This window comes from Anabrus simplex, chromosome 1 (assembly GCF_040414725.1).
Source record: "Anabrus simplex isolate iqAnaSimp1 chromosome 1, ASM4041472v1, whole genome shotgun sequence".
In the NCBI taxonomy this organism is placed as follows: Eukaryota; Metazoa; Arthropoda; class Insecta; order Orthoptera; family Tettigoniidae; genus Anabrus; species Anabrus simplex.
The window spans coordinates 137,919,267-138,042,770 of NC_090265.1; the positions used below are offsets into that span (position 1 = coordinate 137,919,267).

Below are 123,504 nucleotides of genomic sequence, written 5' to 3' on the forward strand. Positions count from 1 at the left end.
GATTCCTTTAAATTTAGCCCAAAGTGCATCCACGTTACTACCTTCACTTATCCAATAACTGAATTGTGATTTAAGGTAAGTCCCAAATTCATCAACTCTAGTTTTTCTGTACAATTTCTTATCTTGTGTAACCCTCTTATTAAGCCTTTTTGGTACGAGTCCTACATCCATTATTACAGCCTTATGGTCTCCCATTCCTTCAATTACCTCAGTTTTATCAACAATTTCCCATGGTTTAACCAAGAATACATCTACCGGTAGTAAGTTATTGAGACGATTCGGTTATTGTACTACTTGTGTAAATTCTCCCTCCCAAATTAATTTATTTGCCAGTTTCTGTTCATGGGCTTCACTTGCAGCTCTTTTCCATTCAACTTCAGGCAAATTTAGATCCCCCCCAATTATTACCATATCATTATTATTGTTTTTACGAGTATAATCTATTATTTTCTCAAAGATTTCCATGTCTCTTTCCTCTCTTCCAGGCCTGTATGTTCCTATAATTCCCACCTCCTTCATATTATCACAAACTAATTTTATCCCTAATATTTCATCCCTTTCATCGCTAAACCATTCATGTGAACAGTAAGTTTCCTTCACCAGAATAAACACCCCCCCTCCCTTTTTATCTCCTCGGTCTCTACGATAGACTGTGTACCATTCTGGAAATACTTCTCTATTACCCACCCCTTCTTTCAACCACGATTCCACTCCTATCACCACATCAGTCTCATAAGATTCCATCAATGTACCGAATTTTAATTGTTTATTTACTACACTTTGACAGTTTACCAAGAGCAATCTCAGACCCCCTTCCTCCCTAAAACTTGACTGTTGCAATTGGGTAACTTGAAATTCCTTACTATCCTGAGTTTCTTTTTCTAGTCGACTGAGCCAGCTTGAAGTACAGCTGGCTCTTTCTACTGGTTTTCCTGGTCAGTATTATAACTCAAGGGAGTTGCCTGTGTTACAGTACATATCTTAAGATCAATAAAATCTAGAACAATATTTGCTATCTTTCGTTTACCTGAACTGTTTAGATGGAGGCCATGTTTTGTATGACAGTATCTCTCAAAACTGCTGCATTCAATAACCTGAGTATTCCGAAAATGTTTACAAATTTTAACAATATCTGTATTGACCTTGTCCACTTCAATGTTCACACACGAGTCTCTACTCAAATCATGCCTGTGGGGCACGTTCACTACAAAAACGTTAGTGTGGGTCATCTTCCCTAGTGTATGTTTAAGTTGTGAGCTTACATTCTTGGCGTCGTCGTGAGCTACGTCGTTCGTCCCACCGATGATAAGCACTGCATCGCCGCTCCCGAAGTTCCTAGTTGCTGCTTCTACGTTTTCCACAACACTGCTGATAGAAGCTCCTGGATATATTTCTCCGGTTTCTGCTATATTCTCGTCGTTAATCACTCCCGCAATTCCCCTTTGTTGGCTATCACCAAACACAGCTACCTTCGCTGATTTAGGCCTAACTGGGTCTTGAATCTGAATTCTAGGCCTAAATTTAAAAAACTCGGCACGGCAACGGCAGCGGATCGCGATGATTTGGTTTCACGCGCGCGATCACTTTCTTCCAGAATTAAATTATTTAGGGCAGAAAACCTATTTCTGATATTTATTTCCGGTAATTCAGTTGTAGATTTCTTCTTAGCCGGCCATCCACGAAATACTTGACACCACGTGCTCGAGTTTGTTACTTGTACCGGTATATCACTCGAAGAATGGTCAGTCCCAAATTCTACCGATCGCAGTCTTTCTTTTAATTCTTGATTTTCAACTTTAAGAGTCTCATTGTCCTTTTTCAGAATGTTTATAATTTCTAATGCAGTTTTATATTCCTCATCGACTGTTTTCGGTGCTTCGTCAACGCCGTCCCCAACAACAACATTCCGAACACACTGCTCACAAATCCAGTCAATATTTTCATTAGTTTTTACGTTTCTAGGGCAATTTCCGCACTTATAATGCCACCATCGATCACATGAATCACACAACATTCCATTTTTCACTAATCTTCGACATTTTCCGCACTTTTCGTCACATTTTACGGTTAATTTACTCGGAGAATAAAACACTACGTCGTCATTACCGGGCGCCATTTTGAAATATATATATATTTGAGACACTTACATGCTGTGGCAGCACCAGCGTGAATCACAGAACATTAATTGTACTTCTTGGACCTCTTTGGGAGGAGCTAGTGTGTTTTGTTTCTGTGTGTAATCTCCTTTATAATAACACCTGTATATTTTGAAGATCTGTTCACATAGTATGGGACGGAATAATAAAGTATAGTTTATAGAAAAAGGATAAAGGGGATATCTGATAACTGCTTAATCGTAGGATATATGACATTTGGCGACCGTGACAGGACCTGTCTGTTGTATTGGAGTTGATGTTTTCACTGAACCTTGTTTGTGCTATCAGGTTCGGTTGTTATTGAATATCGTCTATTCTTCCGGAGTAGTTTTTATTTTATTTTGCGACCATCGCGATGACGACTGTGAAAAAAGAAGACATTTGGAAATCGGCCTTGAAGAAGCGTAAAATTTTAAGGTCAGTATTCACGAAGCACTATAACGCCGTCATAGAAATGATTAGTAAGAAAGTCGCTGTAGACGAAGTTGTCACTAAGTTTTCTGTACTTGAGATCAGGTACGACGATATTGTGGCTCTCGATAATGATATACAGGATTTACTTTATTTAAGTGAGTGTACCGACGAGGAAATCTTATAAGAGTTTGAGTTGATGAGTACAAAGAGAAGTATTGTACACTGAAAGGCAAGGTTGATGAACTGAAGAAGTCCCAAGTAAATGTGGCACGATCTCTTTCCGAGTCATGTAATTCGGGAAGAAATCGGCTTAGGTTACCGAAGTTGGAATTGGCTAGATACGGTGGCGAGATCTCCCTGTGGATTGGATGCTGGGTACAGTTTTCCCATATTGATAGCGACCCGGAACTTAGTAACGAGGAAAAATTCCAATACCTGTTGCAGGCTACAGTACCTAAATCTAGGGCCAGGTCCATTGTAGAAAATTTTCCGCCTTCAGGCGAGAATTATGACAAAGCGATTCAATCACTGAAGGAGAGGTTCGGTCGTAAGGATATCTTGGTACAACATTACATTAGGGAATTGTTAGAACTAGTTACTGATCATAGGAACATGAAACTGTCAGTACTTTATGACAGATTAGAAACACAATTACGTGCATTAGAATCGTTGCAGATAAAATCCGATAATTACGCTGCGATTCTCTTCCCGTTAGTCGAGTCATGTTTGCCACTAGAAACGTTGAAGCAGTGGGAGCGTACCAATGGAGATTGTGATAGGACCTTGGAGGAACAGATGGATAATTTAATTACTTTTGTCAAGAGAGAAGTACAGGCGGAAGAGCGTGTGGCCCTTGCTAATACTCGTTTCGGTACTTCTAATTCGCAACCGAGGAAATTATTCTTGTGAGACTCAGCTATGTGCTACCGCAGCTGACTTAGCCAATCTCAGTCTTACAAATCAGTGCCTATTTTGTGAAGGCAAACACAGTACCACTGACTGCCAGAAGGCCGTGACCATGTCTATTGATGAGATAAGGAAGCTTCTGGCTCAGGCTGGTTGTTGTTTCGCCTGCACCAAGAAGGGCCATCTTGCAAATCGATGTCGGGCGAGGTGTAGTTCTTGTAGAGGCCGACACATTCTGGTGATGTGTAGCAAAGTCACGGCCAGTTCAGAGGTAGAAAAGGGAAACCTTGTGGCACGTCCTTCTTCGAAATTAGATCTCCTTGCTACTAATCATTACTTGATGTTTGGTGTCTCAAATGAAGTGTTCTTGCAGTCCTTCGCTGCTATTCTGTACAATAGTGATATGCAGCGAAGGGTTCGTGTTTTAATAGACAGCGGATCACAACGCTCCTATATCATAAGTAGTTTGGCGAGAGAAATGAAGTATAATGTCATTGGTGAAGAAAGTCTGATTCATTCTCTGTTTGGAGGCTGTAACCTCGGATTGGTGAGGCACCGATGTTATAAAGCTCATCTACGAGGGTTAGATAGAGACTTCGCCTGTAGGTTTTCAGTACTGGACCAAGCCAGCATCGCTTCGTTTATCCCGTTGGCCAGTCCCAGCACGGAAATGAAGGAAGAGCTTCAACAATTAGGTTTCAAGCTCATTGAAGACATGCTTGGGCCCATAGATGTACTGATAGGAGCTGATATAGCGGGCAAGATCTGGTCAGGCAACAGAGTAATTCTTTCTTCTGGTGTTGTGGCTGTTGAAACTTTATTTGGCTGGACTCTAATGGGCAGTGAGAAGAAGACACCCATTGCCAGCTGCTGTACCAATCTTGCCACAACCTACACTATGACAACTGTAGTTGATGGGGACATTGCTGATCCGTGGAAACTTGAGGCCATTGGTATCTGTGACCCAGCTGAGAAGCAAGATCGAAAAGCTAAGCGATTAACTGTTTTGGAGCATTTTAAGAGTACTGTTGAATATGTGGACGGTCGATATCAGGTTCGACTTCCGTGGTCCCTTGTTTCAGAATTGCCCTCTAATCTTGAAGAGGCAAAGGGTCGGCTGGTGAGAACAACAAGTAAGATGCGCCGTTCCAACAATTCATTTGCAGATTACGATTCATTATTTCGTGAAAGGTTGAAGCTTAACAACTTTGAAAAGGCGAAGGAGAATGGTAAGGGACACTACTTGCCCCATCGTCCAGTGATAAAAGAGACTAGCAATACCACAAAGGTGCGCCCCGTCTTTGACGCCACTGCAAAAATTGCTGGTTTTCCTTCTCTTAATGAATACTTGAACAAGGACCGAATCTCACTGAACTGTTACCCGACATTTTGATGAGATTTCGAAAGAAAACCGTGGTTGTCTCAGCGGACCTAGAGAAAGACATTCTAGAGATTGCGATTCATCCTGATGATAGAGACTATCTCGAGTTCCTGTGGTGGGACAGTGACAGCAGGTTAATGACATTGAGACACTCCCGCGTGGTTTTCGGGGTGACCTGTAGCCCTTTCATCTTAGCCGCAGTTCTCGATCACAATCTCAGTAAATGTGTTTAGAGTTATCCTGTAGAAGATGGTGCAGTTTTGAACAAGCTGAAGACCAGATTCTATGTCGATAATTTAGCTATGAGTGTAGACAGTCCTTCAGAGGCTGAATATCTGCCGACTCTTACTACATGTGTTATGGCTAAAGCAGGATTTAATCTCAGAGGGTGGGAGCTCTTAGGTGACTCTTCTGAAGAGTCGGCTCCTATGCTAGAACTGAAATGGGATCGTAAGAGTGACAAGCTCAGTCTAAACATCAGTTGGTGGGAGAAAGCTACTCAGATGGGCTGTCTTACAAAGAAGAACTGTATCTCCACGACACAGAGAATATTCGACCCAATTGGCTTTAGTGGACCTGCAACTTTGAGTTTGAAGCTGATGTTACAGAACCTATGGGAGAAGAAATTGGACAGGGATGACCCTATAGATGATGAAAACGAAAATATTTTTAAAGCTTGGCTTCAACGAGTTCCTCTACTCAAAGAAATAAATAATCATCCCTCGAAATATTGGGACTTCTCACAATCGTTCACTGCACCTTTCCGTTGAGGCAAGTTACAAGGCGTATGCTGCGTGCGTATTTTTGCGCAGTGAAGATGAAAAGGGAGATGTAAAGGTCAATATGGTCTAAGTCGAGGGTTGCGCCATCCTTGAAACTTACGATGCCACGATTAGAGTTGATGGCAGCTACCATCGGGGCGAGATTGCTGAATTCTGTTCGAGATGCCATTGGTTGGACCACCCAACCTATTCATGCATGGAGTGATTCGAGCACGGTGCTTGCCTGGATCCGAAGAGAAGAAGAGTGGCCAGTCTTTGTCATGAATCGTGTTAAGGAGATACGAAAATTAACTCAGGAGGTTGAGTGGAAGCACATTCCTGGACCTTTGAATCCCGCTGATCTCCCTTCTAGAGGATGTACAATTGAGCATCTCGTCGCTTCACATTGGTGAGATTGGCCCCCGTGGTTGAGACAACATCACGATTCTTGGCCTCTGTCATCTTGTACATACGTTGAGGAAGAAGGCCAGTCTAACAAGGATAGTGAAGAGGTGTTGGACCCTGTTGCGGCTTCTAGTTCAGATTCTTGTGATCATACTGAGTCACCAGTGTCGTTTAGATACCGCCAGGTCTAGTATTGACCCTCAAGTTACTCGATCTGGAAGACTGGTGAAAGCGCCGCATCGTTTAGACTTGCAGAAAAGGAAGATACCTTGTCACTATGTTTAGTAATTTTCATTTCAGAAAATTAGGTGGGAGGATGTGGCAGCACCAGCGTGAATCACAAAACTTTAATTCTACTTCTTGGACCTCTTTGGGAGGAGCTAGTATGTTTTGTTTCTGAGTGTAATCTCCTTTATAATAAAACCTGTATATTTTGAAGATCTGTTCACATAGTATGGGACGGAATAATAAAGTATAGTTTATAGAAAAAGGATAAAGGGGATATCTGATAACTGCTTAATCGTAGGATATATGACACATGCATTGGGGATACATAAGTTTTTTTCAGGGTTTCAATATTGTGTACAACAGCGTGACTTTTTGAGACAGTTACATACATTGGTCAACAAAAGGGAATGCACAGGTTTTTTTATATGTATTAACATGGGTGTCCAAACTTTGTTGGTCATGAAATGAACATGGGTTTTATACATAGAGAAGGAAAGATAAAAGATAAGCCTACTGCAGTAAATACAATATAGTATAGGGTTATAAAGACAGGCATATAATTCTGAGTATAAGATTACATAAATAAATTAATACATATTTTGAAGGTAAGGGTGCCATGTGAGAGTGGAGCGGTGCTCATAGCCCCTGAGCGTAATATATTATGCTTAACTGGGTATCCGATGCTGAAGATAGTTTTTACGGGACCGGTCGATCTGCAGGCGCTGCGAGTGCTTGGAAGCGGTGGATTGGGGTAAGGATTCGGAGAGGTCGTTTGAGAGGAACTTGAAAGAGTTGCGTTATGAGGGGATTTCCTTGGTCAAGGGAGCGCTGGATGAAGCGGTGGAATATTGTTGAGGTGTGGACATCTAGTTTGGGGATTGGGAAGATATTACAGAGGTCACGGGTGTGGTAAAGTGGGGGAAGGCGGAGGATTATGCCGATTAATCTTCTTTCCATGGATAGGAGTGGACGGAGAAGATGATGGTTGGTGCTAATTGGAGCGAGCCAGGCTGGATGTCCATGTGTGATGAATAAGCATATGGAGTATGTGTATGTGTGGATTAGAAGTTGGGAGCGGAGACCCCAGCTGGTTCCGGCAAGCCGACAGTGCAGCTGGGATCTCTGCTGGGCGCGTGTTTTGGTATGAAGGAAGTGTGGGCGGAAGGTAAGGTGTTAGTCGATGATAATTCCGAGGTATTTGAGGGCTGGTTGGGGCGGATAGCGGTTTTGCGGATGGTGAGTTTGAATTCATATGGATTCCGTTTTATGGAGAGGCGGCGTTTATGGGGACGGATAAGCGTGGACTGAGTTTTGATGGGATTGAGACGTAGGTGCCAGAGATCACACCATTTATTAGGGATTTAAGAAAGGGTTGGAGACGCTGGTTGATGCTTTGGACAGACGGAAATGGAGCGGGAATAGCTGTGTCGTCCGCGTACTGCAATAGATGGATGGGAGGTGGGGCTGTGGAATGTCCGCGACGAATAGGAGGAAGAGCAGTGGGGACAGGGGAGAGCCTTGGGGACGCCAACATTCATAGGGAAGGATCGGGAATTGTGACCTTGTATGTGAATGGTTACAGAGCGGTCAGTGAGATATGATGAAAAGTGGCGGATGTAGGATTGAGGAAGAGAGAAATGGTGTAACTTGAAGATAAGGGCGTCATGCCAGACAGAGTCAAAAGCGAAATGAAAATCAAATGTGATGAGGAGTGTAGAACGGGCTCGATTTAAGTTACTGGATGTCAGCTGGATGAGATGGAAGAGTTGGTGGTGAGTGGAATAGTCGGGTCAGGAACCGCATTGGGAGGCTGGGATAAGGTGCATGGAGTGGATCTAGTTATAGAGACGACGAGCTAGAATTTTATCAAAGATTTTGGCTATGACGATGATAAGGCAAATGGGCGATAGGAGTCGAGATTAGTAGGGTCCTTACCGGGTTTAGAAAAGAGCAGCATGATGGCCTGTTTCCAGAGGGAAGGATAGTAACCGGAAGTGAGAAGAAAGTTGAAAAATTGAGCTAATAATGATATAAAGGCAGGCGGGGCTTCCTTAAGATGGCGGTACTGGAGTTTGTCGGATCCCGGGGCGGTGTTCCTTGTCCGGTGGAGGGCGTCTAAGACGTCATTGTCGGTGATAGGAGTATCGAGGATGTGATTGGTTAGGACGTGAGTAGAAGAAGGGCAAAACGTGGGGGACCTGCGGATTGTGTGGTAGGTTGCGTCGTTCGTATAGTCGAAGTGTCTGTCGAATGGGCGTGTGAAACGTCTTTCGTAGTGGTCTGCGAAGACCTCCAGTTTTTGCGGGGTGTTACTTGCCGATTGTTCTTGGTGAAGGATGGGGTATTTAGGGGAGTTTGTCTGTCCAAGGAGAGAGGATAGTCGTCTCCAGTACTGGGATGTTTTAGCATGAAGTAAATTCAAGGATGAACAGGTGGTTCTCCAAGATCGTCTTTTGTACGTCTGCAGGTAGTTTTCAATGGTCCGTAGTGTCTGTCGGTGAAGGCGTCAGAAGTAGGTGTCTCGAGTCCGTTGGTATTCAGTTAGGTAGGATTGGGAAAGTTTTTGGAGTTCGCGGAACTTAGGGGGTAGTCTAGGTTTGGAGGCGCTATAAGAGGTGTTAGGAATATAATCCGCAGCTGCGGTGGTGAGAGTATTTTGGAGAAATTCGGCGTAGGTGTCAGTGGAAGGAGCGTTGTTGGATGAGGAGGCGCTTGTGCAATAACAGCATTAATTGAATCGCGGTAGGCGGTCCAGTTGGCTAGGGAGTAATTCGGTCTTTTGATAGGGGAGGTGGGGTGGGATGTGGAGATCGGGTCGGGATTTGGAGTATGATGGGAAGGTGGTCACTCCCAATGCTGGGTAAATAAGAAACTGTGACGAAGTGGAGGCGAGAGTTGTGAGCGATAACTGCATCGGGGGTGGTTTGTGAACTGGGACGGGATGGTCCAGGTAAGGGGATTAAGGAGGAGTCGATATGATTGAGAAAGGTGGAGAGGCTATTGGTTTCACGGGGCGTGCGGTTGTGAAGGTTAAGATCTGCGAGGAGAATGAAGTGTGGGAAGGTGCTGTGAAGATGTGCAAGGAATTCAAGAGGGAGTGGTTGGATGTTACGGTTGTATATGGTGGCGACATGAAGGATCCGGGATGAAAAGTAGATGGTATCAATGATGAATTCTGGAAAGTGAAGGGGGTGCGGAGGGTGATGGAGGCGGAGAGGAAGTGCGGGTCGGATGGCGAGGGCGGAGCCCCCTCGACCGATATCAGAAGGATGGTCCGATCGGTGGAGGGTGAAGCCTGGGTGGTGGGCAGATTGGCTGGACGGAGCATTGTTTCATTGAGTAAAATGGAGTGTTTTGGGTTCTGAGAGGTAAGGATCTAAGGTGTAAGCGTTTGCGGTGAAAGGATTAAACGTTTAGGAAAAGAATGGAGATGGAAAAGGAGGCCGGAATTCTTTGTAAACTACCTGCCATGATTATACCAGTGTTTATAGCCGCGTGAATAAAAAATGAGTGTTTAGTCCAGCGTGGGATGTCTGAAAATGGAGATTAAGGGCCTGGTTCGCTGCAGCTTGCAAGTGTGAGAGGACTAGGTGGCGATCGTGGGGATAGATATTGAGAAGGGAAAAGGCTATAAAACGGACGACGTCTTCGACAGTAGGTAGAGGGAAAAGAGTATTACTGGGAGTAGTGGGAGAGTCGATAGTTCGAATGGGAGCTACTAAGTCGGGGCGATTTTCGGAAGGAGCGGGACGCGCTCTGCAAAGGCGGGAGTACGTGGGGTGGCTCTCTCCGCAGGTGTGGCATTGGGGAGGAGCCTGGATGTTGGGGCATTTTGGGTTGGGGTGGGGTGAGGTTGGGTGCAGTGACCGCAGACCGGCCTATCGGCTTTGCATTGTGCAGTCTGTGATCATTATAGGTCAGACACCGTTCGCATCTCAGTGGCTGCGGGGGCAGAGCACGGGAGGACTCCACGCGATAGTGCCGACGGAAGATGGAGACCCCGTGGAAAGCAAGCGATCCACATCCGCGGCCGTCGGGAGAAGAATCCTCACCATGTAACTCGGCGCTGACTCGTTTTTTGATTCGAAATACTTTGCGGGCAGGTATGTCTTCTGAATTGTTTTCAGCTAGTATTTCTTCATCAGTGATGTCCGGGTCGACTCCCCGCACCACACAGCGAGGGGGTGGAGGAGGGGTTTTTTGAGCAGGGTCGTTCAAGGGTTTGAAATGGGTAGTGGAGCCAAAGTGGGATGATCCTATGGAGTTAATTAATTTGAAGGCAGCTGCTTCCCCATTAATTTTGATAATCATGCCGTTGGTAGTTGGTCTGATGTCCGCTACTTCTTGGCGCTGCATGTTGAAGCTTGTAAGGACCTGGAAGATTCTCATGGCGGATCTGAACTCGGGGAATGGGTTTAGAAGGAGAAAGGAGTGGGTGCCCAATGGGCGCTGCTGGATATCTCGTACGGAGGTGATAGGGCGTCGAAATACAGGAAGAGGAGGGAAGTCAGTATGGGAGCACATATTTGGGGGAGGTTGCTTGGTGTCCATAGTGGTGTTGCTTTGGAGTTCCGACGAAGCGATGTTGAGCGATGGTGAAGATGAAGACGGTGTGACAGCCCGACGGCGTGATGATGGTTCAGTTTACAGTGGACGTGAAGAAGAGTGTCTTTTGTATTGTACTCGAGAATCGCGGGCGGGAGCTGGAAGCACGGGGATATGACGGCCGGTGCTTGGGGTGGCCAAGGAGGCTGACATCACAGAGCCGTGAAAGGCGGTGGTGGTCGTTGAAACAATGTTGCGTGGACTGCTGATGGAGGTGGTGATATTGGGTGTGGTGGTTAATGAAACGGGTGTTGACACTTCAGATATGGTTGCGTGCACTGGTGCTTGTGAGGTAGCACTAATTAAAGTGTCGATACACTCACTAGTTCTCTCACAGTTGGGGTCGAAGCCCGGAATATCCACAGCTGGTAAGGCAGAGCCCGCTCGGTCCCCGGTGCGGGTTCTTGAATCAGGAAGTTGCTACCGAAAACCGCAGTAAGTTGCGATGGCTTCCTACGAGGGATGTGTCTCGTCGTGATCCATGTCGTAATCCGGTGTAATGCCGAGTCGTCTGAGGCTGATATCCTGGAGTGAAACTCTCCCATTGTCACTCGGTCCACGTGACGGAAGACAAACTAAGGGCAATAAACCCAGTCTCCGTGTACGGTGTAGGTACAATCGCTGGATAACCTTAAAACAGTTTCCAAATCTCATAAGTCAGCACAGGAGCAGGAATGTGTGTGGCATGCCTTGTTCGCTCGTATACATGTGTGACTGGGCGAATGAGAAGGCGTATTAGCGCAGTCATGGTAGAGGGCGATGATCCATTTATTCAGGCTAACTTAATGGTCAAAATAAAATAAAGCCCAATCAACATCATCAAGAAAGATAGTGATGGGTTGCGACTGGAATCGCGAAGAATCGAGTCCATATGTCTGGGGAATCGGGTACCCGATCCCGGAATCGATTCCGAGGAACTAGAAGCACCATATGTGATGCAGATACGTAAACACGTGCAGCACGAATGTGTTCTGTAATGTGAGTTTGTTTTGGTTTATAACCAGGTTACTTTACAAGCCATGCCTGCTCTCATAGTAGTGTCCTGGAATTATACAACCTACTGCGACTGTAATTTGATTAGAAAATATGATTCTCTGTTTGAAACTAATCAAATCGTATGGACTGTAAACAAATCAAAACTTGTACGGGGGTTATGAGATAATAGGCTATATCACTACTTTTTCTTCTTCAAGTGCCATATCCGGTTGCACAGACGTCGGCGATTACTCTGGAGAAAGTTTTTCTGTCTTCTGCTAGTCGGAAGAGTCTCTCAGTTGTCTCAATACCGGTCCACTGCTTGATGTTGTGTAACCATGTTATCTCTGGTCTACCAACTCGCCGTTTGCCCTCTATTTTACCTTGGAGAATGAGTTTTATGAGGCCATATTTGTTTCCTCTTAATATGTGGTCTAGATAAGCTGTTTTGCGAACTTTTATAGTTGTTATTAGTTCTTGCTTTGTCCTAGCTCTCCTTAGGACTTCATCGTTTGTTATCATATCTGTCCAGGGTATTCTAAGCATTCTTCTGTGCAACCACATTTCAAAGGCGGCAAGTCGTTTGAAACTTGCGGCTTTTAAGGTCCATGTTTCTGCTCCATATAACAGTACTGACCAGATGTAGCACTTCATTAATCTCTGTCTGAGCTTCAGATTTAGATGATTATTACAGAACAAAGAGCTCATCCTGCGAAATGCAGCTCTAGCGTTCTCAATTCTGCATCTGATTTCCTTATCTGGATCCATACTCTCTGTTATTATGCTGCCGAGGTACTTGAACTGGTGGACTTGTTCTATTTTACGGTTGTTTAATGACAAGGTGACATTTGCATTACTATTTCTGCTAAATACCATTAACTACTATTTCATCAAAATACAATTGTACTCAAGAGACAACCTTAACTAATGTTAAGCAGTGATGAAACCCAAAATAGTTATTCTGACAGATCATAATACATTAATATTTAGCAGTTGTGTGAAACGTTCTTCTTCTTTGTTTTCTACCAATTTTCTTACACCCGTGGGGTCACGGGTGCGAACTGTATATCACTTGTTGATTTAGGCCTGTTTTACGGTCGGATGCCTTTCCTGACGCCAACCCCATATGGAGGGATGTAATTACTATTGCGTGTTCCAGTGGTGGTTGGTAGTGTAGTGTGTTGTCTGAATATGAAGAGGAAAATATTGGGACAAACACAAACACCCAGTTTCCGGGCCAAAATATGAGAGGCGATTAAAATTCCCCACCCGACCGGGATCGAACCCGAGACTCTCTGAAACGAAGGCCTCACTGCTGACCATTCATCCAATGAGTCTGCCAGTAACACAAAATGCTCATTTCAAATTAAATGTAACGGAAGACAGGTATGTTACGAAACAAGTTGTGTACTTAATAAAAATGTGACTTAATTCCACAGACTTTATACGTTTATACTAACGATATATGAAAACCATATGAGAAAAAATACAGTAGGCCTATAGGCAGGGCAAATAACAATGTCGATTGCTACACCCAGTATTGAAATTGACGTTTAGCATGATTAGCTGCCACCCCCGGAGGTCCGGGTTCAATTCCCGGCTCTTCCACGAAATTTGAAAAGTGGTTGAGGGCTGGAATGGGGTCCACTCAGCCTCGGGAGGTCAACTGAATAGATGTGGGTTCAGCCATCCTCGAAGTGGTTTCCCACTTCTCCTCCAGGTAAATGCCGGGATGGTACCTAACTTAAGGCCACAACCGCTTCCTTCCCTCTTCCTTGCCTGTCCCATCCAATCTTCCCATCCCTCCACGAGGCTCCTGTTCAGCATAGCAGGTGAGGCCGCCTGGGCGAGGTACTGGTCATTCTCCCCAGTTGTAACCCCTGACCCGAAGTCTGAAGCTCCAGGACACTGCCCTTGAGGCGGTAGAGATGGGATCCCTCGCTGAGTCCGATGGGAAAAACCGACCATAGAAGATAAACAGATTAAGAAGAAGAGGATGAAAAAGAAGAAGTATTGCACGTTCGAATTTGCCCCACATATACACGGAAGACTCACTCTAGTTAGTGCGGCCAGCACTCTCTGGTGATGTCTCGGGAACCGATTCATCGCATGCGGCGATGAGTGTGACTTCGGAGTCGTAGGAACCGATTCTCGCGATTCCATGCGTAATTCGCGCACATCATTAAGAAAGAAGAAACTCCTATGCCCATTGGGTGCACTTTCCTTATTATTATTTTGTAGCACTGCTATACCTACACATTCTCTTTGGCTTTAGCGAGAAAATCTATCAACCGACCCAAGTCGTCACACTATTTTCATTTTTATTCGTCCTGATTTAGGCATACTATAATTAGTTCCCTCCGAATTTGAAGATCGGGATTTTTGTATAATTATAACGTATACCAAGTAAAGAATTAATTATATTATAATATATTTGGACATAAGAAGTCGATGATTAGGGACTTTAATGTTGAAATGTTGGATGACCTGCTAGTGCTAATTTTTTTTAACAGTCCTATTTGGTCTGTAGGTATAGCTGTTTATGATGTTTTAAAACTAAAGTTAAAAAGAGTCCAACCCAAAACAACTCCTCCAGGAGAGAAGAAGAAGAAACTTAAGATAATAGCAATTACCAGTGTTAAAATGTAATCTATTATGACCTGTAAGTGGTAGAGAAACAGGGGATGTGAAATACATCAGTAAAACATAACCCTTCTGGAATTACTTTTTAGAACGAGGATCTGTGCGGACTGTGTACGCTAAAAATGCCAACCGACAATAGGCGTAATCAAGGACCGGAAAGTTCGACACCTTATTTACTGTATGTTAATTGCAAAGAAAAAGAATATACCGATTATGTAGCAGATATAGTGTCTAAGGATGGAACGAGGAAGGATGGTAGAAAGTGGGACGAACAGCGACGAATTTGTAAGTGTCAGATATTCAGACTGTGAAATACGTAACCAAAACTAGCCCTTCAGGAATTACTTCTTACATTTAAAGGAAATCCCTCATGGATTTTAAAATTATTGACTGATAGACATTTTTAATTACTGTATTAAGTACAAATATAAATGAACCTTGTAGTTATTAATCCAATTTTCATGTAAGCTTTGTCTTTTTGGCAACCTTCAAATGGGGGAAGCAGAAATAAATGCATTTCTGTCTCTCTTGAAGTACCATACTTTCTTTTCCAGATATGAAAACTGGGATAATCAGCCAAGCTAAGGGTTCTGCCTACATAGAACAAGGAAATACGAAGGTAGTTTGCTCAGTTTTCGATCCCCGTGAAACTCCGAGAAAATCAGAATACAGCGTGAATGGGGAATTATACTGTGAATTCAAGTATGCACCCTTCTCATGCAAGGTCCGAAGAGGCCACCAGTCTGATGCAGAAGAAAAGGAATACAGTTTGATTTTGAGAAGAGCTTTGGAACCTGCTGTTTGTCGAGTGAGTATCTGTAGCATTGTTAAATGTAGGGAGTATTCAGTTACTGCTGCAGCTGAGAATAATAGTGTACAACTTCGGTTATTAGATTGAAAGTGTGAGTGATGGCAGTCTTTTTCTTTATAGTCAACTCTTTTGACTTAAGAGAAGGTATTGGGCTTAGACATTTGTTACTGATTACTGCAGTAAAATACGTATTCCTGAAGAATGAGAGAAGACATCATTATTTCTTGACTGGTTTGAATGCACCAACCTGCATTTACTAGGCTTATGATATTTTAGTGTACAACTTAGAATTAAAACTTAGAGACAGATCATTTCTTATATCATTACTCCCTGTGGGTGGGGGATGCAGACAAAAAGTATTCCCACAGTATCCCCTGCCTGTCGTAAGAGGCGATTAAAAGGGGCGATCAAGGGATGATTGTATTAGAACCATGAAACTAATTGTGATTAATACCACCACGTGGGGGAACACAATGGGTCGCTTTTACTTGCGCGTAGTACCACTATGTTAGGTACCAAATAGGTTTGTGATTAGTAGCACGCAGGAGCACCATGCAGTCAGCCCCCCACTTAGAATGCACTGTCGGCTTTTAGAGCACCTGTGATTGGTAACGCTATATGAGTGACACCATGGTTCTGGCTGCCTATGATTAGTACCCACTATATGACGAACACCACGGGATAGTACGAGTCCCTGTAGTTAGTACACTTATGTGATGAACATGCCTGTAAATGGCGCCGCACTGTGCAAAACACCATAGGTCTGTATTACATGTGCGAATTTCATTACCTGTGAATAGTACCATAATATGTGGAATACCGCTAGTCTACGCTACTTTTGATTAGTACCGCACCATGACAAGTACCATAGTTTTACTTTCCTAGTGATAAGTACCATTATGAGGGGCCGATGACTTGGATTTTGGACCCCTTTAGACTGCAAGCATCATCGATTCAGTATTGTGTTTTATAGAAGCAGTCCCTTGGTCCGTAATACTATTGTTTTACATCAGTTTCTCTGAATGTAAGGCACTGCGGGTCGGGTCCACTGATTGTTTTAAATTCATATCCATCCATTCATTCTTCATCCTCACATTTTGAATTCTAGTCAGTGGAGGATTTTGGACTTTTAATTTGTCATTACATTTCATTTCATTTCATACCATTAGAGGCCGATGTCCTAGATGTTAAGCCCTTTTAAACAACAGTGTGTACCTATAAGTTAGGAAATTTGTTTAGAAGGGTTATAGACGGGTACATTCAGGGAACCGGGGTGGCCTAGGGAGCAGTGATAAGGGTACATGGAAACTGAAGTCAAGTAGGGATTACATAAAAATGTTAGTGCTCAACTGTAGAAGTATTGTAAAGAAAGGAATTGAATTAAGTAATTTAATAGATATATACTTACCAGATATTGTAATAGGTGTTGAATCATGGCTGAGAAATGATATAATAGATGCAGAAATTTTCTCACGGAACTGGAGTGTGTTACAGATGTTGATTCCCATAAGGAACATGAAATATTTGTCCTGAATGAGTAAATTTATAATACCAGTATAATGGTCCGTTATTGGACATTATGAATTTTCCAGCTAACTCATTCTTGGTTGCCTGCGTTTGCCCCCCTTGTGCTGAGTTGGGCTCATCAGTTGGTACTTAGCACACTCACCAAGACACATGGCTAGTGCATACCGTGGAGGCCACTGCATAGGCTACTTGACGCCACCAGCAGTGCCAATGCACTATGAGAGACTTTGTCTCATTTCCAAAAATGATCCTGATGGCCAGGCAGGCATCAATTTTTGGAAATGAGACAAAGTCTCAAGTGATATGTGTAAAGAAGTGGAATCAGAGATAAGGCTGTTTGCAGATGATGTTATTCTGTACAGAGTAATAAATGTTACAAGATTGTGAGCGGCTACAGGGTGACCTCCATAGTGTTGTGAGATGGACGGTGGACAATGGTATGATGATAAACGGGGTTAAAAGTCAGGTTGTGAGTTTCACAAATAGGAAAAGTCCACTCAGTTTTAATTACTGCGTTGATGGGGTGAAAGTTCCTTTTGGGGATCATTGTAAGTACCTAGGTGTTAATATAAGAAAATACCTTCATTGGGGTAATCACATAAATATGATTGTTAATAAAGGGTACAGATCTCTGCATATGGTTATAAGGGTATTTAGGGGTTGTAGTAAGGATGTAAAGGAGAGGGCATATAAGTCTCTGGTAAGACCCCAACTAGAGTATGGTTCCAGTGTATGGGACCCTCACCAGAATTACTTGATTCAAGAACTGGAAAAAATCCAAAGAAAAGCAGCTCGATTTGTTCTGGGTGATTTCTGACAAAAGAGTAGCGTTACAAAAATGTTGCCAAGTTTGGGCTGGAAAAATTTGGGAGAAAGGAGACGAGCTGCTCGATTAAATGGTATGTTCCGAGCTGTCAGAGGAGAGATGGCGTGGGAGGACATCAGTAGACGAATAAGTTTGAGTGGTGTCTTTAAAATAGGAAAGATCACAATATGAAGATAAAGTTGGAATTCAAGAGGTCAAATTGGGGCAAATATTCGTTTATAGGAAGGGGAGTTAGGGATTGGAATATTTTACCAAGGGAAATGTTCAATAATTTTCCAATTTCTTTGCGATCATTTAAGAAAAGGCTAAGAAAACAACAGATAGGGAATCTGCCACCTGGGCGACTGCCCTAAATGCAGATCATTGGTGATTGATTGATTGATTGATTGATTGATTGATTGATTGATTGATTGATTGATTGATTGATTGATTGATTGATTGATTGATTGATTGATTGATTGATTGATTGATTGGCACTGCTGGTTATTTCAAGTAGCCTATGCAGTGGCCTCCACGGTATGCACTAGCCATGCGTCTTGGTGGGTGTGCTAAGTACCGACTGATGAGCCCAACTTAGCACACGGGGCGCAAAACGCAGGCAACCAAGAATGAGTTAGCTGGAAAATTTATAATGTCCAATAACGGACCATTATATTGGTATTACTGGAGTGTGTATCGTAGAGATAGGATAGGAATGGTAGGAGGGGGAGTATTAATTCTGGTGAAAGAAGAATTTTGTAAGCTACAAAAAAGTTGAAAATGACAAACATGAAATCAATCACTACTGATCTGCATTTAGGGCAGTCACCCAGGTGGCAGATTTCCTATCTGTTGTTTTCCTAGCCTTTTATTAAATGATTGCAAAGAAATTGGAAATTCTAGGTGTAAGGCTCATCTCTAAACATAATAGGCAACTTTGGAGAGTACAGACCGGGAGAGGGTAGCGCTGATGCTGATTCAGAATTATTTGATAAGATAATCAGCTATGTTGGAAACAATATGAAAAGGAATGTGACAGTAGCAGGTGATCTCAATTTACCAAATGTAAATTGGGAAGGTAATGCGAACGACAGGAAGCATGAAATACAAATGGCAAATAAGTTTGGGAAGAGCAGCTGATTCAGAAAGTGATGGAACCAACTAGAGGGAAGAATCTTTATTGGGCTGATTATTTCAGACAGCAGAAGCACTGGCCTTTTGAGCCCAGTTTGGCAGATTCAGTTTGGCTCTGTGCAGTGGCATTTGTGGAACACAAAATCAATAGCATTATCCATTATCATCCTAAAACATCTCAAATTGTCTGAACGCTAGATGCCTAAAAGTCTCTTTGCGCCGCTAACCTGGGGGCTTACCCCCGCCCCTTGCTTGATCATAGTCCATTTGTTTTGTCACTAACTGGACCTTACCAATCCAGACAAATGGTTTTGCCACTAACTGGACCTAACCACTTCAGACCAGTGGTTTTGTCACCAGCCAGACCTAACCAATCCAGACCAATGGTTTTGTCACTATATCAGTACTTTAGCCCTGGAGATAAGACTTTCACACGCGTGGAATGACTGTCGTTTGTTTACATGCTCGTGGCCTTCTTGGGAAGGATATTGTCAAGCGGTGCTCAATGCTGCTAACGTTTCTACTTAGGAACTAATGAGTGAGTGGTGTTTCAATGGCTGGTGGTGGTGGTTTATTATTTTTTTTTTTTTGCTAGTGGCTTTACGTCGCACCGACACAGATAGGTCTTTAAAAATAGGAGAGGATTTCCACCAATCAATACTTATTTATTGTACACATTAAACTACAGGACCGGTTTCGACCTCATATTCAAGGTCATCTTCAGCTGAACCATATATACATATTAATATAATGAAGCTTTGATTAAGATTGTGGTGTTGAAGGAATGCCATATGATGATGATGTACATTTAGTTACATACAAATGGGGCACGTCTTAGCGTGAGCTGGCGTATATGTCATTCTGTGCAATATTGCAACTGTATGTCTAAAATGTTGAAGGTCTTAAAACTAGTGTATAAAACACGTCTTAATGGGGTTGGTAACGGATTATGATTGTCATAATTGACAGGAATGAGATCACGTGCCACTTTACGTTGGCCAATAGGAAAAAGACGTGTTTTATACACTAGTTTTAAGACCTTCAACATTTTAGACATACAGTTGCAATATTGCACAGAATGACATATACGCCAGCTCACGCTAAGACGTGCCCCATTTGTATGTAACTAAATGTACATCATCATCATATGGCATTCCTTCAACACCACAATCTTAATCAAAGCTTCATTATATTAATATGTATATATGGTTCAGCTGAAGATGACCTTGAATATGAGGTCGAAACCGGTCCTGTAGTTTAATGTGTACAATAAATAAGTATTGATTGGTGGAAATCCTCTCCTATTTTTAATTGTGCAATTGTCAATACGGAAATGAAGATTATAGATTACGACAGATAGGTCTTTCGGCGACGATGGGATAGGAAAGGCCTAGGAGTTGAAAGGAAGTGGCCGTAGCCTTAATTAAGGTACAGCCCCAGCATTTGCCTGGTGTGAAAATGGGAAACCACAGAAAACCATCTTCAGGGCTGCCGACAGTGGGATTCGAACCCATTATCTCCGGGATGCAAGCTCACAGCCGCGCACCTCTAACCGCACGGCCAATTCACCCGGTAGGTGGTGGTGATGATTATTGTTACACCATTGGTCTGGACTTGTTCTTGCCATGCGGATGGTTAGGATAGGACCTGGACTAGACCAGTGATATAGGTACAAGCAAAGGGGGTCATGGGGCATAAGCCCCCAGGTTAGAATCCGCAAAGCGGCCTTAGGCCTCTAGTTTCGTGTGGAAACACGATTGGTCTGGACTGGTTCTTGCTGTGCGGACGGTTAGTATAGGATCTGGACAAGACCTGTGATGTAGAGACAAGGAAAGAGGCGCTTTTATTGTGCTGGGGTTGGTAACGGATTATGATTGTCATAATTGACAGGAATGAGATCACGTGCCACTTTACGTTGGCCAATAGGAATGCAAATAGCTACTTCAGCAATGAAAATGGTGTGTAATACTCTTCATTAGGTTATAAAAGTAAATGTAGTTCTAGGATGGTGAGCTCTTGGACATCGCCATGAACACATCTCTCCCCTGAAACACATTCCAAGTAAGATTTCATTAATTTCCACTTACTTATAACGTTAGAAAAATCTTGTCTCCAGAGCTTGAGTTTTACCGCCCAGATGATAAATCTGGATGGCAAGAAATAAAGTTGTAATTCACCTTTTCTTAGTGCTTATCTTAGTTACCAACTAAACAGGTTGGCAGCCTTGTCAACCGCCTGACCACGTCCGCCATGAGAAGTAAACAAACGAGGTTATTCAGCACATAGATATTAGCGATACAAGTTGGTGTTCACGGGATATAGTATTGATATTGTTTCCTTTCAGAAACTCCTGTGCGTGATTAAAAGTACAAGTATTCCACCGCTGGTAATCTATCTATATATTATATAGTAGAATATATGTATGTATGTGTGTATGTATGTATATCTGTCTGTCTGTTTCTTATACAAATCCATAATGTTCTACCAATCAGAACCAAATTTTTATATACTTACCTTTTAGGACCCTGCATGTAACCTTGTCTTCAAGAAATTTTAACAGCCTTCTCTATTCCCTAGATTTAGGCCCTTTACCACATTAACTAACAAATTGCTCTACGTCGCATGACACAGGTAGGTCCTATGGCGACAGTGGAATAGGAAAGGAAGGGGCCATGCCCTTAATTAAGGTACAACCCCAGCATTTGCCTATGTGAATGGGAGACCACGGAAAACCATTTTGAGGGTTGCCGAGAGTAGGATTCGAACCCACTCTCTCCTGCTTACAAGTTCACAGTTGCGCGCCCCAAACAGCATGGCCAACTCGCTCGGTAGCATACATTAACATAGACTAATGAAAAGGAAATCCTCAGCCTGTTTCCAGTCATTCGACCAGGTCAGGAATGGAATGAATGAAGCCCCCACCAAGTGGTGAGGATATGAATTGTGCTGGGTGCCGAAGCCTGTTGTACTCCTCTGGGGCAATGATTAGTGACTGACGGATGAAACAAAATATTGGAGAGTGTCGCTGGAATGAAAGATGAGAGGGAAAACAGGAGTACCCGGAGAAAAACCTGCACCGCCTCCACTTTGTCCAGCACAAATCTCGCATGGAGTAACTAGGATTGGAACCATGGAACCCAGTGGTGAGAGGCTGGTGCGCTGCCACCTGAGCCATGGAAGCTCTTAATATGAGCTGATAAAGGCGAAATATTGAATTTGTTGTTCAAGGACGAGGCAAAGCTCATTCTAAGCCTCACGATGCAAAGAAGAGAACTTGGTAAGGCCCTGAAAGCACCACACTGCCCCCACTCTAGGAATAGGATGAAGAAATAAACTGCTGTAACCATGGCATTGTCAGCTCAAGGATTCTACAGTAGAATACATTTCCAGTGTTTGAAGTAGGCACATGCATGAATGTAGGCTGGGCCAAGGAGAGATTCTTCTACACACGAGTTAATGTCTAAAAAGAAAACTATTGTGGGGTAAGCCATCACTGGGGGAGGGGGTGGCCGAAGTGGACAGTGACACTTCACATGTCCTTTAAGTTCAGGTTCAGCCCCCCAGTGCTATGGAGGGTGAGAAAGGGTGGGGGAAAAAAAAAAAAGTAGTACAAAATGGCCAAGATTATGGATGTGTGTGTGTGAAAGTTTCAGCATAGCTGTCAACCACACTTGGAACACACATAATTTACTATTTGGAAACAGATACTGTGGGGAAATATGATCAAGATTACAGATGAATGTGTGTGTATGTTCCACCATAGGTCTCAATCAAACTTGGTACACATATGACTTACTTTCTGGAAATGTGACTGTTGGGACAAGACATCCCTAGTGCCCCTGCTGGAGGGGGTGAAATGTAAAGAAATCACCAAAAACTGCCGATATTAATGTTGAATCCATAATTTTTGGATTGCCAAAATGAACTGTGACAGTCTGGATGACATTTAAGTCATAGTTACGCCCCATTCGAAATGGAGGTTGAGAAGGGGTGTAAAAGAATGTCCAAAATGACCGAGATTATGGAAGTATGTGTGTATGATTCAGTATACCTCTTAACCAAACTTGGTACTCATATGACTTACTATCTGGAAGAAAAGATTCTATAGGGGTATAATAAAGCCCTAGTAACCTTTATGGTGGGGTGAGGAGGCGGTGACATGTAAAAATAATCGAAAATGACCAATATTAGCGTCGAATCCACAGTTTTCTGGGTTGCTGAAAAGATTAGTGACATTCAGGATATCGTCCAAGTTCAGCATGGGGGTTCAGAAGGGTTGAAAAGGAAAATGTCCAAAATGACCAAAAATGAGTGTTGATTCCATAGTTTCCGGGGTGATTGGTGACAGCCGCAGTGACAGTTGGAATTGTGTGCATCATTTCTACAGCGTGATGTGTAAATACGTACAATTATAACTTACTTTTATTATTTGTTTGAAAGGATTAACTACTTCCCAGAAAATCTGGGGTACCGCAAGGAAACAGTTAAATGCGAAATTAAATAATCCCAAATGAAATCTTAAACTTACCACATAACAATATTTCTAAATCTACAAAAGATTTCATAAACTATCAGTCAATGTCGCAATAAAGAAATTTCAAATTTCATTTCAAACAAGTAATACAAATCATAAAAGTAAACATTTAAAAGGAAGTAGCAGAGCGGGGCACTACAGCTTGTAAAGAATAAAATCATTCCTTAGTGAACAACAGTGAGATGAAACTCTAAATTCAACAGAACATACCAAAATTGTACCTATGTCAGAAGGTTTCTGCTTCACTTAACTGGGGAATTTCCACTGAGAAATTAACATTTGTAGCGGGGAATATATTTTGACTGAAATGGAGTTAATTTGTCCGCAAATGACGAAGGAACTCGTCCCGCCCATTATGTGCTTCCACGAATGACGAAGGAACTCGTCCTGCACATTAAGGACACTACAATAAAAATATAGACTAAAAACGCACATTAATATTATTAAAAGCGATTGTATTCACAAAGGATTGTCATTTAACTTCATATTTTATCAAGGCAGAATGAACTTTTTAATAGTTCGCTAACATTCATTTTACGAGGAACTATTTTTCACTAAAGACCTGTACTACAATGGACCTCTATACCAAACATTAAAATATGTTTAATGTTTCAAAATGACATCAGCCGAATTTGTTTTAATGTATGTCAATAAAAATGTTTAAGTTTCAAAATGACATCAGCCGAATTTATTTTAATGTATGTCAATAATTAAAATGTATAATTGGCCAAGAAACACTGAATGCCCTTAATGTCTAAGCAGATGTAATTTTTAAGAGATAGATTTTACCAAAGACTTGAACTGCAATGAACCTCCATATCAAGCACAAATATGTTTAATGTTCCAAAATGACATTAGCTGAATTTATTTTAATGTATGTTAGTAACTAGAATGTATAATTGGCCAAGAAAAACTGTATGCCCCTTAAGGTCTAAGCAGCTGTAAAAAATGTTTTTAAGAGATTGATTTTAACTAAACTAGATGGTTGATCAGCATTTTGCAACAACTACAAGGAATTAACAACGTTTTAACTATTTATATCCAAAAGATTGTACAGAATTAACAAATTATAATATATCGCACAAGAAATATGCTAGTAATTTCAATAAAAAAGTTTTATGGTGTACACCTAATACACAAAATAGTTTAAGAGTATGGTTCAATTTGTATACATATATTTTAAAATTATGTTAATATGGATTTGTATAACGCCTTGTAATAATTTTTCCTTTGGCTGATGATGGCAAATACAATTGCCGAAACCGGTCCCTATGTTGAAATCTAATAAATATGTGATGTATTAATGACTTTACACTGTTGTAGTATTGAATAGGTGGAAACAATTGCCCTCACTCCTTAATGCACATTATGCATGCATTCCTTTGTGGAAGACAACTTATCTAGCCTGCCCATTTTGACATAAATATGTCTTATAGCTGGTGGTTATCTGAAATTAGAAGCCGTTGACGGATGGCCATGACCAAGAGACATGTTTATGATCATTTGATTTGCGCAAAGGGAAAAGTGATTTCTTTTGATTCCTTTCATAACTGCGCTAGCACTTCCCTTGCTGTTCCTCTTCACCATTCATCTATGGATAACAATTTGTTTACTGTGACCATTTCCAGGCTTTTCAATTCCTTACCAGTCAGTGTCAGTAATTCATTAAATTGATTCTTAAGATCTTGCCAAGATTACCTGTTGAATGCCACCTACTGATGCGTGTACTATGCAGCTGAGTGTGTGAATGGTCAAGGACTGTGAATGTTTCTCTTGTATATGTAGACCTAGTCGATAGTTGTGTAAAATGTGTACTTATTTTGTGTGTGTTTATGTTTGGGAATATTTTTAATGAATCAATTAATTATTTAAACTTTCAAGATTTATCCCTCAGTCCTGTTAGGATATGTTTTACCTTACTCTCTGTCGTCCACAATCATTACACAAGTTCTTATACACTGAACACAATTCATGCAGCCAGGTGCACTTAATCCAATCGTCCTTCTTTTTTTGTCAAATAATAATTCTCCCAGCACTCCACACACTTGTTGCAATCATCAGATGTTGCTTTATTTTGCCCATCTTGTATCATTTTAGCTGCTTCATTGGAATGAGGTTTTTCTCCTTTCCTACTCTCTCCTGTTGTGGCAGTGGCTGTAATTTTTCTTTGCACATTTTTTTTTGTTTTGGGTTCACTGAGATTTCTCTTTTGTTGGAGATATTACGCTTTAAAGTTGCATTAGAGGCATGTACCACAAACTTCGATTAGGCTGTAGCTGCTTCCTCTTCCCCATAATTAGTATTATTTGACACAGAATTAAACAAAATACATATATGCTATATATTTTTTATTAACAAACTGATCGGAGAATGGAAACACATTTTACACATAAATGGAAATTCAAAGAATACCGCGCCATCTCTCCCAAAAATGTAGTGCGCCATCTCACCCGATATTTGGGGAGAGATGGTGCACCCCTACCCCAGGAACTGCGTTGGCCCAACATGGCGTATATCACATCAGCGTAGTCGTTGACTATCCTAATCACCCGCCTGTGGCAATGAAATGTTAATTTAGCTTGAACAACCCAGTCACTGGGCTTTTATATCATGCCGTAGTAAAAGTTTGAAGGTAGAAAAGACATACTTACCAGAAATATCCAGGTTTTCAGGCGAAAGATAGCTTTTGTTCTCATGTACACACTGTACACATGAAAAGCAGTGGTCGAGTGATCTAGCGGGCGATTGCCGCACTGGCCTACCCTGCACCATCTCTCCCAGAATTACTATACTGTTTTAATTCCTTTATAGCCTACATAGAGAGTGCAAGTGTTAGTTTAGTGCAACTCTGCTAGATTATAGGTTCAATGCATCTGCAGATGTGTTGTAAGTGTGGTTAAGTGTAAAGGCGATTAATATTAATATTTAATAACATGTTAAATTGAACATGTTAGAATTGATATGAATGTTTCATTGTGCCTTACAGTTAATTGACTTTGCATGTTAGCTCAAAATGTTGAGGCTAACACTTTTAACACGTTGGCATGTTTTCCACTCCAAGTGAAAAACTTGTGTCAAGTCAGTTCGTTGTTCTTGAGATGTCGGCTCAGCTTCAGCTACTTCCGTGCTGTTTCCATGACAACAGATAGCTTAAGTGGTGTGCATCTCGTGAACAAAGTAGGATCATAGCTACAAGTACTATACATGCATGTATGTCGTTCTCTCAGTAGTTTACTAAAGTTTATAGTCAGGAATGGAGTAAAGCAAGAAAATCACTCTGATGCTTGGGAATTTTGGTGAGTGGAACTTTGAATATATGCTTGATTTAAGTCAGTAGTTGTTAGGTACTCTGTGCTGTGACACAGGGTGACTCTGGACTTATGGCATATTAGAAAGGCCTTCTTCTTTGTGGGTTTCATCGAAAGAATACCAAGATAAAACGAGGAAGGCCGGGAACTGTAGGTTACGTATAATTATTTCCTAGAATGCATTGAAAAAAATACTAGCCCCCTCCTCTTCCAGTAATAGTCGGGAATTGCAAAAAAGTTCAAAAAAGTTGAAAGTCAAGGATGGAAGTAGACGAAGTTTATACTACGAAGCAGTTTGCTTTTGAAGCAATGAGTAGGATGAGGGGAGGAAATGTGCCTAATAAAACATGCAGCAACCTGCCTTCTTCAGAGATAAGTTTAATTACATTTCTAAATCATACACAAACAAGAAATATCTCGTGAAAAATATTTTGTTAATTGTAACATTTATTAGGTCAAATTGCAACAATAAACTTGAACAGTACCGATGTGTAGAAAACTTATCTCACTTGGCCTAACTTCCCTTCTTCTGTCACCGGGCAAGTTGGCCGTGCGGTCAGAGGCGCGTGGCTGTGAGCTTGCTTCCGGGAAACAGTGGGTTCGAATGCCACTGTCGGCAGCCCTGTAGATGGTTTTCCGTGGTTTCCCATTTTCACACCATACAAATGTTAGGACTGTAGGTCACGGCCGCTTCCTTCCAACTCCTAGGCCGTTCCTATCCCATCGTCGCCATAAGACCTATCTGTATTGGCGCGACGTAAAGCCACTAGCATTCTTCTGTCAAGGTACTATTCACTGTATATAGCGTAAAATATAACCTCACTTAACTTACATTGTTCTGCCAAGTTACAGTCCCCTGTCCTGTTTTGAAGAAATCTGCAAACTCTTCTCGCACCTCCTTTGCAGAAGAAATATTCTTCCTTGGGACACTTCATAAAAGACAAGGCCTTATGCTTTCCGTTATTTCTACACGTTCTAGGGATATTGGTAACAGTGTTTGTATCTTCAAAGTCTAATGATCCCGGTGGAGAATAAATGGCTTGATGCAATGTTTCGTCTAAGAAAGTTGTGCAGAACTGCACTTGCCATAACCACGGATAGGCCCGGTTTCTTCAACTCTGTGTTACATTTTACTTAACAAATGTTAACTAACAATTGTTACTAATTTAACACTTCATTAAAAAGTATCCTGTTTCACAAACATATTTCCATCATTTGTTAAGAAACAATTGTTCAAGACAAATTAATATATTTCCATAAGATTTCTGAATGCGTTTGGCAGTGAGCGTCTTTTGTTTCTTTACATAAAGCTCTCCTTGTGGTGTGTTGAAATAGTATTTTGTCACACAGACACATGGTTGACATTATTATGGGTTATGGTTAGCAGAGACTGCTAAGATGCAAACATGTCAGGTAAGAGGCAACAAAAGCATTATCATGATGAATGTAAGACAAATTTTGTTATAGTTAAAATTATGCGAGTGTGCTTAAAATGAAATGAAATAACGAAGTAACGGACTGTTGTATCACAACATTCGATAAAGTCTATTCTTATAGGACTGCAATCCTAAGGCATTACTGTGGGGAAAATAATGTAATGGCTTGTTAATGCTGCAATGGCAGCAGGAATTCTTTGTAGGATTCTACACACTTTTCTTGCACTCATGAACATAGTTGCTTACAATTACATGAAAAGTGTCTCAAGCATAATATCTAACAAGTCGAAGCGAGACCCTGCGGTCGACCGATTTCACCAATTTCCCTCTATGGGGAGACACTCAACAGTAACTCATGTATAAGGGTTTAAGTCAATACTCTTTCGTTTAAAAAAAAAAATGAGGTCAGATGTCATTACACAGAATCTGCTTCGGACATAGTGGAGGTGATAGAACACTAAGGCGAACAAATTTTACTTAACCATGTCAGGTCCGCAACCTAATAACTTCTGAAAAATTGAGGAATCCCCGATTCCAATGCAAGGCATATATACTTGAGAGTTACATCACAGTCAAACGGAGTGGTGGAGTAGTGGTCACCGTACTTGTCTGCGAACCTTGTAGACGTGAGTTCGAGTCTCGTTGCAGTTATAATTGTTGTACAAAATAAATTAATAATTGAGGGAACGTTATTTAAAAATGGGAACAAGAATATTATGCAAATTACAGTACACTTTATTTTCTACCTAAAATGAATATAGGCCTAAACGTTCTCACAGTTACTGCAGGATCTCTTTCTCTCTCTCTCTCTCTCTCTCTCTCTCTATATATATATATATATATATATATATATATGTATATATATATTTGAGGTAGAAAAGAAAGTTCCACTGCAATTTGATTATTATTTTTATTCACGTTTTTACCTTCACATTCCCTGAAATAATAATCTAATTTGTATAAAAGAAGTATGGCTATGGCGGGACTCGAACTCTCGTCATCACGGTTTGTAGACAAGTACGATGACCATATGGCCACTGTTCCGCTTGACCGTGTTGCAACTCTTCAAGTATATACGCTTTGCATTAGAATCTGGGCATTCATAATTTTTTCGGAAATTATTAGGTTGCGGACCTGACAAGTTTAAGTAAAATGTGTTCACCTTTTAGTGTTCTATCACCTCCACGTGGTCTGAAGTGGATCCTGCCTCATGATTCATGACATTTGTCCTCGTTTTTTTTTTCGAAAATGAAAGCGTATTGACCTAAACCCTTATACACAAGTTACTGTTACATTAAGCTCGTTGAAATCGAATGGACGCAGGGTCTGACCCCTCCTTGTAAAATCTATAAACAACGCTGCACTGCCGAGAGTGATTCGTTTCAATCGGAAAAACTAACCTATTTTCAATATCGTCTAGTACCTTGTTCATTATGGCTTTGGTAATTAGATATCTTTCTTAAGACAACTCTAGTAAGTCATTGTTTCTTAGTATGGGTCGTCCTTTGCCTTCTTCATTTTATAAATAGTCTTCATACAGCAGTAAAGCTTCAAAATTACGTCTTCTGCATGCCTCCATTTTGAAATTTTAGCAGCTGTTAAGAGGTTTAACACAGGGGTGCTGCCAGGTTAATTTAACACAAGTATTAACAATTTGTTAGAGTTAACAATTCTTGATGAGACGGCCATTTTGTTAAATTATGTGTTAAGTCTCCTTAACAGCAGAGTTAACACTTAATGTTCATTGAAGAAACCGGGCCATATTGTAGTATCCACTCCAACTAACATTCATTTCCTGAAAACTCTGAACACTGATGAGAGGATTCTGAATGCATTCTTAACAACATTACGAGCCCTTGAAAGTCTGTAATTAAAAGCCTTTTCTTGAGACCCCTTCTCGAATGACCCTGAAAATGGCTTCATAATATTCCTTACCAGTGGAAATGCTTCATCTGCAAATGCAACGTATGGTACAGATTTCTGCCTGCCAGGTAATGGTTTCCCTTTATGCAGTTTTAATCTGTTTTGGAGATTTCGAGAATCTGAAATTTGCCCTCGGCAGCCAATGTGAACAAAAATAAAGTTACAGAAAGCATCCACTAGTGCTAGGAGAACTATGCTGAAATTGTGCTTGTAATTGTAATATAAACTTCCATTGTTGATTGGTGCTTGCAGAACAATGTGTTTCCCGTCAGTTGCACCAATACGATGAGGGAAATTCCATTTCACACAAAATCCCTGTTCCTTTTCAGTCGAGCATTCTTCACTCAATTTTCCCTGAAAAGGAAGAAGTAAAAACTAGATGTACAGATTCCATTGTAAAAACTAGGCGTACATTGTAACTTTCGGATTCTTTTTCTTATACAGGAAGAGGACACTCAGTGTATTCCTGTAGAAGAAATAGAGGATAATACCAGTGGCGTGGGGACAGTAGGGGAGAACAAGGCAACAGGGAGCCATTCAAGTCCTGCAATTGCATTTACCCATAAAGTGTCCAAATAAAAGGAAACATGGAAATGAGCTTCTTACAGCAGCTTTGGACACTCTTCGAAGTGTAAAGGAGAGTTGAATGAAAAAGCTGCAGGCGCCAAATGGGGATGAGTGCGATGTATTTGAGAACTTGTGTCTTCTGAACTGAAGAAGATAAAAGATCCCATAGCAAGTGAGACTTTAAAATTCAAAAATTGAGTTTTGAAGAAAAAATGCTCAGTTTTCCAGTGACATTATTTACGTAATTCACGATCAGTAAATGTGGTTAAATGAAATTCTATGAGTATTTATGTACTAGCTGATGTACCTGTGCTTCGCTATGGGATTCTCAGAAAGACTGACTTTGTGGTTTTCCTAAGTGAAGTCAACACAGACCATCACAAAAATGTCAGTAGAAATGTAGCAATTAAAAGCAATGTTGTCATATAAAATACTTGATTAAATGAAAAACCTCACATTTTCCCACTTTTAACGAACAGGACCACGGTGCCGATGTAACCAGTCCAAGAGTTTCAGAGCTGGAATGATCAGGATGAACCAGTATGTTACGTACCAGGAGTATTAGAAAATGTATGAATCAGAGGAATTATACCCTAAAGAAGAAAGTTATCTAACTCCCCAGCTACTTCCCACCAATATTCAGGCAGACTGTTACACTCAGTACGCCCAGGCGAGTTGGCCGTGTGGTTAGGGGCGCACAGCTGTGAGCTTGCATCTGGGAGATAGTGGATTCGAACCCCACTGTCAGCAGCCTTGAAAATAGTATTCTGTGGTTTCCCATTTTCACAGCAGGCAAATGCTGTTGTGTACCTTAATTAAGGCCAAGGCCGCATCCTTCACACTCCTAGCCCTTTCATATCCCATTGTCGCCATAAGACCTATCTGTGTCGGTGCAACGTAAAGCAAATTTTTTAAAATATTTGGTACACAGCAGTAATCCTATCTATCATAGATGAGTGGCAACAGAAGACACAAAGCACATCACAAAAAACAATGGTCAATGTAATGTTATTGTTGATCAATTTTATGAGCTTTCTATATTGTAGGCCTTCACATTTAGTTTTCTTTCGACTCTGTGATATTAGGGCATCTTATAAAATTACTTATAGCGAAGACTGTAGTTCCTTATTCTTCGACTTTACATACCGATTTTCATTAAATTCTGTTTACCCATTTTCTTGTGACTCGGCGGTGATACGGACTTGCAACAAAATTCCAAATTCATTAATATCTCTGTGATCTTAGCCGGTACGGTAACAATGTATAAGACATAAGTGATCGGAAATTTAACCCATTCGCCTCACATTTAAATACCATAGGAGTTCACTAAGAAATCACATTTAAATACCGCTCTATGGCCGTTGTCATCACACTAATATTTAGAAAATCATATAAAACCAATCAGTAAATATTCCTTTCTGAAAATTTGCATGCAGGATAACGAAGTAATAAACTTACCAATGCCGCTATTTTAGTACGTCTGCTGGGTGTGGTACACCTCAAAACATTCTTCTAAGTGAAGAGCTACGCCACATTTTTTGCACTGCCAGCAACTTTCGCTTCTTTTAACCGGCTGTAGCATACAACACACCTTCTTATGACTTTTGATTTCTTCTCTGAAGGGGGAATATGCATGGGAAAGTGGGTCCATGATTTAGCTTATAATCTGGTTGGGGTGGTGCTTGCTGAAGGTCGACCTCGAACCGAGTACTCCGGTAACTGAACAGTCTCTAGTAGCTGCTGTGCAATGCTAGTTCGGTAGTCCATGTAACTCGTCATTCTGTTAGCAGCGATCTTGTGATACACAGTGAAGGAATTGAAAATACACATATGTAGGAGGTAAAAGAATATTTTCCTATACCCTTTCACTGTGCGTCGCATGACGGAGAACAGAGCTGTAACCTGATCCTGAAGGTCAACACCACCCATTCCCTTCTGGTATTCAAGGCCACACTTGGGCTTTATCACTTCTTCCCTCAGGGTTTGTCCTCTCTTTCATCTGAGTTTGCCTGTCCCTGTCATGTCAGCTGATTTGTGTTTAGTGGTGAGAAAGCAAACATCCTTGTTATCTTTCCACTTCACAAACAACATACTGTTGGCAGCCCACGTCTCATACTCTCCACGTTTTAGTTTCGTCTTACTGATATCACGAGGCATGTCTTTTCGGTTCTGTCTAACAGTTCCAATTACATTAATCTGCTTGTCGTGTAGCCTTTTGAATAAATCTGGGGAAGAATACCATTTATCAAAAACCAATATATGTCCTCGGCCTAACAAGGGTTCACACATGTTGAGCACAACGTTTGTACTTGCTGGCAGACTTGGATCCGTTACATCATCACCTACATAAATTTTGAAAGACAGACAGTTGCCAGAACTTGATTCACATATTTTGTAAATTTTTATTCCAAACCTAGAACGTTTAAACCTATTACACTGGGCATATGAAAGGCAGCCTCTGAATTTCATTAGACTTTCATCTAGAGCAATGTCTTGTGAAGGTAAATATAATTCTGAAAATTTGGTGCAGAAATGTATTATAGGCCTAATCTTTCTTAGTTTGTCATCACTATCGACTTGTTCATTGTCAACAAAATGTAAAAATCATGAAATTATAATAAATCTTCCCCTACTCATGGTTTCACGAAAAATAGGAGTGTTTATACACCTGTTTTTACTCCAGTATAACTGTATTCTTGACTTTTGCACTTGTGACATTAGTATAACTAACGCAAAATATGCCCTAATTTCGTCGGGTGTAGTTTCAAACCATTTGTCATTGTTTTTCAACTTTTTTCTGTCAGGATTGCTCAACTGTTTTGCTGCACATGAATTTGTCTCGACAGATATTTTGTCAAACAAAGGGTTCATGTATTCACAAAAAACTGAGAGTTCAGATAGTGGCTGCGTATTAAACTTTTTCAATAAGTTTTCACTAACCTCACTGTATTCACTAAACATATGTATAACAGGTTTATTGTCACTTTTTGTCCAGTTCCAGTCAGTCAAGTTAGTCTGTGCCTAGGTACGAGCTCATTTCGAAAGACTCGGCACACCGTCGTTATTTGCATCACTTTCCGTGTCATCAGAACTATTATACGCATCGCTAGTACTCAATCCAAGTACTGCAGGGTCTATTTCAGCGTCACAAACATCACTGCCTTCAATATCACTCTCTAAAACACTATCTATTAGCTTCCGTATTCCTTTTTCATCAACACCAGCACATCTGGTTGACGCCATGATGGCAACTGACAAGAGCGATACAATATGAAAAAAAATTCTCTTATCTCTTGTTCCGGAAGTGTGCGAGAACCTGGTGAAAGGGAAAAATCCGAAGCCACATGTGTAAACTTCAGCTCAGAATGCATGCAAGTGGCGTCTGTGGGTTAGTGACTGAACTACATGGATTGATGTACAGCTGTGCATCGCCGCGAGCAGAGCTCGTCATTTGATTCATATGCCACGAATAACTATGACGAGCTAGGGTCGTCAAATGATGCGATTGGGTTAATGCTATATAACTTTAGTTATGTAGTATTTATCGATACGACCACTAATAACACAAAATATTTGAGAATTAAATTTTAGGCCTTCCCCTAAACTACCATTTCACTCAGCATGAATAAAATTACTTATGGCCTAGATTATAGCAATTATTCCATGACTTTGCATACCGATTTTCATTAAGATAGGACCACTAATAACATAAATATTTGAGAATTAAATTTTAGGCCTTGCTCTAAACAACCATTTTTCTCAGCGTGCATACCATTATTTATAGTATAGATTGTAGCGACTTATTTTCCGACTTTGTCTACCAACTTTCATTAAGATACAACCAGTAATAAGATAAATATTTGAGAGTTAAATTTTAGGCATTCCCCTAAACTACCATTTCACTCAGGGTAAATACAATTATTTATGTCCTAGATTATATCGACTTATTACCCCGACTTTGCATACCGATTTTCATTAAATTCTCTTCAGCCGTTATCTTGTGATGAGTGTACATACAGACAGACAGACAGACAGAAATTACGGAAAATTAAAAAGTGCATTTCTTTGTTACTGTGAACACGACTGATACAGAAATACTATCCTTTTTAAATTCTGAGCAATGTATGGACAAAACTCTTATATTATATATATAGATTTGTGGAAATGTAAGTAACCTACCTGCATGTGTTCTTTCAGGAAAGATGATGCTGTATAATTGCTCCACATACTTCAGGACAATTTTTGAGATCTGTTGCTTGGATACTTTTACAAGGTACATGATACTTGTACAAGAATCTCCGGAGGCCAAGAAGCGTTGATTTATTCCAAGCTGCACGTGAGGTGTAATGACTGCTCTTAACTGTGCGCCTTTCTTTGATATAATAGATAGTAGTTTTTGCGGCACTAGATTAAAGTCATGTTCAGATATTCTCAGAGAGTTTTTGAATCCAAATCTGTCTTCAAGTTTGAGTTCATTCAGGATGCCTTCCACTTTGATTGTTTTGTTAAGATGTTAACACATCAACATTCTCGTTTTCTTCCTTTTCAAGTTCTTGAAAGCAGCAAGAGTGGCAACGTCAGTAAAAATGCTCTTCATCTGATTACATCATTCTTGTTTAAAAGAGAAAACACTGCCAACATAAGAGTAAACTTACATGCATTGAACCAAGAAAGTTACATTTAGCATGTCCTCCTATTCAATACATACACATCTCCATCATTAGTTGGAGTAATAATAGTCAAACATGTTTCAACTCGTTTAAGCTATCTTCAGTGAGAAAAGGGGGTTAAGTTATATTTACATAATAGATGCTAAAAATTTGTTTAAAACATAATGAAGGAAAGAATAAAAATCAAAAGAGATATGACGGAAATTAAAAAAAAAAAAATATATATACATTTCCATCATTAGATGGAGTAATAATCATATCTCTTTTGTTTTTCATTCTTTCCTTCATTATGTTTTTAACAATTTTTTTAGCATCTATTATGTAAATAACTTCCTGCTGCCATTTCTTGATGGATACAGTACTTTTGTATCCATCTCTTGGCACAGGCCAGAGTAAAGTGTAGCTTTCACCGAAGTCGCAGTCTCATCCATGGCTGTTACAATATGGAAGCTGCTGGGGTATGGGTGATACTGAGTAAAGGCATTCAGAGCACGACTAGTGCATCTGAGTGTTATGAAAGGTGTTGCTCATAGGGTCAGTCGTGCTGCAATAGCACTTTTTGACCCAGTGAGGAAAGCAATGGCAAACTACCTCGCTCCTCGTCTTGCCTAGTACGCCTCATTTTGGTGCTGCCATTTGTTTTTGCGGTTTCCTTATAACCGCATAACCTTTGGTGGTGCTATTTGAGGATCCAACCAGCCTCTGAGCTGATGACCTAACAGACACATGTAAATAACTTTAACTGCTTTTTGCACTGAAGATGCTCAAATGAGTTGAAACATGGTTGACTATTATTACTCCATCTAATGATGGAGATGTGTATGTATTGAATAGGAAGACATATTAAATTTCCTTTGTAAAGTGAAAACCGTCGATACGAAATGATTCTGATATCCTGTAACATTAAAATGTTAAAAGTATGGACACACTGATTGTGGAATAACACTCAACATTTACATTTTTTTTTTTTTTTTTGCTGTTGGCTTTACGTCACACCGACACAGATAGGTCTTATGGCGATGATGCGATAGGAAAGGCGTAGGAGTTGGAAGGAAGCGGCCGTGGCCTTAATTAAGGTACAGCCCCAGCATTTGCCTGGTGTGAAAATGGGAAACCACAGAAAACCATCTTTAGGGCTGCCGACAGTGGGATTCGAACCCACTATCTCCTCAATGTAAGCTCACAGCTGTGTGCCTCTAACCGGACGGCCAACTCGCCCGGTAAACATTTACAATTAACATGTTGGGGGATGTTAATCAATTGACATGTTATTGTTAAATGTTAATCAGTGGAGACCCACCTTAAGAGAGGGCCACGTGGCTAAACTACACCGCTTGAAAAAAGCCCAAATAAATTAAAAAATGCAATCTTAGTTGTGGTGGAAGTGTTTCTTTTTAAGGGGTAAACATATAACATGCTACAGATTGGTGTAAAGTACTTTGAGGGCTTTTCCAGCTTTCACCATATATGGCACAGTATCACTCAAATGTAAGAGAACCCTTTCCTTATCTAAATTATTTGGCCACAACATTCCAGAAATATCAATAGAAGTATTAGAATTCTTACTTACTTACTCCTTGACGCTACGGTCCTTGCAGAACCTTGGTCTCTGCAACAATCTTCTTCCAAAGCTCTCTGTCGATTGCCTTGGTCCTCCATCTCCGGACTCCCATGGTACGTAGATCAGTCTCCACCTCTTCTATCCATCGCTTTCTTGGTCTACCTCTACATCGTCTTCCACCTGGATGCCCCTCCAGCACTTTCTTAGGTTCTCTTGTAGTCTCCATTCGATGGACATGTCCTAGCCAACGCACTCTAGCAGTCTTCATCAAGGATACTATATCCTGCTCTTGGTACAGGTCTCTAAGCTCCTGATTAGATCTAATACACCATCCTAGTTCAGTTTTAACTGGCCCAAAAATCTTCCTCAAAACCTTTCTTTCCCATGTCATTAATCTATATTCTTCTGTTTTATTTAATACCCAGGTCTCAGCTCCATATGTAACCACTGGTCTAATGACAGTCTTATAAATGGTCAACTTAGCTTTCCTGGATATTTGTTTATTTCTTAATGTTGGAATTAAGGCAGCATAGCATCGATTTCCTGCAGCCAGTCTAGAGTTTATTTCCTTTTTTGTTTCATTTTGTGAAGTAATCAGAGAGCCTAGATATCTAAATTCCTGTACCCCTTCAAAACACTTTTCTCCACACCTCAGTGCATTTGGAGGTTGACTAGATCTGGAACTCACTAGGAACTTAGTTTTGTTGTTATTCACTGCCAGTCCAATTTGCTGTGCTCCCCTCTCCAATTCTTCATAGGTTTCGAGAAGTGCATTCTTTGTGCGAGAAATTATGGCCACATCATCTGCATATGCCAATATTTGAATTAGTCTATGATATATGTTCCTTTCACGATTTGCAGTGATGGTACGCACAGCTGTTTCTAAAGCAATATTGAAGAGGACAACAGACATTGGATCTCCTTGTCTCAAACCCACTTTTACATCGAAGGTTCGCGATACTTTCCCTTGTACGCATACCTTAGATTTACTTCCACTCAAAGCTGTTTTTACCAACCTAATCAGCTTCCCAGGATAACCAAGGACTTTCATTTCGATGAGTAGTTTTCCTCTCAGCACTGAATCGTACGCTTGTTTAAAATCAACGTATAGTTGATACAGTGGTATGTTATATTCATAGCACCTCTCCAGAATGATCCTCATTGTAAAGATATGATCTATTGTTGAACGGTTTGCACGAAATCCACACTGATATTCTCCAAGATCCTGCTCTGCTTTGTGTGTTGGACGCTTAGCTATTATTATGGTAAAAATCTTGTAGCCTATGCAAAGCAGAGATATCCCTCTGTAATTTTCACATTTCAATTTATTTCCCTTCTTAAGAATTGGGTACACCAAAGCTGTTTCCCATTCTTCTGGTAATTTCTCTGTTCGCCTGATTTCCAGTATCAACTTATACAATGATTGTATCAATACCGTTCCACCATATTTTAACAACTCAGCTGTTATTCCATCTTCTCCTGGTGACTTATTATTCTTCATCGATAAGAGGACGCCTTTTACTTCTTCCAAAGTGGGTGGTTCACTGTTGCATTCCTCAGATTCATCTTCATTAGATTCACTATTTGGCAATTCTAATTCATATTCTTCATTTTGTATTTTAACTGGATTCAAAACCTCCTCAAAATATTCTGCCCATCTATCTAATACTTCCTGGGTATTTCCAAGTAGTTGCCCATCCTTATTTTGTATGCAGCTTACTCTTGGTTGAAATCCACTTTTTCTCTGCTTTACATTTCTATAAAACTTTCTGCTTCTCTTATGCTCATAATCTTGTTGCATCTCTTTTATCAGATCTTTTTCCATTTCTCTTCTCTTTTTTCTACAAAGATTCTTGGCTTCCCTTCTACATTCCACATATGTTTGGTGAGTAGCTCTTGTTGCCCATTGCATATATATCATCCTTGCTTTATTTCTTTTCTCCAAGGCTAGCTTTACTTCCCCATCATACCAATCCTTCTTTGACTGTTTCTTTCTTTCTCCTAGTATCTCCTGGGCTGCATTCGTGATGGCTTCTTTAATCACCCGCCATGATTCATCCACTGTTACTGCATTTTTATGGTTATTCAAACCTTCAACCTGTCTTTCATACTCCTTTCTCCTTGCATCATCATTAAGTTGTTCTTGGTTAAATCCTTTCCTCCTTTCTGCTTTACCTCTGACTCTTACCGCAAGCTTTTGTTTCAATTTAGCTTTTACCAAATAGTGGTCTGAATCTATATCCGCACCTCTATAAGTACGCACATCCTGTACATCTGTCGCATGTCTTTTATCAATCAGTATGTGGTCGATTTGATTCTTGGTGTTCCCATCTGGTGCCTCCCAAGTTTCTTTATGAATTCTCTTGTGCTCAAATGTAGTGCTACTGATTACCACATCCTTTGCTGTAGCCAAGTCAATAAGCCGTAACCCATTGTTGTTACTTTCCAAATGTAAATTCTGTGCTCCTATTGTGGGTCTAAATTCTTCCTCTTGTCCCACTTTTGCATTGAAGTCCCCAATTACTATTATAATGTCATGTCTAGGTGCCTCATCGTACTGTTTCTCTAGTTCTTCATAAAACTTATCCTTTAGTTCATCCTCCTTTTCTTCCGTAGGTGCATGTACGCTTATAAGTGTATAATTGAAGAAGCGACCCCTGATTCTCATGATACAGATTCTTTCATTTACTGCCTTGTAAGACATTAAGGTATGCTTGAGTTGTTTACATATCATAAAGCCTGTTCCACAGATGTTATCGCTATTCCCACTGTTTATTAAAGTATAATCCTGTAAATCGAACATCTCAATTTCCCGCCATCTAATTTCTTGTAGAGCAGCGATTTCAACCTTATACTTTCTTAGTTCCTCTTCTAGTTTTCTGCTTTTCCCTGGCTGGAGTAGGCTTTTCACATTCCAAGTCGCTAATACCAATCCATAACCATTTCCTCGCCTAGGTCGTTTATCAATTTTATCCGTCCGGTTTGTTCTTACTCTTTGCGGCTTCTCGACAGTTTTTTTTTTTTTAACGGGATAGAGTTGTCAACGCTATGCCCAACCCCCAACCTGGAGGACCAGGGTATCCCTTTTAGTCTGGATCATCACCTTCGACCTGTCCGGCAAGGGAGGCCCTACCAGTAGCTAAGCTACCGCCGGCATAGCTCTCAGGATCTTTTGACCACACAAGCCCCACCACCACGACAAGGTAAAGATACCATCGATGGAGAGTATTAGAATTCATTTATTTTAAAACACGATGTACAAAAATTTTTATGATCATTTACCAAAATTAATGTGACTATTCATGCATTCCTTCATGCAAGAATGATAGAATGATTTGTTTTTTATGATTTGTTTTTTGTAAGACTTTGCAGCACACAAGATGAGCCTGACCAGGTTCATTCTCACTTAACTTTGCAACTATCAAATTTACAACATATCGACCTGCTGATTCCATAGCTTCGTCCGCAGGAGCCCATATGTTTGAATATTCAAGTTGTTTCGAATTTCATCTAACTTTCTTGATAAAATTATAAATAAAATGCTATTCATGTAAACAAAGTAAGTTTGAAGTTACAGTACTCCTTTTCAGAAATGAATTTCACAGTTGCCGATATTTTTTTCTTAAGGTTGGATCTGGGATATCAGTTTATGTATACTTCTGTAAAAATGATTCCAATACAGCATTTGCCAGTTTTTTAGTTTTTCTGGGTTTTTAAGAGAGACCCTGTATTTGCTCCTTATAGAGCATCACATAAATCTATAAAACAATGGCTTTGGGCTTGACTTAGATGGTGTTGTAATAATAAATGTTTGGACACATTCCATTTTGGTTTCTTTTTGTTGTTTAATTTTTTCGATGTATGAAATAGAAGTTAGGATAAATGTTGATCCACTTGAAAATTTTTAAACATTTAATCTGCAAACTAAACATATAGTTTTTTTTGTGTTTTTTTCATGTGTGCATTTTCCAGAAATAGTAAAATTTAGATAAAGTGGGCTGCTGCCTAGTATAAAGTGCTAATAGAATTAATTTTTGAAAATAAACTACTGTACTAAGTTAAAGAAAAGTGAAAAGAAAAGTGTAGGTACTTACATATCTGTTCAACAATCACAATTAACTAAATCACCATTGACGTGATACTGTATAGGCTCTACAGCCTATAAAAAAGCCTATACAGTATATGTCTATAAGTACGGGCCGTGAAAGCATCAACAGCAACATTATATCACCATCCATTCTTAGAAATTACTGTCCCTCAATCCATTTAGACACTAAGTCTCTTCTTACACTTTTCTAGGCAGCATGACAACATTGCACAACACAGTCCAACACTGTGCCGCTCAGCCCAACTTACATGCTTGAGTTAGATACCATAGTCCAGATTCTTTTACAGCATACCTGAGTTACAAGATTATGACATTGAGACTGGATCTTTAAAATTGTATACCAGTTCAGTGTTAAATTGTTTTCCTTATGTGGTAATACGGGAAGTGAATCTTCTAGTTGAGTGGAATGTGTGTGATTTTCATGTCCAATTTTCCTATTGTGTGTTTCATATCTTTGCATTTGTCGCCAATGAGTATTTTTTTCAGGTTAAGATGCTCCTGGCAAGTTCATATTTATTTGTGTGCATTTTATTTACCTGTTTCAGCAAACTTCTGCTTTCTTATGACAGCATTGTATTTTATTGTCTAGACTTTATTATTGTCACATGCAATTGATTGTCATGGCATTGCTTTGTTTATATTAGAGATTGCATCTCTTCAAGATTTAAATGAGGTATTTTGCATTCATTTTATGCTTTAGAGGACCTTATTTCTTTAGCTTGCAAAGAGGAATTACATAAAATGACAGACTTATACCTCTAAACTCAATCCGATGAAGAAAACAAAACGTAAGTAAACAAATAAATAATAGTAATGCTCTACCCAACACTGATCAGACAAATTCCGGAATGATGCTGCAGAAATCAATTCTGAGCTCTTTTAGCAGATTCGATCCTGGCTCAGTCCGGTGGTCTTTGAAGGTACTCAGATACGTCGGCCTCATTTTGGTACACTTACTGGTACGTAAAAGAACTCCTGCGAGACTAAATTCTGGCACCTTGGCGTCTCTGAAAACTGTAAAAGTAGTTAGTGAGACGTATAACCAATAACATTGTTTATTATCAAGCATGTAAGCAATAAAAATCATAAGTAGAATTTCAAGGTCACTCGGAATGTACCTTCTTCAGAAGACATGAAACATGAAACAGTGTGCTGAGTCAGTTGGTAGGCTTAAATCTCGGGACTGTGTAGACATCATGGCTCTCACATAAGCATATTCAAGGACACATACTAACAACAATCATCACAGCTTACATTATGTGGTTCACTTTGAAGACCACTATATTCACTTTACATATTTGAAGACTATCTAATACCATAATCTGTATATCATCGTAGATTCCTCTTCTTAACTCATACATTCACATATCATTGAATATTTGCTTCCTAGCCTCTCATTATCATTAGAAAACTCTACATTTACGTATCATCGAAGATTCAATTAATAGCCATTTATTATCATTAGAAGACTCTATCTAGTATAGTAACGTAAACACATATGCTCATAAATCACGTCAAATTAAAACTTTTAATAAACCACTAGTAATCGTAGAAAAAATGAGTCCCAAATATAGTATGCCTCTCAATTCTGCTCTAAGCACGACTTGCCAAAGCTTTAAATTAACATGTATTACAAAGAATACCTGACATATTCTAATTCAACATAATATTCCTATCACAGTGTTAAATATGAAGATTGTGCTCAAAAAACACAAAGTAAAACATAATTGTTCTTATAATTCAAATCCAAAATAGATATCATTCCACATCTTTCTGTACATTTAGAAAATTATATCTCCCTGAATTAAACAATCACAGTCCTAATCTTGTTAAGAAGATTCATTTAATTCTCAAATATTTATGTTATTAGTGGTTGTATCTTAATGAAAATTGGTAGACGAAGTCGGGAAATAAGTCACTACAATCTAGGCCATAAATAATTTATTCACGCTGAGTGAAATGGTAGTTTAGGGGAAAGCCTAAAATTTAATTCACAAATATTTATGTTGTTAGTGGTCGTATCGATAAATAATATGACATACATTATCATTATAGTCTGTTATGCCTTTCAGCGTTCAGTCTGCAAGCCTTTGTGAATTTACTAAACGTTGCCACAATCCTCGATTTGCAACTAGTGTTGTGGCCTCATTTAGTTCTATACCTCTTATCTTTAAATAGTTAGAAACCGAGTCTAACCATCGTTGTCTTGGTCTACCTCTACTTCTCTTACCCTCCATAACAGAGTCCATTATTCTCCTAGGTAACCTATCCTCCTCCATTCGCCTCACATGACCCCACCACCGAAGCCGGTTTATACGTACAGCTTCATCCATCAAGTTCATTCCTAAATTAGCCTTTATCTCCTCATTCCGAGTACCCTCCTGCCGTTGTTCCCACCTGTTTGTACCAGGAATCGTTCTTGCTACTTTCATGTCTGTTACTTCTAACTTACGAATAAGATATCCTGAGTCCACCCAGCTTTTGCTCCCGTAAAGCAAAGTTGGTCTGAAAAAGTTTCGTCTGGGAGCTGACTTCCTTTTTACAGAATACTGTTGATCACAACTGCGAGCTCACTGCATTAGCTTTACGACACCTTCATTCAATCTCACTTACTATATTACCATCCTGGGAGAACACACAACCTAAATACTTGAACTTATCGACCTGATCTAGCTTTTTATCACCAATCTGACATTCAGTTCTGTTGAATTTCTTACCTACTGACATCAATTTAGTCTTCGAGAGGCTAATTTTCATACCATACTCATTGCACCTATTTTCAATTTCCAAGATATTAGACTGCAGGCTTTCGGCACAATCTGTCATTAAGACCAAGTCGTCAGCATAAGCCAGACTGCTTACTACATTTGCACCCAACTGAATCCCGCCCTGCCATTTTATACCTTTCAGCAGATGATCCATGTAAACTACGAACAGCAGAGGTGAAAGATTACAGCCTTGTCTAACCCCTGTAAGTACCCTGAACCAAGAACTCATTCTACCATCAATTCTCACCGAAGCCCAATTGTCAACATAAATGCCTTTGATTGATTTTAATAATCTACCTTTAATTCCATAGTCCCCCAATATAGTGAATATTTTTTCCCTTGGTACCCTGTCATATGCTTTCTCTAGATCTCTCGTAGCATTTTTCAATTACCTGGTGCATTCTGAATATCTGATTCTGACAGCCTCTCTGTGGTCTGAAACCACACTAGTTTTCATCCAACTTCCTCTCAACTACTGATCGCACCCTCCCTTCCAAGCTGCCAGTGAATACTTTGCCTGGTATACTTATCGATAATAATCAATAATAAATAAATAAATAAATAATAAGTTATGTAGTATTAAATTTCCGATCATTTATATCTTTTTCATTGTTACCGTACCGGCTATGATCACAGAGATATTAATGAATTTGGATTTTTGTTGCTAAGTCAATATCGGCACCGAGCCATGAGAAATGGGTAAACGGAATTTAATGAAAATCGGTATGTAAAGTCGGAGAATAAGGAACTACAGTCCACGCTATAAATAACTTTACAAGATGCCCTAATATCACAGAGTCGAAAGAAAACTAAATGTGAAGGCCTACAATACAGAAAGCTCATAAAATTGTTCAACAATAACGTTACATTGACCATTGTATTTTGTGATGTGCTTTGTGTCTTCTGTTGCCACTCATCTCCGATAGATAGGATTACTGCTGAATACCTAGTATTTTTTAAAAATTTGCCTTACGTCGCACCAACACAGATAGGTCTTAATGGCGACGATGGAATAGGAATAAGGTTCAACCCCCAGCATTTACCGGGTGTGAAAATGGGAAACCACGGAATATGATTTTCAGGACTGCTGACAGTGGGGTTCGAATCCACTATCTCCCGGATGCAAGCTCACAGCTGCACGCCCCTAACCACACGGCCAACTCACCCGGACGTAACGAGCCTGCCTGAGTATTGGCAGGAAGTAGCTGGGGAGTTAGATAACTTTCTTCTTTAACATGCCATTCCCCTGGTTCATAAATTTTCTGATACTACTGGTACGTAACACCCAGGTTCATCATAGCATTCGAGCTAATCAATCGCTACTCTGAGGCAGTGCATATTTAACGGAATAATGGAGAGGAGTGTTCATGGCTGTCTATGGCTTGGTCATTCCAGCTCTGGAACTTTGGACTGTTAGATTGGCACCGTAGTACTGTTCGTTAAAAGTGAGAAAATGTGTGCTTTTTGATTTGATCGAGTATTTTATATCATAACATTGCTTTTAATCACTACTTTCCTATTGACGTTTTTGTAAAGACCTATGTTGACTTCAGTTAGGAAAACCACAAGGTCAGGCTTTCTGAGAATCCCGTAGCGAAGCACGGTTACATCAGCTAACGATTGGTTTTTTGTTTTTCTGGATTATGCGGATTTTCGATCATCCGGATCAATTCCGGTCCCACTTAATCCGGATAAACAAGGTTCTTGTGTATCTGTATATATAAAATGAGAGTTTTGTCTGTACATTGCTCAGAATTTGAAAATAATGGTATTTCTGTATCCGTCATGTCCACAGTAACAAGGAAATGTACTTTTTTACCTTTCTGTAATTTCTGTCTATGTATGTATGTACATGTATCACGAGAAAACGGCTGAAGAGAATTGAATGGAAGTCAGTATGTAAAATCGGGGGATGAGCCACTACAATCCCGGCTATAAATCATTTTATTCACGCTAAAATGTAATTCTCATGTAATTCTCAAATATTTATATTATTAGTGGTCCTAGCGATAATTACTGCTTAAACATATATAAATAGAGATGGGGTATCTGATTCATTTTGAAGAACCGATTCATTTGAATCGATTCACCAAAATGATTTGTTCATTCCATTACCACGTAATGGAAAGCCGAAAGCAAAACTATGGACCTCAATGAACTATTCCGTTATGTTATTTATAACTGCTATTGTTTTACAAGTTAACAAGTTACAAGAAGTGAAATTTTGTAGGTAATCGCTACATTTTAACTAGAGTAATATTCTTGTTGAGAAGAAAGTAGACACTGCACGTGGTGATATTAATTGGTGGAATTCTCAGTTCATAGCGGAAAACAAATTGGACCTATTAAAATTGAGAAAAGCCGGTAAAAAGCAAAGTGTGCGAAAAGAGGAAAAGATTACACCAAAGTGAATGGACACTTACCTCGCGCTGTGGTGTGTGCGACTGGTGACGGAAGGGGAAATATGGGCGGGGAGGAGGGCAGGCGCATGCGGGTTGAGTAGAGTGGAGGTGGCTTGGAAGGGGATGGGATGGGGTTGGAAGGGGGGATTTAAGGTGGAGCTGAAGGGTGCGGGAGAAAGGTTAATTGTTTTGGAAAAGAACCTTTAATTAAACTTAGGATTGAGTTCTGGTTGGCTGAATTATTGTTTCTGAGAAAAGTGATTAATAAATCCTAAAGTATGTTGGGTTTCTCTGAGATTTCATTTAGATTGTAATTGGCATTAAAATATTGGCCCACCGAGCTCGATAGCTGAAGTCGCTTAAGTGCGGCCAGTATCCAGTATTCGGGAGATAGTAGGTTCGAACCCCACTGTCGGCAGCCCTGAAAATGGTTTTCCGTGGTTTCCCATTTTCACACCAGGCAAATGCTGGGGCTGTACCTTAATTAAGGCCACGGCCGCTTCCTTCCCACTCCTAGCCCTTCCCTGTCCCATCGTCGCCATAAGACCTATCTGTGTCGGTACGACGTAAAGCAACTAGCAAAAAAAATATATATATATATTGGCCTAAGTGTATGTAGTAATTTTCCAGTATGTTGATATTATGTTAATATCACCACGCGCAGTGTCTACTTTCTTCTCAACAAGAATTTAAAAAACTTCACATTCTGCACAACAATCAACCATGCAGCCCATCATCATGGCTTGGTTACTTAATACACCAACTGCCAAATTCTCTGCTTAAGCTGATACAGTGTTTAGTCGACTCTTCCAGAGAGTATCAACTACACATTTTGTTACAAGTCTACATACCTGTATTTTTTTAAATATATATGTGTCAATTTACTCTGTGTTCATTCTTATTGCCATAGCACTCGGTCCACAACCGTTATGTATCACCAGGACCTACTGAATTCCATGAGTCTATAAATTTTAACAACACAGAGCACCTTATTTGTACTTTTGTTTCAGAATTCTTAGCATGTATAATGTACTTGTATTAATTATTACTCACCTACATCACACGTAATATTTCATTTTCATTTTCAACATTTCAACCACACTTTATATTGTAAAATTATATTTTCATAAGACTCTTACTGGTAGAAAACATGTTTTAGGATTTTGCCAAATTATTTTGTGTATGTCTTAATATGGCTGATGATGACCCTGAATAGGGTTGAAACTAGTCCCTTGTAATGTAAATATTGTAAATACAACTTAGTATTGAATAGGTGGAAAACTCTACTGTGCATTATTTATATGTTATCTCAGTTCAGTACGGACGGACCAACAATATGAAGTTCATAACTCTCAACTTGTACAGAGTCGATTGTTAACTATAGCATCATACGCTAAATAAATAATAATTGTGAGCAAGAAAGTTAATATGAACATGGGGTCAATATGAGACGGTTGTCGAGATAGCCTGATGGAATGTAAATATTGATAATCTGTTAAATTAAATTTGTTTTATTTCTCTGTATATTTGTGGTAGTACCATTCCCAGGCCACCCAGCTCTCCTGACCTCAATCCCTTAGATTATTGTTTATGGGCTTGGGTGAAGAGTGAAGTCTACAAGAGAAAAGTAAATATATGAGACAAACTGCTCACTAGCTTAATGGATGCTTTTGCTCGTGTACAAGAATATCACGATGATCTTTGACGTCATATTCTTCAGCAAGTTGACAAATGCATTAAGGTCAATGGTGGGATCTTTGGGAACTTATTGTGAAATCATTGTCGATGAACCACAAAATGATACAATATGAAACAAAAAGGTTGTGTATCTTGTTATTAATGCTATGGAAAAAAAAAAAAAAAAAGAGAGAGAGAGAGAAACATTCCTGAATGATTAAACTGATACAAATGTCTGGAAGACCCTATTATCTTTTTCACATTTTAAACTAAATATCATCATTCTGAAGGTGCTAACTTTGACTAAAACGTGAAAAATCTACACCTGCAAAGAGAAACTACAATTTTTTTTAATGTACAAGATAACCTCCATATTAATAAAAATAATAGGCTTATCCACTTGGCGATTCACTGTCCTCCATCAACAGTTGGTAACATTAGCTGAGAATTGTCTCAATGGCCGGTCCACCATGGTTTAGCCTATCATAATTCCTTGTTCTGTTTCCTTCTTGATTGCATGCTGTCATATTGGCACTGGAACTTTGAAATCACAGTGATCATGATACTGCACACACAGGTAATGCAATACATGACACTTCGAACAAAGATACTTTCCCAGTAAAAATCACAATCCAACCTTAAAGTCGTTCCACCTAGACACAGTAGTATCTTATATTCAGTGTAAAACTTCCAGTTATTCAAGAAAAATGTACAATATCACCCTTCTCTTCATATATGTGCATTGGTTTTAAACAATGTGCAACACGTATCACAAGCACAGTTGGCGTCAGTTAAAGCGAGTTACTTCTAGGATGGTCTGTCTCCAGAAGAAGAGTGTTGTACTTCCACGAGTCACGTTGCACAGTAGCTGTTTGCCCAATGATGATGTCGAGATCCATTCCTACCTTGGGACTTCCTTTGATGAGAATACTGCAATATTAATTCCACATAATAATTTCCTCCTTGTTAACAAAGTTCTGATAACCTCATTCCCTGTTATTCCATAACATAAATTGCTCTAGATATTGGGTTTACAGGTTTAAATCCTCATATCCATATTGACGTCAGCTGGTGATCTCATCATGCATGGTGGTACTCTAGAGTAATGTCAAGATTGATAATTGGTGCTCATATATTTTCTATTGAATGCAAAATGTTTCAAGACATTATACTTACGTAAATTGTTAATTCAAATTCTGTTGCTTATTTTTTAACAAATAAATAGCTTCTAAATAATCAGTTTCCAGGTTGACTGTACTTCAATTTCAAAAGTGCAAATACACTTAGTTCCTTGCTTTATAATTTCACTTAGCCTTGGGTTCGATTCCCACCTGGTTCAAGGATTTTAACTTTGTCTGCTTAATTCTCTAGCTTGGGGTCCGGCTCCATAGCTAAATGGTTAGCGTGCTGGCCTTTGGTCACAGGGGTCTCGGGTTCGATTCCCGGCAGGGTCGGGAATTTTAACCATCATTGGTTAATTTCACTGGCACTGGGGCTGGGTGTATGTGTCGTCTTCATCATCATTTCATCCTCATCACGACGCGCAGGTCACCTACGGGTGTCAAATCGAAAGACCTGCACCTGGCGAGCCGAACATGTCCTTGGACACTCCCGGCACTAAAAGCCATACGCCATTTCATTTCTAGCTTGGGGGCTGGGTGTTTATGTTCATCGTAATACATATCTTTATTTACATTCAACACATCACACTACAAACCACTCCAAAAACATGTGATAGTGAATACATCTCTCCACACAAGAAAGGCATCTGGCCTTAAAACTGAGCTAATCCTTACCAAGTGCTGACCCCAGATAACAGAGAAGGCCAAGAGAAAGAAGAAGAAGAATATGAATGGCTCTTGAAAGTGCAGGAATTAGTTATTATGATGACTAGGCTATGTTATTTCTGACCGATTATATACCCTTTTCCAACTATTTGTCCACAGTGCACTAATATTGCCCTTATACTCCTTTTATCAATGAAATGATGAGATTTTTTGGTCTATCTAAGCATCACAAAATGGAGGTAGGTGTACTTTGGATTTTGATTATTTTTTATGTTGATTGTTATTTTATGTTGCAGCATGAATTTCCCAACTTTCAAGTGGATGTCTATGCCTTAGTTTTGGAAAATGATGGCTCTGGTCTGCCAGCTGCTATTACCTGTGCTGGGCTTGCTCTGGCTGATGCAAGTGTGCCAATGTATGACCTTGTTACAGCCACATCATTGGTATGTCATTTATTGTATATGGTACTGAGTATAGAAATTAAAGACTATTACAATGTAATGAGGTTCTAGGTTGTAACTAGTCCCATTGATAGATGCGAATGGGTGGGTAAGTAGTTACTGTACTTCAAATAATTAGAGAGAACATGCCTGTTAATTCCCATATATAATATTTTAAGATTAGTATGGTTAATTGTGTGGGTTACTGTTGTCATTGTGAACCATAGATAAGAGCTGAGTGGCTTAGCAAGTGGTCTTGAGAGTCGAGATGGAATAGGAGTAGTCCCTCATTGTGCTCAGGCAGCTTGGACTGTACAGTCAATTCGAGGTCCATAAACTGTTGAAGGAGCAATTCTCACTGGGACTATGGGTAACTAGGGTAGCATCCTACTTCACAGAAATTCATTGAGATCAGAATGTTTTACATTATTGATGGAGTTCCACTCCTATTTGACAGGCCAGGAATTCCTTGGAAACAGCTTGACAAATGAAATAAAATTTGATAGGCTGCTATCAATATTAATGGGGCTTATGGAAGAAAAAAAGTAGAACAGGCTGAGTCAGCAAAGAGGATGCGTCTCAATGTTTTGGGAGTTAGTGATGTTCAGGTAAGGAAGAGTTAGTGAGGAAGAGAGAGAAGATTGTAAGGTTTTGCTAATAGGTGTGAAATGGGGCAGGACTGTTCATCTGGAACACCATACCATACAACATAAGTTTTGTTAGCTCATAAATGAATGCATGATTTAGGTAGATTTAGCAGTTCCAGTAATTAGGACAAGAATTGTTTCAGTGTATTGGCCATGTAATGGAACAGGATGAAGTAGGTTCCAGATGTAGAAAGAGAATAGGTGGCATGCAAGGATGCTGTAGTAAAAACAGCAAGGGAATATTTAGGAACAGCTGTGTGTGAAGATGGGAAAAGTGAAGAATGTCATAGTGGAATGATGAAGACAAGACTGCTTGTCATTGTAAAAAGAAAGTATATAAAAAAAATGGCTCCAAACAAGAACTGATGTAAATAGGGAATCATATGTAGATGAAAGAAATTGGTCAAAACAAATCATACCGAGCTCGATAGCTGCAGTCGCTTAAGTGCGTCAAGTATTCGGGAGATAGTAGGTTCGAACCCCACTGTCGGCAGCCCTGAAAATGGTTTTCCGTGGTTTCCCATTTTCACACCAGGCAAATGCTGGGGCTGTACCTTAATTAAGGCCACGGCCGCTTCCTTCCCACTCCTAGCCCTTTCCTGTCCCATCGTCGCCATAAGACCTATCTGTGTCGGTGCGACGTAAAACAACTAGCAAAAAAAAAAAAAATCATTGCAGAGCTCAGAAAGAAATTGTGGGAAGATTTTGGAAATAACCTGGAAGTGCTTGGTAAGCGGTAGGGAAACCCTTCTGGACTGAAATAAAGAACCTTAGAAAGGGAGGGAAAAGGAAAATGATTAGTGTTTTAGGTAAATCAGGTGAATTTATGGTAGGTTTTAGGTAATCACTGGATAGATTTTCAGTATTTTCAATAATTGAAAAATAGTATCAGAAAAATATATTTACGGTTTTGTTTCTTATATTTAGAGAAGACATGTGATAGTATCAAGGGAAAAGAGGTTGATCATACTGAGAGACTATGGGATCAGGGCTAGGTTATTTCAGGCAAACAAAGGCCTTTATGTTGACAGTCGGGCCACAGTGAGAACTGATGGTAGAATGAGTTGTTGGTTCAAAGTAGTTACAGGGGTTTCACAAGGCTGTTATTGTTTAAGTTTACATAGATCTTTTACTAAAAGTATGAAATGAAAAAATTATTCAGCTGGACAGAAATGTAAGTGTCATGGTGTACGGCGATGACTTGGTCTAGATGACAGACTGTGCTGAAAGTCAGCAGTCTAATACCTTCTAGCTTAAAAAGACCTTCAGCAAGTATGATATGAAAATTAGCATTTCCAAGACTAGAGTGAAAGCTGAGTGTAATTAATCACTACATTTGGCCAGGCATAATCTATCCTCTCCAGAGCACTCTCTTAAACAAAATTCCATCCCAATTTCTTGGAAATATTGATAATATCTGCAATTTGCGGTGAAAGAGGTCATTGGGTTGCCGCATGACTGTCCAACTGATATGATGTATGTTCTGAGATATGTCCAAGGGCTAGGTCATATTAAAGTGGAATGGGAAGCATATTTCAGTATTTGAACATTGCTCAGAGGCTGCCTAGAGTTGATGATGAACATTTGGCTGTATATAGAGACTTTCATGCAGAAAAAAGAGTATACCTTACATCTTAATATTCCATACAATGAAGACAGCATAACAAACTCTGGGTGTTAGAATTCAAAATGAAATGAGGAAACGATCCTCTGATGCATGGTTCAAACATTCTCACGAAGGAAAGGGAGTTGAAGTTTATCAACAACATATGAAAACCAAAGCATGGGGGAAAACCAGAAATGGAATGTCATGCTCTGTGTGGATGAATGATATGCAAATGTCTTGCAAGATCTTGGCACTTAGAGCTGTGTCTGGAAGAAGCCAGCATACAATGTTATGTAGACAGTAAGGGAGTGACGAGCCAGAGACCATTGGCCACATACTTCGGCAGTGTTCTAAAGGGGAATTATTGAGACATTCAAGTCACCACAGAGTATGAACATCAATAGCCATATCATTAAGAGAACTAAAGTGGTTTTATGAAGAGGTTCATTGTATTAACACATTGCGCACGGGAGATGAGTTAACTTGTCATCACGAGACTCATACGTTCGGTGACATCTGTCGAAACTTCTCAAACTAGCTTGCGGTCAAGGTTACTAGAATCTCAGTGTTGAAGCATTTGTTTATTCCATGCTAGTTTTGCTTTCCGTTCTTCATCTGTTTTATGATTCATTTGCTAAGTTTTCCGACCTCATGTTTACATCGTTCAAGGAGCCATGAGGTGGGTAAGATAGTGCTTCCTAGACTGAACACAAGCTTGACGCAGACAAGATTTTTAATGAATTATATGCAGATAAGTATTCGGATTGCCTCACTTATGTTGACGATCGTGAGTTCGATGTTGGAAGCTATTCTGACGAAAGTGTCTCGGGTGATAATAACGATATACGCCCTCCAAACCAACGTGAAGTATTGGCGGTTGAGAACGAGGCTGAATGTGATGATGTGAGTGTAAATGGAAGTGATATGTCTATTTCTTCTGATGAATGGTAGAAAATAATAGTTCACAGACTTTAGAGGATTTTCCAGGAGTTCCTGGCATAACGGTAAGACTTGATAAACCACAAAATGTTGATGAAGTACATACATATATTATCATTATAGACTGTTATGCCTTTCAGAGTTCAGTCTGCAAGCCTCTGTGAATTTACTAAACGTTGCCACAATCCTTGATTTGCAACTAGTGTTGTGGCCTCGTTTAGTTCTATACCTCTTATCTTTAAATCGTTAGAAACCGAGTCTAACCATTGTCGTCTTGGTCTCCCTCTACTTCTTTTACCCTCCTTAGCAGAGTCCATTATTCTCCTAGGTAACCTATCCTCGTCCATTCGCCTCACATGACGCCACCACCGAGCCGGTTTATGCGTACAGCTTCATCCATCGAGTTCATTCCTAAATTAGCCTTTATCTCCTCATTCCAAGTACCCTCCTGCCATTGTTCCCACCTGTTTGCACCAGCAATCATTCTTGCTACTTTCATGTCTGTTACTTCTAACTTATAAGATATCCTGAGTCCACCCAGCTTTCGCTCCCGTAAAGTAAAGTTGGTCTGAAAACAGACTGATGTAAAGATAGTTCGTCTGGGAGCTGACTTCCTTCTTACAGAATATTGCTGATCGCAACTGCGAGCTCACTGCATTAGCTTTACTACACCTTGATTCAATCTCACTTACTATATTACCATCCTGGGAGAACACATAACCTAAATACTTGAAATTATCGACTTGTTCTAGCTTTGTATCACCCATCTGACATCCGATTTTGTTTAATTTCTTACCTACAGACATCAATTTAGTCTTCCAGAGGCTAATTTTCATACCATACTCATTGCACCTATTTTCAAGTTCCAAGATATTAGACTGCAGGCTTTCAGCACAGTCTGCCATTAAGACCAAGTCGTCAGCATAGGCCAGACTGCTTATTACATTTCCACCTAACTGAATCCCTCCCTGCTATTTTATACCTTTCAGCAGATGATCCATGTAAACTACGAACAGCAAAGGTAAAAGATTACAGCCTTCTCTAACCCCTGTAAGTACCCTGAACCAAGAACTCATTCTACCATCAATTCTCACTGAAGCCCAATTGTCAACATAAATGCCTTTGATTGATTTTAATAATCTACGTTTAATTCCATAGTCCCCCAGTATAGTGAACATCTTTTCCCTCGGTACCCTGTCATATGCTTTCTCTAGATCTACGAAACATAAACACAACTGCCTATTCCTGTCGTAGCATTTTTCAATTACCTGGCGCATACTGAAAATCTGATCCTGACAGCCTTCTGTGGTCTGAAACCACACTGGTTTTCATCCAACTTCCTCTCAACCACTGATCGCACCCTCCCTTCCAAGATGCCAGTGAATACTTTGCCTGGTATACTAATCAATGAGATACCTCGATAGTTGTTGCAATCCTTCCTGTTCCCTTGCTTATAGATAGGTGCAATTACTGCTTTTGTCCAATCTGAAGGTACCTTACCAACACTCCACGCTAATTTTACTACTCTATGAAGCCATTTCATCCCTGCCTTCCCACTATACTTCACCATTTCAGGTCTAATTTCATGTATTCCCGCTGCCTTATGTCAGTGGAGTTTATTTAACATCCTTACCACTTCCTCAAGCATAATTTCACCAACATCCTCCCCATGAGCTTGGCTGTTTGCAACACCACCATGATTATTTCCTTTTACATTGAGAAGATGTTCAAAATATTTCCTCCACCTCTCCAGTGATTCCCTGGGATCTATTATGAGTTCACCTGAATTACTCAAAACACTGTTCATTTCCTTTTTCCCTCCCTTCCTAAGACTCTTTATTACTGTCCAGTAAGGTTTCCCTGCTGCTTGACCTAGCCTTTTGCAGGTTAATACCAAAATCTTCCCATGACTTCTTTTTGGATTCAACAACTATTTGTTTCGCTCTGTTTCTTTCATCTACGTACAAATCCCTGTCTGCCTCGGTCCTTGTTTGGAGCCATTTCTGATAAGCCTTCTTTGTACGTTTACAGGCTGCTCTCACTTCATCATTCCACCAAGATGTTCGCCTTTTCCCATTTTTACACACAGTTGTTCTTAGGCATTCCCTTGTGTTTCTACTACAGCATTCCTGTATGCCACCCATTCACTTTCTATATCCTGAACCTGCTTACTGTCTACTGTTCAGAACTTCTCACTAATCATATCCAAGTACTTCTGTCTAATTTCCTCGTCCTGGAGATTTTCTATCCTTATTCGTTTGCAGACAGATTTCTCTTTCTCTACCGTATGCCTAGAGATACTTAATTCACTACAGATGAGATAGTGGTCTGTATCATCAAAAAGTCCGCAAAATACTCGTACATTCCTAACAGATTTCCTGAATTCAAAGTCTGTTAAGACATAGTCTATTATGGATCTGGTACCCCTAGTCTCCTATGTGTAGCGGTGAATAGCCTTATGCTTGAAGAATGTATTCGTAACAGCTAAACCCATACTAGCACAGAAGTCCAGCAACGCTTCCCATTCCCATTAGCTCCCATATCTTCCTCACATTTACCAATCACCCTTTCGTATCCTTCAGTTCTATTCCCAACTCTCGCATATAAATCGCCCATTAGCACTATTCTATCCTTGCTGCTGACCCTGACCACGATGTCAATCAGTGCTTCATAAAACTTGTCAACTTCATCCTCATCTGCACCCTCACGTGGTGAATACACGGACACGACCCTTGTCCTAATTCCTCCAACTGACAAATCTACCCACATCATTCGCTCATTTACGTGCCTGACAGAAACTGTGTTGCGTGCAATGGTATTCCTGATAAAGAGCCCTACCCCAGACTCTGCCCTCCCTTTCTAACACCTGTCAAGTACACTTTATAATCTCCTATCTCTTCCTCGTTATCTCCCCTTACCCGAATATCACTTACTCCTAGCACATCCAGATGCATCCTCTTTGCTGACTCAGCCAGTTCCACTTTCTTTCTTCCATAAGCCCCGTTAATATTGAAAGCTCCCCATCAAATTCCATTTCGTTCGCCTAGTTGTTTCCAAGGAGTCCCTCGCCTGTCAAATGGGAATGGGACTCCATTACTCCCATAGGTCCGAGGCTTGCTTAAAATGTTCTGAGCTCGGTAAATTCATGAAGCAGGATGCTACCCTACTTGCACATAGTCCAAGTGAGGATCTCTCCTCTAACGGGTTATGGACCACCGGTGAATTGTGTAGTCCTAGCTGCCTGAGCACAAGGAGGGCCATGACTCAGAATATGTCGGAGATGCCCACTCCCATTCCATAGCAACTGGTATCCCGACTCTCAGGACCACTTACTAGGCCACTCAGCCGTTGCCCATGGTTCACGAACTAGGACGTGACTACAGTAACCCACAAACATGAACCATGATGAAGTAGTAGGGCGATTTTTTGTGTCGATTTCTTTGAACTTGTTGCGAGCAGATGAACTTGTATCACTAGCAAACTGCTTCATCACACAAAATATCCCCTTAGAGCTTGAAATAGACTGATGTAACTAGTAGTGAGATGTAAAAATTTTTGCTTTGTTGGTATTGATGGGACAGGTAAAGAAGTCATGTTGGGAAGACTACTGGTCTACTGATCCCCTCATTGAAACCCCCATATACTCGAAAACAGTGAGCAGAAATAGATTTGAGCAGATTCTCACATTCCTTCATTTCAGTGACGACAGTCAGGACACACATGATACAAATAGGCTTCACAAAGTTCAGCCTCTTGTAGATTATTTCCTACTAAAATTTCAGTCATTATATGAACCCAAACAGCAACTGTCTTTGGATGAAGGAATGATCCCTCAAGTTTAGAACATACAACCCAGGAAAGTTGACCAAGTATGGTATTTTGGTGAGAATGGGTTGTGAGAATGACACTGGTTATATCTGCTATATGGAGATATATACAAGAGAGGGAAAGAAACTGGAAGAAACAATATTATCAGTCATGAGGCCCTTCCTTGGTATGTGGCATCACACATACCAAGATAATTATAATAATTGTGAGTTTGCGGCACAATTAGGGAGAATCGTGGTTTGCCAGTTGAAATGAAATGTAGATCAAAGGAACTGTCGAAAGGGGAGATGACATTTGTGGTAAAGGGAAGGTCTTGCTCGTAGTTTGGAAGGACAAAAGATATGTTAGAATGGTATCTATGATCCATGATGCCTCTATGGCATGTACTGGTAAATGGGACAGAAAGACTGGGCAGGTTGTTATGAAACCGAAGTGTGTAATTGAGTGCAATATGTATATGAAGGGGGTTGATCGAGCCGACCAGTATTTGTCTCATTTTACTCTCTTGCGTGAGACAATCAAGTGGAGCAAGAAAGTGGGGTTCTACCTAGTGACCAGTGTATTATTTAATGCATTTAAGCTGTACTGTGCCTTAAACACTCACAATAAGTTAAGGTACAAGCAATTTCTCATGGGAGTGGCCAGGACCTGGTTGACTGAAAATTGAGGTGTTGCTGATCCTCAATCATCCGCTTCTTCAGATCTGTCCAAGAGGGTCCCAAGTAAGGACCCACCTGGAAGGCTGTCAGGGCAGATAAATGACCATGTTCTAGTAGAAATTCCAGCTACAGGAGTGAAACAAAATCCAACCAGAAAGTGCAGAGTGTGTTCCAGCAACAGTGAACGAAGTGAAACAAGGTACACTTGCAAAAGTTGTTGTATGCCCCTTCACAGAGGTCATTGCTACACAGCCTACCACACCAGGAAACATTACTAGGACTCTTACCAAAGGTCTCCAGTAAATTTCACCATAATCAGTATAAGGTTAGTGAAGCTAGACACATTTGTTTATGTGCATGTGCTGTAGCAATAAGTTACACAGAAAATGGCCGGGCGCAGGGGTTGAGCATTGTGATGAGCATCTGGTCCACAATGTGTTAACAAAGATGGAAGCAACCATTGTGAGCTGATATTGTCAGCATCAGTAAAGAAAAGAGCTTTCATTTTAGGTCCTACCCTGCAAATGGAACAAGACAGCCAACAAGCATTTTGCATTAATGGAGAGAAGGAGACTATTTATCGAGCATGCATACCTCACCTATAACCTACCTGCGAATATGGGTGGTGAAAGGTCTTCTGTTTGGTGCTAGAGGATTGGCTTTCATATCCATTGTGTCAGTATTGAAGAAATTTGGCATTACTGAAAACCAAATCGATGATATATAAGAAATGTTTTAAAAGACTTAGTTCACTTATTACACAACCATTTGTAAATTCTGACGTACATTCTTAGCTATTAATTGTAAATCATGAATGTATCTTTCTTTAAACTGGAATGGGTGGATCATCTCAAGTACTTAGGATGTATTATCTCCCTGAATGGTACAGTGAGTGAAATCAAATGCAGTGTCATTACATTAGTCTGTTTCCAGACCGAATTTGCTGTGCAGGAATGAAACCTGGGTGGACTCAGTCAGCATTTCTTATTCATAAGATTGGAGTAACAGACATAAAGGTTTGTAGTGAGAATGATTGCTGGTACAAATGCGAACTATGGAAGGGGGTACTCAGAATGAGGAGGTAAAGGATAGATTAGGTACAAACTTGATGGATAAAGCTGTATGTATAAACCAGCTTTGGTGGTGGGTTTTGTGAGGGGAATGGAGGATAGGTTACCTAGGAACTTGGTCATGGAGGGTAAGAGGTGCAGAGAGAGACCAAGATGACAGTGGTTATGACTCAGTTTTTATGATTACTTACTTATCATGTGGCTTTTAGTACTGGAAGAGTCCAAGGACACGTTTGGCTCGCCTGGTACAAATCTTTTTATTTGATGCTCATGGACGAGCTGCGTGTCTATATATATGATGATGATGATGATGAGGTAAGGAGAGGGTGAAACCCGGTGTCAGCACATAATCTACTCCTGTCCAATAACACCAAAGGGTCTGCTCAAATCTTTACGTCTCCATCCGATGGACGAATCACCATCAACAGCATCATATGCCCTCACTCCATATAAACACTGCAGAGAGGTTGGAATTTAATCCAGGCTTTTGGCACGCAATCTAGTGATTAAGAATTGTATACCACCTCCCCTACCTTGCCGACCAACATTCTGATAATGGTGGAAGTTTTTCGACCAATGGGACTCGAACCAGCTAATCGCGGTGTCAGACCATAGACTCGATGCTTTAACAATCATGGCCACCATGCAGGCAGTTTTTATTATTAAAAGATAAGAAATGTAGAACTACAGTATATGTGGCCATATAGGTAGTTGAAAGTAGAGGATTGTAGAGGTCCAAAGGAGGCTTGTTGTAAATTGCAAGAAATAACAGTCTTACTGGGTGTCTCAAATTCCCATTACAAACTCGAAGGGCTTGTAGAGGAGACTGAATGTGCAGCGTTTTGAATTGAAACCCCATGTCCAGAATAGTACCGTTTCTGTGCTACAGGTAGGCCTATAACAATTTCAAAGTAAGTGTTTAAATCTTGCATCAGTGTTACATGATCAGATTTGGAAGGACATTAGAGAAGCTGGATTGGATGTGGTTGAAGTAATGGAGCGGGAAAAGTGGAAGGACAGAAGGGAGCGGAGGAGGCTTGTTAACCACACCCTGGCGACTGGAGTGGAACATTGATGATGATGATGATGATAAAGCCCGATGCAGTCTTATCAATTGAAACATCGGTAAAACTTTTCATAACCCTCACCAGCGCAGGAACCGCTGTTTAATGTTCGATTGTCATTGGGGATGTAAGTAAGTTCTTGGCAACTGGTACCAACTGATATGACGTAATTAGTTCCTGGAACTTAACTTGGTTCCCAGTTCCAACTTTGGCCAGGCTGTTTAATTTATTCGTGGTTAGTTGCTTCATCGTTAGTTGCAACAATCATAAATAAATTCTTCATTGCTATGGTAATCAACAAGGTATTGTTAAACATGGATGTTGTTCCGTGCAGAGGTTGCTATGTAAAAAATTACTGATTTTATTGATTTCAAGAGTACCTAATTTTGAAGATTTGTTGTTGTTTTATGTTAACTACGGCCTGATAACTAGGGAAAGGAATTGTGATAAATGTGGACATAGCACCAAACTCAGTGTTCAGCGAGGGAACGAATTATTCTTTAGATGCTCTCCAATAAGGTATGCTAAATTTTGGTATAAATCTTCCTTCCTTCCCTCCTCCTATGTATGTTAAATTTTGTTTGTTTGTTTGTTTGTTTGTTTGTTTGTTTGTTTGTGTGTGTGTGTGTGTGTGTGTGTGTGTGTGTGTGTGTGTGTGTGTGTGTGTGTGTGTGTGTGTGTGTGTGTGTGTGTGTGTGTGTGTGTGTGTGTGTGTGTGTGTGTGTGTGTGTGTGTGTGTGTGTGTGTGTGTGTGTGTGTGTGTGTGTGTGTGTGTGTGTGTGTGTGTGTGTGTGTGTGTGTGTGTGTGTGTGTGTGTGTGTGTGTGTGTGTGTGTGTGTGTGTGTGTGTGTGTGTGTGTGTGTGTGTGTGTGTGTGTGTGTGAAAAATAACTTTTCAGCATTCGTCTACCCTGGACTATTAGTGTTACTTTTCAGAAAAATATGGCTAGCCATGGACCAATCATAGATGTTTTCATTCCTCCTGTAAAAAAAAAGATGTTATAATTACTTGCATTCATTTCCCTTGTATCAGTTATAAGACTGACATCAGCACAGTCTATACTTTACAGTGGTCAAATTTTACAGTATTCATCGTGCTTCCTTTTCCCTGGACAAAATGTTATGGCTAGCCCTGGACCATTTAAAAATGTTGTTATTATGATTCCGGCCCGACTAGTGGATAGGTTAGGTGTGGCTAGTGACAAAACCATTGTTCTGGATTGGTTAGATGCGGCTAGTGACAAATTGATCTGGATTGGTTAGGTTCGGCTAGCGGCAAACCCATCGGACTATGATCAAGCAAAGGGGGTCTGGGGGCTCAAACCCCCAGGTTAGGGCTGCGAAGCAGCTTTAGCCCTCTTGACATCAGCGCAATCTACACCTCACTGTCCAGTTTTAGAATGAACTCAAATCATTGGTCGGGATAGGTTAGGTCTGGCTGGTGATGAAACCATTGGTCTGGATAGGTTAGGTCCAGCTAGTGACAAAACCATTGGTCTGGCTAGTGATAAACCCATTGGATTGTGATGAAGCAAAGCAGCTTTAGGCCTCTTAACATCAGCGCAATATACACCTTACTGTGTCCAGTTTCACGTTACATCAGATCTGGACAAGTTACAAATGCTACTGCTTCTGTTGTATACATACCTGCCTACACTTCCGATTTACTCAGAAATTTTCCGTTTTTTAACTTGTCTTCTGATTTTCCAAGTCATTTTTAATTCTTCCTATTTTTGACCAGTATAACCTCCAGTACAGTCAGTACTCTTCCCCTAGGATAAAGGATAAATTCTTATGTTCTTGTGTAATTTACCCAACCTTATTTTCAAGGGTATTTATTTGTTGCTTTATTTCACGAGTGTATCGTCTTCGTGTATCGTGTTTCCTGCTCTTGTTACAGCAGCATGTGTGCTTTACGGCTGGGGATTAGTGACGAAAATCGGCATGATATGAAATCATGAGTTGAGGTATTCCGAGAGTGACAACAGCGCAATCTATGCTTCACACTGGCGAGATCCGTCATTACTGTATCGTTACCTCTCAGCTATTTAAACATGTTATTATTTGTCTTTGTTATTGATATTAACTCATGGCTGGCAGTGGCACGAATGGAATCTACCATTGGCTGAGGAAGATTTGCCCTATGAAATGTCACTCCCATAATTCAAGACAGCGGGATGTTATTATTCTTATTAACTTTATATGCTTATTCTTTCCGTTCTTCCTCCCAACTACAACGATGACTAGTGTGTCGGTAACATTGCCTCATCATTTTAGGTCTTTTTATACCGCCTAAATTGGTCATAACTTCACGCTGTCTTGAATTATGGGGGCGACGTTTCATTAGCCTAATCTTCAGCTAATGGCAGAGTCCATTCTCGCCACCGCCAGCCACGATTATTATGTTATTTATGCTGGTGAGGGTTATAATAAGTTTTACCGAAACATCATAAAAGGTTATGAATCTTTCTACGGGGCCCTCTTTGAGCAGAACCGGAATATTACGCTATATTTCTATGTGATAAAAACATTATCTATCCTGATATGCTTTACTTTGTCCATTGTGGCAACCCATAATTGCGGGAAGTCGTTGATTCGTTCAATAAATATATATATTGAAACAGGAACGCCCGTACTTCAGTTTTGCGGAGAGCATGGATAACGCCAAGGCATGTACGGTTCATGCTTTAGAGAGTACGAGTGAAGGGTAGTGAAATAAGTTCATATTTAAAGTGGAACTTGCAGTTTATTCAAAAGAAATGCATAGAAATGATGTCACCTTTTACAGACGAATAGTTTGAATGCCCTTGAAGATGTGAAGGAGGCGTCGTTCTGCGGCGTTGGTGTCATCTCCCGTCGTCGTACCACGTCGTCGAAGTCGTCCCAGGTTGTCGGTGTTGACCCACGGCTGTTGTCAGCTCTTGATGTTGACGGAGACCCAAACCTGGGGCGGTCGTCTGATGATAGTGCAGCGTGGAATAGTTGTTGAGTTTTGTACTCCACAAAGTCCTATGAAAGGAGCAGAGAAATGTGGAACTTTCACACAGAATGTCAATGGAATCTGATATGACACTTCTCTACCACACTGCACTGCAAATTAAGGCGAGACACTATTCACTGGTCAAATAGGTTCCACTATAAATAGTGCTGGACACACTTTTGAAAGAAAAGATGAATTCAAAGTCACAGTTCTGTAAGAATAATGCAATAGTCACTATCGAACTTGAAGTGATAAGCAATGAAAATAATCTGGAACTTTCTGAGATATGATGGTTTACCACTTCACTCAATCTCGAAAGAAAATAAATTCCTTCGGACACAAACTCTGCACAGTTTGTAATGAGTACATGCAATGTCTTAGCACACACACTCGTAGAAATAAATTAAAGTTTATGCGAAGAAAGAAACAGTTTATGACAATCTTGTGAAAGAGAACCACGTTCTATTACGACTCAATCTTAACAAAAATCACGTAATTTCTCAGAGGAAAAATTTTCACTGAGGCACAATATTACACACAAATTTAGACATAGTCTTCTTTTTTTTTTTTTGCTAGGGGCTTTACGTCGCACCGACACAGATAGGTCTTATGGCGACGATGGGATAGGAAAGGCTTAGGAGTTGGAAGGAAGCGGCCGTGGCCTTAATTAAGGTACAGCCCCAGCATTTGCCTGGTGTGAAAATGGGAAACCACAGAAAACCATTTTTCAGGGCTGCCGATAGTGGGATTCGAACCTACTATCTCCCGGATGCAAGCTCACAGCCGTGCGCCTCTACGCGCACGGCCAACTCGCCCGGTAGACAGACATAGTCTTTATGAGGGGAATTGACATAGTCCCTCAAAGAGAAATAAAGGTACCGTATTCCACGAATCAGCACTGTTCTTGGAAGTAAATATCGGCACAGTTTCATGAAAGTAAATGTTAGCACAGTTCTGTGAAATGGATTGACACAGTCTTTTAGAAATGAAGATTGGCACAGTTTTATGCAAAGAAAATATTGACACTGTTTTTCTCACGGAGTGATTGACACAGTCGTTGAAAGAAAAGTAGGCACTGTTCTTTACGAAATAAAGTGACACTGTCCATAAAAGAATTGTTCTGTCACCAGGGCACAATTTTACGAAATAGCCTAACACAGTCTCTTGTAGAGGAAACAACTAAAGCACAGTCTTTATGCCCTAAGTCCTTTAAGCACAGTTTCAAAATGTACAGTCTCTTCAATTACACAGTTCACAAAACAAAATGATGTTGCACAACTCGACAGACTGATATTAACAAGAATAAGCTTTCGCTTACACGCGAAGTTAAAGTCCACAGAGAAGGCTTTCAACACTCGTATTACGTACTTTCGAACCCCGGTCCTAAGCCGGACAGAGTAACGAACCGTATCACATAGCGAGGCGACTGGTTCACAACGATGTGTTCGCTCGCACACACACTGACACATCCAGTGACACACTGACCCACTTGAGGCTGGCGGCCTCCTTTTATTGCCCAAATTCGGACGGCGAACTGTAAATGTGAGCATCTTAAAAAAATTCATATCTCGGCCATCCGTCAGCCGATTTTAATGAAATTTTGGGTAGTAGCATTTGTTGTCCAGGCCTACAAGGTGACGAAATGCCACAGAGTCGAAAAGAACTTTCGGTGTGACGTCACTTGGCCTTGGCTGGCACTCTGGAGCAGCGCTTGCTTGCATGCTGTCCCCCACAATGCCTGCACGCTCGGCGCTCGTTTTGAATCCATACAGCCGGGTGTTAGCGAGTTCTCTTCAAGAAATATATGAAATTTTGGGTAGTAGCATTTGTTGTCCAGGCCTACAAGGTGACGTAGATGTATATACATCTAAGGTCTCTTCCACCTGAATACCAATGAAATCACAAGAATCTAACTCTGCTTTGATCGTCTCCTTAATTATGGTAGTTACATACTCAAATAATTCTGTATTTCGCTTGATGTGCCTTTAAAGCCCGACGTGCCGGGCTGAGTGGCTCAGACAGTTAAGGCGCTGGTCTTCTGACCCCAACTTGGCAGGTTCGATCTTAGCTCAGTCTGGTGGTATTTGAAGGTGCTCAAATACGTCAGCCTCATACCGGTAGATTTACTGGCACGTAAAAGAACTCATGCTAAACTAAATTCTGGCACCTCAGTGTCTCCAAAAACCATAAAAGTAGTTAATGGGATGTAAAGCAAATAACATTAGGCTATTATTATTAAAAGCCCGGCGTGAACTGGAGATGATCTCGAATGTATTGTTCCTGTTTTGAATGATCTAACAACTCTAGGTAATTGCTCCTATTGATCGAGTCTTCCCCTTCAAGATGACCTCGAAATCCAAGCTCCTGTTTCCCAAGAAAACACACAGTATCAAGTCTCTCAACAACAAGCCAATTTTGTTTTACGACTTTGTTATGTTTAACGGCTTGAATTCTTGCACCTTGAGATAAAGAACATTCTATAACCCCGCGCCCCAGTAAACGGAATTTCTCTTCCTTCTGAATATGTTTATTTCAATTTTGATGCTTCTCCACTTTTCTAAAAATATTTTAATAACAATTATCCCATTTAAAGTCCATTCTTTTTCACCACCAAACAAAACACACGTAGACCCTATAACAAAACTGAAATTTTCTGGCTACTTCACGATCAAAATATCTAAATTAAGCATACATTTTTTGTTTTTGGCTTCACACTTCTCTTTGTAAGTCCATCTTAAAGAGTTCAAAAGACCTGTAAAGTTTTCGAAGGGGCCTGCTTCACTCCTTATTTAAACACGAGTTCCAACCAGATGATGTCAGTCTTTTTTACACAACAGAAACTCAGAATTTGAATTGATTGTTTCCATTTCTTAGGGTAAGCATTGCCTCAAATGACTCAAGTAGTTTTGCCACTGGGAAAATCAAGGAAACCTTTGGAGAAGGGAAAACTAGATGCACGAATATTAAGAGCTCAGATCGAAAACTACTTTTAGAGAAAGATGACAAAGCAGAAAGATGGCAGGAGCATATCGAACAGTTGTATCAAGGTGGAGAAGTAGATGATAGGATTCTGGGACAAGAAGACGCTGTTGATATTGATGAAATTATTTTATTTGAGCCTGCAGAAGATCTGGAGGAATTGCTGAATGGTATGTACAGAGTCTTGGGGAAGGAGTACAAGATGAAAATAAACAAATCCAAAACAAAAGTAATGGTATGCGGTTGAACAAAGTCTGGTGATGCAGAAAATTTAGATTAGGAAATGAAATCTTAAAGGAAGTAGATGAATATTGTTACTTGGGTAGTAAAATAACGATGGTAGAAGTAAGGAGGACATAAAATGCAGACTAGCACAAGCAAGGAAGGCCTTTCTTAAGAAAAGAAATTTGCTCACTTTGAACATTGATATTGTAATAAGAAGGATGTTTTTGAAGACTTTCATCTGGAGCGTGGCATTGTATAGATGTGAAACATTGATGATAACTAGCTCAGAAAGAAAGAATAGAAGCTTCTGAAATGTGGTGTTGCAGAATAATGCTGAAGGTGAGATGGGTAGATCAAATTACAGATACTGAAAGATACTGAATCGAATTGGTGAGGGAGATTAATTTGGCTAAATTTGACAAGAGACAGAATGAGAGGACACACCTTAAGGCACTCAGGACTTGTTCCATTGGTTTTCGAGGGAAGTTTAGGTGGTAAGAACGGTAAGGGTAGACCAAGATATGAATATGACAAGCAGATTAGAGCAGATGTAGGATGTAGTACTTAGAAATGAAAAGGTTAGCACAGGATAGGGTAGCACGGAGAGCTGCATAAAACCAGTTATGGACTGATGACTCCAACAACAACAACAACAACGATCTACTCAATCCCGCTACAAGCACTATGAGTTTGTAATGGGAATTTCCAAACACACTGTATAATTGAGATTTATGTTGTTTGGCAAGACTTTGTATCTAATTTTATTAGCAACAATTATTTGATTCTATTTATGCATTGTACTTGCATTTTAAATTTAATTTGTTTCCAGGGTATTCACGGAGATCTGAAATTCATTGATCCTTGTGTGGAAGAAACATCATTATGCAATACATCGCCAAGAGAAGGCAACAAGAATCATGGGATTATTACTGTTGCATATTCACCTATGCATCAGCAAATTTGTGAATTTGTTCAATACGGTATGATGAACATGGACTGTATAACAAGCTCTATTTCATTGTTGACTAAAGCTTGTGAAAATATACATCCTTTGTCCCAACAGTGTTTGGTTAAGAGTGTTACAAAGGCTTTAATGAAAAAGAAAAAGACCGAGGCTAGGTTAGATATGAGTAGCGATAGGATAGGATGTTGATTGTTCAGTTGTTTGTGTTCTTTATATTTAGCAGTAACATTTTAAAACCTCTGACTATGTTTGCAATAAATACCGGAAATAAAATATCTGATTTTAATATATTTCTCTGTAAAATAGTTTACTTGAATACGTTCTCTATTTGTGTTAATGTGTAGGGTCCTTCAAAAAGTGCACCGGTTTTGGTATTTCAAATTATGAACTTATTTTTTTCAAAATACATTGACAAAATATATAAACATGTTCATCACACGTTCCTATTTCAGGTATGTAAATTGACTTCAGGCATATGACTCCTCTACTGTGCTGGCATGCAAGAACTCTGTACGTGAAATTTGCTATGATTGTCTGACATAATTCCACTTGGATTTCACCATCAACTTGTCGAATTACTTCCTGTAACTCACAGATGGGGCCGATGACCTTAGATGTTAGGCCCCTTTAAACAACAAGCACCATCATCATAACTCACGGATGTTTTGGGGATTATTGACATACACCAATGATTTAAGATAACTCCAAAGAAAAAAATCCCAAGGGATTAAATCACACGACTTTGGTGGCTATTGTTGGTCACTGTTGCGTGAGTTGAGGCGATCAGGAAACTACTCTTTGAGCAACTCTGTTGTTTTATGTTCACTATGGAACCCGTTTGATTGAACTTTACCGTAAGTCTACAAACTGTTCATTCATTTGGTTCTTAATTACACCTTAGAATCGCGTAAAGATGTCTGACAGTTGCTACATAACTTTCTCCGTTCTATTAAACAATTAGCACACATTGTGCAGTAGTAAACTGCTCCATCGCTAGACACACAATGAAGAAATGCAAGAAATTGAGACTGAAGCAACAATCAGAATCAGAATATCAAAACAATATGCAACAATGTTGACAACCGAGAAACAAAATTATACTGCATGTTTCAAAATTGGCACACTTTTTGAAGGACCCTATATAAAGTAACCTTAATATCAGCATATCATTCTTTGTTTCCTTCCTGTTCCAGTCGTACATAAGATACATTAAGACACACACCCTCTGTTTGTCAGTTTAATTATTGGTTACAAGGTATTAGAATCATTCCGTATTGACAGTTTTCACTTTACAAAGGAAAGAATTAAATGTATCCTCCTAATTCAATACAAAACATAATCCTATCATTAGATGGAGCAATAAAATTCAAACATCTTTCGACTCATTTGAGCCATCTTCAGTGAAATAACTCACGGATGGGGTCGATGACCTTAGAGATTAGGCCCCTTTAAACAACAAGCTTCATCATCGTCGTCGTCGTAACTCACGGATGTTTTTTTATGTTCTCACATCATTGGTAAGATTAACGCATTCAACACTGGACATGCTTTGTAGATGACACGTTTGTTATTTTAGACTCCCGTGTTATTAATAGCAACATAGTACTGAATCGAATCTCTCAACTCCATTGACCCACATATAAAATTCACCATAGAGTCAGAAAACAATAAAGCCCTCAATTACCTGGACTTAACCATTATGCGCAACTGCAACAACACTTTATCCTTTAATATATACAGGAAACCCACCCAACACCATCCAACAAACTTCTGTGCACCCAGACATACATAAGAAAGCAGCTTACAATAGCATGGTACTCAGAGCATTAACTGTTCCTTTATCTCACCAGAATTACAAAAAATAAATTAATACTATTTACAATATTGCAGAACACAATGGTTTCAGTAGAACTTTCATCAGCAGAATCATCAATAGATATAAGAGCAGACCCCAGACTACCCTAGAAAAAGATTCTGCTCCTAAAGGAAAGTTTTCCACATTCACTTTCAATAATAGTAGCATTTACCAAATTTCTAATATTTTTAAAAAATGCAACATCAAAACAGCGATTAGAACCTCCCACACCAACTCCAAACTCATTTTCATTCCACACATTGTCAACAATAACAACATTAATAATAGATATTTGAACTCTGAAGTTTACAAATTAGAATGCCAATCCTGTAATTCCAGCTATGTAGGTCAAACAGGCTGCAATTTTGTCATAAAATACGCCGAACATCGCAACGCTCTCAAATATAATCGTTTTTCAGCTATGAGTGAACATCATAAAGCATCCAGCCACGAATACACATCAAGATCTTATTATGAGTAAAAAAGGCACCTTATTCAATGTTCTCGAGAGCATCCACATCAATTTAGATCAATTCATGAACCCCTCTCACAATTTAAATGAAATCAACGAAAAATAGAATATTCTACTTGAAACATTCATTCCATATATTTGTCAGAACTTCTATAATAAAAAACAAACCCTGCCTCCACCTCTCGAGCTCACTACCACTCCCCCCTCCCCACCAGCCCTGCAACCCCCCTTCCCCCTCCGCTCTTCCCATCCTCGCAAACACAGCTGAGCCTACAATAGACTTGATCGTACGAACAGGACCGTTAACTTTGAGAAGGCAAGGCCGGTTCGAGAGGACAATCAACTTTTAAGTACTATAAGTTTAACGTTTTCTTCACACCCATTTTACACTTTTTACTTATCAGCCCAAGTTTCTCACACAACCTCGTTTTTTCCATTATAGATTGGAACTTCATTGACGGTTTCCACTATGGTCATTTACAGTTAATCATGCACCTGTTACTTCTCTAACACAGCTTCTCAATTTTGTCGCTGCCCTCCCGACCATTTAAAATAAGGCAAACGCACCTAGCCAACATGGGAAATAATCTTCGAGAACGGGTCCGCTAAACTGAGAAGAAATTGAGAATGCTGCTATTCTAAAATTTTAAATTCATCGGTGTTTTTCCATCATATATCACATACATTTTACCTGGCACGTTGTCTCCTCTCAAACTTGGTTTCTCAAGCTTTTTTGCTCCCCTCTTAACCATTCGTGGGATGGTGTTTCTACAGCCTGAATTTTCAACACAGTGATTTCGTCCTGTTTTTGAATTGTTATCAAACTAAAAAAATTTATTCTAAGAGGTTCGCAACCTCACTATTAGCACTTATTGTTTTGTTTCTGTCTGTTATATTTTATTTTCATAGGTTTAGCACATTTTTTGGATTCAGTTATGTTTTACTAACCTTTTGTTCACTGAATTTGTCTCAGTGAGTTATTTATTGCTCCATCTAGTGATGTGAATATTGTATATAGTTATTGTTTTTATTTTCGTCTGTCTCTTTTGTCTTTCATTTGTTCCTTCATTATGTTTTCAGCACATTTTTAGCTTATACTATGTAGATTATTTTAACTCCCCCTTACTTCACTGAAGATGGCTCAGACGAGTTGAAACGTTTGAATTTTATTGTTCCATCTAATGATGGAATTATGTTTTGTATTGAATTAGGAAGATTAAATGTATCTTTTTCTTTTGTAAATTTAATTTATAGGTCTCAAAGAAGGAAGTTACAGTAGTTTCTCTTTCTAATACAACTGGTTAATGTTAATTCTGATATTGTACTTTATAATGTAATACCCTTCTTTTTTTCTCATAAAGAAACCACAGAAGCTACAAAAATGTGGTACTCATATAGAAAGTATAAACATAAATGAAGAGCTTTTGTAACATGGGATAAAATTAACCCATTTTTTAGGTTTTTATTTTGAAAAATATATTAATCTGAATTTTTTGAAAATTTAAAATGTTTGGTCTTTCTTCTATTCAACTGTGTACATTAGAAATATTTAGCACTGTAAAATTACAAGATTTTGAATTTTGATTGGCTTTACCCCACAGCCCCATTATGCCTGAATAATGTTTGTACTCTCTTTCTTTCTAAATCTGATCTGTAGTTACGTTAATCCTTTGTGGATCACTGGTCGAGTGTTGGCCTCCGGATCCTGGCAGAGGTAGTCGGATTTTTGAAGGGCGGAAAAATGTCTATTCGACACTTCATGTTGTTCGATGTTGGCATGTAAAGATCTCTGGTGACACATTTGGTGTTTACCCAACAAAATTAATTAAAACTCAGCCATAGATGCCCAAGAGAGTTTTGGTTTACTTGGTCTGCCATCCAGTAGGCCTAGAGTAAAAGAGAACGTCAAAATTGACGAGCAGAGAGCCAGATGGTGACAAATTGAAATGTCTGCACGGTAGCTGAGGCCATACAATTATTATTATTAATAATTCTAAAATTCCTCTTTGGTACCGATTAATAAAATTTTGAGTTTTTCTTTTATATACATGAATTCTCTAGATTCAAAATCCTCTATATCCACTTCCATTATTGTTCAGGAAGTGACTTTTTCTTTGACAGGTTATTCTTAAAATGGCATTGAACAATTTGTGTTATCTAAACATGCAAAGAGGCTCCAGAAGCAACTATACATTAAGAGATATTAATAACCGAGCTCGATAGCTGCAGTCGCTTAAGTGCGGCCAGTATCCAGTATTTGGGAGATAGTAGGTTCGAACCCCACTGTCGGCAGCCCTGAAAATGGTTTTCCGTGGTTTCCCATTTTCACACCAGGCAAATTCTGGGGCTGTACCTTAATTAAGGCCACGGTCGCTTCCTTCCAACTCCTAGCCCTTTCCCGTCCCATCGTCGCCATAAGACCTATCTGTGTTGGTGCGACGTAAAGCAACTAGCAAAAAAAAAAAAAAGAGAGAGAGATATTAATATGCAGTAAATTCAGTGTTAAATATGAACGTACCGGGCGAGTTGGCCGTGCGCGTAGAGGCGCGCGGCTGTGAGCTTGCATCCGGGAGATAGTAGGTTCGAATCCCACTATCGGCAGCCCTGAAAATGGTTTTCCGTGGTTTCCTATTTTCACACCAGGCAAATGCTGGGGCTGTACCTTAATTAAGGCCACGGCCGCTTCCTTCCAACTCCTAGGCCTTTCCTATCACATCGTCGCCATAAGACCTATCTGTGTCGGCGCGACGTAAAGCCTCTAGCAAAAAAAAAAAAAAAAAAAAAAATGAACGTAGGGGGTTTTGAATCTTAAATGCTAACATACGGGATTTTTAAACTCATAATGATGAATATTACTGGATGTAGAGCATTTTGAAACTAACTCACTTTACTTCAGCTCTTGTCACGAAAATGATGTTAAACAATATAAGATCACTGAATCACATTTTATTCAACTGTTTTGCATTCTTGGCCTAGTAATCATGAATACAAACGTCTTAATCACAGTCAACAATGTAACTATAAGCACTTCAATAATACTTTAATCGGTAAACATTACTCACCTTTCTCGCTTTTCCCTAGACCTTTTCCAAGTATCCACCTGCCGCAACCTTTTTCGTCCTCTTCTTGGAGTTGTTTTAGCAGCCAGAAAGGTTTCGTCCCTCATTTGTCAATAAATGATGCCAAGGAAATGAACAACAAATCGCTTTCTCCTTAATGCACTAGGAATCCACCTACTCTCAGAGTAATGCATATTGCCAACATACTGCTTTAGAATTCCCCTGTCTGAGGTAGAAAGAATGGCCAACTTGTCCTTTCTCCAGTGATTAAGCCTTTTACTTTAATCAAAATCCCCGTGAATACGTTCAAATTATCGTCCGACAATCATATTGTTTTGTCTTCATTCAGGTCCATTAGTATACGAAAATCTGTAGTTAAAAGAATATCGCAAGAGTTGGCTGCACTGCTAAACAAGTGACCATTCTTATTCCTCAATATATCTGGAATTTCTCATTGGTTGATACACATAGAGGGTTTAGAAAGTAACTAGTATAGAGGATTTTGAATTTAACAGTGATTTTCTAGTAGCTCATTCTATGTAACTTAGCGAGTTTTGAGACTCAGGGGTTCACCAATCGATCAAACTCATCCTTGGAAATCTACTGCTATGCTTATCTCAATTTTTTTAAAAATGGTCTTTAGGGGGTTTTGAAGAGAATATTATTCTGTTTTTTTCAACCAACATGACATTGCTTACAAATTTGATATAGTTTTAGATATATGAAATACAGTATAACTAAATTAAGTTACTAAAATTACAACTTATATATGAACATTAAATTATTTTCCTTTTTTTTTTTTTTACAACTGGTTTTACATTGCACCGACCCTGATTGGTCTTATGGCAACAAAACATTTAACCGATAAATACTTAATCCTTGTCAAGCAGATTACATTTTTGGTTGTGAGTGTAATTCATTTTTGTGATTTTATTATTTTTTCATTAAAATACACCAACACTCTGAAAATATTAGTTAAGCATAAATAAGCAATTCATACCTAATTTCATCAGAATATATTGTAGTTTCCATTTATTCTGGAAGAAATAAAAACTCAACTGCTGGTTTTCATGCAAAAGTGGCACAAGGCAATTACATGTTAACAAATTTCATATTTGGTCCTATTGAAATATACGTCAATTTACAATATTACCAAAATTTATTAGGATCAACCTATTCAATACAATAGAATTTACAAGGCAAGCCGTACAGTAGTTTTGACTAACATCACAAAACCACTATATTTATTTTACATCCACAAAACTTTGTTTAATTCACTTGGTTGCCTACTTCATAATTCATTATCACCAATACTACAGTATAATTATTGAAAAATTCATAAATAGATATGCACATTCATTGAACTTTACCTAGTGTTAAAAGCTGCCATCTTCAGGGGCCCGGATTCAATTCCCAGTACTGCCAGAAATTTAAGAATGGTAGGAGGGCTGGTATGTGCTCACCTTGAATGGGGGTGCACCTGAAAAGAGCTGCACCACCTCGGGATGAGGGCACGAGTTTACTTTACTTTTATTGAACTTTACCATAAGTCTACTTGCTGCTTCATCAAACCTTCACTTGCTACATAACTTTCTCCTACCTGATAAACAATTAGCACACATTGTGCAATAGTATACTGCTCCATGGCTAGACACACAATGAAGAAATGCAAGAAATTGAGACTGAAGCAACAGAATATATATGGATACCAAAATGATATGGAACAATGTTGACAACTGACAAGATCAAGATTAACAGCTAAATGACATTTGTTATAGCTGAGACGGGCAACGCGTACCCAGCGGCATTCAAACAGTTCGGCAAACGTTTGATCTCCCTGGTCACTCACTGACCTAGCAGGGGGTGATTTATGATGGTAGTGGACTTTAAAACGGAAGTTCGCATTCCCCTTCAGAAATCCTTACAGCTCTGTTGCCAATGCACCTCTTGTTAAATAGGTGTCAGTCTCTTTTTTCAGCTCAAACAATTCGCACTTGCTTTGTTCGCTGTTTGAAAGTTTCTATTATTTCTTTGCTTCGTTAATTAATATTCGTGAAGTGTGTTGCTTTTCACTTCGCTTCATGCAGTAATGTGGAGGCCGTGGGAATCACACCTGGAAATTATCGCATCAGAAAATCCTAAATTAAATCTGTCAGTGCACGCAAACGATCCCCAACCGAGCACCAATAACAGTGATATTCGACCGAGTAGTACTGGTTCCGTGTCCGCGAGTGATACTCAGCCAGGTAGCAGTGGTTACGTGCCCACGATTGATATTCAGCCGAGCAGCAGTGGTTCCGCGCCCGTGAGTGATACTCAGCCGGGTAGTAGTCGCTCCGCGGAGAGAAAAAAAGGCGACTAAAACTTTATGTAAGCAAAGTAACGCATACGAATACGTTATGAAGAACAACGTTCGCAAGCTAAAATGTTGAAACTTAACAGTAAAACTATAAGTAAAATAGTAAAGAGGGGACCTATAACTCCAAAAAAGTGTGGTAATAATAGGGTTATCTTTAATAAAATTGATGATTTTTGCTGTGACTTCGTGAGACGCGAGGTATATACATTCTTTACTAAAGGTAAGTCACCAACCGTACAGGAACTGTTAAAACATTTGAAAAATGTGTGTGGCTTTCCTTATGAAAAAAACTACTTTACGACAGCTGTTGATAAAACTTGGGTTTTGTTTCCATATTCTGAGGAGAAAACAGATTGTAATGGAATATGCTAGAATAGTAGCTTGGCGATATAAATTCATAGAACGTCTCCGGAAGTAGCGTTCCGAGGGGTGCAGAGTTGTCTATCTAGATGAAACTTGGTATGGTACTCATGACATTATGAAGAAAGGGTGGGATGATGGAACTTGTAATTGCATACTGAAAGCACCAACATCGCGAGGCAAGCGTATTATGGTATTGCATGCTAGAGGCAGTGAGGGCTGGGTTGAGAATTGCCTTTATTTATCGGCTAAAAACTTTGGCGACTGCAAAGCTGATAGCCATGACGAAATAACAGCTCAAGTTTTCGAAAACTGGTTTAGGTCTCGTCTTCTAGAGAACCTACCACGTGACCGAAAATGTGTAACCGTGATGGACAACGCAAGTTATCATTCGCGGCAGCTGATTAGGTTTCCTTCCATGAACACTAATATTAAGGACATTATTAAGTTTATGGAGTACAATAACATTCCCGTGCCAGAACCTGTACCCATCAAGGCAGTTATGTTGCAGGAAATCAAATCAGCCAATATCAGTAAAAGGTACGGTAGAGGAGATCACAGCCTCATGTGGACACGAATTTTTGCGACTCCCTCAATATCACTGTATTTTTAAATCCCATAGAAATGATCTGGTCTCAGCTGAAGGCATATGTTAGGAAAAATAATGTTACGCCAACTTTGAGTGCTAGTGTGTGTCAACTTCTGCGTGAAGGAGCTGGAACGATCGGTCCTGAGAGGTGGTCTGCTTGTGTTCGAAGCACCATTAAGACAGAAGAGAAGTACATAAAACATGACACAGATAGCAACCAAGAGAGATTTGTAATTCACTTAGCAGACAATGACGAGGACGACGAATAGAAGTAAGGTAAATACTGCATTTGTTTTAAAAGTAGCAAAGTTTGCTGGCTACTTTTTGTCCGAACTACATACTCCGATATTTTTTATTATTATTATTATTATTATTATTATTATTATTATCATCTTTCTTAATCTGCTTGCCCTCCAGGGTTGGTTTTTCCCTCGGACTCAGCGAGTGATCCTACCTCTAACGCCTCAAGGGCAGTGTCCTGGAGCGTGAGACATTGGGTCGAGGGATACAACTGGGGAGAATGACCAGTACCTTGCCCAGGCGGCCTCACCTGCTATGCTGAACAGGGACATTGGTGGGGGATGGGAAGAGTGGAAAGGATAGGCAAGGAAAGGGAAAGGAAGCGGCTGTGGCCTTAAGTTCGTTACCATCCCGGCATTTGCCTGGAGAAGAAGAGGGAAACACGGAAAACCACTTCCAGGATGGCTGAGGTGGGAATCGAGCCCACCTCTACTCAGTTGACCTCCCGAGGCTAAGTGGACCCCGTTCCAGCCCTCGTACCACTTTTCAAATTCATCCCGGCATTTGCCTGGAGGAGAAGAGGGGAAACACGGAAAACCACTTCCAGGATGGCTGAGGTGGGAATTGAACCCACCTCTACTCAGTTGACCTCCTGAGGCTAAGTGGACCCCGTTCCAGCCCTCGTACCACTTTTCAAATTTCGTGACAGAGCCAGGAATCAAACCTGGGCCTCCGGGGGTGGCAGCTAATCACACTACACCACAAAGGCGGACAATTATTATTATTATTATTATTATTATTATTATTATTATTATTATTATTATTATTATTATTATTATACCAGTCCCTAGTTCGTGATTTTACTTTTCCTTCGCCGGACGAGTTGGCCGTGCGGTTAGGGGCGCACAGCTGTAAGCTTGCATCGGGGAGATAATGGGTTCAAGCCCCACTGTCGGCAGCTCTGAAGACGGTTCTCTGTGGTTTCCCATTTTCACACCAGGCAAATGCTGGGGAAGTGCCTTAATTAAGGCCACGGGCACTTCCTTCCCACTCCAAGACCTTTCCTAGCCCATCGTCGCCATAACACCTATCTGTGTCGGTGCGACATAAAACAAATTGTAAAAAATTGTTGTACTTTTCCTTTCTTTACTGAAAATGAGACACTGATATTAGCAGCATAAAAGTAATATTTTAATAGGCTTACTTTGGTATAAAAGTTTAGTCTTTGTCGAGTTTATTTGCCAATTCCTTCTTCCTGTTTTTTCTTTCTTTCTTTCTTTCAACATCTGCGACCACCACACGGTTAAGCACGAAACAAATTATTCTGCGATATTGGTTTGTGCTGTGGTTCATTATCAAGTTTTTATATTTATATTTTGACTTTAGAATACATTAAATGTTAATTTGTTTAAATAATCAACGCAAAATATGACAACCTTGCTTTTGACAGCGCTCACTTGCCTTTTAAACGACACGCGCCCCTTGTGTCCAGAGGAAAGAAACCAACTGACAACCCTCATTATTACCAGGGTGGGCCAAGTTTTGAGATCAGAAGATACCGCGTGGGTATGCGTTGAGCGTCAGGACTATAACAGCGCACACTACGTTTCTTTCCTGACCTCAGTAATTCAAGTGGAAATTTTATCACAACAATAATGCTTCTGTTAGATTGTGAATTGCACACTGGAGATACTTGTTGTTCCAGCAGTGTTGATTTTAATTTTAATATGTCTTAAAGCAACTTATTTTTAATCTGTATACCCTGTTTCTGTTTCATCTTATGTTTGTAAAAAACATTGCTGTAAATTTTGTGAAACAACATTTTCTCATTATTAGGTGAACATCAATTCAGCTTGTTATGAAGTTCATGAGAATGTGTTGAAGCAAATTGAAACTTTATTTATGTTGTAAACTGGAATTGTTTGCTGTTGTAGATTCTGATTTGTGACTTCATACCTTTCCATGCTTTCCTCATCACTATCATTGAATTTCTGCCAATTCTGATGATTAATCCCATTGACAATACCTTCTATCATGGAAAGAAGTATAGACACCCGAGTTTATACGTTAGTAAAAAGTTTATCCTTTGTCACCCATAGAAACAAGCTACAGCAATTTTTTTCTACGTTTAATTATGTGTAGTAGAAATTTTTTTCATACCCAGTTAAAATTTTAATGCAGGTTGAACAAAAAAAAAAGTGCCAGTATGTTTTCCATTTCCACTTTATAAAATCCATTACTTTAGAAGTATTGATCTGATTGTTACCAAATTTTAATACGTCTTAAAGCAACTTATTTTTATCTGTACATTCATTACATACATACATTATCATTAAAGACTGTTATGCCTTTCAGCGTTCAGTCTGCAACCCTCTGTGAATTTACTAAACATCGCCACAATCCTCTATTGCAACTAGTGCTGTGGCTTCATTAGTTCTATACCTCGTATCTATAAATCGTTAGAAACTGAGTCTAACCATCGTTGTCTTGGTCTCCCTCTACTTCGCTTACCCTCCATAACAGAGTCCATTATTATCCTAGGTAACGTATCCTCCTCCATTCACCTCACATGACTCTACCACCGAAGCCAGTTTATGCGTACAGCTTAATCCATCGAGTTCATTCCTAAATGAGCCTTTATCTCATTCCAAGTACACTCCTGCCATTGTTCCCACCTGTTTGTACCAGCAGTCATTCTTGCTATTTTCATGTCTGTTACTTCTAAATTATGAATAAGATATCCTGAGTCCACCCAGCTCTCGTTCCTGTAAAGCAAAGTTGGTCTGAAAACAGACCGATGTAAAGATAGTTTCATCTGGGAGCTGACTTCCTTCTTACAGAATACTGTTGATCGCAACTGCGAGTTCACTGCATTAGCTTTACGACACCTTGATTCAATCTCACTTACTATATTACCATCCTGGGAGAACAAACAACCTAAATACTTGAAATCATCGACCTGTTCTAGCTTTGTATCACCAATATGACATTCAATTCTGATGAATTTCTTACCTACTGACATCAGTTTCGTCTTCGAAAGGCTAATTTTCATTCCATACTCATTGCACCTATTTTCAGGTTCCAAGATATTAGATTGCAGGCTTTCGGCACAATCTGCCATTAAGACCAAGTCGTCAGCATAGGCCAGACTGCTTACTACACTTCCACCTAACTGAATCCCTCCCTGCCAGTTTATACCTTTCAGCAGATGATCCATGTAAACTACGAACAACAAAGGTGAAAGATTACAGCCTTGTCTAACCCCTGTAAGTACCCTGAACCAAGAACTCATTCTACCATCAATTCTCACTGAAGCCCAATTGTCAACATAAATGCCTTTGATTGATTTTAATAATCAACCTTTGATTCCATAGTCCCCCAGTATGGCGAACATCTTTTCCCTCGGTACCCTGTCATATGCTTTCTCTAGATCTACGAAACATAAACACAACTGCCTATTCCTGTCGTAGCATTTTTCAATTACTTGGTGCATACTGAAAATCTGATCCTGACAGGCCATATGTGGTCTGAAATCACTCTGGTTTTCATCCAACTTCATCTCAACTACTGATCGCACCCTCCCTTCCAAGATGCCAGTGAATACTTTGCCTGGTATACTAATCAATGAGATACCTCGATAGTTGTTGCAATCCTTCCTGTTCCCTTGCTTATAGATAGGAGTAATTACTGCTTTTGTCCAATCTGAAGGTACCTTACCAACACTCCACGCTAATTTTACTACTCTATGAAGCCATTTCATCCCTGCCTTCCCACTATACTTCACCATTTCAGGTCTAATTTCATCTATTCCTGTTGCTTTATGACAGTGGAGTTTATTTACCATCTTTTCCACTTCCTGTGGCGTAATTTTACCATCATTTTCCTCCTCCTCATGAGCTTGGCTATTCGCAACACCACCAGGAAGATATCCTTTTACGTTGAGAAGAGGTTCAAAATATTCCCTCCACTTCTCCAGTGATTCCCTGGGATCTATTATGAGTTGACCTGAATTACTCAAAACACTTCATTTCCTTTCTCCCTCCCTTCCTAAGATTCTTTATTACTGTCCAGAAAGGTTTCCTCTGCTGCTTGACCTAGCCTTTCCAGGTTATTACCAAAATCTTCCCACAACTTCTTTTTGGATTCAACAGCTATTTGTTTCGCTCTGTTTCTTTCATCTACGTACAAATCCCTGTCTGCCTTGGCCCCTTTTGGAACCATTTCTGAAAAACCTTCTTTTTACGTTTACAAGCTGCTCTCACTTCATCATTCCACCAAGATGTTCGCCTTTTCCCATCTTTACACACAGTTGTTCCTAGGCATTCCTGTGCTGTTTCTACTGCAGCATCCCTGTATGCCACCCATTTTCTTTCTATATCCTGAACCTGCTTACTGTCCACTGTTCGAAACTTCTCTCTAATTTCCTTGTCCTGGAGGTTTTCTACCCTTAGTTTGCAGACAGATTTCACTTTCTTTACCCTAGGCCTAGAGTTACTTAGTTCACTACATTCCTAACAGATTTCCTGAATTCGAAGTTGGTTAAGATATAGTCTTTTATGGATCTGGTACCCCTAGCCTCCCATATGCAGCGGTGAATAGCCTTATGCTTGAAGAATGTATTCGTAACTGCTAAACCCATATTAGCACAGAAGTCCAGCAAACGCTTCCCATTTCTATTAGCTTCTATATCTTCCCCATATTTACCAATCACCCTTTCATATCCTTCAGTTCTATTTCCAACTCTTGCATATAAATTGCCCATTAGCACTATCCTATCCTTGCTGTTGACCCTGACCTGTATACCAAGTTTTATTTCATTTGATATTTGTGAAAAAAGTTGTTGTAAATTTTGTGAAACAACATTTTCTCATTACTGGGTGATCATAGCCATAAACAATTTGGCTTGTTATGGAGCTCACGAGAATGTCAGGCTAAAATGAAAACTGCTTTTTGCCTGCATGCAATTGTTGATTTTATATTGATTTATATTGAACTGAGTGCTTTTGAGAGAAGAAATCAGTGTATCAGCCGAATGGTGTGCCCAGATGGCCTACAGTATTTGCCGCGCCAACTGAACTTCGTCACTGCTCTGTATCAGCTTTGAGTATTGTAGAACTACTTTGCAATGAATGTGTTGTGGGGGCGAGAAAGTGGAATAAGGGAATAACATGCTAGATGACGAAAAGTGGTATTTTCCCCCATCACCCTGAACTTAAAATACAATACATTGTAATGGTTGAATGCATCCCAACATTACTAATATCTTGAAGCGAGGATACGCTTCAAATAAGCCTTATTACCTAGCCCTGAGTGAAGATAAATTTCAATGACCTGGCCAGTAATCGAACCCAGGACCCTTGTATGCGAAAATCGAAAAATTAGAGAAAACACGGTTTTTGACCTTACCATATTGAATTCACGGTGCAACGAGATATCACTGTGAAGCGAATGCTACTGTGCGCGCGCTCAGCTGACCGGAGTTGTTAGCAACAGTGTAATATGTACCCTCTTACTAAAGTTCACGTATAAATGAGACATTTTGGAGAAAAGACGACTTCTTCCCTACTTCTAAGGAAACTAAGTTTTCATATAATTCTGCAAAGTGCACTGATGCATTAACCACTAACGAAACGAAGAGGTCCTTCTCACAAGTCGGAACTTGTGGCGAAATACAAGGTATACTACGTAATTCTATCGATATATGGAGAGCTAGTCCAGTAACTGTTTTAAAGAACTGATGAAAAAACAAACAGCCACTCGTTGTACAGCAGGGAACGCCCAGTATGTTCAACCGGTAACATCGCTAGGGATTCCAGTGCCAAGTGCATTGTTCTCGCCGGCCGGTAGGCTGCTTTCTTCTCAAAAAACCAATTAAATATAAATCAATATAAAATCAACAAATGCATTCAGGCAAAACTCTTTTAATTTTAACTTGACATTCTCATGAGCTTCATAACAAGCCAAATTGTTTACGGGTGCGATCACCCAGTAATGAGAAAATGTTTCACAAATATCAGACGAAATAAAAACTTGGTATACAGATAAAAAATAAGTTGCTTTAAGACATATTAAAGTTTGATAACAATCAGATCAATACTTCTAAAGTTATGAATTTTCAAAGTGAGCGCTCCGTTGAAAATGGAAAAATACTGGCACTTTTTTTGTTCAACTTGCGTTAAAATTTTAACTGTGTACGATAAACATTTCTACTTCACATAATTAAATGTTGAATAAAATAAAGCTAAATTGTGGTGTAGCTTGTTTCTATGTGGGTCAAAGGATAAACTTTTTATTAACGTATAAACTCGGGTGTCTATACATTTTTCCACAACAGTAGCTACTCATTGTCTGAATCTGTCCTTATTAATTATGTTGTTTTCACACTCACTTGCATCAGTTTCACTTTTTACCCATTATCACTCATTTTTGAGTATTCATCAACACTATCTAGTAATTATGACTTCATTTCACACTCGTTTTGAATTCTTTTTCAGGATGTAATGTCTACAATAGCTAAAAAAGATTAATATTTACAATGTCAACAAACTTCTGAAAGAACATTACTATGGAAATTGCGCTTAAGCAGCAAAACCTTTTTTCTTTTACATCCCAAATCGCTGTGTTAAGCCTAACCAAGGGCACTGTGTATTCGATCCTGACATCTATCGGCTGATATCACAAACGTAATCTAAAACATATGATCACAAAGGTGCGTCATTTAAAATTCCAGATCAAGACGTCTTTCGCTCTTGTGGGAGCAGACAAGTTCCGGATAAACACGTGTAATGTTCGGCTAAGGTTAACTTTAAAGAGATTATCACAGACTTTTGAGACATGGAAACAACAAAACAAGCTGAGCAGCTCTATTTTTTGCACTACCACACGTGGAATTCACTGACATCGAAGAAGAAAATATATCTACCATGCCTTTTAAATTTATTATTTTTTTTTTTTTTTTTTACAATTGTGCTTTACATCGCACCAACACAGATAGGTCTTATGGCGATGATAGGATAGGAAATTGCTGGGAGTGGGAAGGAAGTGGCCTTGGCCTTAATTAAGGTACAGCCAAAGGATTTGCCGAGTGTGAAAATGAGAAACCACGGAAAGCCATCTTCAGGGCTGCCGACAGTGGGGTTTGAACCCACTATTTCCCGGATGCAAGTTCACAGATGCACTCCCCTTTTACCATGCCTAATATCCGACTTTCTACAATATGATCCCCTTTTGCATATTTCAACAGACACAAGTTGCATCTCTCTTTTGATGTTAAAACAAATTGCCTTCCATGGTGAATTTATACATTTATAAGGTGTCATTTAGTGTTGTGTATAGCACAGCTTATTTCTCGGAGGTCACCCGGTTGTGGCGGTAGTGAATTTTGTTTTAAGAGGAAGTACAACTAGGTAATCATCCTCTCTGAACAAATTATGTGGAAAAGAAATTGATTAATTCTTGACCTTACACCATTGCATCCTGAACTGCATTTTTTTAAGTATACTGGATTGTTCCTCTTCCTTTCTCCAAGACCCATCTTTTTCTTATAATGTTACGGCATGGTCGGTTTTACCATAGAATATGAAATGTTTACATTGTCAGTCTTGTATCTCTCGAAAAAGCTTACTTTCAAATATTAATTGTTTTTAATATTGTAGTGATAGTCTTATATGCTAAGATCAACAGCTAAATGACATGTTAACAGCACACACTACATTTCTTTCCCAACCTCAGTAATTCAAGTGGAATTTTTATCCAAACAATAATGCTTCTGTTAGAATGTGAATGGCACACTGGAGATGCTTGTTGTTGCAGCATTTTTGATCTGGAAGCACGGAGCACATGCCACAAGGTTATCAGTAAGAGCTTTCCTTCAAATTTTTCTGTTGCTTCGAAATGTAGGAAATTAAAAATGCGCAATAATGAATGGTTTTACCCAACATGATCAGTTTACTCCATTTTACGGTACATACTCGAGCAAAAAGACAATATAAATACACATCATAGAGTAAGGGGAAAAAATGTTTTTGCAACAATTCAGAATGAGCAATTTACTTATGCTTATTATTGTGGCTCGCCATGATGAATTATATAGAATTTTGTGGAAGGATAACTGTAGTAATTCTCCAGCATGCCTGTTGAACTCAGTTTCTTCACCTAGTTTACTATGTTTTTTAAAGACAATAAAAAATAAACATTGCTCTTAAAAAAATTCTGTATTACCTTTTCTCATATACCTATATAAACCCATAAGCCGTTAAATTATGACCACCTAGATTATATGATGTATGGTGACCTTTACCCTGCAGAACCATGGCCAGTCAGTGAAGCATTGATTCAACAAGGTGGTGAAAAGAATCCTGGGATATCTTGTACCACAAGTGCAACAGCAGGTCTTCCACTTGGGTACATTGTGGAGCAGTAGTGGTGATGTACAAACCCGCTTCTCCAAGTCAAACTACATATTCACATCCAGGCTGCTTGGGGGCCAGGTCATTAAAGCAAATTCTCTGCCATGTTCCTCGAACCAGTCCTTCACAATCTTTGCAGTGTTGCACTGCACTGTTCTGCTGGAAGTGGCTGTCCATCAACATAGAATACTGCTGATATAAATGGATGAACTTGGTTTCCAGTAATTCCTGGACACTGGACAGCTGCCAGGGATTGGTATACCGGAATAATGGGCTCCAGTATGTCCCATGAAAACATTGCCCAGACCATCTCAACCTCCTCCTTGGCCTCTCTCTGGCCAACTACACAACCAAGTGCCTTTGCCTCCAATAGTAATCGGCATACAACAAGGTGGTTAGCAGTTGATGTGCTGAACCAAGAATCTGGATTCATCAGACCAAGTGTTCTTTTTCTAATCATCCCACTCCAGTGTTGATTTTGTGTTCACCTCATACCCTGCTCGGTGGAGTGCAGTCATTAGGGAAAGACTGGGTCTTCGACTCTGCAGTCCCATACGCTATAGTGTATATTGAACCTTGTGCTGTCAAACATTGCCTTGGTCACCACTGTTATACCTCTGAGCGATTTCTCAAACTGTGGCCCTGCGGTTCCAAACAATCTGTAACGGCCTCCGCTGGCCTCTGGCTTCAATGAGCCACTGTCGACACATGGCTAGACAACGTTTTGTTGTTTGCCCATTGTTGCACTACTTTAGATATGGGCTCACAACAGCGGCAGGAGGACAGTCAACAAGCCGCGCTGTTTCAGAGAGGCTGATACTAAGGTGCCATCCTATCACAATTTGATTGCTTTCAAACTCTGAGAGATGGCTCGCTTTTCATATTCAGACGCCGGAGACACAACTAACAGTGAGCCATCAGGCCTGCTGTACTTGTGCCATGCTGCCAGTGTGTCAAGTGAATCTCTCCATGTTGCAGGCGCAATAAACATCCCCAGGGTGTTCATAATGTAATGGCCGATTGGTGTATAACTATTGCACCCACCATCACTTTTGTTCGTACTATTCAAGCGTTCGCCTCAATGTTCCACTCTTACTCTGTATATTTCTCTTCTGCACTTGCTTTGGAATGTGGAAAAGTTCTCATATTGTATCAACAGATTATCATCAACAATAGCAAGACAAAAGTCACAATAAAATTTTGGCGGTAGGCTATCACTTGCATACCTGCCAATTTCCGAAAAGAGAAATCCGGAAGATCCTTAAGCGGGAATATTTTAACAACACGCGCATGCGTAACAGTCTTGAGACATAATGAAACAGGATGGCAAAGAGGGGATTGTAAACAATACTAATACAAGTCAAATACAGTAGAACCTCGATGCATCGTTACCGAAACTATCGTTTTCCCGTATTCGTCGTTGAATTTACATACATTCATATACATACATACATTATCATTATAGACTGTTATGCCTTTCAGCGTTCAGTCTGCAAGCCTCTGAGAATTTACTAAACATCGCCACAATCCTTGATTTGCAACTAGTGTTGTGGCCTCATTTAGTTCTATACCTCTTATCTTTAAATCGTTAGAAACCGAGTCTAACCATCGTCATCTTGGTCTCCCTCTACTTCTCTTACCCTCCATAACAGAGTCCATTATTCTCCTAGGTAACCTATCCTCCTCCATTCGCCTCACATGACCCCACCACCGAAGCCGGTTTATGCGTACAGCTTCATCCATTGAGTTCATTCCTAAATTAGCCTTTATCTCCTCATTCCAAGTACCCTCCTGCCATTGTTCCCACCTGTTTGTACCAACAATCATTCTTGCTACTTTCATGTCTGTTACTTCTAACTTATGAATAAGATATCCTGAGTCCACCCAGCTTTCGCTCCCGTAAAGCAAAGTTGGTCTGAAAACAGACCGATGTAAAGATAGTTTCGTCTACGAGCTGACTTCCTTCTTACAGAATACTGCTGACCGCAACTGCGAGCTCACTGCATTAGCTTTACTACACCTTGATTCAATCTCACTACTATATTACCATCCTGGGAGAACACACAACCTAAATACTTGAACTTATCGACCTGTTCTAGCTTTGTATCACCAATCTGACATTCAATTCTGTTGAATTTCTTACCTACTGACATCAATTTAGTCTTCGAGAGGCTAATTTTCATACCATACTCATTGCACCTATTTTCAAGTTCCAAGATATTAGACTGCAGGCTTTCGGCACAGTCTGCCATTAAGACCAAGTCGTCAGCATAGGCCAAACTGCTTACTACATTTCCACCTAACTGAATCCCTCCCTGCCATTTTATACCTTTCAGCAGATGATCCATGTAAACTACGAACAGCAAAGGTGAAAGATTGCAGCCTTGTCTAACCCCTGTAAGTACCCTGAACCAAGAACTCATTCTATCATCGATTCTCACTGAAGCCCAATTATCAACATAAATGCCTTTGATTGATTTTAATAATATACCTTTAATTCCATAGTCCCCCAGTATGGCGAACATCTTTTCCCTCGGTACCCTGTCATATGGTTTCTCTAGATCTATGAAACATAAACACAACTGCCTATTCCTGTCGTAGCATTTTTCAATTACCTGGCGCATACTGAAAATCTGATCCTGACAGCCTCTCTGTGGTCTGAAACCACACTGGTTTTCATCCAACTTCCTCTCAACAACTGATCGCACCCTCCCTTCCAAGATGCCAGTGAATACTTTGCCTGGTATACTAATCAATGAGATACCTCAATAGTTGTTGCAATCCTTCCTGTTCCCTTGCTTATAGATAGGTGCAATTACTGCTTTTGTCCAATCTGAAGGTACCTTACCAACACTCCACGCTAATTTTACTACTCTATGAAGCCATTTCATCCCTGCCTTCCCACTATACTTCACCATTTCAGGTCTAATTTCATCTATTCCTGCTACCTTATGACAATGGAGTTTATTTACTATCCTTTCCACTTCCTCAAGCATAATTTCACCAACATCATTTTCCTCCTCCCCATGAGCTTGGCTGTTTGCAACACCACCATGATGATTTCCTTTTACATTGAGAAGATGTTCAAAATATTCCCTCCACCTCTCCAGTGATTCCCTGGGATCTATTATGAGTTCACATGAATTACTCAAAACACTGTTCATTTCCTTTTTCCCTCCCTTCCTAAGATTCTTTATTACTGTCCAGAAAGGTTTTCCTGCTGCTTGACCTAGCCTTTCCAGGTTATTACCAAAATCTTCCCACGACTTCTTTTTGGATTCAACAACTATTTGTTTCACTCTGTTTCTTTCTTCTACATACAAATCCCTCTCTGCCTCGGCCCTTGTTTGGAGCCATTTCTGATTTTGAATTTATTCGGTCCAAAAAATGCTCCATTTAAATCAATGTTAAATTTCTCCGCACCTATCGTTTCTCGAACTATCATTTTATAGCATCGATCTTCGAAAAATTATTTGTCCTCGGTCACAATTTTCTTGCATTAATCGATCGTACATAAGAAAAATATACGTAACACTTTTTTTTAAATTTACAGAGACTACTCAATACTCTTAGCATATAATAGCGGCAACCTGATATGTGAGAATGTACGAGTGATTTGGATCTTGTAGACTGGAGTGCTGTGCGCAGGTTATTTGCGCACAACCTCACTACGAGCCTCCTGGTGCCAACGCTTCTCCTCGACCCCTACAAGTATTCTTATTTACAAGAATTAAAATGTAGATGGTGTAAAACTCAAATTTGCCACCATTTTCTATGTTGGTATAAGCTGGCTAGGGCTGTCAACTTCGTTGAATAGAAGAGAAAATCGCGCAATATGCCAAATTCGTTTCAATTACTCACAGGGTGATTAATCGCGTCATGCCTTGTGGAGTGTGTGCGATGCTAGAGGCCTGTTGACCGCTTTGTTGCCCTCTGCCCAATAGTCTTGTTACAAGCCGGTCCTAACCAAGTCAGACCAATAATCTTTTTTCATAGCCTAGTCTTGTAACTAGTTCCTAAGTTGGCAGCTTCGCACAAGCTGCTGTGACATCATTTGAGATGCACCGCGTTGAATTTCTAACCTCTGTGACATCATCTGAACTGAGCGATGTTTGATTACACGAAAGGGCACGTGTGGAACTTTTCTCCGCATGGGTATGAGCTTGCAATAAAGAATGCTGTAGGAGTATGAATATTCCTAGCCTCCCCTTTAGGGCCCGGTAAATGAATTACAATATTTCGTCTCCTAGTATGACCATGTTTTTTAGCACAATGAATATTACAAACAGTTTTGCAGTCTTTGCCAATGTATTGTGGGGTAGCTTCAGTGTTATATGGTAGAATATTCTCTCCAGATTCCGAGTCTGCTGATACTTCACTATCCGTCTCATGAACGCTTTCTTCAACTTTATCTTCTTCTGCCTTATGTTCTTCTTCTGAATCTACAGACAGTTCAGAATTTTCAAAAGGAAGCCGAAATCTACGCCCGTAAAAGTGAGTCGTTCCGATTAAATTCTTTTTCCACACTCATATGTAGTTTATTAATCCTTTTCTCCTCGGTGATATCTATTATGCTAGTAAATGATAAAGCACAACGAGTAAATAATATCATACACTGAATCTGACACAGTCACACTTGCATGGAAACACAAAAATGTATTGTGTCAGCAAGAGTCGCGTGCGGAGAATACTTCTGCTTCGAAGACAATACGTACCCAACAATAACAATCACCATAGCGACAGAGTTAGACATAGAAATAAACTAACATTGACAAATGGTTTCCAAAATCACCGAGAACAATAAAACAAGCGCAAGTGCTAGTTGGTCAAAGTCACATTCTCGTAGAAACAAAATTTTAAAAGTGCGGCGATTTTCTCCGTGGCGCACCCTCCCCCGAGTTAATAACCCACTGGTCTGAAAAAAAAGGCTTCTACTAACATTTGTTCTAGAAATAGTGTGATCTGCAATAATACTTTAATATTTTTATTAGCCCCGTGCACATGCTTTCATAGTTGTCTGGTGTTTTTCACACTTACCAGCGCACTCGTTAATTTATACACCCTAGCGGAAAAGGCTTTCATATTTGTTCTCTCGTGTTTTTCGTACCTTTCTTCTCATCTTTAGAAATGGTAGGTACAGTTTTCACTATACCCGCGAATGTACGACGTAAAACATCCTCATGTTGGAAAAAATAATACCTAGTGTTTTTATTTGTATATTCAGTAGTATGCTTTCTCGCTTAACACCTTCCTTTTTCCTTTTCCCCTGCAGAAACTTCTTAACAAGATTTTACTGTATTTGAAATATTCAACAACGTCAAGGTTTTGTACCCTGATACTTTTTTTTTTTTTTTTTTTTTTTTTTTTTTTTTTTTTTTGCTACTTGCTTTACATTGCACCGACACAGATAGGTCTTATGGTGATGATGGGATAGGAAAGGCCTAGGAATGGGAAGGAAGCGGATGTGGCCTTAAGGTACAGACCCAGCATTTACCTGGTGTGAAAATGGCAAACCACAGAAAACCATCTTCAGGGCTGCCGACAGTGGGTTCGAACCCACTATCTCCCGGATGCAAGCTCACAGCTGTGCGCCCCTAACCACACAGCCAACTCGCCCGGTGTACCCTGATACTAACGATTCCTTTTCCTTCTCTTTCACCTCTTGTCATCACCACAGTTTTGCTCTTCTCCACGCTGATTTTCATACCATATTTTTCAGTATTTTCATTTAAAGCCTCTAGTTGGATTTGGACTTCTGTATTGTTGACTCTCCAGATCACTATGTCATCTGCAAACAATATTTCCATATCCCCTCCATATCTTGCCTTCGTTTCCTTTAGAATTTCATCCATATCCATTATAAAGATAAGTGGAGACAATACATTTCCCTGTCTTAGTCCAGTTTGGTTTCTAAACCAATCCCCACTGGAGTCTGGACACAACTCGAACAATTCTTATACACTGCTTTCACTAGTTCCCTTGATTGCTTTCCACATCCTTTTCTTTCCATGGTTTCCCACACCTTTTCTCTATTAACACTATCGTGTGCCTTCTCTAGATCAAGGAATACTATTACCAGATCTTTTCTATATTTATATTTTTTCCATAAGTAATCTCATGGTAAATATAGGGTCTATCGTTGATCTGCCCTGTTGAAATCCATACTGCTCTTCTTCTAAATTTCTTTTCACTCTTCCTCTCATCCTCCTTTTATTATCTACAATATTTTGGCTACTTGTGACAACAGTGTAATTACTTGATAATTGTCACATACATTCCTGTCACCTTTATTAAATCTCTCTCTCTCTCTCTCTTTCTTAGCATTAATCCCGACTTGCAGGGTCTGCTGCTTTGCTACATCTCCTCCATTTCTGTCTGTCGTTGACATCTTCTGGTGTTAAGCCAACACTGTGCATGTCTGCCCTGATGTTGTCAGTCCATCTCTTTGCCGGTCTTCCTCGTGGTCTTGTTCCCTCTGGGTTGATGTGGAGCGCTGTTTTGGCAACTAAATCGTCCTGTTTTCTCATGACGTGGCCGTACCAGCGGAGACGGACTTCCCTCACTTTGTCTATGATGGGCGCGACACCAAACCTTTGCCGGACGTCCGTGTTCCTTATGTGGTCACATCGGGTCAGCCCCATGGACCATCGAAGCATCTTCATCTCCATGGTTGTCAACATTTGCTCCTGTTGTTTCGTCATGGGGCGTCATTCAGTCCCATAGATCGCTGCTGGCCGTACCACACTCTTATAAACTTTTGCCTTTAGATATTGAGGCACCTTTTTATCACAGAGGACTCCAGTGACATGTCTCCATTTGAGCCAAGCTGCATTTACCCTCAACACCGATTGCTTGTCCTCGATATTCGTAGCAATGTTACACAACCTAAACCTAAGACTGGGCCTGACCGAATTAAGTGGTGGCGGATGAATACTAGTATTATTACACTTTTACACCAATCATCAGGTAGGTACTTGATTTTTCCTGCATATACACCTTAGCACCTATATAACCAATGTAGACTAATAGGTCCTGCTGCCTTTATCATTTCCACACATATTTCATCCATCCCTGCTGCTTTTACTGTTATCATTTGTTTAACAGTCATTTCCATCTCTGCAATTGCATTATCACTCTCCTTTTCTGGATCATCATGTTCATTTACCACTACACTCTCTTCTGCTTCATTTCTTACATTCAGGAGTTTATCAAAATAATCTTTCCACCTATTCTTTATCTTCTCTGGGTCTGTTGTTACATTTCCACTCTCTTCCTTCACTTGTTTTGTGTAGAATTTTTTTCTTTTCTCTTATTAAGGTGTCTTCGTTTCCTTTACTCTCGCCGAAGTTCTGCCACAAATCTCTCCACAGCTTAAAAACATGTTTTTAAATTTGGTCTGTTCTTCTTCTATACTTTCTATTTTTTGATATAGGAATGTGCTGTTTTAATTCCCCCTGACTTCTTTCATCTCTTAATTTCCATACTTTTATTTTCTTCTGTCGTATTTCTTTTACTCTCACAATTTTACCTATTTTCAATTTTGCCACCATTACTCTGTGGTCTCCATCAAATGCCTCACCTGGTAGTGCTGTTACATCCATTAACTGTTTATGATTTATTTTCTCAACCAAAAAATAATTAATAATTGTTTTTGTCCTTCTTTCACCCCAGCCATATCTAGTGATCTTTCTACTATTCTTCTTTCTAAACCAAGTGTTACCCATAATCATTCCATTTCTTTCAAGAAAATCAATCAACTTGATCTCCCTCACTGTTTTTTTCTCCATAGCCAATTGGACCAATCACTTCTTCTTTTTCTGCTTCATTTATTGCAACCCAAATTATTTTTGACACATGCATGATTTTCTTGTTACAATTAATTTATCTATTACTACATTAAACATTACAATTACGCCTAATCGCTATTTACACCCAACCTCTAAATTTTAGGTTTAAAAAAAGTTATTTGTCCTAGATGTTAACGCTAACAGTGTTGTATAGTCTAGGACAAGATGTATCTTACACATACGGTATTGATTTGTATTAAAGTAGGGCCCACGAGAGTTGAAGTCTGACGTTTAGCGCCACCGGCGAAAAAAGGTTGACTAACGCTGCTCGAAAATGGCCTGTTGCTATGGCAACGATAACAGAGTTGCAACATTTTAGGACGCTATCACCACGTGGGTTGGCTTGCTCTCAGTCACTTTTGTCATTCATATTCTGACTGATTTCTTTTCTCGATGAAGTATCGTCTTCCTATTGTGTTTATTATGCCGTAGATTATTTTTGAATTTTACAGGTACCGTTAACAATCGGAGTTAAATAATAAAAAACTATCAGTGTGGGTAGTGTTGTTCTATTCTGTGATTAACATGTGCATTTGTTGTGGTTATTGTAAGAAACTGATGATTTTGTTAGTGATTATGAAATCTTTGATATATATGGATAATGTCGTGTTCTGTCTTAAATGCTGGAATTATTAACACGAGCTTAGGAACCGGTTAAGGTAAACGAATTATATTAGGCCTAGGCCTACATGTTTTATTAAACACTCAGCCTGTCTGAAAGGGTGGTAGGCTGCAAATGGAGGTAACTATGACAACGCAGCGTACTTCGTAGTTACAGCTTTCGCCGCTCACCTGTCAGACTTCAACTCTCGTGGGCCCTACTATAGTGCAAGTATTTACTTATAACACGAGTCTGAACAGAGCTATCCTTAACTTAGAATGGACATTATCAATTAACTGAATGACTGTAAGAATTGAATGATTCATGCATGTAAACACTCCTCTCTCCCAGTCATGGATAGCCATCAACTGGGGAGAGAGCATTCATTATTGAATGAATGATAGAATGAATTGGATGCTCTCAATGTACATCTACAAAGGGCACTAGAAAAGTTTTGCAATACGTAAAAATGGTTGGCTGGACACCCGTTATGGTGAGGGTTGAAAAGAGGGGTGAAAACCGGTCTAGAAGATAGCAAGGCGTGACCTTCACACCAATTGTTACCAAGCAGTGGGAGTAAAAGCAAGTTAAGATGTCAGTGTGGTCTAAAGGTGAATATCGCGCAATTATCCGCTACAACTTTGCTCGTGGATTAACTGTTGACCAGTGCCTGGAGGAAATTACTCCTGTGCTGGGGAAAGACTGTCCGCATTGGACAACAATTTTCCGCGTCCAGTGTCTCATCACCAAACCTGCTTCTCAATTTGTTGTACATATATGCAGCTGCTGAGAAAGCGCGTTCAGGTTCGATGGAAGTTGGAGGAATCGTTAGTAAATACTTATAAGCCTGCTCTAGGTTATAGCTCCGAGTAGAATTTGAAGACTCGTATAGGTTCATTTCTTTCTAAACAATTCTGGATAATTCATTTTCATTTAATGCTTCAGGAGACATAATTTTCATGCTGTTTTCTATTTCCAGCTGAAGTTTTTCTTTGAGCGTCAAATCACTTTTTTCTGTATTTGTAGGCTTGACTTGCATATTTTGTTCCTCCTCTTTATATTTTTTACCATTTAATCTCTCAATTAAAGAAACAATGTGTTTTTTATCAGGACTTTGCTCAGACTTGAAAATGTACGCTTTATTTCATCATCGAACGCCAACGCCACATTGTCACTATGAGGATTTTGTAGGTAGCATAATACGCCACTCAACTCATTTCTTCGGCGATCTTTCATGCGCTTTTGTAAATGTATCTTGGATTTAGAAGCCAACTCGGAGCTACTGTCATTTAACTGCTTAAAAAGAAACTTTAGGGCAGCACCAGTTGTGCATAAATACGCATCAGTACGACAGAGTGCTTCCACAGTTAATTTGACTGGAGCCAAGACTTTAATGATTTCATCGATGAGCTCGAAATAGGACTCTTCCAACAGCACTGGATTATTCAAAGCTATAAGCGCCTTTTTGACGCTAAATTTCAAGAATGCACTCACTCATCTCACTCACACGGGAGAGGTAATGTACCAATGCACGCAATTGTGGTCAGACTTTCACGCACAAAGGGGATGAACTCATGCGCTAAACGAGAACAGGCATTTACACATCGAAAAGACGCAAAAATAACGCACTGAGAGTTTCGCTTCACGCAGCCTATTTTGCAAATTTTTAAAAATGATGTCAATCCCGAAAATCCCGGGATCCCGAAAACGTAATCCCGAAATCTACGGGATTGAAAAGCGATCGGGATCCCGGGATTCCGGTTTTCGGGATCGAATCCTCTAGGCGTAACTGATCACCGCGAGTTTGTATGATGCGGTATTACTCCAATACTGTGGACTGACAAACAAGTTTGAGATCACAGAATGTCCCGTGCAGTGGGATTTCCTGACGGCTAATAACAGCACGTTGCCCTGTGTTTGGAATGCCCGCTTTCGCAGTAGGAAGCCTGCCACTTGAGTAGTTGACATATTTATTTTGAAAACGCATCCGGAGATGAGTGATGGATGTTCGAAGTTGTGGGTGCATCAAATACGTGAACATTTCTTTTTCTCCACTTTGGATCCAAAAATATTCGGATGCGTAAATTGTGCAAGGGCGTTAATTGCGTGAGAAAATACGGTAGTTTCCTTTATCAGACGCTAAAATGAACGGTAATTCAAAATCAAAATCGCTTTATTTGCAAATGAGGTGTCTACCTCGGTGGCAAATGGTACACTAAAATACATTATTGTCAAGCACTAAATTTTAAATTAACAAGAGACGAAGAAAATTTTCCTAGAATACAATATTATACAATTTACGCTAATAATTTGTTCTATTAAACACACACATCATCCTTAATAAATTTATATTGTTTACAAAATTCGACTTATAATATCTTACAAACATAGTCAACTCATATACAGTATGTGAAATTACTTCTAATAATAATATACAACTGGTATAAGATTAAAATTAACATTGAATTTATTTACATATTTATATTTTACCCATTTTGGAACCTAAGTAGCATAACGACCTGCTGCGTCTTAACCAGAGCCCCTTTTGCCACCACTTTTCAGAGTTCCTGAAGGGCCTTCACAGCTACCGTAGCGATCCCAGGGCCCTCGAAGTCCCCACTGTAATTCACCCCTACAGGCAGTCCCCTACTTGGGCTGTCCAAACTCCATAGACCAGGGGATGGAATTAATTTAATCACACACATTTTTTATTTACAATATCCTGCACTGGTCGAATGCCCTCTAACATTTGATTTATTTTCTCTGTTGTTGTTTATTCTCTTCTTGAATATCTGTACAGCTTTTGGAAAAGGATCAAACACTACCCCTGGTAAACTGTTCCACTCCTTCACGCCCTTCCCAATGAATGAAAATTTACCCCAATCGCTTCTGCTAAAATTCCTTCTAATTTTGTACTTGTGGTCAGTTCTACCAATATAATTATTTTTCCAACTGAAGCCTCTCACGGATATCTCTCCATGCTTCTTCTCCTGTATAGGCTCTATATAATCCTATAAGTCTAGTTTTCTCCCTTCTCTTACTTAAAGGTTCCCACCCAAGTTCCTTTAACATTTCTGATACACTACTTTTTCTCCTGAAATCCCCTGTTACAAACCTTGCTGCTTTCCTCTGCACACCATCTAGTTCTTTTATTAGGTATTCTTGGTGAGGTTCCCAAACACTGTTTGCATATTCCAATAATGGACGAACCATACTTAAGTAACTTTTTTCTTTTAATTCTTTGTTGCATCCTTTAAGTAGCCTTATTATGACATGTAACGATCTGTATGCTTTCCCAACAATGTCATCAACATGACCCTTCCAGTGCAAATTACTTTCAAATCTCACACCTAAGTATTTGCACTTGCCATCTTTAGGGATAACTACCTCATCCAAAGTATATTCAAATTCAGTTTTAAAGCTCCTGTTTGTAAATGTTGTAACAGTTGATTTGCCTCCATTAATCTTCATATTATTTTCTTCAACCCATTCTTGGATACTCTCAAGGTCCCTTTGTAATTCTGAGCAATCCTCAATGTTATTTATTTCCCTATAAACAATTATGTCATCTGCATACAATCTTATTTTCGATGTTATATTGTTCCCTAAATCATTTGCGTATATTAAGAAAAGTAACGGACCGATTATACTACCCTGTGCAATTCCCTTCCAAACTTTCTCTTCCTGTGATATATTATTTCCTACTTTGACTTTCTGAACCCTTGAATTTAGAAATGTTCTTATCCAATGTATAACCCTTACGTCCAATCCTATTCCCTCCAATTTCTTTAATAATATTCCATGTTCCACTCTATCAAAGGCTTTGGAAAGATCTATGGCTATGCAATCTAACTGGCCTCCTGAATCCAACTGATCTGATATGTCCTGCTGAAATCCCACCAGTTGTGCCTCGCAAGAAAATTTCTTTCTAAATCCATACTGGCTCCTCATGAACCAATTTTTATCATCACATATCCCTCTGAAGTACTTTGCTATTAAACTCTCCAGTATTTTACAAACTATACTGGTCAGGCTGATTGGTCTGTAGTTCTCTGGTTTCCTTTTATCACCCTTTCCTTTATAAATTGGTATTATTATAGATTCCTTCCATTTCTTTGGTATTACACTATTATTTATGACATAGTCAAAGATAAATTTTAAATAAGGCACTATATACCACCCCATTGTCTTTAATACCTCCCCAGTAATTTGATTACTTCCTGCTGCTTTTCCTTGCTGAAGCAGTTGGATTTCTCTGAAAGTATCTTCATTTGTGAATGAATCTCTGAATTCCTTACTGAAGAGGTTTGCTTTCTCAGTATCTGTTAAATAGTGTTCACCCCCTTCTCCCACCATTGTAGGAATTTGGATTCCTTTTCCTTTTTGATTCCTGATATATGAATACAGCTTTTTCCATTTCCCTTTATGGTCATTACCCTCTTGAAGAATGCCATTCATATAATTCTCTTTTGCTTCCTTTTTCACTCTATTCAGTTCCCTCATTAGCTGTTTTCTAGTTTCTCTATTCTCCCTACCCTCTTTGATTTTCCTGTTTACTATTCTACATTTTCTTTTTAATTTTCTTATTTCCCTTGTATAATAAACAGGGTCTGAGGTCATTTTACCCTTCTTAACAGGTACAAATCTCTTCTCTCCTTCCCAATTGATTCCTTTAAATTTAGCCCAAAGTGAATCCACATTACTCCCTTCACTTATCCAACAACTGAACTGTGATTTAAGGTAAGTCCCAAATTCATCAACTTTAGTTTTTCTGTATAATTTCTTGTCTTGTGTGACCCTCTTATTAAGCCTTTTTGGTACCAGTCCTACATCCATTATTACAGCCTTATGGTCACCTATTCCTTCAATTACCTCAGTTTTATCAACAATTTCCCATGGTTTAACCAAGAATACATCTAGTAAGTTATTGAGACGAGTCAGTTCTTGTACTACTTGTGTAAATCCTCCCTCCCAAATTAACTTATTTGCCAGTTTCTGTTCATGGGCTTCACTTGCAGCTCCATTCCATTCAACTTCAGGCAAGTTTAGATCTCCCCCAATTATTACCATACCATTATTATTGTTTTTATGAGTATAATCTATTATTTTCTCAAATATTTCCATGTCTCTTTCCTCTCTTCCAGGCCTGTATGTTCCTATAATTCCCACCTCCTTCATATTATGACAAACTAATTTTATCCCTAATATTTCATCCCTTTCATCGGTAAACCATTCATGTGAACAATAAGTTTCCTTCACCAGAATAAACACCCCCCTTCCTTTTTATCTCCTCGGTCTCTACGATAGACTGTGTACCCTTCTGGAAATACTTCTCTATTACCCACCCCTTCTCTCAACCATGATTCTACTCCTATCACCACATCAGTCTCATAAGATTCCATCAATGTACCGAATTTTAATTGTTTATTTACTACACTCTGACAGTTTACCAAGAGCAATCTCAGACCTCCTTCCTCCCTAAAACTTGACTGTTGCAATTGGGTAACGTTTGATTCATGAGTTGAGAACGTCCCTGGAACCCAGATCCTTGTACATAGATCTTGATTTAAGGGTCTGGGTTTTCTGGCAAGTTTCCCTGTATGTGCCAGTTTAGTGGTATGGGTTTTCTTAAGTACAGATTAGTTTGCAAATCTCTGTTGATAATTGTAGCAATTTGTCTACAGAGATTTGCTTTTCCATTACCATTCAGATGTAACCCATGCCTAGTGAACATTTGCCTGCCAAGACCTAAAGTATCTACTACATAGACATTTCTAAAACTCTTACATAAACTCTTTTTATATTTACATCATGTACAGCTTTGTTCACACACGAGTCCTCTAAAAGGTCATACCTAGGTGGCACATTAACTACAATTACTTTTGAGTCAGGTAGTTTGGAAATCTTACCTCTGAGAGTCGTAATTAGTTCCTCACCTTTATTTGCAGCAATGTCATTTGTACCACTCACAATGACCACATAATTGTCCTTCTCTAACACAGGATCACAACTTGAAAGGACGTCTTCAGTTTTGGCACCTGGTTTTATTAGTCCTAAAACCTCAGTTTCTGGATTCTGCAGCTCATCCTTGATGCCTTCTGCCATACCCCACCCTTGACTGTCTGCGTAGAGATGAATCTTTGGCGATCTTGACTTTGGGTTGGTTTTCTTCTTCTGTAGGTTACCTCCACTGGATTTAAAATTATTTGGAAAACTTGGTGTGTCTTCTTCTGGAACTTGCTGAAGTAACTGAAATCTATTTTGGAACTGCAAAGAGTTTTTTCCCGGTTTTAAGTTGTACGCAGTTTCTCCCATCTGTTTAATATTAGGCCTAAAATGGCTACGCGTCACTTCCGTCCACGGCGATCTTTCTTCTCCAATGTCTTTTTTATCTTCCAGTTTCTTTATTCTGTCCTTTAAGCTTTCATTTTCATGTTTCAGAGCGCATAAGTCTTCTTGTAGCACTCCTAAAATCTTAATTATAGTTTCGTATGTCTCTCTTTCTTGTTGTTCTGTCTCACTATCGGTTTGTTTACACTCGGGACACAGCCACTCACTTTCTTCAATACCGGTATCAGTCCTATTTACAATATTTGCACAACGAAAATGGTACCATTCATCACACTTACGACACAGAATCCCATTTTTAACTACTCTTCTGCATTTGCCACATTTTTCACTGCATCTTACACCATTATCTACTACGGATATCACAGACTCACACACAGTAGTCGCCATCTTCAAGTTCCTTTATAGGTATCTCTGAACACTTGGAGATAACGTTTGTTATACTTCTTGGCCATAACGTGAAAAGAAAATGCCAAAAAACTGTCACCGACATAACCCCCTTAAAAACATTCAGTTCATTAAAATTATGCACTTAAGTACGCGAAACTACCACATACAAAACAATTCAATTCAAATTCATACATTATTAACATACGACTTTGACAGAGGGGCAAGCATAGAAAATAATGCAAGAAAAAACACGTGGCCTGCAACTCCGACGAAACTACGCACAGAAACGATGTTAACAGTAGTGTTGGCTACTGAATGCATGATTCGAAGCAGTGTTTCGATTCATTGAAGTGTCCGAGTGAATCGATTCACAGGAACGGCGAGCTCACAGCACACGATTCAGCTTACTCCCAGCGGACAGTACTGAGTGGCGCACTACTGGACGTTGACGGGGAGCCGAGCTTCCGCTGCGGCGAGACAGTGAATCATGGCAGATCGAAAGAATCGTGAACGAGCGCGGCTCAGTGAGACACAAGGTACACACGGCTCCTTATCGGCTCACTGGATACGCGGAGAGCCGAGCTTCCGCTGCAGCGAGACAGTGAATCATGGCACATCAAAAGAATCGTGAACGAGCGCGGCTCAGTGAGACACATGATACACACGGCTCCTTATCGGCTCACTGGACACGCGGAGAGCCGAGCTTCCGCTGCAGCGAGACATACAGTGAGCCATGCTACACTGAAAGAATCGTTTGCTATAATGGACTCTCGAGCTCAGCTCATTTGAAAATAATACCCATTTGCATTCACTGTCCTCTTCTTACAGGGAGGTTTAAATAATAGATGGATGTATTTGCAGTGTTAAAAAGGTAGTCACAACATAATTCTGAAGTAGGTAGGCTATTAGGTTATACTATTTATTAGTTTAATGAATCTTAGTATTATAACTTAGTTGACATTTGACAATTAAACTCGGCTCTAGCATGCCCTATGACTAAGAGTCATGCTCATGACCTTTCAAAAGTACCTGTTTTATATTGGGAAGAACGGCTCAGTATTCTCTCATTTCATATGTCACATCGTTGCACAAGACTGCAATCATATGTGGACAGACGCAATAACAGTATGTTGAATCAGAAAACCAGCGGGCTACTGTACATCTCGGGTAGCCTATAAAAAATATGACGATTAAAAAAAAATCCTCAGCTGATAGAAAAATACATATTTTCAAAAATGACTGAGCGAGTTGTCGTGCGGTTAATATCGCGTGGCTATGCGCTTGCATTCGGGGGATGGTGGGTTCGAATCCCACCGTCGGCAGCCGTTAAGATGGTTTTCCGTAGTTTTCCCATTTTCACACCAGAAAATGCTGGGACTGTACCTTAATTCAGGCCATGGCTGCTACCTTCCTAATCCTAACCTTTCCCACCCTGCGTCGTCGGAAACCTTCGATGTATTAGAGTAACTAGCATTTTTTCTAAGAAAGGAGTTCATAGTATGAAGACCAGATGGCAGCTGCGAGCACTGAATGCTGTTGCTGCTGTCTTACCAGCACATACTACACAGATGCAGTAGGAGCGGTGACCAATGAGCCATGAATCGGATCACTGTATCGATTCGGTAACGTGAACGGAATCAAATGAATCGATTAAGTAAAATGAATCGAATGTCCCATCACTAGTTAACAGCGCGCGAACAACACAGTAACAAACTCATTCTCTCGTCCCGATTAACTGAGTCGTTAGCGCGCGCTAGCCCAGTACCTACTAATACTACAGGCCTCACAGCACGGCTGATGACGTCACAAGGATAGGCAGTCACTCCTGAAGCGCGCAACGGCACTTCAATGGTAGTTGAACGAATTACTTTGATGATGAGAAGATGCTCTTTAAGGGTATTAAAGCATATTGGTAACATTTATTTCAGTTGTACCGAGACCAATTAAAGTAAAAGAAAGGCGGAGAGATGGCGCACTCCGATTTCTGGAAATATGGTAAAAGTTCAGATTGATAGTAAATAGCAACAAGGGGTTTTCATTTGATTGTTACTATTTTTTAGTTAATAATAATTTTATGACCCTTGGTGATTAGTAATTAACCTACATTTTACTCATGAAGAATCAGTTAACATTTTACTGGAAAATAAAATAATTATATGAATTAATAATTAAGGTCCTTCGTATATATTACTAATTAGAAGCCAAAGTAAACTGGAATTTCGTCCGATTTAAGACTCTTTAACGTGCCGGAAACCTCCCTTTATTTCTTATTTAGAACATTTTATTTGTACTATTTTGGTAAATATTTCTGTCTTAGTGTTGACTTGGAAGCAAATCAGATATTATACATAATGGAAATAATTAGTTACAAATGAAAAATAGAATACAAAGGAGGGAATGATTCACAGAGGGTGATGAAATTATGCTGGAATTCATAACAGCAAATACAACAATTTAACAATAATAACACAGTTTTAGTTAAATAACTTAATTCTTCTGTATAAACATTACATCAATACAAATTTCTGAACTGTTAATTCTTAATCAAGAGAATTTTCTCATGGAAACTTGTTTAAACTCATTTGTTGTTATTTAGATGAAATAAAACCCTCAAAATTTTCAAGGTTTCACATAAATAATATAATAATTCCACAAATATTACTGAAAATCCACTGAAATTTTCCTTAAGTCTTCCAATGAAATAATCTGACGTTTGTCCTAGATGTTCAGTATTTCTTTTCTCCATTACTGGCAAGATGCAATAATTTACTTAATTTTTGACTTTTCAAGTAAAACCCTGTCAATCACATTCTGTTATTGTAAAAGCTCTCTTTCTCTCAAACACACTGGTTTAAACATATTTTGCTCAAATTGCAAGAAAGGTGTTAAATATGTTCTTATGGAAGCCAATTTAACTTAAAACTGGCATAACATAAGAAAAATTCTAAGCATAAGATATCTAAAAATTCCAATAAGTGCATATTTTGCTCAAATTGCAAGAAAGATGTTAAATATGTTTTTTTGTGGAAGACAAATTAGGCTAACTAAGAAACTACCATAATATGGAAAAACATTCTTAGCATAAGAAATTTAAAATTTCAAAGAAGTGCATATTTTGCTCAAATTACAAGAATTTTTTTAAATATATTTTGTTGAAGACAAATTAACTTAGAAACTAGCATACAATTGGGATGGTGGATGAAAAGCCTTTTATGGCAATAGACTAACTTTAAAACAGTGAATCAACTACAGTACACTCAGAATATGAGTACATGGCCTCAATATTATCACAAACTTAGAGCCCAGAAATGCCTGATTAAATTCAGATTACATGAAAGTACTGTTACTGAATTATGTACTCTCAAAATGTCAAAAATTAAATGTATCTATTTGAAAATATTTTAAGAATGTTTGAAAAATATTTTTTCATTGGCAATAGAAATATAAAAATGTTTGGAGTATTTTTTAAAGAAATAATTAACAGCATACATGGTAATGTGGAAAGAAAGCCAATCATTAAGTGAGGTACTTCATTTCTGAAGGCTGCACCATTGATACCACCAGTCTCCAATTTGTATTGTTCTAAAATTTCCACATAATTCATAACCTACTCTATGCAAATTCTTACAACTCTTTTGCTTTCATCTCCTTCCCAACACACTATATTTATTGTTGAAATAATCATGCATCCAAACCATAGTCTCTGCAAGATATTATCTTAAAATTACATGACACATTTAAAAGGGTATGCAAGCACCTAATATTTTTTAAGGAAATCCATTAATGAAACTGTGCAAAGATTTAAGTCATTAAAAACATCATGTGATTTAATTTTGATTTCAACCTTGGCATAGAGCTCGGAAGTGAACTAGTAAGTTCTTCACGAAGGCAGTACTTTAAAATTTTAGGATTTTTTTTTCTCCTTTGCATGAACACATACATCTTTTGGTTCTGTTGCCATTGTGATAGCAATGAACACTTTTATATTAATTGAAGAACACTTTGAAAATATGACACTTTCTGAATTACACTACACTGCATGTATGAAGATGTCTGAACCAGTTTATCACTAACTAAAGAGTGGAATAAGACAACATAATAGCCAAGTTTACAGGGACAATACAGACACCCTTCCCCCCTGTCAATACTTTTTATAAGCTCATAATTACCTTGATCATCTGTTAATGATAATATTCTATCCAAAATGAGTGATGTTTTACAAATTTAACACTTCAACCTTTTGAAGAACTGCTCTTACACAATATCCTGACAAATATGTGATAACAGGCAAATATTCCTAAATGGATAAAAGTTGGTCTTCACTGATATCTACACAGAAATAAGAGGTGCAGTTGGGCATAATTGTTGGCACTGCTCCTGTTTCAGATGAGGTTTCTGAAGAGGTATACAATACTTATTTCCAGTCTTACTGTCATAGCAGTCACTATGTCTCAGGATTTGGTCCTCACTGAAATGCAGTTCACAGACCTTAAAAAGAAAAAGAAAAGTCTGATTTGTTATGCTAGTACATTAGAAAACAGTGAGGTAATTAATTAACTACGGATAATCATCTCAAGGTGGGCCGTTAAAATGTGCAACAGGACAGCAACTTGATATGTGTGGTTCAAATTAGGGCGGTCTTAGTCTCAAATATTATAAATCATAAATGTTTACTTTTTTATCACCTGGTTCAGTTTGAGAGATAATGAATACGGTATAACAAGCGTCCTAGACCTTTAAGTGAAAAATAAGAGCTCACAACCTAAAACGAACAGAATTTTCAAAATATCAGTACTGAGCTTACCTTTGAATTCTGCGTGGCCTGGAATTTGTCTCGGCGGATTGCGTTAACCCACATCTTGCGAACGGAACATTTAAACACCATTCTCCTACGAACTGTAATACACTGCACTCATTTTTCAACCATACGCCAGTATTAAACAGATTCAGCACAGCATTATTTTGTCACATTTTCTCAACATAGCAGCCATGTTTGATGATACTCATAGCAGTGGTGCCAACATGGAAACTTCAATTTTTCTCCAGGTGAAGAGGCAGGGAAGGGAAAATAATTTGGTTCGAAGTACATTTAACCGTTTTTATTCATCAATGAACTTCGCTGTTCTTTGTAGTTCATCATAATCATATTTATTTACGATGCTGAGCGTGGAATTAATATTCCATATGTGGGGTGAAATCATAGACATTGGCACCTCTACTATGATTAGTTCCTCCTTTCACTGCCAGGGAATCTCTCTCATTGCTGTTATCTAAACGCTGGGTCGTCGACTGGCCACGTCTGCCTATCCCCGTGACGTCACATACCTCACGACACATCTGTTGTAAGGCCTGTAGTATTAGTAGGTACTGGCTAGCCTCTTGCTTGCAGGACGATCGCCGTCCCGAATTCCCAGCTGTATCAAGCCAAGGCCGCACTAGATAGACAGGCCACAAGGCTCGGATCGTGACGTCACGCCAGTGGCTGGCGTTCAGCATGGTAGTATACGGCCCGCTCTCACTGTCTCCATGATATTATTAATTTATTGAACCTTAACGATATAACTGAACACGCCTTTAATTGTGGTTTTATTTAGGCTTGTGCACTACATCAGTTTTATGTGCGGGGAAAACTAGCGGAACAGTTTATGTACATTTATTTACGTAAAATTAAGCTGACATCTGTCATTTGTAACGGAACACGGTTTCACGCAAAAGATTGAAACCCATAATACGTATAAAAATAGTTTTAATGTTACTATGCAAATACATGATAGCAATTCACAACAATAGTCTGGAACCTTTCTTAGAAATTAGGCTTCAACTTAAAACTTATCTAACAATTCTTAAGGTTTCAGTTTATCAATTTTCCTTTTGTTTGCCGATTATTGGCTATCCTTACTTGAGGATTTCTTCTTCTTAGCAACAAGTTTGCCTGCGATAACTTTTCTATAGTTATTCAATAATATATTACAAAAGATGTATATACATTTGTCAACGTAATCTTTAAAACTACTTCTACAATCACTGCATGTTTCAAACATGACGTTTTCATTTTCCAGAACTTTGTTGACAAGCAAAATCAGAATGTTTCTTTGAGAATCACCATGTAAAAACCTCGATTCAAATTTATATCTTATAAGTACACTAAATAATTTAAACTGTGTGATCAAAATGTTAACAATAAAATCTGATGGATATTTCAAAGCTACCCTGTCAATTATATTGAAATAAAAATTGTCCTCCGGCTTTAACACATCTGACGTTACATTATCATTATTTAACAATAAAACATCTTGACAATTTATACATGTACAATTTTTCATAATTATTTTACAAATATATCCACCAATATAAACTAGACCTAACAAAATGTTTTCAGATACAATAACATCATTTAACTCAACTACCACATTTTCAAAATGTGAAATGTCTGTTGGTTTGAAGCTTTTACAATCTGAGCTCTTGCAATCCACATACTTACTTAATGAAATATCACTAATAGGGATGGCTGGATGTTTATCAGAGTATGCATTTATTACCGTCAGGGCTTTCAATTTTCGTTCTGACTCAAGGATTTGCTTCACTGAAATATGGTAGCAGGCACCACTCATTTCCCTGTACTGCCCAAATCGTGCTTCCAGTTCGTCAGTTTGAAATTTCTCTAACAATATATACTTGAATCCTAAACTTGTTTTCAAGAAATTTATTAACTCTAAAATAGTTTTTGTAGTGTGAACTAAGGCTGTTTGAGTTTCATTAGTAAGTTTTCCATGACGATTCTCTGTTTTTTGTGTAATCTCCCCTTGAACAGACAGATTATCCTATCTAATTAACCATGTTAAAAACTTGCGCAGAAATAAAATATTGTCGTCATGAATTGAAAATATTGCGTTACAATGAGGGTCGTTAAATCTGTCGCCTTTGAAAGCATGCTTAACATTAACAATCTTCCACCACTGAAGAATTATTTCTAAGAATACAGCTGTGCTTTTAAAACCATCTCAATTTTTAATTTTATCAAAGTGTTTTAAAGTGGCGACATTTTTCTCATCGAAGAGCTTAGAACAAAGGTTTACATTTTGTCGCTCTAAATAAGTTGGGTACAACACTTTTTGGTTCAGGGCAGGAGCAAGCTTAACTACATCATTCTCTTCTCCTCTGTGGAGCTGTTAAAGGTGACCAACACTAACAAAACATTTTTTGTCTGACTCAGGGTTGTCAAAGTCAGGAAACACGAAAGTTTGTAAGTTATCGACCTGATTAAGCCAGTTATTTCTTAAGCTTTGAAATAAATGAACAGTATCGAACATTACAAAAATCTTTTGTGTTTCGTCAAATGGATTTTGAAAATTGGTTTGTAGATTGCTTTTGCACAGCTTTTCAAACATTATTCTATTAACACTGTTATTATCAGAAATTATGCATACTACCTTATAACCTATATCTGTTAATACTTTAAGGACTTGCAAAGTTAGTTCTTCTAAGAAATGTGACGTTAGGTTCTTACATGGAAACAAACCAACAACGTCTTTATTTTTTTAAGAATGGATGACAACATAAAGGTTTGTACAGTTGTAGCTAATGTTGCGTTATTTTCTCCACTTTTACTACTAAAAGCAACTCCCTCTACCTTTCCTCCTTTATAGTTAAGAGGCGGCCGGAGCTGGAACGGCCGGCCACCAGCTCAGTAGTTGTTGTAACATGGGTCAAAAGTTTGTAAGAGTTTCTATAAAGAAACGGAACAAGGTAAAATTATTTTGTTTTTATAGCGTACGGTAGTCTGTGATACACTTGCCATTAGTGTAAAAGCATTTTAAAAAGAAATGCAAGTGTAGTTATAAAATGGTAGTTAAAATAACGAATCTCCATATGAAATTGAGCTCTGAACTGCGGTTTTCCTAAACTTGTTAAGATGGTGTTGAAATTAGAAGCAAACTATACCGTAGGGAAGTTTTTTTTTTTCTCTAAGCGGCTACTTTAACATACTTCAAAATTAGGGATTCTTTATATATTTCATCGTGATTTTAATAAAGCTCTGCTTATTGATTTCCGAGTGTCGGCCGAATTCTAGTGCTGGTAGTTCAGCCAGTTTCCGTCAGATGCCGCAGCGTCACAAAGCCTTGTCCTTGAAGAGGGATGATGACAGATTAGCTCTTGCCCATGCAGGGATGTGGTGAGTGAGATCTTCAGCTGCTATCAGTTGCTTCCTCACCCTTGCTTCATAACAAGCGGCAGTGTACACGCTGACAATACTTCGTTACTCGCTAGTTGTGGTATGACCTTTCAATAGCACGTTATATTTTTTACCGAGTGCAATGGAATGGCAAAATGCTTGATTTGTAATAAGACATTAAATTTTATTAAAAATTTTAACACTGGGCGAGTTGGCCGTGCGGCTGTGAGCTTGCATCCGGGAGATAGTGGGTTCGAACCCCACTGTCGGCAGCCCTGAAGATGGTTTTACGTGGTTTCCCATTTTCACACCAGGCAAATGCTGTGGCTGTACCTTAATTAAGGCCGCGGCCGCTTCCTTCCAAATCCTAGGCCTTTCCTATTCCATCGTCGCCATAAGACCTATCTGTGTCGGTGCGACGTAAAACCACTAGCAAAAAATATTAACATTCATCGACATTATTCTTTAAAACACGCCGAAGAATTTGACAAATATGTTGGTGAAGAACACCATGAAATTGCGAATGAACTTAAAACAGCTGCCTTATCTGAGGTAGATGTTACCTGACTTTAATGAATTGTCTTTGTTATATTAGTGACGCAATGATGCTTACTATTCAAAATAAGACAATTAACTTATTTTTATTGGTAATTGTAGGTCGGAGGTGAATCGTCAGTTCGAATAAGCTACAACATATCTTACTAAAAGAATGGCTAAATGGCGTAACGTTACAGAAAGAGATGCAGTAATGGTTGAGAATCCGCATACTGAATAGTAGTTGCTAGTAGAATAAGAATAAACTGCTATAAATATACGTTGTTCCTCTTTCAGTTGTAGCCTATTACAATATGGGCAGTGGCGGTTCTAGATACTTAAAAACCGAGCTGGATAGCTGCAGTCGCTTAAGTGCTGCCAGTATTCAGTATTCGGGAAATAGGTTCGAACCCCACTGTTGGCAGCCCTGAAGATGGTTTTCAGTGGTTTCCTATTTTCACACCAGGCAAATGCCGGGGCTGTACCTTAATTAAGGCCACGGCCGCTTCCCTCCCACTCCTAGCCCTTCCCTCCCCCATCGTCGCAATAAGACCTATCTGTGTCGGTGCGACGTAAAGCAACTAGCATTAAAAAATGGGGGGGGGGGGCTGTTTGGAATTGAAAGTCTTGGTAACGAAGTTCAAAAGAAAAGTAACCATGTTTATGAAAATACAATGGGCAACATTAGCACAACCATTAACATGTTTATTTCAAATACGTTATATCTGTAAATTATCAATTTCTTTATTAATCAACGAATTTTAAAATAATTAATTCACTAAAACTGAGCCCCCAGCCCCGCCAGGGCTAGAATCGCCACTGGATATGGGTTTAAATCTACGTTTGTTACTAGTGTGCACGGAAACTCACCGCTGCACTGCTTCCCTTGCTCTCGATACGAGGCTTGCAGGCGGACCTCCCCTGTTTCTGCATTACAACCCTCCTTGAGGCTCCGTGCATGTGTCACTGTTTGTAATACCCATTACAGCTGGGACAGATAGAACGCAACCGTTTCGGGAACACAACCGTTGTTGAATGAAACAATTACAAGAATATAACCGTTTTTCAGTTGCAGTGCGGTGGTGGTGATTATTGTTTGGTTTTTGCTAGGGGCTTTACGTCGCGATTATTGTTTTAAGAGGAAGTACAACTAGGCAACCATCCGCTATATAACTCTAATCAGAGAGAAAAAAAATGGAAGGGATCCGACACTTCGAAAAACGAAGGTATCGGCCTAGGAAAGACAAGGGCCACGAAGGGCGTGAAAATGAAAGACTCCATAGGCCTCCTTACGTAATATCGTCGGGGTCGGAAAAGAACAAGAGTTGACTAAATGTGGTCGGATAGGATAGATGAGAGAAGAGAATATCGTCTACTGCAGCTGGTTATTCAAGGGAAGATACAAGGCAAAAGATGACCAGGAAGAAGGCGCATTCCTTGGATTGATAATTTGAAAACTTGGTTCAACTGTTCCACTACTGAGCAACATCCAAAGCAAGAATCTCTATGATGGTAGCCGATCTTTTGGAAGGAGATGAACCGAGCTCGATAGCTGCAGTCGCTTAAGTGCGGCCAGTATCCAGTATTCGGGAGATAGTAGGTTCGAACCCCACTGTCGCCCCCTGTGGGTGGGGGTGGTAGAACAACACCCACGGTATCCCCTGCCTGTCGTAAGAGGCGACTAATAGGAAGCCTAGTGGCTCTGTACTTTGGAGCGTGGACTGACGACCACGGGGCCCTTAGCTGAGTCCTGGCATTCCTTCCACTTACTTGTGCCAGGGTCCTCACGTTCATCTATCCTATCCGACCTCCCTTGGTCTACTCTTGTTCTCTTCCGACCCCGACGCTATTAGGTATGCGAGGGCTAGGGAGTCCTTCATTTTCGCGCCCTTCGTGGCCCTTGTCTTCATTTGACCGATATCTTCATTTTTCGAAGTGTCGGATCCCTTCATTTTTTTTCTCTCTGATTAGTGTTAATAGAGGATGGTTGCCTAGTTGTACTTCCTCTTAAAACAATAATCACCACCACCCCACTGTCGGCAGCCCTGAAAATGGTTTTCCGTGGTTTCCCATTTCACACCAGGCAAATGCTGGGGCTGTACCTTAATTGAATCGATTATTTCAGAAACCAGTCAAGCGCCAAGTCTGTTATTTTTGGGAAAATGAAAAAACTGTATAGCATCAGACAAAATGTTATGGTAGGGGTTTTAATATTTTAGCAGGAAAATATTATATCGCTTAATAATTTCTATCTAAGGAAAAATATTTTGTGCTTATTAACTTTGCTATAAAAAACCGGAAAATATTTCCACTTAACTGGTTTCTGAAATAAACGAGTGTTGCAAACATATTTTTATGGGATAATTCTTGAGTTTTGAAGGGATTTTGTCATAAACCCCATATTTGTTTAAAAGAACATATTTTAATAGGTTTAGACTGTATTGCTGATACAAAAGGATGAAATCAGCAATGCCTGCTCATCATGACAAGAGGTAATCAGTCCTCATAAACAAACTCCACAGCACATTCTGTCTTTGTATTAGGCCATTGTAAAATGCTGTCATAAAAGTGTTCATATTCCATCAGGTAAGGTTTTAAGGCATTCAATTCACGTATTGTCTTGATATTGATGGGCACCTAAAACAAACAGTAACAAAGAATAATGTAGGGCTCAGACCAGGTACTTCCTTGTCTGAGTAAGAAATATAACCTTATCCTTTTACCCTTGCATTTCGAATAATATTACGCGTGTGAGTTTGTTTGTCTACCACTCCTCGTTTCCTTTTTAGATACAGGTTCGTCTTCTGAATTTTGTTTTGCTAGTGGCTTTACGTCGCACCGACACAGATAGGTCTTATGGCGACGACGGGATAGGAAAGGCCTAGGAGTTGGAAGGAAGCGTCCGTGGCTTTAATTAAGGTACAGCCCCAGCATTTGTCTGGTGTGAAAATGGGAAACCTCGGAAAACCATCTTCAGGGCTGCCGACAGTGGGATTCGAACCCGCTTCTGATTTTTCAGACATATCACTAAGAATATAATAAACACTGCACTAAACAAAAGAAACATTTTTGGAACCAGTTGTTCACAAAACTAGGAACATGCGATTCCAGGAACACAACAATGACAACAAAAACAGATATACAGCTGGTTATTCTGGATTCAGAACAGCAGCGCCAACCGGAAAGGTACCAGCAGTTTACAGCAGAAACCAACCAAGCGGTGTCACTTAACTGGTTTCTGAACTAAATACGAAATTCAACGTAATGCCTGACCATTATAGGACAACGTTTCTTGACTGGTTTCAGCACCAAAATGTGCGTATACCCTCTTAGTAACATATTCTGCCATTAACTCATTTTTCCATTTTTTGGCATTTGACTGCTTTCTGAAATAATCGATTCAATTAAGGCCACGGCCGCTTCGTTCCCACTCCCAGCCCTTTCCTGCCCCATCGTCGCCATAAGACCTATCTGTGTCGGTGCGACGTAAAGCAACTAGCAAAAAAAAAAAAAAAAAAAAAAAAAGATGACACTTGATGAAGAGGGATATATCAAAGTGAGGAGCCCGGCACAAGTAAGTGGAAATAAAGCTAGGACTCAGCTAAGGGCTTCGTGGTCGCCAACCCAGACGGGTAGGTATACAAAACCGTCGTTTACAATCCTTGTATTTCTTGGAAATGGGGTTTTCCAACGTAACTAGAATAACTCACAGGTCAGATAGGTCATTCCGGTGAGCAGCGTTGCTATTGGCTAAAGCACCTAACGTCACCGAGAGCGAGAATGAAGTGGTATTCTTTTGAGCTTAGTAGTTACTCTAATTACACTTCACTCAAGTCATGAAATACAGAACTAATGGATATTTAGATGCTGTAACATTTATTATTTAAAACTTATACGAAAACATACGACTTCAAATCCGTCTTTGTAAAGACAAAGAGAGACTCACAACGGCTCAAAGGTTGGAACGCAGGCCTTCTGCCCCTTGGCAGGTTCGATCCTGGCTCAGTGCGGTGGTATTGGAAGGTCGACACGTTAAAGAACTCTTGCGGGACAACATTCCGCCACCTCTGCGTCTCCGAAAACAAGTTATTTTATCGAATTCAAATTTTAACACAATATGCAATGGGATGTTTTATAGCCTACATTGTTTATATAATTCAGAACTGTTTGTTTCCAAGGGGGGGGGGGGACTGTTATAAATTTGTAAGGCTTTCTTTTTACTCAGGGTTGTTGGAAAATTCCGTTCTTGGTCGCGTTACAATCTTTATCGTATGCCCAAAGTATCACTATGACTATCAGTATGACTAAAAAATGCGTAAATGAATTATTCTGTTATATCAGTTTGTATTTTCATTGGATAGAATTATATTATGTATCACTGGCCGGTACATCGGAAACAGTGTCCGGCGTGCTGGCCGTTGGTCACAAGGGTCCCGGGTTCGATTCCCGGCAGGGTCGGGAATTTTAAGCATAATTGGTCAATTTCTCTGGCATAGGGGCTGGGTGTATGTGTCGTCTCCATCATCATTTCATCCTCATCACGACGCGCAGGTCGTCGCATACGGGAGTTAAATCAAAAGACCTGCATCTGGCGAGCCGAACTTGTCTTCGGACACTCCCGGCACTAAAAGCCATACGCCATTTCATTTATTTTTGTCGGAAACAGTACTTTATTTTGACTGCTTTGCTCAGCACTAACCGATGGTCAATAATTTCCTGGAATGTTTTGCATTCCGTACAAATGTCAACACCATCAGCTCCGTGCAAGTACGGTACTGTATCACAACTTCCTGGTGACAGACTATGTGACGCTGGAGGGTGAGAGAGGAATCGCTCGTTCGGCCTTGGCCTTTCTTACTGCCATCTATACACCCGCGATATAACTATCAGTGGAGTTAGTTGTCGACATCAACGAGACTAGTGGCGATATTTTGAAATAAAAGATGGATCTTGAGCTGACTACGACCACCTCTTAAGCCCAGGTTTTACATAGACTTCATCCAACAACAAGTTACAAAATCGTTCATATTCATTTAACAATTTTACTTTCTTTTTCAAGTAATTCCAATGTGAATCATCTATACCCGAATTTCCTGTGCCTAGTTTTGAGGTAAAAGACTGCAAATACACAGGGTGAGGCATTGTAAGGAACGTTGACTGTCTTATCTTCTTATATGCCCCAGGAAATGCGAAAAATATTGAAGCGAACCATGTTATTAATATACAGGAGTAAGACACTTTCTTTCAAAGGTTAAATTTAACTGTTCCTTGCAAAATTCTAATTTATCAGTAATGATACAGTCATCAACTTCACTTTCAATTTCATCGATTATTTTGTTCACAGTTTCTATTTTGTCGTGGACAGTCACTTTTGATTTACAAGCAAGACTAAACAGGAAGTTACAGATACTTTCCAAATTTGACCATTTTAATATCTTGCCCCCGTTACCTAATGCACGTATATCAGGGTTATCATTCATGAAAATACCATGTTTTATGGCTTTAAAATCAAGAGCCTCGTTTAATGTTAAAGAAGTACCAATTTTCGGAATATTTTCCTCAGTCATATAAATTTTGAAAATACATAGACCTAGGCCGTCGAAATTGACAAAAACTCTGTCAAAATCTAATTTGCATTTAGTAGTGAAATTACCTTTAACGTCATCGAAGTCCTTGATCCTGTCATCTTCTTCCTCAGCTTTCTTTCTTTCTTCTTCCCGTTTTTCAATTTCTTCTTGTCTTTGAATAGGAGTTTTCCTCGGTCTTGGAAGATTTTTAGACAGATAGGCAAGCACATTTTCAAACTTAGTAGGAATAGCGTCGTTTGAGAGTTTTAAACAGTTACGTTTTACAGTTAAAATAGACCCATCAGGTCTTTTAACAGAATCCTCCCTAATTACGAAACGTTCGTCGAAGTGTTTTATGCATACAACTGAGCTTGCTGAAGGGACAAATTCTGTTCGATGGATGCCTAAGATCCACTTTTATTTCCTAACCAAATCAGTAGGAAATTTAAACACTGAAATACTGGGCTCTTCTGAACTATAGTTGCTTCTACAACCAGGTACACAACACGACGTGGGCATAATTCACAATGTTCACACACGTTTAAGTCATTCAACACCATTGATAGCCTTACTGCTGCGAGGTTCATATCAGCCTACAAGTCACTGGCGAAAAATGAAGCGGATGGCTCTTCGTGTGATGTAGCGCCGGAAGTAGAAGGGGAGCCTTATAGCCTGTATATCTAGATCAAGCGCAGACGCTGCTATGGTGAGCGGGAAACACGATACACGAAGGCGAAGAACGAAACACTCACGAAATAAATTATCAAATAAATACGCTTGAAAATGAGGTTTCGTAAATTACACAAGCACATAAGAATTTATCCTTTATCCTAGGGGAAGAGTATTGGCCGTACTAGAAGTTATATTAGTAAAAAATCAGAAGAAGTAAAAATAAATCGGAAGACGAGTTAAAAACCGGAAAGTTTCCGGGTAAATCGGAAGGGTTGGCAGGTATGCCGTCATTAAAAAATTACTGCAGTGATTCAATATTACATACAGAATAAGTATAGTAACCAACGTAGTATAATAATAGCTCTATTTCCAACATTTATATTTAGACTAGCTGATGTACCCGTGCTTCGCTACGGAATTCTACATTGTATGCGGAATTCTAGTGTACACGTTGTGAGCAAGATTGTATTAAATTGCATACCACTTAACGTTACCCTAGAAACGCGACGGGAAGTCACCAAACATCTTTTCCCATATGAAGACTGAGTTAGGGAATTTTCACTGTAATGGTAGACACTCACTCTCCACCTGACTTTTTACATCTTCAGAAAGACTGTCTTAGTGGTTTTCCCAACTGAAATGAACATACATTACAATGACGACAGTAGGAATGGCGCGATTAAAAACAATGCTTTCATATGAAATACTCGATCAAATGAAACACCACACATTTTCTCACTTTTAACGAACAGGACTACACTGCCAATCTAACAGTCCAAAGTTCCAGAGCTGGAATGACCAAGCCGCAGACAACCGTCATTCGTCAACACTCTTCTTCTATTTTTGGCGGGGAGAGGGTCGAATAGTGGAGACTCCCAGGGCAAAAACTATGCCCTTTTACTAATCTGTTTCCTAGGAGTACCTGATGGGTCGGAAAATATAAATTCAATACACTGGCGGCGGAAAAATCTATCTGACTTGGAGGCAAATTTTTCCTCCAGGCCAGAGGAGAAATCCCCTCTTCATTGATAATTTGGAATGAAATGAATGTAGAATTTAATAAAAGTGAAGAGGAAGAGGCTTTTCTTAAGAAACGGATCTTTTCGGGGTTGAATTTTGAGTTATTTAGTGAATTGTGGAGCTAAAATTTGGAATAGGCCTAAATTGTTATTCTAGACCAGGCCATACTGCTACTACTACTACTACTACTACTACTACTACTACTACTACTACTAAGTCAGCCTGTGCCGTAAGCATGCACACTGCTCGTTCGAAACAGCGCGCCAAAGTAGGGAATGAATAACGGGAATACTATGAAGAAACAGTGTGTTACGTATCAGCTGTATCAGAAAACGTATGAACCAGAGAAATGGCATGCTAAAGAAGAAAGTTTTCTAACTCCCCGGCTATTTCCCGCCAATATTAAGTCAGGCTATTATACTCGGTATGCAGCAGTAATCCCGTCTATCGGAGTTGAGAGCCAGCATAAGAGACAAATAACATTACAACAAACAATGGTCAATGTAATGTTATTGTTGATCAATGTTATGCGATTTCGTTATTGTAGGCCTTCACATTTAGTTTTCTTCCGACTCTGAAACACCACTCATCACAGTCGATACGGTAAAACTGAATAAAACATAAATGATCGGAAATTGTATTCTCTGTAACTTTTGGTATGTAGTAATTTTCCATAGGACCAATAACATAGGTATTTAAAATTAGGCGCCTTCCCCTAAACTACAATTTCATACAGGGTGAGTAAAATTGTTTATAGCTTAGACTGTAGTTTCTTAATCCCCGATTCTATATACTATTTTCATTAAATTCTGTTAATCCATTTCCTCGTGGCTCAGCGTCGATATGGACTTAGCAACAAAAAAAAAACAAATTCATGAATATCTGTGTTATCATAGCCGGTACGGTAAAAATGTATAAGACATAAATGGTCGGAAATTTAATTCTATATAACTTTGTTTATGTAGTATTTATCGATACGACCAATAATAATATAAATATTTGAGAATTACATTTTAGGTCTTCCCCTAAACTACCATTTCACTCAGCGTCAATAAAATAATTTATATCCTAGATTATAGTGGCTCATTCTCCGACTTTGTATACCAATTTTCAATGAGATAGGACCACTGGTGACGTAAATATTTAAAAATAAATTTTAGGCCTTCCCCTAAACTACCATTTCACTCATCGTGATTACAATTATTTATAGCCTATATTGTAGAGACTTATTCCCCGACTTTGCATACCAATTTTTATTAAGATAGGACCACTAATAACATAAATATTTGAAAATGAAATTTTAGGCCTTCCCCTAAACTACCATTTCTATCAGCGTGAATAAAATTATTTATGGCTTAGATTGTAGTGACATATTCCCCGACTTTGCATACCGATTTTAATTAAATTATCTTCAGCCGTTTTCTAGTGATGCGTGTACATACATACATACATACAGACAGACAGACAGAAATTACGGAAAAGTAAAAAAGTGCATTTCCTTGTTACTGTGGACATGACCGATACAGAAATACTGTTCTTTTCAAATTCTGAGCAATTTACAGACAAAACTCTTATTTTATATGTATAGATAGAAGATAGATTTTGCTTTGCCGTGATTGCAATAACATCCGTAATGCATATGTACTAAAAATGGCTAAATATGTACATATATAGGCTAAAAATTCTCAAATTATGGAGTAAAATATGGACTACATATATGTCACACAATAATTGAAGACCTCTCCGGAATAAAGATGTAACTAACATTTCACCAGGTGTAATAGATCATTTAAATACACTGACTGACAGAGCAAATGCAACACCAAGAAGGAGTGGTCAGAACTTTATGCCAATTGCAGGGTAGACTGACGTCACTGAGGTATGCTCATGATGTGAAATGCGCCGCTGTGCTGCGCACGTAGCGAACGATAAATGGGACACGGCGTTGGCGAATGGCCCACTTCGTACCGTGATTTCTCAGCCGACAGTCATTGTAGAACGTGTTGTCGTGTGCCACAGGACACGTGTATAGCTAAGAATGCCAGGCCGCCGTCAACGGAGGCATTTCCAGCAGACAGACGACTTTACGAGGGGTATGGTGATCGGGCTGAGAAGGGCAGGTTGGTCGCTTCGTCAAATCGCAGCCGATACACATAGGGATGTGTCCACGGTGCAGCGCCTGTGGCGAAGATGGTTGGCGCAGGGACATGTGGCACGTGCGAGGGGTCCAGGCGCAGCCCGAGTGACGTCAGCACGCGAGGATCGGCGCATCCGCCGCCAAGCGGTGGCAGCCGCGCACGCCACGTCAACCGCCATTCTTCAGCATGTGCAAGACACCCTGGCTGTTCCAATATCGATCAGAACAATTTCCCGTCGATTGGTTGAAGGAGGCCTGCACTCCCGGCGTCCGCTCAGAAGACTACCATTGACTCCACAGCATAGACGTGCACGCCTGGCATGGTGCCGGGCTAGAGCGACTTGGATGAGGGAATGGCGGAACGTCGTGTTCTCCGATGAGTCACGCTTCTGTTCTGTCAGTGATAGTCACCGCAGACGAGTGTGGCGTCGGCGTGGAGAAAGGTCAAATCCGGCAGTAACTGTGGAGCGCCCTACCGCTATACAACGCGGCATCATGGTTTGGGGCGCTATTGCGTATGATTCCACGTCACCTTTAGTGCGTATTCAAGGCACGTTAAATGCCCACCGATACGTGCAGCATGTGCTGCGTCCGGTGGCACTCCCGTACCTTCAGGGGCTGCCCAATGCTCTGTTTCAGCAGGATAATGCCCGCCTACACACTGCTCGCATCTCCCAACAGGCTCTACGAGGTGTACAGATGCTTCCGTGGCCAGCGTACTCTCCGGATCTCTCACCAATCGAACACGTGTGGGATCTCATTGGACGCCGTTTGCAAACTCTGCCCCAGCCTCGTACGGACGACCAACTGTGGCAAATGGTTGACAGAGAATGGAGAACCATCCCTCAGGACACCATCCGGACTCTTATTGACTCTGTACCTCGACGTGTTTCTGCGTGCATCGCCGCTCGCGGTGGTCCTACATCCTACTGAGTCGATGCCGTGCGCATTGTGTAACCTGCATATCGGTTTGAAATAAACATCAATTATTCGTCCGTGCCGTCTCTGTTTTTTCCCCAACTTTCATCCCTTTCGAACCACTCCTTCTTGGTGTTGCATTTGCTCTGTCAGTCAGTGTATGTGCTTGACATTTTTATTGTCATTATTGTTGTATTTATTATTACTAACATTATTTGCTATTACTTTTGTTCCTAGAGCATGTACAGGATTTCTCTTCTTGTATACAAACATAAGACATACTTGCAGATTGTTTTCCATTGTTTCACTTCCAATTCATACGTTATGTTTAAAACCTAAATATTGTTTTTGATAGATGAAATCACTTGTACACTTGCATAAGGAATTGTTTCAAGTAATGTATTCCACGAAATAAACCCGCAAAATAATTTTCCTATGTCCTGAAAAGTTACTGATTTGTTGGTTAGATTCTTATTCCGGTGGGTCTTCAATTTAAAGGAAAGGCATCAAACAAATGTTTAACCTTATTACATACTAGCTGATGTACCCGTGCTTCGCTACGGGATTCTACATTGTATACAGAATTCTAGGTTGGGTAGTGTACATGTTGTGAGCAAGTTTATCTTAAATTTATAGCTCTTAACGCTACCCTAGAAACGCGACGGGAGGTCACCAAACATCTTTTCTCAAATGAAGACAGGGAATTTTTACTGTAATGGTAGACCCAATTTCATACCATCAGTCACAATCAGCTTGGGATATTTTCATTATAATGCCTTTTTTACATCCTCAGAAAAACTGTCTTAGTGGTTTTCCGAACTGACGTCAATAGGAATGGCGCGATTAAAAGCAATGCTTTCATATTATGAAAAACTCGTTCAAATGAAACACCACACATTTTCTTACTTTTAACGAACAGGACTACACTGCCTATCTAACAGTCCAAAGTTCCAGACCTGGAATGACCAAACCGCAGACAGCCGTGATCCGCGAACACTCTTCGGCTTTCATCGGCGGAGGGTCGAATGGTGGAGACTTTCAGGGCAAAAACTATGCCCAATTAATATTCTGTTTCCTAGGAGTACCCGATGAGTCGGAAAATATTAATTTACTACATTGGCGGCGGAAATATCCATCTGACTTGAAGGCAAATTTTTCCTCCAAGCCAGAAGGGAAAACCCCTCTTCACTGCTAGTTTGGAATAAATTGAATGTAGATTTTAATAAAAGTGAAGAGAAAGAAGCTTTTTTTTTTTTTTTTTTTTAAGAAAGGGCTATTATCAGAGTTGAATTTTGAGTTATTTAGTGAATATTGTGGTGCTATAATTTGGAAAAGGCCTAAATTTTTATTCTAGACCAGGCCATACTACTAATACCACCACCACTAAGTGAGGCTCTGCCTTAAGTATGCACACTGCTCATTCAAAACAGCGCGTCAGAGTAGGGATCGAATATCTGAAATACTATGATGATCCAGTGTGTTACGTACCAGCTGTATCAGAAAATGTATGAACCAGAGGAACGACTTGCTAAAGAAGAAAGTTTTCTAACTCCCCGGCTATTTCCCGCCAATATTCAGTCAGGCTGTTATACTCGGTACGCAGCAGTAATCCCATCTATCGGAGTTAAGAGGCAGCATAAGAGACAAAGGACATCACAATAAACAATTGTAAATGTAATGTTATTGTTGATCAATGTTATGCACTTTCGATATTATAGGCCTTCACATTTCGTTTTCTTCCGACTCTGAAATACCACTCTTATCATAGTCGGTACGGTAAAACTGAATAAAAGATAAATGATCGTAAATTGTATTCTCTATAACTTTTTTATATAGTACTTTTCGATAGGACCAATAATATTGGTATTTAAAAATTACATTTTAGGCACCTTCCTCTAAACTACGATTTCATCCAGGACGAATAAAATAGTTTATAGCTTAGACTGTAGTTTCTTATTCCCCGACTCTATATACCGATTTTCATTAAATTCTGTTAACACATTTTCTCGTGGCTCGGCGTTGATATGGACTTAGCAACAAAAATACAAATTCATGAATATATGTGTTATCATAGCCGGTACGGTAAAAATGTATAAGACATAAATGGTCTGAAATGTAATTATGTAGTATTTTTCGATACGACAACTAATAATATAAATATTTGAGGATTACATTTAGGCCTTCCCCTAAACTACCATTTCACTCAGTGTAAATAAAATTACTTATATCTTAAATTGTAGTGGCTCATTCTCCGACGTTGCATACCAATTTTCAATGAAATAGAACCACTAATAACGTAAATATTTAAAAATTAAATTTTAGGCCTTCCGCCAAACTACCATTTCACTCAGCGTGAATAAAATTATTCTTAGGCTAGATTGTAGCGACGTATTCCTCGACTTTGCATACCAATTTTTATGAAGATAGGAATACTAAAAACATAAATACTTGAAAATTAAATTTCAGGCCCTCCCATAAACTACCATTTCTATTAGCGTGAATAAAATTATTTATAGCCTAGATTGTAGCGACTTAATCCCCGACTTTGCATACCGATTTTCATTAAATTCTCTCTGGCCGTTTTCTAGTGATGCATGTACATACATACATTATCATTATAGACTGTTATGCCTTTCAGCGTTCAGTCTGCAAGCCTCTGAGAATTTAATAAACGTCGCCACAATCCTCGATTTGCAACTAGTGTTGTGGCCTCATTTAATTCTATACCTCTTATCTTTAAATCATTAGAAACCGAGTCTAACCATCGTCGTCTTGGTCTCCCTCTACTTCTCTTACCCTCCATAGCAGAGTCCATTATTCTCCTAGGTAACCTATCCTCCTCCATTCACCTCACATGACCCCACCACCGAAGCCGGTTTATGCGTACAGCTTCATCCATTGAGTTCATTCCTAAATTAGCCTTTATCTCCTCATTCCAAGTACCCTCCTGCCATTGTTCCCACCTGTTTGTACCAACAATCATTCTTGCTACTTTCATGCCTGTTACTTCTAACTTATGAATAAGATATCCTGAGTCCACCCAGCTTTCGCTCCCGTAAAGCAAAGTTGGTCTGAAAACAGACCGAAATAAAGATAGTTTCGTCTGCGAGCTGACTTCCTTCTTACAGAATACTGCTGATTGCAACTGCGAACTCACTGCATTAGCTTTACTACACCTTGATTCAATCTCACTTACTATATTACCATCCTGGGAGAACACACAACCTAAATACTTGAACTTATCGACCTGTTCTAGCTTTGTATCAACAATCTGACATTCAATTCTGTTGAATTTCTTACCTACTGACATCAATTTAGTCTTCGAGAGGCTAATTTTCATACCATACTCATTGCACCTATTTTCAAGTTCCAAGATATTAGACTGCAGGCTTTCGGCACAGTCTGCCATTAAGACCAAGTCGTCAGCATAGGCCAAACTGCTTACTACATTTCCACCTAACTGAATCCCTCCCTGCCATTTTATACCTTTCAGCAGATGATCCATGTAAACAACGAACAGCAAAGGTGAAAGATTACAGCCTTGACTAACCCCTGTAAGTACCCTGAACCAAGAACTCATTCTACCATCAATTCTCACTGAAGCCCAATTGTCAACATAAATGCTTTTGATTGATTTTAATAATCTACCTTTAATTCCATAGTCCCCCAGTATGGCGAACATCTTTTCGCTCGGTACCCTGTCATATGCTTTCTCTAGATCTACGAAACATAAACACAACTGCCTATTCCTGTCGTAGCATTTTTCAATTACCTGGCGCATACTGAAAATCTGATCCTGACAGGCTCTCTGTGGTCTGAAACCACACTGGTTTTCATCCAACTTCCTCTCAACCACTGATCGCACAATCCCTTCCAAGATGCCAGTGAATACTTTGCCTGGTATACTAATCAATGAGATACCTTGATAGTTGTTGCAATCCTTCCTGTTCCCTTGCTTATAGATAGGTGCAATTACTGCTTTTGTCCAATCTGAAGGTACCTTACCAACACTCCACGCTAATTTTACTACTCTATGAAGCCATTTCATCCCTGCCTTCCCACTATACTTCACCATTTCAGGTCTAATTTCATCTATTCCTGCTGCCTTATGACAATGGAGTTTATTTACTATCCTTTCCACTTCCTCAAGCATAATTTCACCAACATCATTTTCCTCCTCCCCATGAGCTTGGCTGTTTGCAACACCACCATGATGATTTCCTTTTACATTGAGAAGATGTTCAAAATATTCCCTCCACCTCTCCAGTGATTCCCTGGGATCTATTATGAGTTCACATGAATTACTTAAAACACTGTTCATTTCCTTCTTCCCTCCTTTCCTAAGATTCTTTATTACTGTCCAGAAAGGTTTCCCTGCTGCTTGACCTAGCCTTTCCAGGTTATTACCAAAATCTTCCCATCACTTCTTTTTGGATTCAACAGCTATTTGTTTCGCTCTGTTTCTTTCATCTACGTACCAATCCCTGTCTGCCTCGGCCCTTGTTTGGAGCCATTTCTGATAAGCCTTCTTTTTATGTTTACAGGCTGCTCTCACTTCATCATTCCACCAAGATGTTCGCCTTTTCCCATCTTTACACACAGTTGTTCCTAGGCATTTCCTTGCTGTTTCTACTACAGCATCCCTGTATGCCACCCATTCACTTTCTATATCCTGAACCTGCTTACTGTCTACTGTTCGAAACTTCTCACTAATCATATCCATGTACTTCTGTCTAATTTCCTCGTCCTGGAGATTTTCTACCCTTATTCGTTTGCAGACAGATTTCACTTTCTCTACCCTAGGCCTAGAGATACTTATTTCACTACAGATCAGATAGTGGTCTGCATCATCGAAAAATCCGCGAAAAACTCGTACATTCCTAACAGATTTCCTGAATTCAAAGTCTGTTAAGATATAGTCTATTATGGATCTGGTACCCCTGGCCTCCCATGTGTAGCGGTGAATAGCCTTATGCTTGAAGAATGTATTCGTAACAGCTAAACCCATACTAGCACAGAAGTCCAGCAAACGCTTCCCATTCCCATTAGCTTCCATATCTTCC

The 123,504-nt window shown here is 39.5% G+C and overlaps 1 protein-coding gene across 1 annotated transcript; it reads left to right on the forward strand.

Annotated features, from left to right (window-relative positions):
- The first annotated feature begins 14,329 nt into the window (after positions 1-14,329).
- On the forward strand, positions 14,330-67,182 carry LOC136884912 (exosome complex component MTR3). Its single transcript, XM_067157226.2, has 4 exons — positions 14,330-14,759; positions 15,029-15,282; positions 49,789-49,935; positions 66,758-67,182. The coding sequence occupies exons 1-4, from the start codon at positions 14,597-14,599 to the stop codon at positions 67,079-67,081; spliced, it is 888 nt and encodes a 295-aa protein (XP_067013327.2). The 5' UTR covers positions 14,330-14,596; the 3' UTR covers positions 67,082-67,182.
- Positions 67,183-123,504: the final 56,322 nt, after the last annotated feature.

Bases quoted from the DNA above. Each gene is read 5' to 3' on its own strand.
- LOC136884912 (XM_067157226.2), top strand. From the start codon at position 14,597: ATGCCAACCGACAATAGGCGTAATCAAGGACCGGAAAGTTCGACACCT. The intron at 14,760-15,028 runs GTAAGTGTCAGA...TTTCTTTTCCAG, and splicing joins GGACGAACAGCGACGAATTT to ATATGAAAACTGGGATAATC. The intron at 49,936-66,757 runs GTATGTCATTTA...ATTTGTTTCCAG, and splicing joins TTGTTACAGCCACATCATTG to GGTATTCACGGAGATCTGAA.